The 130,026-nt window shown below is 39.7% G+C and overlaps 3 protein-coding genes across 6 annotated transcripts; 2 read left to right on the forward strand and 1 right to left on the reverse strand.

Annotated features, from left to right (window-relative positions):
• The first annotated feature begins 10,943 nt into the window (after nt 1-10,943).
• On the forward strand, nt 10,944-75,499 carry MAP3K1 (mitogen-activated protein kinase kinase kinase 1). The gene is made up of 20 exons (XM_059833732.1): nt 10,944-11,434; nt 50,629-50,779; nt 53,326-53,532; nt 55,288-55,488; nt 56,405-56,521; nt 57,075-57,223; nt 59,614-59,735; nt 60,481-60,562; nt 60,694-60,871; nt 61,661-61,951; nt 62,421-62,542; nt 63,653-63,744; nt 63,998-64,187; nt 64,508-65,783; nt 66,703-66,855; nt 68,100-68,262; nt 69,743-69,874; nt 70,873-71,015; nt 71,496-71,627; nt 72,970-75,499. The coding sequence occupies exons 1-20, from the start codon at nt 10,959-10,961 to the stop codon at nt 73,117-73,119; spliced, it is 4,527 nt and encodes a 1,508-aa protein (XP_059689715.1). The 5' UTR covers nt 10,944-10,958; the 3' UTR covers nt 73,120-75,499.
• Nucleotides 75,500-80,244: 4,745 nt separating this feature from the next.
• SETD9 (SET domain containing 9) lies at nt 80,245-89,247 on the forward strand. Of its 3 annotated transcripts, none has more exons than XM_059833565.1 (6): nt 80,245-80,347; nt 81,146-81,513; nt 83,427-83,550; nt 84,739-84,854; nt 86,194-86,299; nt 88,354-89,247. In XM_059833565.1, exons 1-6 carry the CDS (start codon nt 80,283-80,285, stop codon nt 88,439-88,441), a joined length of 867 nt encoding a protein of 288 aa, XP_059689548.1. In that variant the 5' UTR covers nt 80,245-80,282; the 3' UTR covers nt 88,442-89,247. The 3 variants fall into 3 exon arrangements, with proteins under 3 accessions (XP_059689548.1, XP_059689550.1, XP_059689549.1); XM_059833567.1 differs by having other exon boundaries at nt 80,245-80,340; nt 81,149-81,297; XM_059833566.1 differs by lacking the exon at nt 86,194-86,299 and having other exon boundaries at nt 80,245-80,340; nt 81,149-81,513; nt 88,354-88,421.
• An 8,500-nt stretch (nt 89,248-97,747) lies between these two features.
• On the reverse strand, nt 97,748-117,086 carry MIER3 (MIER family member 3). 2 transcript variants are annotated; one of them, XM_059833310.1, is made up of 12 exons: nt 117,059-117,086; nt 114,750-114,895; nt 112,691-112,825; nt 111,245-111,365; nt 108,915-109,000; nt 108,648-108,720; nt 105,640-105,791; nt 105,108-105,189; nt 100,742-100,836; nt 98,744-98,871; nt 98,415-98,560; nt 97,748-98,332 (listed from the first exon to the last, which is right to left on the reverse strand). In XM_059833310.1, exons 2-12 carry the CDS (start codon nt 114,846-114,848, stop codon nt 97,875-97,877), a joined length of 1,575 nt encoding a protein of 524 aa, XP_059689293.1. In that variant the 5' UTR covers nt 114,849-114,895; nt 117,059-117,086; the 3' UTR covers nt 97,748-97,874. The 2 variants fall into 2 exon arrangements, with proteins under 2 accessions (XP_059689293.1, XP_059689294.1); XM_059833311.1 differs by having other exon boundaries at nt 100,742-100,833; nt 117,059-117,080.
• Nucleotides 117,087-130,026: the final 12,940 nt, after the last annotated feature.

The following is a 130,026-nucleotide window of genomic DNA, read 5'->3' on the forward strand; positions in this document are numbered from 1 at the left end:
AGGTTTATAAAGCTAGTCTAAGTCTCAGATATGAATCTTTATTATTCCAAATAGTAGTTATTTATCTCATGCTTTGTTGGGGGCAGGGGAAATAGAAACATATTCTTTTTATAGATACAACTTTGGCTTTCATGACATCATCAAAATGTATTGGAATTTAGCTTCTCTTCTTTCAGTACTTCAAAAAAGAGGGAAGGAGGAAGGAGACAGGAGTTTATGTTACATACCTCTCTAATATGCTATCATTAGTAATAGTTTTAGAATGAAAAATAAGAACCGAAGATAATTTTAAGGGAATAAAATTACGTACAAAGAATTTTGCATTTATTGAGTGATTAACACACATGTTCGCAAGAGTTAGAGAAATAGTCCTGTTTTCTTTTACAAATAAATAAGTTGCTTTATACTACTCATATTAGGGGAAATTATGGATTTAAAAAATAGGATTTTTGTCTTTCTGCAGGCATTTCCAATTGGCCAAATTCTTCTTTCATAATTTTCTTAAGTGACACTTTTCTGATGGTCTTCAGCTTCCTTCAAACACTGGATAATTTAGAATGGTGAAAAGATGAGCTGTGATGTTCTTTGATATCTAGACTCTCATATAATAGTGTGTATAATACCCCAAATCCTTCAAAATCTGAAAAAGAAGCTTCTGGTGAACATGTATAGTGCTCTGCAGAAGTATATATCTGAACATTGTGTCGAGACTGAAGATTCTGAAAAACAAAGTTGAGTTTTAAAAATCTGGGGGGATTTTTGAAAATGTGGGAAAGAATACGGACTCTACTAGTCAGGGAGAGAAGAGAGCCCTGTACTGATTAATGATGCAGTGAATGGCAATCATCTACTCTATTAAAATCTAATTGGCAGGGTAAAAGAATGAAGGATTAACCTGAACTATGAGGCTGTTTTAACATATGAAGAGAAAAGTAGCTTTTCTTAGGGTTTAATGAGTTTAATGTCTGCCTGTAGCTCAACTGACGTGGAGAGCTGGGCTTTCCTCATACTTAAAATAAAATGTTGTTGCAATTATGTCTAAATGCTTCCACTGAATGAAACCCAAATAAATCTGAGTTCTCTGTGAAAAAGAAGCAATATATATTGTCATAATTCATAGTAAACATGGGGAGTTAGAATATACAAAGAAATTTGGGAATAACTCAGAAAGTTTTGGGTTTAGGAGCATAAAAATAAGAGGAAGTGTTATTTTCTTTATTTAGCTTCTTCACCCTGCACTTTATTTTTACGTTTGGTATCTCACCATACTTAAAATACACATTAGTATGATCCAGAGGGTGAAAGAAGTTATCAGAAAGGGGCCTGAAGTAGTTCTTACTGTAGACTGAAAGGTATGTTACTGCCCTGAGGAGGATCCTTTATTTTGGTTAAACAGAGCAAACAAATAGTTATAATCTCAAGACTTCTGAGACTAATATTTAAATGTGTTAATACACATTCTTATCTTGGATAGAAATTAAAAGGAAGATTGTTCTTTTCAAAATAAAGTAGATGGTTCATGCAGCTTTATAATTAAGATGTTAGAGACTACCGAATGAAGTTAATATAATGAAATTGGTGTTAACATCTGTAAATAAAATCACCTCCAAATCTTTTGTCTGGAGGACAGGAAACTAAAAGCAGTAGCTCAGTAGTTTTAATTTGTTAATGAAATTCAAGAGTAAATAGTGACACGTATTTTTGAACTGATCTGACTTGCACTGTTAGTATTGTGCACAATAAACTTGATTAAGGCATCGTCCTTGAAAAGCAGTTATGCAACTCACTGGAAGTGGTTTGCGTGGTTAATACCTTCAACAGTGAGTGGTCAGTTATGCTTTTGAGACTTGCAAGCCTTTGTTGAAAATCTGAAAAGTTTTGGCTTAAACCACAAAGAACAAGGAAGATGATAGGCAAATAAATTATGCAACCTACCTTGGCAAGCATTAAATTAATGCCCTCTCCAAATCTACACAAACGTCATCTGTCAAGGTCGTTCTTTGCTTCTCAAGGCCTTTCATAGTGAGAGCACGTAGAGAGTGTAAAGTCAGCTCAGTTTTCTACACTGACAATGTTTTTAGGTTACAACAGCAGGATGAAATGAAATAATCAAAATTAAAATTGCAAAATATAAAACCAATCTATTAAAGAAGCAGCATGTCTATGTTATACATACATTTATAGGATGTACATGTATTTTTATTACATGCAAATTAACTTTGCCAATGTCAAAGATGATCAACTAATACAACATCTATTTTCTGTGATTTCAGTATCTAAGAGAAGGAAGGTAAGTATGCAGAAAGCAGAGGATTTATCTATTGATGACTTATTGATAGGTGAGATTCATTAGTCTCTACAGACATCATAAAAAATGTAAATGAACTGGGTGTAGCAAAGGAAGCTATGATATGGACCAGCAAGAGCCCTATGAATGATAAATAAACCCCAGGAACATCAATCAAATTCAAGAAGTAGGTTTATATTGTGGAATAGATAGACTATATTTTGAAATATCTTTTTATCAGTAAATCAGATCTCAAGAAAGGTAAGAAATTTGATTTGCAAAGATATATTTTACTTCATTGTATTTCTTTTGGAGTCAGCTGCTCATGCAATATAAAGCTAAGAAGAACCAAATACTAGACTGAAAAGCTACTTTCCTCAGAAATCTCCAGTGCAATCTTTCTTTTTCCAGAAACTGCCTGGGAAACATTTTTATGACTCCTAGGCTCTTATTTACTTATGTATGCACAGAAGAGAAGACTGTTGAAACAACACAATGTTGAAAATATTTTGTCTCAACATAGGCTAATACCTATTACTCACATCACAGAATCACAGAATCATTAAGGTTGGAAAAGACCTGTAAGATCATCAGGTCCAACCATCAACCCAACGCCACCACGCCCACTAAACCATGTCCCACAGTGCCACGTCTACATGTTTTTTGAACAACCTCCAGTGATGGTGACCAGACCATCTGGCCTTGGAGGATGTTTAGATTAGATGATAGCTTGGGACACTGTGATTAAGTGGCTTTGGAAACACCATTCTCAGTGACTGCCACTGGTGCATAAACAATAAAGTAGCATTGCACCTCCTACAATTGCTGGAGGGAGTAACTTAAATTTAAGAGCTTAGGAAAAAAATTATGCGGCCTTTTCCAAAAAGGTGGTTATGATAAAGATCTGACTGTTTGGACATAAAAGAACCCATAACTCTTTTTAAGATCTCTGGACTGCCTGCCATCATTACAGCAAAAAGCTATTTGATTCACTTCTGCCATGGTGCCAGAAAATTGACAGGCTTGGCATACAGGGATCGCATGATGAACTAGGCACTAATGTTGCTGCTGAGTTTTCTTATTCCCTCTGACAGCTGTGAGGGCCTTGGCAGGTCTGCCTGCTGCATTTAGGAAGAGGAACAGCACTGTCACCACTGCTAACCATCATGAATGAAAGCATACAAACAGTATTACTAGAGGGGCAGGGTGACATGAACAGAAATAAAAAGGAGGGAGAGAATGTGTCAGGCTGGATGCTATTACTGCACCCAGAAACAATTACTCAGATATGCACTGGCTCTGGAGAAAGCAAGTAGGGTACTCTGTGGAGGGTCTTCTTGCCAGTTCCCTGCCCATCTGGCAATTATTTAGGAAGGCAGTTATCCAGAGTCAGCTGTCAAATTGTGTTGCTCTTGTCTGCTCCTCTTCTATAGGATCCTCATAAGGCTTGTGTGGTATGTGCTGGATATACAGATCATGCGAGACTGTTGGTTCACAGCCCACAGCCATGCTGAGACACACCGACAAGACTCGGCCTTATTTTTATGTTTGCTGATGGTTGAATGTTTATGCTGTTGTCATGTTACTGTCCTCTAGTAACTGAAGTTTACTGTTGGTACTGTATGATTCTGCTGCTGCCAGAACAAAGATGACAAAGTAGCAGGCAGAGAAAAAGAATAACTGAGGGGTCCTCTTTGGTGGGAGTGAGGAAGTGGTCCTTCTTCTAACCTGACCCTTCACGTTCCCTTCAGTAGGTTGCTATGTTGTCCTGAGAGACAAAAATAAGAGTGAAACTCTTGCATCTGTTCCCTTGTAATTTGGAAATCTATAGTTTCCAGTGGAGAAAAGCTTCCACAGTTTATTAACAGGTGTGCTTATGCCCCGTGCCCTTGTCTCACAGACTGGAAGGAATAATAAGCATCTATGCTGAAAGATATGTAATAGTCAGTGGTAGCAGTAGGGTAAAGGAAAACTAAGCTATTGCTGGTCTCCTGAGTCTGAAATGGTACAGTTGCTTTCCCCTTGGAGAAGGAACAGATAGCGGTGCTTACAATAGACGTAACTGCTGATCCGGGTGAGAGCTATGTTGTCACTTTAGTAGTCTGGAAGAATATAAGTAAGAGACCTGACAGCTGCAATAATTTTGGTAGCTCTTCGTAACTGATGTATGAGGACGTTTAACAGGTCTTGTTCACTTCATTACTATGCTTTCTTTGAGGAAGGGTTCACCTGGCAACTCAGTAATATGTGTGAGCACGTATATATGCATGTAAAAATGTTATTTTGCACAGATGGAGTGCAAAATAAACTCCCCGTAATCCAGGAGGAAGCAGTTAACTACCTGCTATGCCACCTGGACACTCACAAGTTATGGGGCCTGATGGCATCCACCCAAGGGTGCTGAGGGAGCTGTCAGAGGAGCTTGCCAAGCCACTCTCCATCATTTATCAGCAGTCCTGGTTAACAGGGGAGGTCCCAGATGACTGGAGGATTGCCAACATGATGCCCATCTATAAGAAGGGCCAGAAGGAGGATCTGGGGAACTGTCAGGCCTGTCAGCCTGACCTCGGTGCCAGGGAGGATTATGGAGAGGCTCATCCTGAGGGCACTCACAGGGCACGTGGAGGATAACCAAGGGATCAGGCCCAGCCAGCACAGGTTCATGAAAGGCAGGTCCTGCTTGACCAACCTGATCTCCTTCTATGACCAGGTGACCCACCCAGTGGATGAGGGAAAGGCTGTTGACGTTGTCACCTGTACTTTAGCAAAGCCTTCGACACTGTCCCACAGTATTCTCCTGGAGAAACTGGCAGCTCGTGGCTTAGACAGGTGCATCCTTCGCTGGATAAAAATCTGGCTGGACGGATGAGCCCAGAGAGTTGTGGTGTATGGAGGTAAATCCAGTTGGCGGCCGGTCACAAGTGGAATACCCCAGGGCTCAGTTTTGGGACCAGTCCTGTTTAATATGTTTATCAATGATCTGGATGAGGGGATCGAGTGCTCCCTCAGCAAGTTTGCAGATGACACCAAGTTGGGTGGGAGTGTTGATCTGCTCAAGGGTAGGAAGGCTCTGCAGAGGGATCTGGACAGGCTGGATCGATGGGTTCAGGCCAATTGTATGAGGTTCAACAAGGCCAAGTGCCGGGTCCTGCACTTGGGTCACAACAACCCCATGCAACACTACAGGCTTGGGGAAGAGTGGCTGGAAAGCTGCCCTGCAGAAAAGGACCTGGGGTGTTGCTCAACGGCCAGTTGAAGATGAGCCAGCAGTGTGCCCAGGTGGCCAAGAAGGCCAACGCCATCCTGGCCTGTATCAGAAATAGTGTGGCCATCAGGAGTAGGGAGGTGATCGTGCCCCTGTACTCGGCTCTGGTGAGGCCGCACCTCGAATCCTGTGTTCAGTTTTGGGCCCCTCACTACAAGAAGGACACTGAGGTGCTGGAGTGTGTCCAGAGAAGGGCAACGAAGCTGATGAGGGGTCTGGAGCACAAGTCTTATGAGGAGCGGCTGAGGGAACTGGGGTTGTTCAGCCTGGAGAAGAGGAGGCTGAGGGGAGACATTATCACTCTCTACAATTACCTGAAAAGGGGTTGCAGAGAGGTGGGTGTTGGTGTCTTCTCCCAAGTGACTAGCGACAGAACAAGAGGAAATGGCCTCAAGTTGCGCCAGGGGAGGTTCAGGCTGGATATTAGGAACAATTTCTTTACTGAGAGAGCAGTGAAGCACTGGAACAGGCTGCCCAGGGAGGTGGTGGAGTCACCATCCCTGGAGGTGTTCAAGGAATGTGTGGACGAGGCATTGCAGGACATGGTTTATTGGGCATGGTGGTGTTGGGTTGATGGTTGGACTTGATGATCTTTTCCAACCTTAGTGATTCTGTGATTCTGTGATAAAATCCCTCAGCCTTGTTTCAGGCCTGTGGTAGGAAAATATGTTTGTTACCCAGTTACAGTTGGGAAAAATTGAGCCATGAAATGATGGTGACTTACTTGAGGTCAGAAAAATTCTCTGTAGCACAGCCAGGACGAATAGCCAAATTAGACATCAAAGTATTGGCATTTTAAAGACTACCTGAGGTCACAAATTGAACTGATTTTAGTAGTTAATGCAAGATGTACAAACTAGTGACAGAAAAAATCAAGACAGCAGATAGACTTCTGCTGTACAAGGACTGCAATCTAGCTTGCAGATTGCTCTGTTCCTTGTCTGTCTTTCACATTTAAATTCCAAACTCTTTGGGAACAGATCACCTTTTGGCTTTGGATCACATGGTGGATATACCAAAAGGTTCCCCAGTTCCTGAGTAGATACTACAGGAAGAAAATTGGTAACTGTGATGAATGTGACTAGACAGTGCAGGGCTGTTAGAAGATATATCAGTATTGTTAGTTCTTAAAAAGAGAAACAGAGAACTGTTATTAAGTGCTTTGGCAGAAAAAGGAGGTTTAAGTACAGCTCTTATATAACGTGTCTGACACCTAGGTCAAGACATAATCTGAAGTGTTGTGGATCCAAAATACATTTTAACATAGGTTCAGTTCTGCGTGAACTGAAATGTGAGGGAATAAGTCTTTAAACACATTTTCCATGGAAATCATTACTGAAATTAATAGGTAGACCCGTAAGAAAAATACTTAAATAACAGTGAGACTAGACATCCACAGTGTCTGAAATAAACCCATAGAATTCCCTGTAACAGGTTCTGGTTTTACCTGGCTTTCTGTTTCCTGAACAGTGGTATGGCATCCTGATTTTCTGAAGTGGAATTTCTTCTAAAAGGCACACCTGTTATGCTGTGAAGTAAGAACTGAGCATCAGCAAGATGGCAAAGCATTTCTACAGACAACAGAGACACCAGAAGATTTTCAGCAGGTCCTAGGAAAGAAGAATGAAAAGGACCTCAGACTCTATGTCCTCATGTAGTTGCTTGACTTCTCCATTACACAGAGGAGTAAACAGGAAAGGATTATGGCTTAGGAGCAGGTTTATTTTCCCTTCCTCACAATGGAAAGAATGAATGAAAGATCAAGGTGGGGATAAGTCTTTCTACATAGAAGAACAAGATGGGGAGAATCGGGTTTGTATACAGTATTAAAGCACTTTTTGCATGTTTAGTCAAGACCAGAAGCTATGGACTGTGTTATCTCTCATATTTATTCTGTTTGTGGATGATGATGCCTACGTTATGTATTCAGGGGCATGGCAGATTCCTATCTCTAGCATGTTGAAAATTGTTGGTTATTCATGACACTGTTACAGGTTTTGTGCAACAAGGAAACTCCTTGGCTTGCAAAAACTTAGTGTGTTCCCAAACAGAAGTTTCTTTGTGTACAACAGTTGATGTTCCAAACGTTGCACGATGCTAATTTGAGGCCAAAGGCTTCTGTTTCATAACAAACCCTGGGTGCCACTACTTACGACTTAGGGGAAACAGGCCCACTGAAAACTGCTAAAATTCTCGTTACCCTTCAGAGCTGTATTTCAGAAAGACTGAGAAATAATCTGTGCAAGAGGTAACTTTCCGACTATCAGTATTCTGAGTTTTTCAGTAAGTTTTATGCTTTTTACAACCAGGTCAACTCACACTGATTAAGTGCAAAAGGATTTTTAAGAGCAGATCACAAGGAAACACAGGCATCAGTCAGCATATTCAATGAAAGATTTCAGAATTTAGTAGAGCCTCTTCAGAATTTAGTAGAGCCTTTATACTGTGCATAAATCTGTGTTGCATACAGGCATTGCATTACCTAGCATTCTGGAGTGAGGCATGGCAGGTGTTTCCCTGTTTGACGCTGTGCTACTCTGGTCAAGGCAGAGTGGAGAAACATCCATTTGAAACAGTAAGGTGAATATAAGGATCGTAGGCAAAACATAATTTATTAGAGTTGGATTTCAGTCAATAATCAGGGGATAAACAGCCCTTATAAGGCATGCCATGTATTCTTTAATGACTAAATAGTGAGGTTTTTACACTTTCCATCTTATCCAAAGTAACTCAAAACCTTGACAGTGCTGGCCTTACTGAAAAGGCAAAGTCGTGCCTTAACAGCGATGGTGACAGCACTTTTCTGCGCTTAATTATTTCTTACACTGGTGCCTCCCACTGTCCCTGGATTTCATGTTTTGCCTTGTTCTTAGCTGCTTTCCAGAAAGAATTTCACCTCCGTGCACATGCACATTCTTCAGTACCCCATTGCCACTCTGACATTTTGCCTTGAATTTCCCAAGTTTCCTTCTCCTTTAAGCCTTGGCACGCTGTGAGAGGTGTCCCCTAGGACTCAGTCAGATGAAAAGATGTGTATGCACTCTTATCTCCTAGATTCACTTTTATTAGAGGTTTGCTTTTACTTCTCTGTATCCTTTTCTAACCAATTGCTATGCAAAGCTGTATTCCTCCTCCATGTGACAAGTGTTTAATAAATTCCTGAAGCTGTTTTCTTTTTCTGTTTAGAATACTTAAAAAGCATAGGTTGGTTTGGGTTTTTTTTCTGTGAATGTGATTTTATGGCAGAGAGGAATATTTGAAAGGATATAATAGTGCATTGTTTGCTGGGTTTTTTTCCTATTGAAGACTAGAGGATCCTGTGTACATGCAGGTTACACTGCCAACAACTGGTAATAGTTTGAGTTCATTTCAACTGTCTGCTTCAGAATTTGCATGCAACTAATCTCATACCAGTTCTACAAAGTGCATACTTTGCTCTGTTCTTCCCTGTGTTTAGTAACATCCTCACTTTTGACAGTAAGGCTTGGTTTAGGAATCTTCCAGAAAATTGTCCCTAATTTACAGTAGAGGCTTTAAACAAGTGTCAAATACTATCTTTATGAAATTCAGAATTAATTTCTCTTTAAATGTACATCCCTGAGTTGCACATTACAAGAGGATATTTAGATGACCTGCTTATTCCAAAGGTACCCTACTTACAAGATGAAAATGAACGCAACTGGCTTCTGACAACATCCTTCACTGAAAAATCTTCATAAGGGTAGTTACAGAGTAGCATCTTGAGAGACCACCTAAGTGATTCACTTAGTGTGACCTTGAGGCCATCTGCATACTGATAATATTCTGCAATTATACGGTGTACAGTCTCCTTGGGCTTTTGCTCTCGCAAGTCTAGAGGGAAAGACCTCTTCTAATCTGCTCGTCACAGCCTTCAGGAAAGACCCTACATTTAGGTCAGCATCTGATCACATATGTAAGGCAAGAAAGAATCTGCTTCTGTTAGTAGGAACCTCTCACTCAACTAGTGCTTCAGATCAAAGCAGTGATCCCAGCAAAGTCACCATACTACTAATCATTGTCAAGATGCTTAGTTAATGTTACACGTGGAGGATACATAGCAAATTCTGAGAAATAAGCTTAAGATATTCAGCTAAAGAAAAGTGCTTTGAACTATGTAACTTCTACTGTATCCAAAATCACACCATCCTGAAAACAACCTGGTATTCATAGCGACATTTAGTTTCCCTTTCCTGACCTCAGATTAAATCAGCATCCAAATAGGTAGGCTTGTTTAACGGCAGCAAAACAGCACCTTTCTGACAGCAATGTATGCCTTTCTGTTCCTGCAAAATTTTAAGTCCCTTCTCCGCAGCTCGGAGGTTGAAAGCAAAACCACCCAATTGTGGTCGAGTGGAAATCTAGACCAAGAGTAAGTTTTACTTGGACCTCCCCAAGGTTCTAGTCATGTGATGTCTCTCCTGCCTTTCTTCTCTCTCCCAGACTCTTGGGAAACAGTCGCAGCGGTAGGTATATGTGGCAGGCTATAATCTGAACTAGATGTGCGTACATACGCGCATACGGGAACGGGTGTGCTCTGACGAGACATTAACGCTTCTAAGTGGTTACAGACATGGAAAAATATCTGAGAAGGGGTGAAGCGGCGCCTGCCAAGTGAGGGCAGCCCAGAGAAGGACGCGTGAAGGCTGCAAGCAAGGATGTGCATTGCATTTCGTACTAATCCCAGAGACGAATGAGCAGGTAAGCTCGGGCACAGCAGCGATTTCCCGGCGGCTCGCTGCAGCGCAGCAAGGCACCGCTGGCATTGTACCCCCCCCCCACCCCTCGGCCGGCTGCCGGGGAAGACGTCGCCTGGGGACTTTTTGGGGGTGCTGGGGAGAGGGGGCACACAGACGGGGTGCTGCGAGCTGGGGCGCGGCGCCGCCCGGAGCCGGCCCGAGTTTCGGGAGGGGTTTCCCCGCGCCTCAGCGCCTCACGGATCGGCGGCTGGCCCGCGCCGCGGACCCCCGCCCCGGGGCCGCCGGACCCCCGCCGCGGGTAATATCTCTTATTACCGCCGCCCGGCGCGGCGCGGCGCGGCGCGGCGCGGCGCGGCGGGGCCCGACCCGGCCCGACCCGACCCGTCCCGTCCCGTCCCGTCCCGGGCCAGATCCTGCCCCTGCCGAGCGGGCGCGGCGCCGGCACGTCTCCCTCCAACCGCCGACACCTGCGCGGGGGCGGCCGGGGCGGGGCGCCGCGCGGTCCCGCCCCGCTGCACCTACAGGCGGCCGCCCCGCCCCGCGCCGCCCGCCGCCACCAATCCGCACCCGCCTCCCGCCCCCTTCCTACGCCGTTTGCGCAGGCAACGCTGTTTCCGCAGCGGTTCGAAGTGGTGGCTCCCCCCTCTGCCCCCGATCCTCGGGAGCCCGATGTGACCCGCCAGAGAAAATGGCGGCGGCGGCGGGGAATCGCACCTCGTCGTCGGGATTATCCTCGGGCAGCGGCGCGGAGGCGGCCGCCGCCGCCGCCTGCGGGAGCCCGAAGGGCGGCGCGGTCGCGGGGAGCGTCGCCGGGAGCGGCAGGGGGCTCCTGCGGGAGGCGGGCGGCGGCTGCCGGGAGCAGCGCTCTGACTGGAGACGGAAGCAGCTGCGCAAAGTGCGGAGCGTGGAGCTGGACCGGCTGCCCGAGGCGCCCCTCTTCCTCGCTGCCGCCCCGGCCGCCGCCGCCGCCTCCTCCTCCTCCTCGCCGGAGCCCCCCGAGACGCTGCTGCTCCACTACCTGCCCGGGCCGCCGCGCTCCAGCCCCGCCAGTCCGGCTGCCTCCCCCAGCCGCAGCGCCGAGCTCCTGGAGCCGCTGCCGGCGGGGAGCCCGGCGGGGACCGACCCCGCCGCGGAGCGGAGGATGGAGCCGTCCCCCCCCGCGAGGTGAGGGGGCGCCGGGGGGGGTGGGCAGGGCTCGAGCCCGAGCGGCGACGGGTGACAGCGACGGCGGCGGGGCTGTTCCCGCGGGGAGGGCTCGGGTGGGCTCCGGTGCCCCGTTCCCCGCCCCCCCCCCCCCCCTCCGCGGGCGCCCGGTCGCCGCCTGGCCGCGGGCCGGCAGCGGATGCGGGGGCGGCGGCAGCCTCCCGCGGAGCGCAGGGCTGGGGCGCGGCGGGCAGCCCTCACCCGTCGCCTTCCCCCGGGGCGCGGGGGCACCTGGTGCGCGGGTGAGGGCGGGGTGGCCGCCGCGCCGGGGTGCCCCGCCGGCCGCCCGCGGCTGTCAGCGGCGCTGGGGCTGCGCGGGGCCCGGCAGCCGGCGCCGGAGGAGCGGGTCGGGCTGCGCGGGAGCCGAGCCGCGGGGGGTGGCGAGTGTGTTTGCGGGGGGTGCTTTTGTGTTCAACTTCTGCCGCGGTCCCGAAAGGCTCTGAAGTGTGAGTTCGGGGCGGTGGCGGGGGCCGGGGCCGGATGTGTCAGCCATTGGGTCTCGGGGCGAGCGGAGCCCGTTGACTCTTCCCGCAGCTCTGCGGTGCCGGGGCCGCGCCGTGGTTCGGGCGGCGGCTGTGCGGCTGCTTCGGGTGCTCACCGAGCACCTGATCGCCTCCTGCGCGGTCCTGGCAGTTTGCTGCACAGAACTGAGTGATTCTTTTTTTTTTTTTTAAAGAATTTCTCCGAAGTCTAATTCTGATTTGCAGCATCGTGGTATTGCAGAACTGATTTCTTTAATTCTTAGCAAGGGGATGGGAAAACGTCCTCTCCGTTTTTCCAAGATAAAGTATTTTTGTGGTAGTTTAGTCTAGGTGATACGTTTCAGTGGTTTCATATAGTGCCCTGGTGTTTGTAGCCCATATTTGCCTTCCATATGTATTATTTTATAAGTCCATTTTCTTGAGATCTTATAGAACTGCCCGTATTCTGCCTGTTTGACGTGGGTAGAAGTATTCAGAATGAAAGCAAACTCATGTCCATGGTGAAGCAGTTTAAGTACTTTAGAGCACATTTCAGCTTTAGCATGCAGTTATTAGCTCTAACGGGTATGTGTGTGGGAAGGCACTGCAGTAGTGACTGTAATTTTGATGTGAAGTTGACAATTTCATATGGATTTTTTGTAAGGTTTTATTTGATGTGGACTGTGTACTTTAAGGACTTAGTATTAACATCCAAGGACCTATTTTGATGCTGCCTTGTAGTTTGTCTGGCTAATTATTTAAACTGCGTAAGAAATCTAGTTCCAATATGGACACATGGCTTGTGTACTCTTTTCACTTGTGTCTTATGTCAGTTAAACCACAAGCATGTTTTTTAAAGGTTGACTTATCTTGGGACTACCGTAATAAGAACTGTTTTCTAGTCCAATGTCCTGTTTATGTGAACTCCCAGCAATTCAGATGGATTTTGGTCTATTTCTAGGGCAGTGTAGAAATACTTGATTCAGTGTGGTCGTAATGGATAAGAAATGCCTCTGTACTTACAGAAGGATTAGGGGGAAATCTTAAAGTGTTGGGGGGTGGGGGGGAATAGTGTATGAATTTTACTGAGTAACTTGTCTTTCTATGACTCTTAGCACCACCTTTGTCTCTATCAAGTAATGAAATCATAATGTACTGTATTTCTTAATATGATTGTAACCAGTTTCATGGCTTTCAAGGAAAATAAAGAATCAGTGTCGGAACATGTTTAAAACAACTCAGAGTCTTTCATGGAGATAGCAAGTGGGAGTTAGGCTTGATACTAGAGGTTCAGGAAAGTCAATATATGTTGCATTGATGCTGAAACACTGTGTCCATCCTTGCTAGTCAGTCCCATAGCAGCAATGACAGAGCAGCTGTGGAATTTTTTCCTTTCACATGGACAGTTTTGCTTACTTTTAAGTACCTGCATTTGGACAAGTCAGTGTTTTGAGTGTGTGTACACGTTAAAACCCTTCTCCTAAATGCTCTCTATGCTCTAGTTGAAATGACATTCAACTAGGGATGTTAACACATCATAGAAAATACTAAATGCCAAGTGCTTTTCTCTTTAGTACTTTAGTGAGATAGTCTACTTTGAATTTTTCATGAATGCAGTTGAAAATACATGGCAACATTAATAGTAATTGTTCTTCAGAAATATCCTATAAATGCTCATGTAGAGTACCTCAGTAATTCTGTACGTTGTGTTACCAATAACCTGATGTTAGACAAAGTACTAATTTGTCAGGACATATCAAGAATTTAAAACAACTCTCTGCTCTTATTGTAATATTAATTGACTTGTTCTAGCAAAAGGAGGGAGGTTAATTTGTATGTGAGTAACAGTTAGCATATTACACATTAAATTTGTGCATGCAGCCATTGCCCAGTCAGTGTCATTAAGAGGCAAACTGAAGGACATAATCAAAATCATGTATTACGTGGAGGTTTTCTATTCTGTTTTTAAATACAGTAGTTGTACTTTCCTGTAAGAGTCTACTGATATTGTGCTTGCTCCAAAGTCCCCCTATCAGTCTCTTTGGTATTACAGTTACTTTCTCTTTAAATAGATTTTCTGTTTATGCTGGAAGGCCTGCATGAGCCTCAGAATGAAGCTGAGAAGGGAAATTGACTCTGCTGTTACGTCCTAAATGTGAATATTACCTTTTTTCTTTAGACTTTCAAGCCTTCTGCCTGTCATGGCAGTAGAGCAAATATTTTCACTAAAAGCTGTGAACATTGTAAGCTATTGTTTTGTATCACTGTAAGAGGAGGAGGGAGTTGTTTTACTAGGAAATGCAGCTTCAATATAAAGCACTTCTGACCTCTTATGCCATATCTATACTGAGAGTATATTGATGTGGTTTATATAAGAAGATCCAAACAGTGAGTTCAGTGATAACGGTAGTATGATTTTTTGTAACTTCAGGGAAATCGATGAAGGCAAAATCCACCTCCTTTGCAACCTTAACAATGTTCCTTTAATCATTCAGACCCTTTAAGTGACGTTTGTTTGTGTTTGAAATTGGTGTAGGTGACTTATTACATACCCAAGTACAGGATTAGTTATACTGCCATAACCATGTTTTTGTAAAAATGAAAAGCAGGAAGTGCTGCAATTCATCTCCTCTGCATACAGTAACCATGTACTGTGTGACTTGTGTGAAAATTAAGTGTTTGAATTTGAAAATGTGTATGCTGGGTATGGCAGACTTGTTAGATAGTTCAGCTGCAAGACAACCTGTGTAGATATTTATACTGTATTTTCTGCAGTTGCTGTTTGATGTCTGCTAGAGACACTAAAGACGCACTGTAAAGCTGAAGTTTTGACTATATGTACGAGTGTACTAGTAAAAGCTTGTCAATTTTAGCTCTGCTTATCAATTTGTAGCACCTTTGACTTTCAAAGGAGTGCATGAGTGCTTTAAGAGAGCATTGGACTGGGCAGTGAAAGCACAGCATGGCCAAGTTTTGACTCTTTTGTTTTTTTACTGAAATGATGATAACTTTCTCTGTTCGTGTTGTCAAAATGTAGCTGAGGTAAAAATATAGCTTATTACTGACCTTGGGTATTCTTAGCTAAGTAAAATGTAATTTTATGTGTTTTGACCAAGTCTGGATATTTTTAACTGGCTGCTTAAATAAGCCACCAAATTTTCTGCATGCAGTTTGAGCTGGATACTACCGTGAGAGAAAATTCACTTCCTGCTGCTTCTGTGCCCTGTGGCTTGAGAGTACTTTTGGAAGTGGGTCACCCTCTATGGTGTCTGATTTTTATCACTCTTAGTTATTGCAAGTGGTAGGGTTCTGCTTAAATGGTCTGATCTGGTATGGCAGTTTCTTTATTCCTATGCAAAGTAAATAGATTGTAACTAACTAATCTGGAGCTTTCTCGCTGGATTTAGTGATACTAAAGGTTCAGTCTCCACTGTCACTCAGTGTAGTCTAAGTACTGCTCAGTGCGATGATACCTGCGCAATTGTGCTTACCCAAAGGTGGAACATGTAGAGTACAAGATATGAAGAACAGTTTTTTCTTCTCTGTGGTGGATTTGAACTTCACAAGATCTTTTAGTGTGTTAATGTGTTTGTTGTCATTTGAAGTTGGAGTAAAGGTAACGGTGCAGCTGCGCAAAAGTTTATCCTGGTGCTGGAGAGGATGAGGCGGGAGTGGAAACAAGCGGCTGGGGGTGGGGCGACTGTGGGAACGCTGCTGTTGGCTTTCGCTGGCTTCCAGTATTGCTGAAACTTGGCTTAAGCTTGTTTAAAATAGAAATTATACGTTGCCATGTAGCTGTTCTTTAAACAAACTTGCAAAGCTAGTTTTCAGCAGTAGTGGTGATAAGAGAACAAACCTGGTTTGAGCGCCGAGTTTCTAATGCTAATCTCGGTGTTCTCGGAGGATTCTCTGCAAAGACCCAAGGGCCGTCTTACTTTACTTTTTATCTGCTCTGCTCTCACTTCAAACTCTAGAATTACAGTTCATTCTTCTGCTTGAGGCAAAGCAGACAGACAAGCTTTGAGAGGGCTATGTACTTGTCTCTAGGTGACTAGGAGAACGAGGTTAAGTGGAAAGTTGCTTTCTGTTGCTTTCCTCACTTTTTTATCTTTACCCAGAGGCTGAGTGTGTTGCAGTTTCCAATTTCTTGTCTCGCCATGCTGCAGAACTGGAGAATCCTGCTTAGTGGTGGATAGTCTTGATTATTTTTTTTCCTATAAGATATGTTTAGGGTTTGGGGGGTTTTTGTTTGTTTCTTGGTTTGTGGGGTTTTGGGGTTTGGGTTTTTTTTAAAGATCAGTTTTCAGCCAAGATCCAACAAAAATCTGCTGCTTTTTCAGGACCTCTATTTACTTGATACTTAAGAGTAATTTGAAGTTGGGAATTATTTACCTTCTGTCTGGAAATCAATGAAATATTTTTCAGATGGTCTTAATAAAAGCTGATAGAGCCATCACTCCCTCTCAAATTTGCTCAGAAACACCCAATTTTTTGATAGTGCTCAGCATCTGATGACTAAGGGTTTGAAGGTGTTTGCAAAAAGTGTTTCTCTTTTTCTTTAAACTTAGAATGTCATTGAGTATTCCTGTTTCTCTGCTATGAGATTAAACTGGAATTCAAGTCAGTCTACCTTTGTTTCACACTGTCTCCATATATTTCTTTTGTGTCCCTGAAGTGTAAAGTATTCACATCATTCACGGAAATATAATGTAATACTGTTCTCATCTGTCTTGTCCTAATATTCTAATTTGTAGGGGAATGGCTGCTAATATACTTATTATGCCAGGTGACTTCAATTCTCCCCTAGTTATTTCTCATCAATAGATTTCGCACTGCTGTTGATACTGCAGGTCCTTGTAACTTCCCAGGGTCACTGCGGAAGGTGGGAGTAGAGTGCTTGAAAAATGAATTGTGTCTGCTAGATCACACTGACATCTGACCACATCTGACATCTTGTTTTCTGAGCTCTTTTCCATCCTCTTCTTGAGCACGCAGTCATCTTGCTTTTTGAGTCTTTGCTCAGCTGTCAGCAATGATGACCAGGTCCTTTTGTGAGCTGATAGTTAACCCTCAAAGGTATGTGACTAATACTCCTTGTTTTGGCCCATGGATATACATTTCATTTCACTAGTTAATTCTCTCAAATACCCTTGTATACCCTGAAGTTTTTTTATATGTCCTGTATGACTGTTATGCTTGTATCTCCCGGATTGTTCCCTTCAGGTACTGAAAGGGCTTGGTATAATTATTTTAAGTGTTGAAGGAGAAAAATCTAATTTGTGATAATACCAAATTGAGAAACAGTTTTGGTTTTTTAAACAAATTGACAGTGTTACCTCCCATTCTACTGCCAATAAATGCCTGCAGAATTTTATTTTTTGTAATTCTTTGTATTTAAAAGGGAAGCTTCAAAGCTCGGTGGATAATAGGGTCTCCCCATTACCACAGGTAATATTTAACTGTTCTGCATGTGGAGAGGCATACAAAATGCAAATATCTGAAATGTGTGGTGAAACTTGTAGTGACCTCCAGTTTGCAGTTCATGTAGAGTTTATTGAGCTTGTCAGATTAATACACTCTAGCAGGCAAGTGTTTGTTTATTGTCATGGTTAAGACGATAGTCTAATTGCTTTGGATTATGACAGTACCTTAACTTCTGGTTGCTGAATATGTACTTTGAAAATTCACGTGTAGTCAGTTTATCAATATTTTACACTTTTTTTACTACTTCCGTGTTTTTAGACTGCAAAGTTGCCAGGTATGATACTAATATTCCTTTCGATTTTTTCTCTTGTTGCAGGTTTTAACTTTACCACCAGATACATAATCAGTATCTTAAATGTTCCCATAAAATACATCTGAAATGTTTGTTATTTCACTAAAGTAAATGCCTCTACAGATGCCTAGCCTATGACTAAAGACTTGTTTGCTTAATGTAAGGAAATATTGCAGTTGTGACTAGCTCAGAAGCTCACTGAAACAGTGCTAATGTATTCTCAAAAAATTTGGAAAGGGTCTCCCATATTAAGGATCCACATTGCATATTAATTTTGTTGCATTTTTCATAGAAATAAACCATAGGTGATGGCTCCTATAGTTGTGTAAAGTTCTTAGGCAGTTCAGACTTGAAATAGAAGTGTCGACAGCTGTTTTTTAAATAGAGTGGAGCTGAATGGAGTTTCTCTTAAAACTCTATTAATATGCATAAGTTTATTTTTAAGAAGTTATTTCAATAATATCTGCATATAGTTCCAGAAGATGAGCTCTTCTGTAAATATAGAAGAGGCATTAGTTTGCTGGGTTTTTAATTGTAAGTTCTACACTTATTTGTAATGAACAGCTCAGTACAGGAGGTTTCCTGATCTCTGCAGGTGCATTGGATGCCCCCGCCTGTAGGAAACACTGGGGTTTCTATTAGGTTTTCCATGTTAAGTGTGGAAACTGGTTCTTCTAGACTGCCCAGCAAACACAGCCAGGCTTTTCAGTGCCTGCCCTGCAGTGGTAGCTGCTGACTTCTGGCAAGATCACTGTTACCAGGAGAACTAGCTTTCTCTTTGAACCTCCAAGGTTACAGCCAGGATCTCCTGCACTGGTATGTTCTGCTCCACACGGGCTTGTTCACAGCTTCTTTGCGCATCTTCCTAAAATTAACTGAGAGTTCCAGTTTCTTCCCCTGACAAGAATTTACTTTCAGTTGCAACTGCATGTTTCTTATCTGTCCCACAGGCTCTTGGGAGGAAGAGCAGCGGTAGGTGGGGAAGAGGTCTTAAAGACATGCAGATTGCTTTCTGTATTTGTTTTAAGCCAGTATTACAGGAAGAGGGAGGAGAAGGAGCTCCCTCCTCCAGCCGCTGCCCCCTGCCCCCCCGCCTTGTGTACAAAAAGGCTTGAAATGAAACTCCTTAAGCCATGCAGATCTTTGTCTGGTTTGCTCTCTACCAGTCCTCAGGGTTGTCATTTTAGAAGTGCATTGTGCCAAACTGATACAGAAAAGATTGGATGACTGATCTATTTGGCTTCTCTCATTGTGAAGATTGACATGCAGACTGACACTCAGACTGCCTTTTTTGCGGGAAGAAGGCAGATAATCCCCATCAGGGAACTGCATAATAAAATATTTTGGATTCAACTAAGACATCTTCCATCTGTGCGAAGTTGTAAGATGCTTTCATGTAAGGACGTATTCAGTATTGTAAACCAACATACACTGATACCCTCAGCAAGCTGCGTGAGTACAAATGTTAACGATTGGCAAAGCGTTTGGCTTAGGTGATACAGGGCAGTTTAGAACTACTGCAGTGGGTTACAGTGGTGTAATGTCTGACCGTTGCTTTTGGCTTCTGCTGCCGGTCAGCATGCCTCCATTCAAAATGGTTACTGTTGTCACTCATTTCAGCAATATTGTTGGTAGTAAAGGATTCAATTCTTAAAAAGAAAGCTTTTTCCGTGTGTAGGTGCTTCAAAGCCAGATGGGTCCAAGTGACTCTCTTGGGAATGGAAAAAATGGGGGAAAGGGTTAGAAAGCAGCAGATCAGTAGAATAAACAAATGTGAAGTGTTTCCTTGTACCTGGGGTGCTCATCGTTTCAGCCCAAAAGAATTTCTCGGACCAAGCTTTTCTCTATCCATGAAAGAAGACAAGGTTTGCAGGCTGTGCTCCTAAACTCTCCTACAAATTCTGTTTCTTTTCTACAGTGGAAGCTGGGCTTCCCTTTCCGAAGGAGGGGAAAAAAAAATTGTTGGAGAGCTTTGAGCTGAAATTTGCACTATGAGATGTCCATGAGAAAGGTCTTGATTACATCTCATTCAAATGTTTACTGTCTGTACCAAATACATCAGTGTCAGTAACTTCCCTTGGCTGTTGCTCTTGGGATACTCTGTATAAGTTTACTAATAACATCACAAACCTTTGTGAAAACTCTAGCATTTCTCAGAAAGGTACTGTCTTTAACCAGATCTTTCCCCTATTTTCTCTAATTAATGATATTAAACTAATGAAACAGTTTAATGTTCATCTTTCTAAACTCATTTGGAGTATAATTATACTTGGTCTTAAAATTATGTTATTTACATTGAAAATTTTGGAGTATAGATTAGCTCTTTAGAAAGTTACGTGTACGTATGGTAAGAGAAACAGTGCTACTATACCTTCAGTTTTGTCTTTTAAGCATGTGGTGAAGTTCCAGCATGTTCAGGTACCATAGTAAACCATCTTGTCCTAGTAAATATGCTGAAGTATATAATTCCCCTTAGTATCTCAGCAGAAAATTAGTATGCTCTACTGTTTGCTTGTTCTGACCTGCTCTGAGCCTCATGTTTGTAGTGTATTTTACAGTTCTGCCACTAGTGAGGATGCCCAGCAAAGCCAAGTGGGGAAGGACAATTGCTTTGGTGTTTTGAAATCACCTATGTATGAATTACATTCCTGTATTTTAAAATTGACTGCAAATGGGAATATAGGTACAGTGCCAGGGCAGGCCACTTGTAGACCCTGGGAATCAGGACTGCAGGGGAGAGCACAATCAGAACTTTTAGGCTTTTGGCTTCCTTTCAGCCCACAGGGTGGATGGCTGAGGGGCTAGCGAGGGGAACTAGTAGGAAATCTACCAGCTTCTACCACATAAACAAAGTTCCATAGGAGCTTCATCAAAATGGGTTTCTGATGTTTTCCGATTTGACAAATAATTTTTTTACAAATATTTCTTTCCAGGCAGAGCTTACCTGTATGCATAAGTATTTCCACTGTCTTTAAAGTACTCGCCTGTGCATAAGTAGTTGAGACATAATTAACCATAAATAGCTGGGACTTAAACAAAAATACAGGTTTTAATCCTGTGAGTGAGCTTCTAGTAAAACCCATGATAGAGTAATGGTAGAGCCTTATAGGCTTTATTCATATTTTTTGTGAGCAAGTGTTCACTTCTTGTGTACCTATCCCATTTGTGGTATTGGTGCCTTAAGCAAGGTTTATCACTGAGAGGTGAAACTTCTCTAATCTGTGTTTTGTTCAAAACATGAGTCCCAGTTGAGAGGAAAATCAGGACCCGAATTACCACTATGCCCACCTTGGACTTAGGTGTGACTTTTGCAGGGTTCTGAGTGAAGTTTCTCTGCTTGTCAGCTCTGTCAAGCTACTGGCACCAGGGTGATGCTAGCATAAAACCTGTTGTACTCCTGATGACTAGGTAAGTGCTGTGCATCTTGTGGCCCTCAGCTACATAAAATTTGGTATGGAACTCATAAGGTTAGCAAGGTGGACCATCTCTGATGCTTCAGGCAGCAGATGCCTATAGAGCTTGGGGAAGAAGGATGCAAGATCTGGTATTGTAGTGTGTGTTACAAACTGCAAGACCTCCTGGTTCTAACAGAATCTCCATATACAAATGTGTGTTTCAATTTACGTATGTGTAGCACTCTTAGGTTGCTTCTGCCTAGGCCATGCTGATAGTGTTTTGGTACATGCTGGTTTGTGAAATATCTAAAAATGGTATGTTTTTATCATGATTAAAACCCTGATTCAAAGGATATAACAGTGAAAGTTGTCAAAAGTAAAAATATTATTGTTTTTCCTTTTTCCCTTTTTTCTTTAATATACCTAGGACCTTTTTAACTACAAATGGATCCTTAAGTATAGCTATAAGATTTTGAAAAAATACTCAGTTTGCTGCTTCTGGCTTGTTGGGAAATAATTCATCTCTATTCCAATTAATGTTTGTAAGGGGAAGGCTACTGATCAAATTTACCTTCTCTTGTTACCATTGGTACAAAATGTACATTAAGTTTCTCTGATCATAAAGCCAAAAGGGCTCTCCCTGATTTGCACAGCTACTAAGTAGATAAACTGGATTGGAACAAAGCCAAAAACAGATGGAGAACTGATTTATGCAATTGCAGCATTTTCAGATCTGTGAAATGTCATCTGTACAGAAGAGCAGCTCTACTGGTTATACTAGTTGGGACCAGCTGTGCTCTGTCTCCCCTCTGTGGGGAGAACACAGCTCATGTTATGGGAGGCGGTACCTTAAGAAGGACAGGCTCTTTTTTACATTAAGTGTTTTCGGTTAACACCTGGGGGAGAAGACACCATTGCCTCCAGATTTCAAAACACTTTCTCATGCAGCAAACATGATGACAAATAAATTTATTATTTGGTGGAGGCACGAAGCAGGCCTATGGATTTTGCCCTAAAGAAATTTTTAAAACTTTTTTTTTTGCTTGAAACCACAAAAAATGAGTGCATAACCATAAATGCAGTCAAAGTTTTCATTGTAGTTATAATTGGGCAAAGTTTTGGCATTTGTCAGTAACAGTTGTTCTATCTAATCTTTCCTCAGGTTTCTTTACAATGACTTTCGGAAAATAAAAAATACTACGTAGAACTTGCCCTTTTTCCCCCCCTAAGTTCACTTTAGAGAACCAACATCTCACTTTCTCTCCTGAAGGCCCAATGTCTGCTTCATTGCATTTCTGAGCCTTATTGTGACAAGGTCTGCATTTTCATACCTAAAAGGAAATGGGAAATGAGACAATATGGGTCTAGCACTGTTACTCCCTTTCCATGTTCAAATAAATGGCATGTTTTTATAACTGGGAGGGGATAAAGCTGGCTCTCACAAGGGAAGTGCTTAGTGTAGCTGGTTCTTACCATGGTAACTTTTGATAAGGATTAGTTGGGTTACTGTATACTTACTTCAGTCACTAAAATGATCTATATAATTACAGGATTTAAAATGTTTAACTCTTTCAGTTTAACTACATTAGTTCTTCAGAGGCTGCGAATGGGCAGTCAGGGTCTAAGAATTGAGAACTGTGCTGTTCTATATTCGTACAGCAGCTTGCTTCTAACTTTGTGTAGATGTGTGTCTAGCTGGCTAATGCTTAACCCAGACTTGCTAAGCAAGTAGGTGGGAAGGCTGTCTTCTGAAAGTGTTGACCTTCCCTGTCTGCAGTGTTCAAAGAGATACAGTGTGGGTCCTGTGTCTGAATGTTCACCTAGTATTTGTTGTTAGAAATATGACTGAAGCTGACTATGCAAATGCCTTTAGTTTTTCAGGATAGGATTATGTGACAGTGTGTTCTTCACTGGTCCTGTGCAGTCCAGGCTGAAGTCAGCCTTGTTCCAACTCCATTACAAAGGTGTGTCTTCCTTCTGACGTCTGCATGGACTTCGGGCTCCGTCACCCTAGTCACAGGTTGCCTGTCGGTTTACTGTAACGATTAATTCAATGAGTGACATCAGTCTTCAGCTTCTAGTTCACAGCCAGGTCCCTTCCAGTACCTAGTATAAGATTAACTTGTTGAAGTATTTCCATAAACAGTCCATTAGTAAGACACAAGGGCATGACTTGTTTCACACACAGACTTCCCCCAACTGTAGTTCCACCAGTGTTTCCTGGAAACTAGTTTTTATTTCTGGTCTTTTATATATGTGATGTAATTTCTTAGTGATTTGAAAAGCACTTACCTACCTGTTTAAAGAAGTGAGACTGCTTTCTCACTTACTGTCCCATTTTTGAGAGGCTGCTGCTGTGATACAAGTCCTCATGGTAAGAAGTAAAATGAGTCTGACATCTTTAGTAATCACACGTTTGCTTAATCTTTGAATATTTTATTAAAATTTAATAAGGATCTCTGTTAAAGCAAATGCTTTTTACATCCTATTTTCTTAGACATTTGTCTTGTGAAGGTCTTTCAGAATAGTATGTTTTTCATTCACCTTTAAAATCAGCATACTGCAGACGTTTCAGTGGTGGTCGTTAAACTTGTGAGACACCTGATCATGCATGGCTTTGACATAAGATTCCTTCTGTAATCTCTTAGTATGTGACAATGCCATTAAACTAGAGCACCTTCCAGAGTTGTAAGAGGTGTGGATTTTTCCCCACTTCTTTATTCTTTCAAAGTAAAACTTACATTATGTAGCAAAGTAGAGAAAATGAAATTGGAGTACGAATTTGTAATAATCAGACAAATTCTGGGATAGATGTCTTACTATGTCATGTTAACACAAATTGTTTCTAACTAAGGTTGAAAGTCCATTCAGAGGAGTCATAACACAGCAGGATGGTCACAAATGGAACTATAAACTAATACAGCTGCCACACTGATCAGACTGCTTGGCAATCACCTGTTTAATTTGTTGCTCCTTTATTCTTTCATATGATGAAGCACAGCTGATGAGTAACAGCTTTCTTGGTAGCACCTCAGGGAATTACTTTCAGATTCAGTTGTTATTACTGATTTCCTTTGGGTGAAAGATATTTCCTCCATAACAAGGGGAATAATTTCCCCTTTCTTAAGTTGGTTCGGTGAAATCTTGCACTCTTATTTCCCACATTTTTATGACTATTTAATTATTATAGTAGGTATTACTGCTTCAAGTCACAGTCCTAGTTTGTGGTTTGTGTTTCTTATCTTTAAATGTGTTGCTTAAAAAAACCCCTGCTCTGCTTTAGATTGCTACTAATTTTTATATGGATTCTGATTTTAAATCCTCAGATTGTGGAGTGTGGACAACACGCAGATTTCTTTTAAATTTCAATTAATAGTTCTGAATTTCTCTTGTCAGTATTTGATTTATGTATTTTCTGGAGATGAATGCATCTTCTGTTCTTTTTTCTTTGCTGTGCCCTCTCTGATTTTAATTGTTTATGCAGAAAGTGAAGGTTGGATTTTTAAATACAGTTGAAATATAGAATTAGTTACTTAAATGTGAAGCCTAGATTTGGTAACAGCTCTGGAGGCTTGGCATTCTTTTTAGAAAACCAAATTGCTCCTATGGATACTTCCATATGAATTGGGAACCTTTTGTAATGTGAAGGCAGGGAGGGGAAGAATCCAGAGCAGCAGTCACTGGTACTCTTTTACTTTCTTCAGAAATATAATGCCCTCTTTTTCTGAAGCTGGCAGTGGGAACAAATTAACAGAAGAGTATGTTTATCAGCCACTTTGCTCAAAGTGATGTGGTTAATTCTGACTTTTTTAGGATTTAGTGCACAATATTAAATATTATTTGCATTATTAATTTGAAGTTGGAAGTGGCTAAGAGTCTTCTGAGAATAATGCCAAAATTTTACTTTTCTCAAAGTATGTAATTTGCTTGAGGTGCTTTTTGTTAAATGTTTTTGAATTTGAAGGTGGATAAGGTTTGTTAAGGTTGTCATTTTAATGGACTAGAATTTGTTGTTGCATGAAGAAATTATAAAATGGTTTTGAACAAAAATGCAACATTCAGTCAATGTTAGTTTAACCTTCCCTTAGACCACTGAAATAAAATGAACTGGAAAAGCTCTGGAAAACAAATTAAGACACAGTTGAAAGCATAGATTCACTTAGTGCCTTTCTTATTTTAGGGCATCATGGTGTTCAAAACTACTGGAGAATCTTCATGAGAAACTGGTAATAAATTGAAGTGAAAATTTGCTGCAGGAATGTATGGCACTAGTTTCAGAAATTCCCGTTAAAACTGCAGTGCAGAAAGAGTATCTCAATTGGTGAATTTAGTGCTGTGAAGTGACTGAGGAACTCTCTTCTAGCTTAGTCCCAAAGTGAAATGGCAACACTTGCAAACGAGATCAGGCTTTTGGACCTTTTGTAAGAGAAAATGGTTTCTCAGCCAGCCTCAAAACTTGTAGTCTGTTATGGTAGGGATTTGTGTCTGACAGTGGGATGTGGAGAAGAAAAGAGATAGGTCTTGGCTTTACTGAAAATCTGGAGCTGGTTCAGCATTGACATTTATGGCCTATTCTTCTGGGTTTGCCTTTGTTGTACGCATGTTTTAAGTATTTTCCATATGGGTGAAAGTTAAGGAAAAAAGTATTTCTGTAATTAGGTTCTGTACTAAATTTTGGGAGGTGAGTTTCTGATTTTGGCTTTTTTCCTGAAAGCACAGGCACCCAAGGAATGCTGATTTAAATAAAGCTGTTCTTGTAGCTGCAAAAAAATATGTTTGAAAGACATATATTTTATTATATATAAGATATTCTTCCTTAATTACACCTGTGTCCAGGTCTAATACTGTTATTTAAAACCCCTTAAATTTATGAAATGTTTCTGAACAGTGTCTACTGCCAAGGAGGTCCTGCAACATACTTAGTTTTTTTATTTGCTGGGATATTTTATTAAGGTTTTAAGATCAGAGAAATTGTAGAATTATGCAGTTTGCTTTCATTGCAGATGCACAAATCTTAACCTGCAGATTGGTATGAAATTTTCCATTGGATAACCATTTACCATTTGAGTTAGAAATGTGTCCTAGATACACTGGCATAAAAACACCATGCAGGATTTGCTATGAAGTGAGAAATCTGGAAGCCACTTTTGAAGAGTAGTGGTTAAAAAAGGTGAGAAACGAATATTGAGGTTTTAATTTAAACTTATTCCACAGCTTCAATCTAGTATTTACTTCTTTTTTTAATGTTTGAAATGCTTTATTCCAAATGAAGGAGGGGGAAAATTGAAGCAGACCTCACAGACTCATGTCAGTCAGGAAATTTTTGGACCCAGCAGAAGTAAGAATGCCTTTCAGGCCAGCCGTATGGGTTGGTTTCACAAGTGAAATATTGCTGAGTAGTGCAGTTCCAGCTCATGGGAATGAGGAATAGTGTAATAATTGTGATAGTATGGCATAATTGCCTATATCAGGAATTACTTCACAAAAATGCCTAAATAGTGTCAAAGAATTATTGTCATGTCTGATTTTTAGCACTTCCTGGAAAAACAGTGCTTCAGTCTCCTGTTTCAATTTATTTCATTGCCTATTGATAAGCAAGGAGTTTACCAGCAAACTTGGGCATGTACCTCTGTGGCACAGTGGCAATTATGAGATACTTGAATACATGGAATAAAGTGCAAGGAAAGAATATATAGGTTGTTTGTGGGTTGTTTTGGGTTCTTTTCATGCGGGGGGGATACAGATATTGGAGTGGTATCTTTTAAATTTCTCTGATATTGTTTCAAGACTTTCTTGTTTGCATTTTTTTCTTCCATATTTAATGTTACTTGTTTGCTTGCTTACTTAGATAGAATTGCTTGATCGATTTGTGGGGCTGCCATTAATATCAGTGTAGCTGTAATGTTTTTGATCTGATGGCAAGTTAAAAATATGTTTCAGTATGTTTTACACTAGAAGCCTTGCTTTTAATGATCAAATAAATTTGTGAAGCACTGAAGGGATACACAGCGGAATGTCATCTTGTTTGCTTATAATTGTACTAACTGATGAATACATGAAACCGGAAAAAGACTCAGACAAGGATAACTTCCTCCCCCATCCCCCCAGACACTAGTGGCACTTGTGCATTGTGTTAAATTAGACATAGACATTTTTGCTTATTTTCATGCATTTGAATTCTGCTGCCCTTCATAAGGGAGCAAAACTATGGATATTTTGACTGAGTAAACTAAAATAAAAACTCCAGAAAACTAACTTGCTTCACACATTGATAATTTTTTGTTGGCAAGACTTTCATGCATGGCCTAGATCTCATGCTCTGCTTTCTTCTCAGTAAGAACATTGCTTTTAAATTAATGCTGTTAGATAGATGTGAACACCACTCTTTGCTTATTGGGTCCTGGACTGAGGAAGAGAGTATGGTATGCTCTCCTGTGGATATGTAAGTAGTTTACTCTTTAATGCACTGTGAAACTGGAGCTGGTAAATTTCAAATGGAACAGCCAGCTGCTACTTACATAGTAACATCTCCCAAATTAGCTAATGTTTTCTTTACTGTACCACTTTCAACTTAGATGTGTTGTATGTGAATGAGAGAAGGTTTCTTTTGCTGTAAAGAGGATAATTTTTATAGGAGAAATACTTGTGTTTTGTGAACTGTAAAACAACTCTCCTGGAAAAAAAGGCAGGTCTGCGTTTGTTGCCCCTAGATGAACTTTCAAAAATACTGCTGTAAAAGTCTTCTGAGATAAATTGCAGGTAACAAGTCCCTTGTGCTGTTTTTTAGCTTATCTCATGCAGCTGAATCTATAGCGGATGGTGAATTTGCTGTGGACTTGACACAAAGTAACCAAATGCTTTCTGCAAAGAATGGTCCCAGTGAGTATATTCTGCAGTGCAAGGAAACAAAGTCCTGATGTCGGTGAAATGCTTCCTGTTGTGGTCTTAACAGCTCTATTGTAGTAACTTGTTTATTTACTTGTCTAAGGAGAAGCAGAATTGCAACAGATTGGGTAGCATAGTAAAATTCAGTTCCGTGCTGATCATACCTATTAAGGTGCTGGGGAAGATTATGAAGAGGTTCATCCTGAGGGAGCTCACAGGGCACGTGCAGGACAACCAAGGGATAAGGCCCAGCCAGCACGGGTTCATGAAGGGCAGGTCCTGCTTGACCAACCTCATCTCCTTCTATGACCAGGTGACCCACCCAGTGGATGAGGGAAAGGCTGTGGATGTTGTCTGCCTGGATTTTAGCAAAGCCTTCGACACTGTCTCCCACAGTATTCTCCTGGAGAAGCTGGTGACTCGTGGCTTAGACAGGTGCACTCTTCACTGGGTAAAAAACTGGCTGGATGGCCGAGCCCAGAGAGTTGTGGTGAATGGAGTCAAATCCAGTTGGCAGCTGGCCACAAGCGGAGTCCCCCAGGGCTCAGTTTTGGGACCAGTCCTGTTTAATATTTTTATCGATGTTCTGGATGAGGGGATTGAGTGCTCCCTCAGCAAGTTTGCAGGTGACACCAAGTTGGGTGGGAGTGTTGATCTGCTCGAAGGTAGGAAGGCTCTGCAGAGGGATCTGGACAGGCTGGATGGATGGGCCCAGGCCAATTGTATGAGGTTCAACAAGGCCAAGTGCCGGGTCCTGCACTTGGGTCACAACAACCCCATGCAATGCTACAGGCTTGGGGAAGAGTGGCTGGAAAGCTGCCCTGCAGAAAAGGACCTGGGGGTGCTGGTTGGCAGCCGGCTGAATATGAGCCAACAGTGTGCCCAGGTGGCCAAGAAGGCCAACGGCATCCTGGCCTGTATCAGAAATGGTGTGGCCAGCAGGAGTAGGGAGGTGATCGTGCCCCTGTACTCGGCTCTGGTGAGGCCGCACCTCGAATACTGTGTTCCGTTTTGGGCCCCTCACTACAAGAAGGACATTGAGGTGCTGGAGCGTGTCCAGAGAAGGGCGACGAAGCTGGTGAGGGGTCTGGAGAACAAGTCTTATGAGGAGCGGCTGAGGGAACTGAGGTTGTTTATCCTGGAGAAGAGGAGGCTGAGGGGAGACCTTATCACTCTCTACAGTTACCTGAAAGGAGGTTGCAGAGAGGTGGGTGTTGGTCTCTTCTCCCAAGTGATGAGTGACAGGACAAGAGGAAATGGCCTCAAGTTGCACCAGGGGAGGTTCAGGCTGGGTATTAGGAAAAATTTCTTTACTGAGAGAGCAGTGAAGCACTGGAACAGGCTGCCCAGGGAGGTGGTGGAGTCACCATCCCTGGAGGTGTTCAAGGAATGTGTGGACGAGGCATTGTGGGACATGGATTAGTGGGCATGGTGGTGTTGGGTTGATGGTTGGACTTGATGATCTTACAGGTGTTTTCCAACCCTAGTGATTCTGTGATTTATTTAACTGTTATGTACTTTAAGTTGAGTTAACGGTGTACTGTGCTATTTGTAACAAATCAGTGCAAAAGTCATGCAAGACTGTCACACATGCATTTCCCTTTTTATAACTGTTGAAATAAGCAGCTGTGTTTCTACATTGTCCAACTGTTTTGGTTTTTTGAATATAATGGTCTATAGAAAAAGAATTGCTTCATAAAATGTGCTCAGATGTTAGAACAGCACTTGAAAATAACTTCTTTTTTCCAGATTTCTGCCTCCCATGAACTGAGTTTTCACAGATTTTTGTGTGCTACAACAGGAAAGAGAAGGGTTTTTTTCTTAGTCAGATAAGAGAAACGGAAAGCTTGCAGCTGACTTCTGCAAAATGTTTTTTTCATTCCCCAATTCTGCAAGGGAAGGAGTACTTATGAAGTCGTCTTTAACTTCCGTTAGTAACTATCTTTGTCTTCATGCTGTCTGTGCTAGGGCAAATAAAACTTTAATGTGTGTAGTGAAATTCATGTCCTCTTTGTACTTATGTTTCAGAGAACATGAGAATGCATCTTTATTGTCTAATGTCTGGTCTTGTTCTGTCTAGGCCTTGGGAAGAGATTGCCTTTTTGTTGTTGATACTGTCAGGTATTTGAGGTTGTTTTTTGTTTTTGTTTATCTTTAATTCTGCTGTCAGCTTTCCTTCATAGCTGAGGTACCATTTTTCAATATGCTTATGAAACACTATCAACATCTAGGTACAGTAATCTGTTCCTGTCTGCCTGTTAGATGTTGAAAAAGTGTCAGTCGTTTTGATAGTTTTCTGAAACAGGAAATTATGGACTTCTTACACTTTGTCAGAAATTTCAATGCCTAGAGCAGGAAGAACTGCTGAGATCCCTAAGAACATGTTCCAAGACACAAACACACAGTGTTTGTGTTTTAGCTTCACTGTTTGTGAGGAAGATGATTTAACTGAACACTTTTTCTTTTTTTTTTGATAGGTTGTAGTAATTGATAATCATGTTATGATTTGTTTAGGTATGACAAATCATTTTTTAACAAGCCATGGTGCAGTCAAACCTTATTTCTAAGAATTCGTTGCTGGTATAGTTACCCCAGTGAAAGCCTTCATGAAATGGAACTTGCCATCTTCCTTTCCTCTTCGGGGCTGTATGTATGTGGTAACACTGACATATCTGTTTGTAAAATGTCTGCTTGCATGGACAGCTTCTTTTAGAGTTTTAACTTAAGCCATAGTTGTACAGTTTCTCCTTCTTCCCTCCCCAAAAGGTCAAGTAGGTCATTTGGGATTTTCCATCTGCCAGTTTGATTTGAGTGAAACTTACTCATCGAATATGTAAAGCATTTTATGGCAATATCGGATGTCCTAACCTTAAGTATTATTTCTCTGCCACATCATCCATCTCTCTTCCTAAAGGGGAGAGAACTTTTAAGGAAAGCCAAGGTAGTAATTATATATAGTGCTAGGAAATCCTATCTGTGTAACTCATGGTAATATATATTACGAGTTTCTAGCTCTCTGCATTGGGATAATTATTTGGTTTTTGTAGTTTAAATGTAGTTGTATATAATGACATTTCTGGTGTAAGGTTTTCTGAACATTGAAACAGTGGGATTTCTTGTATCATTCTTGTGTATTAATGCTGACAGTGTGACATGTAATCAAGCACATGCAATGTCTTCTACCTAGAGAAGTCAAAGACCTTCTTAAGATGAAGTTATTCAAAGCAAAAATAAGGAATGAAAAACCTGTACTTTATGGACCAATTAGTTTTCTCAGTACTCAGGAGGGTACTTGAGTACTCTCTTACTTTTTGATTTATCTACAGGAGCAGATTTGATGATTACAACTTTTTTAAACTTGCCTCAGGATTTTGAAAGAAAGGGGGGAGCTCAAGGTAGGTGTGTGTCTTTATGGGAATTCTTTAAGTTACTGTATTCCCAGGCTTTCAATTTTTGTTTTCTAACAGTGGGTTTTGTTCCCTGACCTATGTTTGTACACAAAGTTGGCTTATAAATTGGAATAAACAATGTGCATTTACCTCTAACATATATCTAACATAACTTTCTGTACTACAGTTAATTTCAGCTGTCATCTTGCTTTTTTTATAGTATCGTGGTGTGCTGACTAAACATCTTTTTTTTTTTTTTTTTCCCCCTGGGGTCAGCTCAACTTCTTTCAAACATCTCAGGTCATTTCATGTGACATGCCTTTGGTTTCTAGAGTGCAGTCTACGTACAAACCAGCAGATGAAGTCTTACAGCAGATCAAAAATCAATTGGGCAAATTCATGCAGAGGCATCCTCCTCTGATTCCTCTGTGAAGCCACACATTGCTGGTGAAGATGGGGAAGAATCTAGGGAGAGGAGTTGCTTCGAGGTGGTTCTGTAGTTTTACCACAGCATGCACAGGTAGTTACTGTTTGACATAAGATACTGGGCTGGGTGGACTTCTGGTTTGGTCTTACAAAGATGCTCTTACAGGGAGATCCTGTGGAGTGACAGACTATGCAGCTGGGAGCCTTGTGAATGCATAGAGGCTGCAGTTGCCTGTAAGCTCTATTCTTACACTTATCTTCGAGTCATACTGCCATGCTTCCTTTCTGTCCTGAAAATGTAGTGTTTTCTTCCTACCATAAATAGGAAGCAAAGGAAGTAGTTACTTTTTGGGAGTAACCTCTTGAACAGAAAATAAAAAAAAGTAGTATTAATTGCTTTCAGAGTGTTAAGCTTTCCAATACATCTCATCTCATGGCTGCAGTTCATAACCCCTGCTATCTTGCTGAGTAAACTCAGATTGAAGGAGAACAAATTTCAGATTTTGGGGGCTGTAGTTCCTACTTCTGCAGCTTCATTTTAATAATAAGACTTTCTTCATCCTATGAAACTGTAGTCTCCAGTGTGGTAAATTCCGCTGCTGCATGTGGGGCATCTTCTCTACTGGAATAAGTCTGTATCACAGTGTATGTGTACTGTGAAAATGGAAGACCTTACTATTATGTCTTAAATGAGTGACTGAAGCATGCTCATCAGAAATGCCATCCTGTCTGTTTTCCTAGGAAATTATTTCAGGACCATGTTATAAATTGGATTGGAGATCAAATCCAGTTCAACAGTTTTCCATTTTCTCTTCTCCAACTTCAAGTTTCAAAATGCGTGGTATTGTTTTTTGGGTTGGTTTTTTTTTAAAGTCAGATCCACATCAGTAGGGAGGAAGAGAAATGAATAATTGAGGTAGGGAGTAGGAACTCCTCAAACTGACATTACTGCTGGGAAGATGGTATATGGAACTGTTTCAACAGGTTACCTACCCAAGTTAGGATAGCTTCTGGCCCCTTCTTCCTCTGCAGTGGCATATATAGCTGTTTATTCAGAAACTAGGTATTTAAATTACCTAATGTGTTTCTAGGCTTATCACTCTAGTCCTAATGTTGTACTTGATCTAAGAGTATTCTAGCAGCAAATTCAAGGTCCTACTTGCATATAAATATTGTATGGACTCTTTGATATTTGATTATTATTTTTTTTAAAACTCAGTGTATTTTTTTCATGCTTAAAAGCATGTTAATCTATAAATCTTAAGTGTTTATGGCTAAAATTTAGATCCATAACCAAACTGAAAAACTTGAAGTACCCATAGCAGCAGTAACTTGACTTTTCTTTAATGGATATGGAATGGCAGATGGCAGAGTGATAAGAAATGCAATTTGTATGTCTTGCTTAAGTGGGTTTGCTTTCAGATGAGTACTCTGAAAAACTGTTTTAACTTTTTTGCTTTTCATTCCTCATAAATTTTGGAAAGCTGCTTAGTAAAGAAATAAAAAACTTGTAATTTTTACTTTTTCCTGTGTTGTCCTATGGAATAAATTTTCCGTAATCTCTCTGAACCTCTAGTTTTGCAAATATTCTATATGACTTTCAGTTTGATAGCATTCCCTGGGCTTCAGTTAAGTTTTTTTAAAAACTACATTATAATGCTAAAATAACTTAATATCTCTGTCACATACTGCTAGTAGATTGGAATGTTTTAGAAGTTTGTTGAAGTCTCCTGTGAGCTGATTTATGTTGCAAAAAAAAATGCAGTACTTCTGATTTTTCTATTTTATGATCTAGTTCAACTCTGGCCTATAGAGTAGACTCTGTGTCCAATTTCCCTTTTGTTTTATGAGTACATTCTTTAGCTGGAATATTGAAAATAAAATTGTCAGCTTTACTTGGTTTTTTGAGTTTAATTTTAACTTTTCTATTTAATTGCTTTTATGTTTTCTGATGAGCTAACTAGGGAAAATGTTGCATCTTGTGATGTGTGACAGGTTTTAAAAGATTAATTGCACAGGGTTTTTAATAGCCTAGCATTAATATTTCTTAATAAATTGAACTGTAGAAGTTAAGTTTAAAAATTGCTGTCAGGAAGTAGTTATTTTGGAAGAACTGCATAGAAAATAAAGCTTTCAATTGAGGCTTCAGTTTGAAATCTGTTGCTTTCATGTAGTAGCTAGCCCTATGCTGACAATATATCACCTCTAACAGTGCCCTGTCGTGGTTTAAGCCCAGCCGGACTAATCACCACACAGCTGCTCACTCACTCCCCTTCCTCAGCTGGACAGGAGAGAGAAAATATGAAGAAAAGGCTCGTAGGTCGAGACAAGGACATATGGAGATCACTCACCAATTACTATCATGGGCAAAATAGACTTGACTTGGGGAAATTAGTTTAATTTATTACCAATCAAAATCAGAGTAGGATAATGAGAAGTAAAACCAAATCTTAAAAAAAAAAAACACTTTCCCCCCACCCCTCCCTTCTTCCCAGGCTCAACTTCACTCCTGATTTTCTACCTCTCCCCCCGAGCGGCGCAGGGGGACGGGGAATGGGGGTTGCGGTCAGTTCATCACACGTTGTTTCTGCTGCTCCTTCCTCCTCACACTCTTCCCCTGCTCCAGCGTGGGGTCCCTCCCACGGGAGACAGTTCTCCACAAACTTCTCCAATGTGGGTTCTTCCCACAGGCTACAGTTCTCCACGAACTGTTCCAGCATGGGTCCGTTCCACGGGGTGCAGTCCTTCAGGAACAGACTGCTCCAGCGTGGGTCCCCCATGGGCTCACAACTCCTGCCAGCAAACCTGCTCCAGCGTGGGCTCCTCTCTCCACGGCTCCACAGGTCCTGCCAGGAGCCTGCTCCAGCGTGGGCTTCCCACAGGATAACAGCCTCCTTCGGGCATCCACCTGCTCCAGCGTGGGGTCCTCCACGGGCTGCAGGTGGATATCTGCTCCACCGTGGACCTCCATGGGCTGCAGGGGCACAGCCTGCCTCACCATGGTCTTCACCACGGGCTGCAGGGGAACCTCTGCTCCAGCACCTGGAGCACCTCCTCCCCCTCCTTCTTCACTGACCTTGGTGTCTGCAGAGTTGTTTCTCTCACATATTCTCACTCCTCTCTTCTCCGGCTGTCGCTTTCCGGTTTTTTCCCCCCTTCTTAAATATGTTATCCCAGAGGCGCTACCACTGTTGCTGATTAGCTCAGCCTTAGCCAGTGGCAGATCTGTCTTGAGGTCGGCTGGCATTGGCTCTATCAGACATAGGAGAAGCCTCTAGCAGCTTCTCACAGAAGCCACCCCTGTAGCCCCCCCTGCTACCAAAGCACTGCCACGCAAACCCAATACATGCCCCTTCCTGAAAAGTGGAGCACAGCAGTCATTGTGAGTCTAAATGCCTGTTACACATGGCTGTAACTGCTTTTTCTCATTAATACTTGTTCTAAATTTAAGGATGCCATTTTACAGTAGCATGGACTCCTCATCTAGCTGTGTACAATTCCACCCAATGCTGAATTTTGTGTTACATCGGTTGCACTGACAGTGTTAGGTGTGAAGTTGAAAACCAGTCTGCTCTAGGAGACAAGGGCTGCAATTTTGTTGTATCCCTCTAGAGCAGGTAAGTGTGGCTGTAAGCAAACCACGCTTTCCTAACTTCTGTCATTAGTGTTGATTGTGAATTAATTGTATTGAAACTATCTGAAATCCAACATTTGTTGGGGGGCAACATTAAAACTTAATACGTAGGCAGATAGAGGTAATGGGTGAAATGCATCTGTGCATTAAAACAGTATTGGTGTTAAAGTTTCCTTGTAGGGAGGGAGATGTGTGGATGCTGCTGCAAGGATATCAAAGTTCTTCTGTTTTGCTTTTGAAACTTGATAAAGCTACAGAAATACTGTCCTGTACATAGGGCTTTGTGTAGCAGGCTCTCTGCTTAGTATGTGAATTTTTAAAATGTTTATTGTATTGGTGGCAAAAAAATTTGAGATGAAGTACATTCATTTTATGATCCCTTCATAAATAAGACACTTGTACCAGGGACTGACACAGTTTATGTGCTTTTCCTGTATAGCTTTAACTTGCCCTGCAAGATGATTCTTAAAAAAAAAACCAACAGACATTCCAAAGACATGCTAACGATGTGCTAATACATGTGAAACTGAAAATCAAAGCTCTGATACTTAACTTTACAAAAACAAAAGCATGCAGGGATAATTTGAATAAAATCTGCTATTCAGGACTGAAGTTGCTCTTGAGCTATTCTAAATAAAATGCAAAAATGTTTTCAATTCTGCTGCTGCCTGAATCATACTTGCTAATTCCTAATAATGATTGTTCTTGTTAATTAGGTGGTGGTGGTAGTGACAACTAGGAAGCAGAGGAATATAAGCAAAATACTTGTAATCTGGCTTTCCCTTGTTTCACATGGCTTCAGGATGGTAGCACTTGGGCATGTTATTTTTTAGGGAGGCATGCTGAGAAATGTAGAAAAATAATAGTTGGGACAAGGAAGTGCTTTCATTTGAGTATGTTGTTAGCAGTGGACTTCTGTGCTAAAGATTTCAAGGGTCAAATATAAATGAATTAAATGCAGCCATATAAGTTATACTATTAGTCTCCAAATCTGCTTAGTTATGGAAGACACCTTAAAAAAAAAAGTGGATGTTGATATTTGACTCTATTGTTTTTATGTTCTAGAACAGGCATTCCTGAACCAGGGGCCTACACATTTCTCCCAGGTTTATAGCTTAGTTGTACTTCACAAATTCTGTAAAGCATAGCTTTTCTGTACAAAGGTATAATTTTAGGCTTAGTAAGAAAGTCTTCTAAAGAAAACTTAATTCCTTGTAATTTTTCAATATGGCCTTGCTTTTCATGTGTGATTGTGAAATGTCATCTTCCAGATGGATGATAGGAGGTTTCCCTTTTGTTTAGACAACTTTCTCAAACGTGTATCATGAGAAGCTTGAGAAAACTGTGGAATTTCTTTGCATATGTGTGTAATTAAGTGATTGTTCAACCTATCAAAAATGTTGTTAATGATTTTAATTTTGGCACATTGGGTAAAGTTTACTTTTATGTATACCTTAATTTTTATTAGGAAAAGTTACTGTTATAAAAAAAATTAGTACATTCTCTTTTTCTGGTCTCAGGGAAGCAGTACACTGCTTTCACTTCCCTGTAAAACTCGGGTAAGGATTAATGCTTCATGATAGCATATATCACTTTATATCACTAAGTTAGTTCTTTTGGTTGGGGAGACAGGGATGAAGCAAGGAAACCTTGCCCTTGCTGTACATGAATATTCAGGCATTGTGAACTTCATGTGGGAGCATCCCAGCATTTTTCCTTACATTGGGAATATTCATGGAATAGCCTTGCTGTTACTATTTTATGATTCTTAATGTAAGTTTATTGATAGTGTCAGAATACCAGAGAACTGCTCCACTGAATTTCAGACTTGATTTGTAGAGGGCGAACACAATTGTGGACAGAAGATGGATGTTTGAGGATGGCTTTGATGAGCTTACACGAGTAGTCCACAAAAGCCTAGTGTATAAAATGCAATCTTTGTCTTTTGGGCTATGTGGGAGAGCAATTTAAAAATCTGAAAGTATGCTTATGTGTTAGTGTCTTTTTTTCTTTGAAGTCATGGACTTCACTGAGTGATGCTATCTCAGCTGAAGCAATGCTTGAGCATACTGCACAAATGGTTAACAACCACTTCCTGTCTATACCTTTCAGGGTTCTTTAGGCTGGATGAACTACATGGCAATTCTTAACCAAATTTTCCTTGGTTGCTGGTTCATGGCTTTGAGTCTTTCTTGCAGTTCTGCTTTGACTATCTTAATTGAAAAGCTTGAGTGGGCCCCAGGCTTATTCTACCAGCTACCTGAAAGATGGTCTGAGTAGTTGTAGGTCGTATGTAGTTGAAGAAAAATTGGTATCACTGGTCTTAAATGGTGACTGGTATCTTAACTAGTCAACAACATACAGGAAATCAGAACCTATTAGCTTGAATGCTGACAGTCAATTTCTGATGAAGTAAGAAGTTTAAATGGGCAGATAGTTTGAAAGAAGGATCTGACATCACGCACTTGTAAGTACTAAATACTCTATTTAATCCATCTCTAATGATTGTCAGTATTAAACATTTAAAACAAGTTCCAAATAAAGCCAAACTCGAATTTTAAGTGCATCATTGTAATTCCATTTCTTAAGTTCCCTTTTTAAGGGAATCCAATAAATGAGAAAGAGATCCTTGTCATTGAAAACATGTCTCCTCTGCCTGAACTATACATATATCTCTATATTCCCATGCTCCAGATAATTATCTTATAGATATACTTGGCATGCATCCCACTGACAGTACCTTTGGTGCTGATCTTATAACCAATGCTGTTGAATGCAATTTTCTCAAGAAGGAAGTAAATTATTTTTTTGTAATCATACTTATTTTGTAGCTTCAGCAATGTAAGACTACTTCCTCTTCTAGACAACGGTCGTTTCTTTTTTGTGCTTGTGGGTTAGGATAAATGAAAAAGCTTTCTTACAGGTCACTTTAACGTGATACGTATCTATGGCAATAAAGAAAACTACTTGGGTGCTGCTGTTGATGTTTTTGAAATGAGTGTTTTTGAGATTTTTGACAGTTTCAATTGTTTGACTTTTATAGTTTTTTGAACTCCTTTGTATGCCCACAAACCTTGTGTGCCATGATTGTCTGTGCTTATTCCCATTTATAAATTTCATGGTTTTCTCAACTTTTTTCCTCCTTCCCTGATGCCTTTGGATCAATAAAAAGATGACATTGGTAAACTTAACTATTCTGATTTTGTTTAACAATAGTATATGAAAGTTTGAGTTACTGTTGTAACTCCTTCCCAGCCAAAAGCCATACAATTACCTTGGGGACGAGATCTCTGAATTGAGTTATGAACTGAAATTACTCTCTTATTCAGTTGTGCTGCTGATTAAAAAGCACAGTGGAAGATTAACTCTCCAGTTCTGGAAAACTTTCCTCCATTCCTCTTCAAAGAAGTTTTTTAACAGCAGTAAGAAATTGTTCATCATTCTGCCAAACATAGATACAGCTGGCATGATCTAGAGTTCATTACTTATTTTAAAATATTACTATTTTCAATCTATTTTGTGACCTCAAAGTCCCACATGAGCTTAGAGACAGATTTGTTCCAACTAGCATATGAGTACATATACCAGAATGTTGGAATAATGCAATAGTGGGAGATGGGTGAATATCAGAGTAGAATTGGGTTGTTCCACGGGGTGGTTTATTTTGTCCAGTTGGTCATGTCTTTTAATCTTTCCATACCTCCTTAAATACAGAATTGCTTTCAGTGTTCAAAGTAGTGTGGTGGCGTAATCAGTACAGAGATATTTTACAAATTTTTACAAAACAATCACTTTACACAATCTTGACGGAAGGAAAAGATTTCTTGTACCTGGCAAGCATGTGAATCCTAAAAAGTGCTATCTTTGAATCAAAAATTGCTGTTTGATTTCAAAAATAAATGCCAGAAATGAGAAGTAGCCAAAACATTTTCTGGTAGACTGCTGAAAGGCAGAAGTGAAGGCACCACCCCCAGCTACCCCATAGCATTTACTTGATTTGAATTCAAAATACTATCTGATGACTTTTTGCAGGAAGTGTAGGTTTGCGTTTTTATTTTATTTTTTATTTCCTACTTTCCCTGAAATGATTACTGAAGCCGTTGGTCTAGAGAACTCAGGAGTGTGGTCAAAGTGGGATGCAGGGAGCTGGCATGTAGAGCTGTACGTACTGAGCACTGGTTTTAGTAAGCAGAGAGATGGCAGTTCTTGATGGCCCACAAAACCTGCTGAAGGTTGGCAGTAGCCCACTGGAAGTCAGTGTCCTAACTGAAATCTGAAAGTAATGAAGGCATTTTTATTCACTGCTAGTGTCTCTTTAAACTAAGGCTCTGCACTTTATGTCAAATACTGCTACACTTTCGTGAACCTGGACTTAGTAGGACTACATTCATCTCACTAGATAAAAATAAGTTAATTTTGCTTGTTTTATCTATTAAGTTTGTTTCACAGATAGGAAAAATGATATTCAGCTGATCCAATAGCTCTTACTTCTTGCATCCTCCCTCAAATACTGTATAAATGCTTAATACTGCTTCAGGTTGCTGTTGCACAGTATGTCTTGATGAATTTAGATTATTCCTTTTCATATATTAGCATGTTTTGCATAAGTGTAATATCTATCTATATAATATGCTCATGCATCTTTTAAATATATGTAATGTTATTTTTATCTTTTTATGGTGGGGTACCCATGGTTTGTGAAACTGTTTTTTCCAGGTGTTTGCTTACAGGAGAATATATTGTGCCTAGGAGCCGGGGTGGGAATGACAGAACTGAAACTTGAATGCAAAGCCTTTCTGATCAAATCCTGTTCACACAGAACATTGTGTCCTTCCTCAAATCACTGGTGACAAGCTGGAGCTCTTGTAAAGTGATGCTTCTCTAGTGTTATGCTTTCACACTGCTATGTGAGTGTGTCTGCAATTTTTATGTCAATGTTTAAGCAAATACTGGAGATATCCCTTTTCCTTTATCCAGGCCCATGTCAAAGGGTTGCGAGCTCACTGCATTTTTACTCTGCCAGTGTGTAATTTTTAATTAGTATCAAGAACTATATTTCTAAAGAAGTGTGCATTACTATAAATTAAAAACTTCAGTACATTGCTTTAAGTGAGATATGAATGCAGCAAAGTTTTTAAATAAAATCTCAGTCAGGAATACACTCAGGATGATAAAAAATGGTGTATTTTTGTTAAGGAGTAGTCCATATACTTGCTGTCGTGTAATTGGCTTCCTTGCTTTGTTATCACAGGCCTATTTGATATTTTGGATTTTTTTAATTGCTTGTTAACTACAATGATTTTTATTTTAATTTTTTTTAGTTACCTCACTAAATACTCCCCTCCTCATCAGATTCCCACACTTATTTTCTCTTTATACTATGGATTTTAAAGAAGCTGAAATAAAAGTTACTGAAACCATAACCATTTTTAGCCGTATACTTGCAGAATTTTTGAATGCTTTTTCCTGTCATTTTTTGTCATGCTAGCTTGTTGTTATCTTACAAAAATAAACATTTGTAATAGTAGCTGCCATTGTTAAAGTGGGTGTAGTTACTGTATGCTTGGCCTGTGGCTAGATTAGTTGACAGATATCACCGAAAGGTCTCCTTGTTGCTGTATGGGGAGAGCACTGTCTCCCTGTGCAGAGTACTCTTTATATGCGTGAGGGTGTTATGTGTGAGAGTTAAGGAAACGAAGAACCTAAGTCTGGGTCTTCATGGTGAGAGCCAGTTCACCTGTGACTCTCTGCTGATAGAAAATATGCTGTCCCCTATGGATTACTATAAGTGGGTGAAGGGTTCTAGTATGTTGCTATAGGGTTGTATTTCTTCACCTAGCAGTTACTCAAAATAGACTTGCAAGAAATTTTTTACTTTATTTCGGCACCCCAGGAAAGCTTTTTATGCCGGAGCCAGAAATACATGTGGAAATGTTTAGTCTTCTTTGGCTTTTGGAGCAAAATTCAGCGTATGTGTGCATTGGGTTTGTGTGGCAGCGTTTTGGTAGCGGGGGGGGACTACAGGGGTGGCTTTGGTGAGAAGCTGCTAGAAACTTCCCCTATGTCTGATAGAGCCGATGCCAGACGGCTCCAAGACGGACCTGCCGCTGGCTAAGGCCGAGCCCATCAGCCACAGTGGTAGCGCCTCTGTGATAACATATTCAAGAAGGGGCGGGGGGGGGGGGGGAACTGGGAAGAGAGGAGTGAGAATGTGAGAAAAACAGTTCTGCAGACACCAAGGTCAGTGAAGAAGGAGGGGGAGGAGGTGCTCCAGGCGCTGAAGCAGAGATTCCCCTGCAGCCCGTGGTGAAGACCATGGTGAGGCAGGTTGTCTCCCTCCAGCCCATGGAGGTCCACGGTGGAGCAGATATCCACCTGCAGCCCATGGAGGACCCCATGCTGGAGCAGGTGGATGCCCGAAGGAGGCTGTGACCGTGTGGGAAGCCCATGCTGGAGCAGGCTCCTGGCAGGACCTGTGGAGCCGTGGAGAGAGGAGCCCACGCTGGAGCAGGTTTGCTGGCAGGAGTTGTGAGCCCATGGGGGACCCACGCTGGAGCAGTCTGTTCCTGAAGGACTGCACCCCGTGGAACGGACCCATGCTGGAGCAGTTCGTGGAGAACTGTAGCCTGTGGGAAGGACCCACGTTGTAGAAGTTTGTGGAGAACTGTCTCCCGTGGGAGGGACCCCACGCTGGAGCAGGGGAAGAGTGTGAGGAGGAAGGAGCAGCAGAAACAACGTGTGATGAACTGACCGCAACCCCCATTCCCCGTCCCCCTGCGCCGCTCGGGGGGAAGAGGTAGAGAAAATAGGGAGTGAAGTTGAGCCTGGGAAGAAGGGAGGGGTGGGGGGAAAGTGTTTTTTTTTTTAAGATTTGGTTTTACTTCTCATTATCCTACTCTGATTTTGATTGGTAATAAATTAAACTAATTTCCCCAAGTCAAGTCTATTTTGCCCATGATAGTAATTGGTGAGTGATCTCCATATGTCCTTGTCTCGACCTACGAGCCTTTCGTCGTATTTTCTCTCTCCTGTCCAGCTGAGGAAGGGGAGTGAGTGAGCAGCTGTGTGGTGATTAGTCCGGCTGGGTTTAAACCACGACAGTGTGTGAGTCTTTGCAGGACAAAGATGTTTTGAATGGGTCTCTGAGTGTCAGTGAGCAAGGCAGGTATCTCTTTAGCAAGGTTTAGTGCCTATTTAGTACAGGTTATTATTCCTATATCATAAGAAATCTTATTAATGGTATTAATTCCCAGTGTAACTCAGATTGTTTTCCTTCTGTTTTCATATTTCTTGTCCATATATTTATCAAAGTAGAGCATAAGCTTAAAGTTTAGTAGTAAATAACAAAACCAGAGACAGACAAGATAAATAAACAAACAAATTGGGATGATTAGCATAGTAGGGTCCTGCTTCATGACTCCTAAATGCTTCTTCAGTACAGCTAGTAGATGACAATAATAATTTGTTATAATTGTCAGCAGTGTACACTAAGAAACAAACATAACCCTGGTGAGAAATAATCATTTTTGTCACAGAAGCATGGTAGTCAAATCATTCGTCAGAAAAGAGAAAGAGCAAGCCTGTTAAACGTATTTCTGGGTCTCTGGTCTCCTGTAAGGCCAGAGATTGTTGGGTTTTATAACTTTTTAGAGTTTAGCTTTAAATAATTTAGAAACCTATTTGTTTTGAAAAAAGTAAGTTTGGTTGTCCATTTGCCTTACGTAACATTTACTGCCTAACCAGTCATTAAGACTTAAAAATTGTAGAGTATGTTATGATTCTTTGATAGAAATAACATGTTTATAAGCCTTTAATTTTTTATTTTCTTTCTTATGCCATTTATTTTTACAATCATCTTCTGCTGAGAGAACTTTAAAATTCTTTTTCCAGCAGCAGTCTTGGACCATTTGGTACCTGCTAATAATTCTGCTGTTTTGAAACGGTGCCAGCGTGGTCTTAAATTACCTTTCTCATTTATAACTCCTCCAGAAATGATTTAATTGGTTGTAGCTTTTGAAATTTGACGTAGCTCATCCTGCTCAAGCTACTTGTTTGTATGCTATCTTATTTCCACCGTTCTGATTGGAGGTGGAGAATGTAGTATTCATGGTTTTATCTGCTCATCCTTATTATATTAAGCTGATTAAAAGTAAAATTTCTTTGTATAAAATATCTGATGTTATTCTCTGGAGAGGCACTTAACTCAAAACAGTATGAATGTTCTCATATACCAAATATATGGACATATAAAAATAATCTGCAATGAGAACTTTGTTTTAGGACTTCTGTGGGGGTTTTATCATACTTTTAATCCCATCTTTCTGTTCTTGGCTTCAGACTTGTACGTCAGCAAGGACCATATCTGTTCTGACCTGATGCTTTCTGTGTCTTAGCCAATTGCATTGGCATACCCCCATGTTTTGGAGTATGACAGGCTTAAAGAATCCGAATCCAAAGTTTGGTTTGGTGCCCAAGAGATTAAACTGCATACAAGTGAAGAATTTTGATTCTGTTAAAAGGGGTGTTGACTTAGGTGATACATGACCAAGTAAAAACTTGGTTTTACATGTCAGCAAAAGATAGAGGAGGGCTCTGGTGAGCTAGCCTGGGAAAGAAAAAAAATCCCTTTCTAACACCTACACTTGAGAGCCTATAACCTGGTGCAGATGAACTAAACACATAGTTGACTGTCAGTGAGCACTCATATTCCAGTCTCTTTCTTTTTAATGACATTACTGCTGTTCTTGGAGTAAGGCCCAGTAGTATGTTGCACCAGGATCGGGGCAGGACTTGTGTATTCTCTTCAGTTGCCATAATGTGAACTGGGGATACTGGATTCTGTTCTCTATTGGGATACTGAAGTTTGTCATACAGTAATAAACTTATGAATCTTTGTGTGAGCTATATTATCACACTTGAGATATACTAATCCAAATACATACAATTATGAAAATAATTAAGCTGCACAGTTATATTGACACATGAGACCCAAAGCTACTAATAAATTATCTACTTCCTGTAATTTCTAGAAATTCTGCTCAGTAATGGCATAAACTTTTAGTTTTATACAGGTAAAATACCAGATTCCCTCTGCCAACCTTTTAGCATGCAAGTGAAGAGTCTGAGAGATCATGTAATGTAATTGCTATTTTTACATCTTGCAAATACCACAGTATGTGTGTACCTTGATGCTTCTGAGTTGGTACTGGGAGACTAAGTAACAGCAGGAAGGATTAGAGAGCCCTAGGAGCTTTTGTAATACTTGTTTCAGATGTCTGATAGCCTTCTTAGGAAACATGCTGAAGAGAAGCCCATTTCATTAGCTTTGTAGCAAGCATCTGCTGCAAACAGAGGCTGGTATTTCTTGGCTTGTTTTGTAGGAGGACTCGTTTTCAGTGGCTACTGAATAGTGCCAAAATTTCAAAGTACGGCTAGGTGACTTCAGAGCAAGCAATCCAACCGATGTTTTACATATTTCAAGTAGGTGGATTTGACCTCATAGGAGCTAGAAATCCAGGCAGGTAATTTACCTCTGTAACTTTAGACATCCATCTTTAGAGATCTGAGCCTTCATCACTGAGGGGATGATCCTTCTTGACCAGGGCCTGTGAAGTTCCACTGAATGTGGTGGCTCACTCTGTAGACTTAGAGCTTTGGTTGTGAATATTGTCTTGTTAGCAGTGAAATACTCTTTTTGACAAATGCACCTTTTGACATACCAGCTTTCAAGAGAGATGTTTGATAAAATGACTTTACAGGGAGAGAAGACAAGGGGTGTATCAAACTGGGACTAAATAACAACTATTACCAAACTAGTAGAGGTGTGGGCTCATTAATTCTCATTTTAGAGCCAAATAACAAATGTTTTTTCTTTCATGTTTTCACATTCTGTACAGGTTTGTTTCCCTCTTACAGAAAAATCCTGGAAGAAATAGGATATGTTTTAGCTTCTAAAACTACTTTGATGTACAGATGCAGTGGCTGTCACCTGACAGTGTTTTCCAACAGGGGCTCTCACTCTGCAGCCTGGGAACCCCAGGGCAGCAGAAGTTGCACAGGAACGTGCTGGGTGTTATGTTTCTCTGTTTAATTACATCTGGGCACCATTTACGCTTTTTCTGTGGTTTTATAATGTATAAATGTATTTATAGTTTATAAGTGTGTTTCAAAATATATGTAGAAGATACAAGCTTATTTGAGGTAAATAGAAGGGTGTTTCTAATGCAGAATGCTTGTTAGTGAGTCATCTAAATGACATAAAGTGGCAATTTTTTAATGTGAGTGAAAGGCAAACAGAGGATATAGAGTACCGCTCAATATATACTTCTTGTAAGCTTCAGTGGATGGTGTGTTGGCCAAATGAAGACAGCCTACATTATTCTGAAGGGAAGATTATGAAGAGCTATTGGAGAAGCTGAGGCAGCTAGAAAAAAGAAATATGATTATTGTTTTCCCTTTTGTGTTTGTCAGGTACTCTAATAGAAGAATAGAACTTAATTTCACAGTTAGATAACATTTGGCTGAAATCCCTGTAACTATTTTAGGAAGCCGGATTCATTAGTCTCTATTCAGTAGGTGTTCAATGCTGTCTCTAAGTGGCAGTTGCTGCCATTTAGTACCAGGTTGACAAAGTTCCCTATTAAGTTTTTTATTTTAGTAGAATGTGCCATACCTGATCTTTTGCTTTGTTAGGATGGATGTAAATGGTTAGATGATAGATGCCAGTAGTAGTGAATCAGGAGGAGAAGGAATGGGAGACTGGCAGGAGGACAGACCATGCCTTGCCCACCTTGATCAAATATTTTTTTACTGATCTTGATATCATTAAAAATATGTAATGGCAAAAGAGAAACTGTGAGCACTACTGGAACTGTTAGTGGCAAGAAGTTATCTAAAACACTAATAGTTGACCTTCTCAATTCAGGAAATGGCTAACTCTTTTGTCCCTGCTCCCCACACTGAGAACTGCTCCTAGCATGCCTCCAGGCCATCTGGCTAGCCCATAGTTCTCAGGACCTGTTGAGACTTGGGTTGCAAGTAGCTGGGTGCCCATATGCTTAATTCTTGCTTGAGGTTCCCAAAGTGAGCTCTGTATAGTGTAAGCTTGCACCCAGTATTGATTGTCACCATATATAGGGTTTGCACTGAGCAGAGTATATAATTTCTCCCATATTCGTTCCTTCTCATTCAGTGCTTTTCCATCAAATCCTGGGCTCTTCTCCTGAGAACCACTTGTTGTTAAATGCATTGACTGTTCTGATAGAGCTGCTGTGTGAGCGCTTCTGTTCATCAGTGTTTTCTGTGGTAACCCATGGTTTGACCACTGCTGGTATGCAAGTTACCTTTGCTAACTTGCTTTAGACAAATGAGAAAAAAAGAAAAAAATACTCAGCAGCTAATAACTTTTTTCTTCTTCCTGTTTTTCTGCTGCTAATAAAATCTGGTCCAGTGTGGCTATTGGATAAAGCTTATTTGCCCAAATAAGATAGCAGGGAAGCCAAGACCTCTAACTGTTTCTAAACATTCAGAAGCACAGGAAAATTAATCGGAGCTACAATTTGGCTTTTGTATATTGTTATGCCCTTTGTAAGAAAAATACTTGTAGAGAATTAGTATTAAATTCCCTGAGCTACTTGGAAGTAAATCTTGCTTGTGTATTTCACAATAGTTTGCTAAATAACATGTGTGTTACATACCTTGTTTTAAAATATTGAATCATTGATCCATAGAGAACAAGTTGTTAATAATCTAACTATTCAATTGTTTTAAGTCTCCAAAATTAAGACACAGAAACAAAGGACAATGTTTTGCCTTCTCTGTTGCACATGTTGCAGTAGACTGTTCCCATGCAGTACATCAGTCTTACTGTATTTAGTTTTATAGTTCATGAAGCAAATAATCCAAAGTGAATAATGCGATTATTAATGTGCAGACCACTGAGCTTATGCGTTAAAAAACAGTAGTCATCACAATGTTGAGTTGCTCAGTGCTTTAGAATTACAATTTAGATCCATTTCTTTGGAATTTCTTGACTAATAATACAGGAGGTAATGTCTGTTGGTTTAAAACTACTAATAAAAAGAATTTAAAATATCCTAAAGATCCTTAATGCTGCCTTGGGGGGGGGGGGGGGGGGCGGGGGGCAGAGTTTAAAAGTTACAATGTTTTTTTCAGATAAATTTTATCTTTTTTGCTTGATTTATGAAAAGCTGAAACATTTAAGAGCACAGTCCTTGCTTCCTGATGAAGCAGAGGGATGGGCTGTTGAGAAGTCAGACATTGGAACGGGCTGCCCAGGGAGGTGGTGGAGTCACCATCCCTGGAGGTATTTAAGAGACATGTGGATGAGGCCCTTAGGGACATGGCTTAGTGGTGGACTTGGCCGTGTTAGGTTTACAGTTGGACTTGATGATCTTAAAGGTCTTTTCCAACCTAAACGATTCTATGACTCTATGACTATTCCCTGGTCCAAGCTAGCATGTTCTCTGACATTTGTTTTTTGGCTTGCTCCTTAGCTTTGTCACTGCTTTTCAAATGAAGCACCCACCACCTGGCTATCACTTAAGCACATTGTTACCTTCACTCATGAATAGGTTTTGCTGTATGAAGATCAGAATACTCTGTACCCTGCAGGATCAAGTCCTTGTTGGAATATGCTCTGAATTTATTATTTTTATTTTGTGCTGAGGTACTGTGATATGGAGACTGGTAATGAAGCCATTGTCATGTAGGAAAACTTCAGCTTGCCTAGAATAGATGAGGTGGTTTGCTTTAGATTAAAAAAAACGCTACAGGTTCAGGGACACAAAATGAGGATGTCCTGCAGTATGCAGGAGCTTTGTGGAGTCACAGGAAAAATTTCTTCCACAGACCCAATAGTATAAGACTGTTTAATAAATATTTTAGCCAAGCTTGAGTAAAAATACTAAGTTTTCTTCAGCACTTCAGAAACTGTGTTCTATAAAAATACACATAACACTTAAATTCTGCAAAAAGATAACTCTGGTTTACTAAGCAAAAGCTTTCAGACTCTATTGGTCTTTTTCCACCTGCATGAAGGAAAAGCACAAGAGTTCTTTGTGCAGGCAAGAGTAGATCAGTTTAGCTGTCACATGAGAGGAAGATAGTTGCTTCTGCTTTTTAGAGAACAAGCACAGATTGTGAAGCCACTACTGTTGTATTACATTGTTCATGGATTCAAGTCCAAGGGCCTCTAAAAGACTTTTTATATCAGTTGGGAAGTTAATCATGGTTATATGAACAAATGAAATACTGTGTCATACTTTAACTGCTGGGATAGTGTTTTCTGTCTTGTATACAAAGTATTCATGCAACTGAGATGGTCATGCCATGGAAAAACTAATATAAAAAACAGAGTAACTCTATATTTTTAACTCGCACCTGTATTATTTTGGAGCTGTACTGTTCTTATGCAAAGTTTTTGTCTTTGAACTGGGGGTTTTTTTTGACCAAGGGAAAAATGTAGAATTGACACTTCTTACACAATAGTTTTTCTCCTATTTTAAACTTTCAGGCACATTCTCCATTTGGACTCTACCTGCTGTTATAATATCTTTGTTTTTCATGAATTATCACTAGGTTTTTTTGTCTGTTTCTAGAAAGCAACAGTATGGAATTCAATGCTGGGACAAAAACAATTTTTGTCACTTGCGTTAGAAATTAAGCAAGCATTAATGACCTCTGAAAAAACATTCATTCTTAGGTGGATTGTGTTTCTATTTATAAGCATTTTTAAGTCTTTAATTGCTAGACACAGTTCTGAGTGTCTAAAATCGGTTATTAACAGTAGGTTTAGATGTTGCTTGAAAGAAAATGGTTTTTGTGTACAGTAGCCATCTGCTTATTACGTTTCAGCACTGAACAGGAAGAGCCATTTCCTGCCTCAGAATACTTTGTTTCCTTTGTCTCTACAATGAGAGAAAAAAAATAACAGGAGTACTCCTTCTGACCAGTGAAAACTTCTCATTTTTTCTAAGTAGGGATTTGTGATAAATGAACCTTAGTAATACATTGCTGATGAAGATAGGAATTGTAATTTTACCATCATCTTATTGCAATGAACGTTACAGGGAACATGTTGTAGGTCATCGTACTGTACATAAATGTAGTTTTAACTGCATAGCTAGATGTTTCAGAAGCTGAAGACTGCATGCATGAAAGCAGCCGTTGTAACTAAATTATTATATAGCCTTATCTTCCACCTAAGTTGTGTTTTTATTTTTGAAATAAAATGTCATTCTGAGAGTTGGCTTGATCAAGCTTGCTTATTTTTAAAGATGGTTAACTTCAAGATGGGTGGGAATCATGTGCTGCTGCTTAAGAATGTGGTTTTCTTAGTGATTTAGCAGATAGCTCAACAGAATCAGGAAATCTTCCAGACTGTTCACATTTGTCTTTCAGTGTCTGACAGTATTTTCTGCTTTTTTTGTTGTTGCCAGCAATCACAAGCAACTACTTTGCTGTAGGTCAGAAAAGTACAGGCCCAGATGGATTACGCTTTCTTTTTACAGATACGAACTTGCTATGAAATTTTGCTATAATTATAGCTGACTTGAAGAGCTTTTGAGTCATCAGTCACTCAGAAAGCAACTCTCAAGGCCACTAGCCTTACTTTCATGACTTCTGTATCTAGGTCAAACATACTTACTGAAGTCCTCTTTTTTGAGGAAGAGTTCATGTATAGGAAGAGGCACTACATATATATTTCATGCTTGTGCATCCTATGAAGATGGAAAATTTTCCCCATTAATTTATATTTATTTTGTAAATTGTTTTAAAATAGAGATTGCAAGCTTTGAATTCCCAAGGAATGCATGAACCATCACAACACTTGCAAAACATTTGGTGAATGACATGACATATAGAGTAATTTTTGTATTGGTTTAATATTTGCCAAGACCTTCCTTTTTACTGGGTGTCCAGTGTTACAAGCAGTACACACATTTTAAAGAAATAGCCCTCAAAATAGGTATGCTGCAAATGGCAAACCAGCAAATTAGTCGTAGCTCTTAAAAGGCTTGCCGCAGTCAGTTGGAAGTAATGTTTTAGCAGCTGCATTGTAAGGAGGGGGAGAATAGGATGGCATAAAGTTTAAGAATGCTGTGGTATTATTATACTTTAACTAAAATTAACTGTATTTATGACTATATTTTTTTTTCTTTGCTGTAGTCGTGACATGGAGAATAAAGAAACCCTCAGGGGGTTGCAGAAGATGGATGACCGCCCAGAAGAGCGCATGATCAGGGAGAAACTCAAGGCAACGTGTATGCCAGCCTGGAAGCATGAATGGCTGGAAAGAAGAAGCAGGAGAGGCCCTGTCGTAAGTGACACTGATGGAAGGGCAGTATCTGTAATAGCTATTACAAATAAAAATCCTTTAAATTTCTTTATATTAGAAACCTCTCTTTGTTAACAATTTGCATATTCTTAATTATGGTCATCCAGTTCATTTTTTATGAGCTGTTTAACAGGAAACTGTGGCTGACTTTATGAAATACATGCATTTATTAAGCTTTATTTATAAGAAAAAGACATACAGCTATGCTGCTGTTTAGTGTAGCATAAATTAATACTGTGACAACACTGCCCTCTAATGTCAATAAGAAAAGTAGCTCCTGTTCATCAGGTAAAAACTTAAACTTGAGCGCAAAACTGCACTATAGTGGTGCTTTGTACTCCCTGGATTCTTAGGGGCTTCATGGCTTCACTTTTCCTTAGTTTGAAAGTGTTAGTTTTCTATGTATTGTAACGGAAGCATATGGAATTTTTGCTAGATGAAAAAACAAACTGCAATCTTACTAGAACCGGGAAAAAACAAAGCTGAGTAACTCCTTCACACAAATCTCAACTCTGCTAAACTTTGGATGCTAGAGTATTCTATTAGCCTTTTGGGTAATGCTTTTATATAAATGGCTCAGAAGCAGTTTTAAGAAATTGTGGACAGATCAAACCTGAAGCTTATTAAGCATAGTTACAATTCTATTCAGTATAATGCTGGTTAATTAATCGCCGTTAGTTACCTATAAGTATAGTTGCATTTGTCGATGTGACTCCTGTGTACCACTTGATGAGAGTGCTAATTTAAAGCTATCATTTGATGCAGTAAACAAGTGTTTGGGGACAGCTTTTCTAGAACAGAAATAAGAGGGTTCTATTGGTAACTTTGTTATGTGAAAGGATATTAAAAATACTTACAAGTACACCACAAAAGTGATACCTCAAAGGGTCAAATAACACAAAACAGTTCTTTAACAATTTTTAAATGCATCTTGGTTACTGCATAGCTTGAAATTGTTTCCCTGCTCAGCCCACTTCCCTTGAGGTTCCTGGTTTTTTTAATACAACTTTTGATGCTCCAGATCCTGAATTACTACCATTTTACATTTTAAATGTTTTCAAGCACTAGCAGCTGGTATCTTGTCCTTAGGCACATGAGTTTGCATTCTAACCTTCCAGGAAAGAAAAAGCATTACAGTAATTGGTAGGAGGAAAAAGAAGGCTGCATTGCTTTCTACACTCCTTTATCCTGTTTACTTTTGTAATCAGATAGCAGTATATTTAAAAACAATAGCAACAAAGGTTTCTGAAAAGTTCAGGTTTGCAATACATTAAATATGGTGACTTCTTAACGTAAAATGAGAGGTGCTTGGATCAAGGCTGTAAATGCAGATTTTTTCCTCCTCTTAGGCAGTGCCTAACTGCTAGACTACAACCTCCTCATCGTCCTCTTCTCCCTGTAGCCTGCTGAAACTGAAATGCATTTCTGAATAGTGGAATAGCTTCAGTTGATGAATTAAATGCTTCAGTTTAAAATAGCATTTGACCTTGTGGGTGCAGTCCAGATCAGCAGGTAGAAAGGCACTGAGTCTGGATGTCTCTTCCTCCCCATACCCTGAGCAGGGAAAGCCCCTTCCATTTTTTTGCCTAAATCAGAGACCTCTAGAACTCTCTAGGAGAGGTCTGCTCTGTTAATCTGAAGTGTTACTTGGAACTTCCTTCCAGCTTTGAGTCAAGCCTCTAAGACATGGAGAAATGTAGAACTAAAAGTGCATCTGCCTGCTGTGACTGCTTTTAATTTAATTCCCAGGGGCCTTACTCTTCTCATGCATTATGTGGGTTTGAGAGGCAGACAGCTGAAAGTTGTCTCGAAATATTCCATACCTCAGTGTCCAGCTTCAGTGTTCATGCAACAAAGCACTGTATTAGCAGTGTATGTCCTCACTGTGCTTGAGCATATATTTCTATTCATGTAGTGCAGCACGGTGTACAGTGATTAGCTCGGATACCAGATGTGGTGTAGCTGTTTTACTTGTATGGCAGGCAGAAACCCTGGGTGTGGTTCTTACAGGGTGCAGCACACTTAATTTTGCTGCATTGCCTCCAGGTTTAAAGTAATTTTTACTTTGCAACAAGTGTTGTGCTATAGAACTAGCAACCCTAGTATTTCTCAACTGATACTTACCATATATAACAGATGGATCCAATGTTATAGCTCTTAATAAGCAGACAATGCCTGTAGGAAAAAATTCTTTTAGCTTTTACTATCCAAATGGGGGAACTGCTGTCCTTTGAGCTATCATAAATGACAATTGCAGAAGTACTTTGAGAATCAGATCAGTTGCTGCCACAACTAACATAAGTGGCACAAATGTACAGGAAAAAAGCTGCTTGCTTTTGTGTTGCATATAGATTAACAAGATAACCCCTATTAGATGTTAATATTAGAACCTAGGGAATATGCAGACTTTGGATGTCTGGATAATGGCTTAATTATATACTGCTAGCAAAACAGTTTTGATGAATTTGTTTTGCTATAGTGTAAAATGATCAATACATAATTCTAACACATGGTTTAATTCCTGCAAGGTGGTGAAACCTATCCCTGGGAAAGGAGATGGATCAGAAATGAACAAACTCTCTCTAGAACCTCAAGCTGAAGGACAAAGCACTGCTTCTTCACCTACGCAGAAAGGAAGACGTAGTCCTTCTCCTAGTAGCTCCTCTTCATCATCTTCTAGGACAGTTAAGTCTGAGTCACCAGGTGTTAGAAGAAAAAGGGTATCGCCAGTGCCTGTAAGTTGCAAGCTGTGATGTAATTTTTAAGTTGGCTTTATTCTGCAATCTTTTGCTTACAGATACAATTAAACCTCCCTGTGTAGGGCAGAATGCTGATACAAAGGGGTTATGACACAGTATCACTTGAGTGAGATACGCAGAGCACATCTCATGTTACATTTCTCATGTGTGGAATTTTATTCTCTACTTAGGTGTGTTTCTTTTTAATTCAGTCCTGCTTTCAATTTTTATTTCTAGGAAATAAATGAAGAAATATATGTACTCAGTCATGAAGACATGTATGTTTTCTTAGCTTGATTTGCATGAAGAAGTGCTAGTAGTTCGGGTTTTTCCCTGTAGTTTTGCATGTCAGTTCTCCAAGCAGGTGTATTCTGTCAGGGATAGGATTGTTGACTGGATTAAGATTCCAGCAGAAAAGTGTTACTGGTATGCTATTTGTGGTCCTCTATTCCAGAACTGATCTTTACGTACACATTAAGGAAGATTTAGGAAGGTGCATTTTAGAAGACTAAAGTGTCTATCATTACATTTGAGAAGATCTGGAATAGAATGTTTTGAGCAATAGTAACTGACTTCGTTAAAAAATATCAGAGTATAACGTTTTGAGCAATAGTATCTAATGGATTTGCTTGTTATAAAAATGGTCATCCACAGTTAAGCTTCCGTTGACTTCTCTACAACTTCACACTGCAATTAGAGTAAGAATAAGATCTAATTGCTTTTATTGTCCCATTGCTCTAAACAAAGTTTCCAAAATCAATTAAAATATGTACTGCCATTCCTCTGAATTAGGGAAGAATATCACAAGTTACAGCACTGCAGCACAGCTTCTTTCCTCTTGACAAGAGAAATTGAAAGTTTTAAAAAAAAAAGCCAAAACCGCCCCCCAAAACTACAACAGTCCACCAAACTATCTAATTTAGCCTTTGATCCATTTTTAAATGATTGTTTGTTTAATATAAAACTTTCACATGAAAAACCTTAGAAGTTCAGGCTATCTTTTACTTAACTGATAACAGTGAGTCAATTATAACCTGTATCATAACATAAAATTTGAAGTGGAGATAAAACAAAGCAGAAGATTTTGAGATTGGACAGAGCCATTAATGCATCTCAATGTTAGAAACGTGAAGAATTTAAATGAAGACAATTTTAATAAAAGGTTTGGGCCACTGAATTTTTAATCATGTGGAAATACAACAAAAAAACCCCATCCTGAGCTGAAAGTTGTTTTAATTGTGCAAAGGAGAGGAATCTGTATCCTTTTTCCTTTTCTTTGGAATTTCTTTAACTTTTTTCTTCATTGACTGTATATTCCCTTTTGTAAACTGTACTCATAGGATTTCTTCACTTCTGAAATATATTAGCTTTCTAACCTTATATAATTTCCTGTATTGAGTCACAAGTCTGCGATTATCTTCTCATTGAATTATATTTATATTTGCTAATCCAATAGTAATATGGTAAGGCAACCAATGAGGACTTGAAAATAGAAGCAATTTAAAAGACTCCTCTTCTGCCATAATGTCAGACAAAATTTCAGTTACAAAATTTCAGGGTTTTTTCTGCCCTTGAGTTCTGGGCATGGAAGAAAAGTAATCCTTTTAAAGTCATATAGTCTAAGCAGGTTGTAGTAGTTTTGGGGGCTATCTTATTCTATGTCATTTGGAGGAAATAAAACAAACCCAAACCCCACACCTAACTAAACTTGCTGTTGTCCTGGAAATGCTTGTGATAGAACTGCTTATGTAGTTTCAGAGTGGACGAATAACACCACCTCGACGAGCCCCATCTCCAGATGGCTTCTCTCCATACAGCCCTGAGGAAACAAATCGTCGTGTCAACAAAGTTATGCGAGCCAGGCTGTACTTGCTGCAGCAGATAGGACCCAACTCTTTCTTAATTGGAGGAGACAGCCCTGATAACAAATACAGAGTGTTTATTGGACCTCAGGTAGAGAATGTTTTTGTGTTGTCTGTAGCTTTCATTAATTTATAGTTAATCTCGGAAAACTGTTTGAAACCAAATTAGATCAAGTTAGTCGCCAATCCATGAGAAAGGTTCTATAAAGTAATGTTTAAAAGTTGTAATCTGTGCTCATGTAATACAATGATCAGCTTGTATTCTGTAAAATATGTATTGTAAAATAATTAGTCTTGTCTAATGTTTCTCTTTAAAAAAAAAGTACTCTAGTTTGGAAGTAATTACTATTGCCTTGTCTGCTTCTTATTCTTAGAAGTGGCCCCAAATTGTATTATCTTAAGTATTTTTGGATAAAATTTGGCCACCTTGTTTTCCTAGTTTCTCACTCTGAAACACTTTATTTCCTCTATTCATGGGATATGTAAAAGAATGACAAGCACATGACATATTTCTTTTAATGGTGTGATAATAATACCCATTAATACCCATAGTGAGGTCCTTCTCATAGACTTTCATAGTACTAATGTGATGCTGCATTGGGGAACATTTAGGTTTTTGAGTAAACAGAAGCATGTCATTTAAGTTTGATTGCTGTCATGTTATGGATATATGATTATATGCATAAATTCCTTCTAGTATGAAGTGTAGCAATAGCTTCAGTTGATTTAAAAAAAAAACTTAAAAAAGGAAAAAAAGTCAAGTGGAAATGGGTGTAATAATTGTCTGCTTTTCCATATATATATTCCTGAATAATATTTTGGGAATTCACATTTTCTGTAAGGCCATGTAATAAGATATTTATGCCTATATATGAAATACTTTGCATAAACTACTTTGTTTTGGAGGAAGGAGGTAGTATATGTTCTATGATCCACTTAAACGTGAAAAAATTATCTATGTATTTATCAATTCAGTAGAGCCATAGCATAAACTTTTTTCTTTGCAGACTTGTAGCTGTGGCCGTGGGACGTTTTGTATTCATCTGCTGTTTGTTATGCTGCGGGTGTTCCAGCTTGAACCCTCAGACCCAATGCTCTGGAGAAAGACACTGAAGAACTTTGAGGTAATCAATTTCTAATGGACCTAATGGCAGATCTAAAATACATTCCAGGTAAAAGTCTTTAGGACATTATCTTAAAAATGTTGAAAACTGTTGCTTTTCAAAGCAACAAGAACGTATGTTTTTTTAAGTATATCTTTAATTCAGTATCAAGAGCTCTGTAAGTAGAAAAAAATAGCTGCAATTAAAAGTCATAACTAAAAGAATAATAGAGAGACATAGTTTAGTGAGTGATTCAAATCTTGGATTTTCTACTCAAATTTGTGTATGTGTCTCAGTGATTAGCTGAAAGGTAAACAGAATGAGGGTCTTCAGAAGTAATTGTGTGTATACTTAAAGCTGTTATTTTTAATAAGCAAATAAGTTTTTGTTGTGAAGTATTTCTTGTGATGTTTATTAGTAAGACTTCTGAAATTCCTGCTGCTGCTACTGCTAATGCATTATTGTGAATGTGAATAGATCTTTTTTAGCAGTAGTTAAGCTTCAGTAATATTACTTTTAATTACAAGCTATTCATAGCATAAATACGACTGTTGCTATCTTTTTCTGATGTTAGGTTGAGAGTTTGTTCCAGAAATATCACAGTAGGCGTAGCTCGAGGATCAAAGCTCCATCTCGTAACACCATCCAGAAGTTTGTCTCACGCATGTCAAATTCTCATACATTGTCATCATCTAGTACTTCTACATCTAGTTCAGAAAACAGGTTAGTATTTTTCTAAAGGAATTAAAAGCTTTATTCTGTAGTTTTCTTCTAATTTTGGAGGTTTAGAATCACCTACATTCTTTTTGTTCAAAGTTGCTTTCATTTCAAGCCACGTTAAGTCTCTGTATTTGCAAATACAATTGAGTCAAGCATACATTAGTCACTGTGATACCAAGTGGGCATATTTGCTTTATAACTTCTGTTTGAAAAATGTTAAGTAGAGTTGTGAAAAGAATTTTTTGACGCTTCATGAATTTGGGAAACAAACTTTTGAAATGGAAGTGCAAGACTGAAGTGTATGTTAACTTTGGAAATCTGTTTGTATGCATTTGTTCAAATACAGCACTGGTGCAAATGTTGATGAATGAAGAAACATGATTTTTATTTTTGTCTTCTCCTGCTTTGGAGAAATGCTTGTGCCTATGACTATGCTGAAAATTTTTTGGGTAAATGCACTCTGTGTAAACATATCAAAAATATATATATAAAAACATCAGTAAGCATATATTTAAAAAACCACTTCTTGTTAAATGGGTGATTGAATTATTTTAAGGGAACTATTAAACTATTATGATTTTTATAGTTTGTACAATGTTAAATGATGCCTTATCAATTTTAAGTGATGTTTGAGTCTTTGGTGGTTTTTTCCCTGACTTCTATTACTTCAGTAGTTTTGCATGTTCTTTTCCTTGATTTTGAAAAGATATTGATTGATCTTTTAAAGAAGGGATTTGTGCATGCATTAGTGGGTGAACTAGACATCCTCTAGAGAGATTAAACCACAGAAGGCAATCTAAACTGAGGCTTTCTTTTGTGTAAAGTGAAATCGAACTTAAGGAGTACCTTGGTATGTTACTTTGTGATAATAAGCATATAGTTGGATGAATATATTCAGAGAGGTTTGTAATTCTGATGTACAGATTGTGATCTTAATTTCCTATCATCTTTTATTTTTCCAAATTGTCAAATTGTATCCCTGTAAATAAATTGCATAAACAAAGCAGTTAAATACATAATCTACTCTGGAACTACTTACTGGCAAGCCAGTTCCTTTAATGTAGATACCTTGTGCAGGAAAACATATTTTTTTTCATAGAATTGGCTTCACTGGATTGTGAACTTCACTGCATTAGTTCTCATTTTTTTTACATGCTGAAAGATTTTTCAGTTGTTTGCCAGTACACCTGATTAGTTTCTAGCACTACTGGTTCAATGACATAAGTTGCTGTTTTGTGCAAGTCTAATCTTGTGTGATATAAGTACTGAAGAACACTGAGCATCAGATTCATTTGAGGCAAAAGTTTACTCAGTTCTGATAATTACTGTGACTTGCAATTATTTTTGGTTTACTACTAATTCTTCAAAAATAAGTTTTAAATTAATACTTCTGTTTCTATACTTGCTGTGGAAATGAGTTTTTCATGTAAGCTTATTTTTGTGGATTTTTTCTAGGAAAAAGATAGTGTCAACCATTTGCAAGGAAACAGAAGTGAATATATGGGTATAGAAATAATGTATATACAAGTTAATTTTATTTTAAAAACATATTGTTGGTGAACAAATACAGGGTTCCTGCAAACTTTTAGACACACATCAACTAAAACTTAAATTTTTGCTATGAATAGTAAGAGTTTTGCACATTTAAACAATATTGCAGAAGATTAAAATCTGTCTTTTTCACTGTGTGTTGTTTAAGTTCACCATCATTTTTCTGGCAAAATCTCTGGTTATATCCATTTGAAAATTAAGGCAGGGGTAAATAAAATGGAAGCAACATGTAAAACAGGGAAAATGTTTTTTTTAAAAAAATCTATATGTGACATGTAGGTATGTTAGCGTTCATGTGAATCTATTCCATTTGTTTCTGTTCGTGGCAGAAAATTCTTGAGCAGCTGTTACCTTCTGTTAATTTTTTGAGTTTTACATAAGTTCATGAAATAGTATTTATAGTTTCCTGTAATGGGCTAAAGACTACCTTGTGATTCAGTGTTCTGAAAGGAGGGTGATGACGTGGGTAGCTTTCAAAATATAAAAATTTCTTAGTTTTTCAAAACCAAATTATAATTAAAAAAGTGCAGGTTAGTTTGTTTAAAGAAGCCTTATGGAAAAAAATGTAAGTGCCCAAGGCTGGGCCTTTCAATCTCTAATTGGTATCTGACCTAGTTTGAAAAGGTGTCGTGCATTTTGTGACTTTACCTTTCATTTCAACAAAGTGTTGTCTGTACTTAGTGCTTCTAAAAATTTGGTTGCTTACTTATTCAGACCAAGGTTTAGGAGAATGATTCATGAATAGCCTATAGTTACTCAGAAGTTAATCTTGTTTCAGTGTTGAAGCCTGTTGTGAATTCTGATATGCCACTTAATACAATCACAAATATCTGTTTTTACAGTATGAAGGATGAAGAAGAACAGATGTGCCCCATTTGTTTGTTAGGGATGCTGGATGAAGAGAGCCTAACTGTGTGTGAAGATGGCTGCAGGAACAAGTTACACCACCACTGCATGTCAATATGTACGTTGTCATATTTGTCTTGTTAAGTTATGGTGACTCTAAATATGCCAGAGTATTATAACTTAGAGTGTTTTCATTGGGTTTTGTGCTTGTTTTAAAAGTAAAAAAACCAGAAACCTGCTCTTAAGTGAAGACTGGTAGCTTTTTGTAAGAGTTTGGCATCATTTGGGTAGTATTGATATGCCTTATTTTATCAGTTATTCACAAATCAAGCTTGTAATTTAATGCTTTGAGAAAGAAGTTAACTGCAGGGCTAGAGGTTTTGAGCCTTTTTTACCTGAGTGAAAAGATTATGTCCAATTAGAGGAAGGTTAGGAACAGATTTTTAGCCCATGTGACTTCTCATTAAAATGCATGAAAGTCATTTACTATCAGCTAGGATTATATAGTGAATTATAGAGTATGCTTACATACTACATTAAATAAAGTATATAAATAATTACAGTTGCTTTAACAAATAAAATTCCATCTCCCATATTTTGAAAAAGTATTGCCTATGTTTGTACAAAAGGAACTGCATTTCAGTTCATAACTTTTAATATTAATTGTAGTGCTAAACTGAAGCATTTCTGTATGCAAAAGATGTTTAAATGTCCATATTTATCAGGCTGCTGCAAACAGCCTAGTTCAGAAGCGTTTATCCTGAAACTAACATTCCTCAGTAAAACTTAGAAATAGTAATGCCATCTTCTGGTTTTATACACTGTAAAACTGAAGTACGTATTATCCTGTTGCTGTATTCCAGGGGCAGAAGAATGCAGAAGAAACAGAGAGCCACTTATCTGTCCTCTATGTAGATCTAAATGGAGATCTCATGATTTCTATAGGTAATGATACAGTCTGTGTATAACAAACTGTCTGTTTCTGAATCCTTAGTTGATGTTCCTAAATATGCTGAAGTATTTACTTCAGTAAATGCTTCATTTGTTAATCCACGTTATTTGTTGTTAATCTGTAGTCATGAATTGCCAAGCCCTGTGGATTCTTCTGTTCTCCGTGTGGTTCAGCAGCAAACTCAGCAGCAATCTACAGCTGGATCACAGAGAAGAACCCAAGATAGTAATTTTAACCTTACTCATTATGGGGTCCAGCAGATCCCTTCTGCTTATAAAGATTTAGCTGAGCCATGGATTCAGGTAATTTTACTTGTAAAAGAAGCTTCAAATGTAAAAACTGATTTTGAACTGTTTTGCTAGATTTGTCAGATCAAAGATTCAAAAATTTGTTCTGAATCCCATCAGCTTTATGGTTGATTATTATTTGACATCATTATATTTAACTTGCATTGGAAGAGAAGGTTTTCAGGTCTTGTTTTAGTTGGGTTTTCAGTTTTGGACTTCATCTCAGGCCTCATATTGAAGGTCCATGTAATAAAATGTAGCATTCTTAACTCTAGTTTTGGTAGTGCAAGTGTCACATAAATAGAAAGTTGGCATTTACTGTTACCCAAGTTGTGTTGCAGGAGCCGAATGACCTAAATAACCTCTGGAATCTAGAGGTGGGTTCAACTGAGTAGGGGGTCACACACTTAAAAGTAGTAGAACTTGTATTGCCTATAATTCTGCTGTGATTTTTGTCTGGTATAGGCAGACCTTGGTTTCAGGGTTGTTTATATCAATGTCTAGAAACAAACTCCATACTGAATAATTAAAATTCAAAGTGAATGCAACTATCCATACAGTCATCCTCCCACTTCTCTTAACAGAGTTTTTGGAGAACTGATGACTTATCATTTATGATGTTTCATTTCTATCACAGAATCTTTTTTTAAGACACTATACCTTCTGACACATTTTTGCTGTCGAATTTCTTAAGGTGATTTTTCACCAGAAACATTTCTTTGCTCTTTTTGATTGCTCTTCTTAGGTACTTAAGTTGCAGTATTATTCAGTTTGACTCCTGTAATGTTACTTTTTCCTTGGCAGGTATTTGGAATGGAGTTAGTTGGCTGCTTATTTTCTCGAAACTGGAATATACGAGAGATGGCACTTAGACGTCTTTCCCATGATGTTAGTGGTGCTCTATTACTGGCTAATGGTGAAAGCACTGGAAATTCTGGAAGCAGCAATGGAAACAACACAAGTGCTGGAGCTCTGGGAGCAGCTAGTGGGTCGTCTCAGAGCAGTATCTCAGGAGATGTGGTGGTGGAATCCTGCTGCAGTGTGCTGTCCATGGTCTGTGCCGACCCTGTCTACAAAGTGTATGTTGCTGCTTTAGTAAGTAGTTGTTTACTTATTGTATTCTAGCAATTTCAGAGTGACTTTGTTTTTGAAGGGGAGGGAAAGGGAAGAGATATATGAAGTCAGCAATCCTAGTAATTGTTGCTGAGCACCACTGATGACTTAACTTTTAACCATCATCTGAAAGCGGGATGAACAAAATCCTCAGCAAGAGTGAAATGGCATGACTCCACTGGCCAAATATAAGGAAATGCTTGCTACAACGCTAAGTATTAACAGTTGTAAGACTAGGTTAACAATTAACAATTGTATGACTAGGTTCTTTCCAGTCTCAAAGAATACATGACTAATTCTAACAGTGAATATGTAGTAAGCTGTTTATCCTTTGAACATTTCACTGGTATTTTGAATGCAATTTGCATAAAACTATTTACAAGTCTTTAAAAAAATTAAAAATTGTGTAGCTAATTTGATTTCATATGTATTGGTATTTTCTTTCTCTTAGAAAACTTTAAGAGCCATGCTGGTATATACTCCTTGTCATACTTTGGCAGAAAGGACTAAACTACAGCGACTTCTCAAGCCAGTTGTAGAGACAATATTAGTTAAATGTGCAGATGCCAACAGGTATGGTGTCTAATGAACTTCAGTTTCATTTGGATTGTTACTGAAATGTCTCGAAGCTTTATTTGTTGCTATTTATGTGGAACTAGGAGACCATTTATAGTTGGTGGTGAAATAATATGTGTGGATCATAAGTATAAATATATCATGTTTTTGTTGAAGTCTAATTGCTACCAACAAACTTCTGGCTTGAAAGACGTAGGTTTTGAAGGCACCTGATTGTATTTTTCCAACACTTACAGATCTTAAATGATACTTTGCTTTCTTAAGGCCTTTTTTCCTCCTTAAAATAAAGGAAGATGTTAAGTGCGGTCATCCACTATCCCCTCCATCTCAGCTGATATTGCTTTGGTCTAATTCTCAGACTCACCTTTAAGCAGTCAGCAAATACCCTTCAGCAAGTACCAATCATGTATGTTTCCTATTTCAACAAAAGCTGTTGTACATCTGTGCCATGAAGTGTTAACATAACACTTTTTGTTTCACAGTGTAATGTTAGGAGATGGCTATTCTGAGTGAATGCCCTTGGCATTTCTGGCTTGAGTAGGCCTTGTCTTCCTCTCACAAGCTATCCCGTTTATTCTGCCAGACCAACCATTTCTTCACCTGTACTGTAAACTAGATGCAGAAGTTCACCAGCTTGATTTTTGTCTCTTTAGCCTTAGTTCCTAAGCAGCATTTCTTCTGATACTGCAGCTGGACACGGCCCAGCAATAGTCTAGCAATAGAATATCTAAAGTTAAAGGAATAAGTGAAACAGAACTGTTCCTTGTGTTGCTAGATTCCTGGATTTGGTCTGTTTTTGCAAGAGGATGAGGGTTCTGTTTGGGTTTTTATTTATTTATTAGTGATAGACATTATATTTTTGGAAGCATCCTTGTAAAATGTGTCACAACTATTGGTAGCTTACAGATAGAGGATTACAGAAATGTATTGGAATAAAGGGGTTTGAAATCACTTCCCATGCACAATGTCAAGCTAATTATTATGATATTTCAATAATCATAATGATTATTGAAATGTGATTATAATTATTATTGAAATATAATCATTAGAATGTTTTTCCTTGAAAGCATCTGCTAAGAGTTATTTTTTGGTTTTAATTTCTTATAGTCGAACAAGTCAACTTTCAGTCTCAACACTATTGGAGATGTGTAAAGGTCAAGCGGGCGAGCTGGCAGTTGGCAGAGAAATACTTAAATCTGGTAATAGCTCTTCATATGTAACCTTCATATATAAATTAATTATAATTACAAGCAAATATACTGAAGTGTTTTAAATTTCATACAGCATTTAGCCAATATCAGCATGGCAAAGAGAACAGTATTTCTCTCAGCAGTTTGGGAGGGGGGTAGTTGGGGCACACAATGTGTATTTCTGTATGATACAGTTCTGATCTTTATTTAGCTAAAAATGTAGATTGTGAACATATCTAATCCTTTATCAACTTTTTTATAGGGTCCATTGGTATTGGTGGTGTTGATTATGTCTTAAATTGTATTCTTGGAACCCAAACCGAATCTAGCAACTGGCAAGCGCTACTGGGGCGACTTTGTCTGATAGACAGACTTCTGTTGGAATTTCCTGGTGAATTTTATCCCCACATTGTCTGTGGAGATGTTTTACAAGCTGATACCATAGTAGACAGGTACTTGCTTACACTATGTAACTGTTACTTTTTGTAGTTGAATGTGTTGGTGGTGATTTCTTAAAAAAAAAAAAATAGTTGTTCTAACTGCTGTAAACAAATAGTATATATTTATATGCAAAAGTGTGCTTACTTTACAGAGTAAATGGTTGTCTTTTTTAAAACTTCTGAGCTGTGAATCAATTTTGAAGCACCAGTGCAGCAATAACTCTCCTTTCTGCTGTAGAACTGACAGCTAAATACATTATCTGGAAATGGCTTTCTTGGCACTAGTTAACTAGACCATATCAATGTATAAGACACCTCTTTTCTTTTTCTAGGTATAAGAAACTTCTCTCCCTCTTAACTTTCGCCTTGCAGTCAATTGACAATTCCCACTCAATGGTTGGTAAACTATCGCGGAGAGTGTTTTTGAGTGCAGCAAGAATGGTGGCAAGAGTGCCCCATGTTTTTGTAAAGCTGTTAGAAATGTTGAGTGTGACAAGCTCAACTCATTACGCAAGGATGCGTCGACGTCTGATGGCAATAGCAGATGAAATGGAAATTGCAGAGGCCATCCAGCTGGGCATGGAAGAAATGCACTCTGGGGAATGTCGACATGAAGACTTTCTGCAGCTACCTGTACCAGATAACTCTCCAGAAGCTACAGAAAATAATACTCCTAACAACACTGTCCAGTTATCAGGGAAAAGTGGGAAAAGTTTAAGTGATAAAAAACTGAGTGCCAGTCCAGAGGACATTTCTGAGACACTGGCTGGCCTTGCTGTGGGACTTCCTGTTTCATCAGTAACCACTGAGCAACCAAAGCCAGCCATTCAAACAAAAGGAAAACCCCACAGTCAGTGTTTGAACTCTTCTCCCTCATCCAGTCATTCCCAGTCACTATTCCCAACACTTCTGTCTCCTTCAAACCCATCTGTACCAGCTGGCACTGTAACAGATGTCTCTAAACTCAGACCTCAGGGATTTGTTCCCTGCAAAATCCCCTCACCTTCTCCTCAAACACAGCGGAAACTTTCTCTCCAGTTTCAGAGAAACTGTTCTGAAAATAAAGAACCAGAGAAACTTTCTCCAGTTTTTACCCAAGCCAGGCCATTGCCATCCAGCCACATACATAGGCCAAAGCCATCACGACCCACCCTGAGTGATGTGAACAAGCAGGCAGAAACCTTAAAAAACAGTATGACACTTGACCTGAATGATATTTCACAGTGTGATGGCAATAGTAGCAGTAGCAGCAGTGCAGTTATACCAAGTGAAGAGACAGTGTTCACACCGGTAGATGAAAAATGTCGATTAGATGTTAATGCAGAGCTCAATTCCAGCATTGAGGACCTACTCGAGGCCTCCATGCCAAGTGATGGCACAGTTACGTTCAAGTCTGAAGTTGCAGTTCTTTCTCCTGAGCGGGCAGAAAATGATGATACTTACAAAGATGATGTAAATCATAATCAAAAATGCAAGGAAAAGATGGAAGCTGAAGAGGAGGAAGCTTTAGCTATTGCTATGGCAATGTCAGCATCTCAGGATGCCCTGCCAATAATTCCCCAACTACAGGTCGAAAATGGTGAAGATATCATAATCATTCAGCAGGATGTAAGTATACATATGGGAATTTAGCATAAGTCTCAACTGAGGTTCACCGAATTTATAAAGCAGTGCTGTTATATTTCCAAAGTTATATAAAACAGAAAGGTACCTGATACTGTCTCCTAGGATTTGGAGTATAAACCGTCTGCCAGTTGAGGGTGCTAACAGAATCCTTCCATGGTTATTAGCCAGTTTAGAGAAGGTATTTGGAAGAGAAACATTGTCATGTACCAACCTTTAAAAAGGCAAAGAAGGAAGTGTAAAAGTGGGGAAACCAGGAAATGAGAACAAAGTTTTTAAGCAGGAGTAGAACTGTATTGAGTCTTAATGCTGATTTACTTTGAAGGCAATTGTACAAAACCAAACTAGTTTCTGAAAGAAAAGGTAGAGTTGGAAGAGATCTTGTTGTCGGCACATCTTGAGAGAGAAGATATGAGATACTTTAGAAGTCAGAAAAAAGATATTTGTTTGCAAATAGACAAAAGCACAGGAAATAAGAATAAAGAAAGGGTATTTTATTTGTGATCCTTTGCATGGGGTAACATGTGAAGCATAAATGGGAGAAAGAAATTAAGTAGAAAACATTATTTTGGTTATGTTTACTATAGGTGCTAAATAAAACCTTAACTAGACATGAGATCAGGAATAGAAAAAAGTCTTGCTCCTATTTGTGTCCTTAAATGTTGCCTTTCACCTTCAGGTAGTAACATAGAGGAGGATCTCTGTTCTTACATACAGTAGGAGTTTGTGGATTACGGAATGCTCTGGTGTTCTGGTCTCAGCTGAAACATGTATAATGTGCAGTATGAAGAACTGTAAGGGAGAGGAGAGGCATATAAGCTTGGATATTTTGTAACCTTCCAGAATGTCTATATTTTAGATGCATGCTAGTAAATGTGAAATTGATTTGGAATTTAATTTGCAGACACCTGAAACCCTGCCTGGACATACCAAAGCAAAACACCATTACAGAGAAGATGCAGAATGGCTTAAAGGTCAGCAAATTGGTCTTGGAGCTTTCTCTTCCTGTTACCAAGCTCAAGATGTAGGAACGGGGACGTTAATGGCTGTAAAACAGGTAAATACTTCAAATGCTTCACTTTATTGAATATATTGTGCTTGTTCTTCAATATTTCTTTGGAATATTAAATATAAAAGCTATCTGTGCTCACAGACTTGTGTTCCTTGCTTCCTCTGCTCCCTGTCGTGTGTTCTCACATAATACATAAGTCTTTATGTGCATGGTATTAACATATTTTCAGGTTTTTCCACTTCTCCTTAAAATGAAAAAAAACCTGTACTTTTTTGATATGCCCATTTTCTTTCATAGTTCTTCAAATGCTTTTTTCTTTTATCAAGTTCATCACTGTTTAAAGCAGGAGAAATGTAGTTTAATACTTCTTTTCTCTGATCCAACACACAACTTTGAGGCAAGTATTTTTAACATTTGAATTGATAGATACAGAACCGTAACTGAGAAAAGAGGCCCAAATGCTCATGCTTCACTCAAGATTTTTGAAGGTTCTAGATGTAGATCTTCCACAGTCAAAGTGCCCTAGGTCTGAATCAGTCATACCAACATAAAGGGAATCTTAGTCCTAACATTTTCTTATTAATTCTAGAATGAACTTATACCTATGGAATTGAGCAATTTCAAAACATTTAATCAGGGAAAGAATATCTGTCATCAGCTATTCCTCCTTTGAAGCTCTTGTGCTTGTGAAAGAGTAGGACTGTCCATGTAGTCCTTGAGGCTCCTCCTGGAGAGATGGTGATGATTCTGACGCCCAGGTGAAATTCTCTGCAGCATACCATTATTTCAGATTTAGTAAGGATCAGAGCTGGGGTTGGCTCCATTTCCATTACAGGACTTCTGATCTGCTTTTTTCCTCCCTGCCTCCCATTGAATTTCTGGGATAAGAGGTTTAGTCATGAAACAAATAGTATGGTTAAACTGGTAAAAATCTTACAAATAACACTGTCAGAATCACATTTCAGGCCTTATTTTTCTTCCTTTTCTTCAACATCTGAAAAAAATTATCTTTTTTCTAGCTTAAGCAGAGGAGAGCGAAGAGGGAAGTTTCATCACTCCATACTTGGAGAGACCTTTGGTATTTCCCCAGAAGATCACTCTTAATTTTCTATGACTGTCTCACATGGAGACACATTCTCAGCTGAAGGAGCTTAAGATAAAAGAATACTTGTTATTTCCAGATGGTGAAAAGGGATGGAAAACCATCCATTCTTGTTACTGTACTGAAGGGGGAGGTTACAGGACTGGTAATTATGTAAGCTAAGTCTGAATAACGCATTTCAAAACAGGTGACGTATGTCAGGAACACATCATCTGAGCAAGAAGAGGTAGTTGAAGCACTGAGGGAAGAAATAAGGATGATGAGTCATCTGAACCATCCTAACATTATTCGAATGTTGGGTGCTACATGTGAGAAGAGCAACTATAACCTCTTTATTGAATGGATGGCAGGTAAACAACTATTACGCCAAAGAAAATGAAAATATCATTTGAGGCTTGAACTATGTAGTTTCATACTACAGTTTGCAAATTTGTATTTTCATTGCTGTTGGTAGCCAGTATAAAAGTCTTCTTACAGAACAGTTCAGGTGGTCAGAGCAATATTCTTACTGGGGTATCCTTGTTTTGATTTGGAATTTTCCATGCCTAATCTGTCATACAGTTAAAGCAGTTGGAAGCCCTGAACAAAAATTCTACTACTTCTTCCTCAATTTCTGAATCTAAACAACAAGTTAAAACTTTGATTCAGGCACTTCAGTTGGAAATATATCAAATTCTTGCATCTTCAGTGTACCAATGTAACTTTAAGTTGTTATTAAAAATAACTTTGCTAGAAAGTTTGGAATACCTGTCACTTGTTTTTACCCCAAGCATTTTTATAAAAATTGTGTGAGGGGACATGCAAAGGCATTTAAGAAATTAAAGTAAATTTCTAATAAAAGCAGGATGCTTCAGGAAAAACATGTTCAAATCTTAAATGTATTAAGTGGTAGTTTAGTAACAAATAGTGAAATCCTTACATTATTGTATAGAGCAGGGGCAAGAAAGTCTATATCCTTTTTTTCAAGAAGGAGCTTTATTAATGTTATGAACAGGATTATATGTTGTTGCCATCCAGTCACCAAGATCAGATTTGGTGTTTTATACATCCTTATTTCTTATAAAAGAAAGCATTGCACCTTAACTGATGTTCTTTGGCAGAAACCACTTAGCAATACCAGAGTGCTAACAAGCAAAGCCCAAGTATGTGTTACTACAAGCAGTAATGCAGAAAATATTTTCTCAAAACTAAGAGTGTTTAACTTCCTTAAGTATAATTTTTCTGAAATAATATTATTTAAATAATGAAATGTGAGGAATTGTCTTTACCTTAAGCAAGCCCAAGTTACATTAGAATACTTCACGAGGCACAATGGAAATCCAAAATCTTGAGGATCTATATACCAGTTTTGGAAAATAAAGGACGATATGGCTTTTCCTTGCTTGTCTGCTTACTTCTATATATTGGTACTTGGATGGTGACAAAAGTAAATTAAGATCCTCAGAGGGAACGCTTACTGGAGGCTGTGCGTATCTATTGCCCCAAAGAAAGCTAGTGTTCTGCTGCACAAATGTGTGCATAAATAGGTGTAGTTTTTTATCGGCAACAGTACTTTCTTCGCTAAGGGATTTGTACATTCTTTTAAGGAAGTATAAATTTATTAGGAAGCATTAAGACTTGTGTCTAATGTGTACAGTTCCAGGTCACAAGTAATTAAGTAACAAAGTATATTACTTTTTGCCTATGAAACTTTTTAACATTTTTTCGTGGGGGAGAAATCTAGTTATAAATTAGGAATACCAATACCAAGTTCCAATTTTAGGAGGCAGTGCTGCATTCTACTGATACAAAGTATAAGTGTTGATAAAGTGTATTTCTTTTCTCTTCTAGGGGGTTCAGTTGCTCATTTGTTAAGTAAATATGGAGCCTTCAAAGAATCGGTTATTATTAATTACACAGAACAGCTGTTACGTGGCCTTTCTTACCTCCATGAGAATCAGATAATCCACAGAGATGTTAAAGGTGAGAATTACTTAGAATGCCTTTTAAAAAGGAATGTTCAGAAAGCAGCATCTATTTTGGCTTGAGACCTGTTGCTTCTCTCAGATACCATCTCAAAAGTGGTAATTCTGTTGGGTTTGTCTGATCATTCTTAAGAACCTTTTAATTACTGAAATCTATCAGAATGTTCATAGCATGCTTTGGGGATATTTGCTACCTGTGCCGATAATTTAGAAAAATTTGTTTTCTCAATTTGTTCAAATAAAATGTGAAGTTGCCATATAGCTTTAAAGATTGCTAGTTAAATTAATGTAAATGTTTACACTGAAATGATAGCAAAATCTGTGAACAAGCCAAAATAAAAAGGTCAGGTTTCTAATGTATAGGAATATTGTGATGAGTTTTCTTCCTTCATCTTAATTGAACATAAATACAGTTGTACTGTGTTTGAGCAAAATGTGGACTTTATTGGGAAACACCAGTCTTACTAAAATTTTCCCTTTAATGTCACTATAGCTGTCCATAAACTGGGGAGATATCCAGATAAGTACCAACATAGCAATGGCAAATATTTGTCTTTAATGTTTCCTCTTAAAATAAGAAAACTTTCAATTGGTCTCTAATTCTTTTCAAGACAACTCAAAGTTGCTTAAGGATGAAGTAAGTTTAAATTTCACAGGGAGTGAGCTGCAGGCAATGAAAACCTCCAGGGTTTTAGGTCACCATTTGCTTTCATTATGCCATCCCCAGGCATTGTTCCAGAATCCTGTGTTTGCCCTACTTTGAAAGTTTGATTGCTTCTCTAAATCTCTCAGACAGCCTCACGCTGTGTGCAGTATCATTCAGGCATAACAGAAAGTGAAATTATTGGACTTTATCCTTGATTTTTTTAGATTTCCTTGATATTGGGGGTGGGGAAGATCAACCTATATATAGTTTTGAAATGGAGGGAGTGTCTGTTCATCCTTTTGCCTTTAATAGAAAGCCAACTAGCAGTATTTTTATTATGCTGTTGACAGGTGCCAATTTGCTAATTGACAGCACAGGTCATAGATTAAGAATTGCTGATTTTGGAGCTGCAGCCAGGTTGGCATCAAAAGGAACTGGTGCTGGGGAGTTTCAGGGGCAGTTGTTGGGAACTATTGCATTTATGGCACCGGAGGTAAGAAACCAGTTTTGGAAGTTACTTTAAAAAGTTTGTTTGAACTCTTTAAGCTAATTCATACAGCCAAGTAACAGAAAATTGCTGTAAATACTTCAAATATGGTTTAAATGTACTTGTTCTAAAGAATAGGAATGATTCCAACATGGCAATAATGACATTTCTTTCTTGCTGTCAAAGTTTGTTTTAAGTAGTTTGTTACAGGATATATCTAGCATAAGTACTGTTACTAAAGCCCAAATGACCACTTGGTCAAAAGCTAACTATTGCAAGGTACTTTGTTTTGCCCCTTGATCAGGCATTTTATTTACTAGGTCTCTACAGCTGTGTAAATCTTATGGCATTTACATCACTGATCACTCTCTCAACCTGAAATGTTAATCAGAATGCACTTGGTTGATGATTTTTTTTTTGCATCTAAATTACTTAGAGTTAAGAGACTTTGAAGCAGATAATCTGAGCTTTGGTCTGTCTGTTCAGGTTCTGAGAGGTCAGCAATATGGTAGGAGCTGTGATGTGTGGAGCGTTGGCTGTGTTGTTATAGAAATGGCTTGTGCTAAACCTCCCTGGAATGCAGAGAAACACTCCAATCATCTTGCTTTGATATTTAAGGTGAGTTATTTTGTTGCTACCAGTATGCTACAAAGAACGCTGACTAATTTCATATACAGTAATGTGAATTTTAGAAAAGTATACAAGTAGCCGGGGTTGTTGCAATAGCTCTTCATATTGCAGCTGTTAGTACAGACTCAAGAGTGATACCAACATAATCATACTTGCTTGTTCAGAAAAAGCTACCAACACAATAACAAGCAAAAAAAGCTCTTTTCTAAGATATATACGTGGTGTAACAGGCTAAAAAAAATTTGGTAACAGAATTGATCTTGACTCTAGGCAGAAGTTTGGGATTTGAACTCTTTCTTACAATCCTGCCAAATACAGGAGCAAAAGAAGTTTTTTTTCTACCATAGGACATTTATGTGTGTATTCATATTTCATAGTGGGGAATGATGTCCTTTGGTAAAAACCTGATGTTGCATGTTCAGATTTTGCTGAAAGATATTTACCACTATGCCATGCTGTATATGAATATTGCCCCTCCCTTTTCTAGGTCATCCATTTTGGCATTGATGTTTCTTACTACAATCAGTTAGGTGTATTTAATTCTAAAAGTCTGATTGAACTGTAGGCATGAATGAAGAAAATACTGCCGCAAGTGAAGAAAGTGATTATTAGCATTTTCACTAGCATGAGTGAAGAAACTGTTTCCACAAAACAAAACCAGTGCAGCAGTATTCAAATATGTTCTAATTAAGTACAAATCACTTGTGATAAGAGATGTAATTGTCTTGGTTCTGTGTCTGTGTGAATCTGGTCATGCCACTCTAGTGTTCTGAATCATCTTGTTTAATTTGATCTAGAGAAGATCAAGATTAACTTGGTTGGGAGTGATCAGCATCTATCTGAGAAAGATTGTCCTTTGGGGTGGTAGTGGTAATACAGTAAAGACAACGCAAGAGAGCATACCCAGCTTAATGTGTTATAAATGTAACATCACTCAGCTTACTGTATCTCCGTGTTGGCTTATGCCAGTTAACAGTGATGGCAACTAGTAGACTGAAGAATACCCATATGTATGGCATAAGAGCTTTTCTTATGGCCTGCCCAGCAGATGGTCACTGCAGAATCTGGCTGTAAGAAGAAAATTTAGAGAAAAGTGCAAGGAGAGAGGCAGACTGTGAAAGGCAATGGGCATAAGGGCTATCTAAGACCCGTTTTAGAAAATTGAAGCAGTAATGTAATCTTCAAACTGCAGTAGGAAATATGCTAAGTGGAAAAAAGCTTGTAAATATAACTTGTGAGCTGAAAATCACCAGCTTGTGGAAGGTTTTTGGGGTAGGAGAGGGGGCTTAAGAAACACTGATTTTTAAAAAGTTATTTTCCCTTTGTTCAGATCGCTAGTGCAACTACTGCTCCATCAATCCCTACACACCTGTCTCCTGGTTTGAAAGATGTGACTCTTCGGTGTTTAGAACTTCAACCTCAGGACAGACCTCCATCAAGGGAGCTGCTGAAACACCCAGTCTTCCGTACTACATGGTAGCTACATACGTATAAGGCTGATATACTGAAGAAGATGCTACTGAATATACAATAACTGTATTGCAGTGCAGTTAAGCACGGCAAATTGCATTATTCTGCTGGTCTTAATGATAGATACATCAAGGACTTAAGACCAGTGGAGAACCCTACCTAAGTATGTGATTGACAAATCGAGATCTTTACCTAAGCTCAGTATGCAACATTTCACAACTTGTGCAGATATTAGTGAACTGTGCCTTTCCAAACATCTGGCTCTATGTGAACACAAAAGCATTTTTCCTTAAATCTGCATGATTATTTGGCAGATAAGTGATTTTTATTTTATTTGGAGCACTTTTTCAGCAATATTAGCAGCTGAGGGGCTCAGGATCTATTTTAATATAGCAATCACTGTTTCATTTCACATCATGTGGATGTAAACAGAGGGTTCTGCAATTAGTCAGTTTTCAGCTCTGGTTAAAAGGAAGTTCTGTATCTGTACCTTTTAATTACACGAAGTTCTCTGAGTAACAAATCCAAACATTAATGGATACTTTAAAAAAACATTTTGCCTTCCTTAAAATAAGAGCAGGCAGTTGTGGTTCACTGTGCATTTACTGCTGGCCATGTAATTTCTTTTGAAATTAAAGTTTGTTTTCATTGTATTTTTAACTTTCAGTTAAAGGGGATATTTTTAAATAGTATTTAGAAAAAGATGCAAGCTGTGTCATGCAACATCTTGCTGACACAAGAGTTTTAAACAGATTTGCTGGAAATCTGGAATAAAACAAAGTGCTACCTTCAACCAAGGCAGTGTTGAAGTCTCTGATAGTATAGGTTATTTAAAAAAAAAAAACAGAAAAAACAAGATTATTCTGCATAAAACAACTTTGCCTGAATCATGCTTAGAGTTGTTGAGCCGCCTTTTCATATAGCAGTTTCTTCTGGCAAATCGTGTCGAAGTTTCATGTAAAAGGCTCCAAACCCAGCTCCCATTAAAGTTTATGTGAGACTTTGCACTGTACTTCAGTGGGAGCAGGTGCCAACTATGAGCAAATCTCATTCTTTGTGTAACAAAGCTGAGGTCACATTCTCTACTGATAACAAGTTTTACCTGCTGTTTTCCTTCTGCCGTACATCATCTATTTACTGTAGCCGTTAGTGATAATTTAATTTGAAAATGTTAAAAATATTACCATAAGAAAGGTATTTATTTTAACAAGAAACAAACTTGGACTTGAAAAGCAAGATAAAGTAAAATGTGAAGTAAAGCTTCACCTGTAGTGCAAAACTTGTGTTTTTTAGCAGGTGTGTTTTTTTAAAACAGGTTTTTAAAATTATTTTAAAGGCAGGTTTTTAGCTTCTGATGCATGTAATTCTGAAGGAAAATGGCAGCTTTTCTTTTGCTTTTTTAAGAAGGGGGATCTTTTTAAATCAAATACTGATTGTGTTTAATCCATTTGGAAGAAATATACTGTTCATGTTTTAACTCTTCAGAAGCCAGTTGGATTGTTGGACTGAAACAGAATTGGTTATTTTCAAAGACTCAGGACAAACTAAATAAGCTATAGTACATTAAAAATGTACAATACAAATTGGAAGTAAAACATCTTAAAGATAAGTTTACTAGAATGATAGTGCTCATACGAATAAAAAAAAAGCAGTGTCATTAGTTGTGAATGTGTTTCTTTTGGAAATTTTACATTCCTTTGTTTTGGAAGATTGGCAGACTTTGAAGAGTTAAAAAGATAATACCGAAATGTGAAGTTTGGTAGCTCTAACTGTTTTTGTACTTGACTTTTTTTAACCACTTTAGAATTTCTCATTCTAATAAGATTGTTTCCAAGTCTTTCTTATGTGCAAGCTTTAAAGGATGCACTCTTGCCAACTCATGTACTGGAAGATCAGTTGTCAGATTAATACTGTTTCTGGCAGAAATGTAAACTGTATAAACTGATGAACCTCAGCTAATCAGTATTACTTTGTAGATCACCATGCCTACCACATTTCAAACTCAAACTGCCTCTAGGTGTCCAAATGCATTTGTTTGAGTTTGTTTGCATTTCCCTCAGCTTGCTGGTAATTGTGGTGTTTTTAAAATGCAGATGTGATGTAATATTCTTATTTTCTTTGGATCAAAGCTGGACTGAAAATTGTATTGTGTAATTATTTTTTTGTGTTCTTAATGTTATTTGGTACTTAAGTTGTAAATAACGTCTACTGCTGTTTATTCCAGTTTCTACTACCTCAGGTGTCCTATAGAGTTTCTTCTACCAAAGTTCACTTTCACAATGAAATTATATTTGCTATGTGACTGATTCCTAAGACTTCCAGGGCTTAAGGGCTAACTTCTATTAGCACCTTACTGTGCAAGCAAATTTTACAGAAATCTCTGGGTTAAGAAATTTGGCTTCATTGTATCCTTTGTTATTTTAAATATATCAAGATATTTTAATTAAAAGTTTTTACCCCATTGAACCAATTTTATATAGTATAATTTGTACCTATTTTGGTGGTTTTTGTCTTTATAGTAAATAAAAGTTTTTGAACAAATTTTGTCCTTTGCTTATTTTAATGTAAACATGTTCAGTTTACTGATGTAAATAAAATTTCTGGTACACTTCACTGTTTATACACAATTTCATGTGGAACACTCAGTATGTCAAGACTTATCTTCTAATATTAAATGACACATATGAATGAGTATTGGCTGATATACATATATGTTAGGTGTATCAATCAAGAATGCTTAGGTAAAGGGCAGCAACAAACACTAATTTTTTTTAATTTATATTAAAGGTAGGAGCTTCTCTTACGACAACACTGTATCGAGGAACCTCACTTGCTTATGCCCTTAGATCAAACATTAAACGTATAAATTTTGCATTACTGCAAATATAACTATTAATTACCAAGTCAGGTGAACTGATTTGGTTAGATCGGTTCTGGAGTCATTGAGGTGTATCTTGGAAGTTAATCTGCTATTTTGTTTTCAGTGAAATGATTCTGTTTGTGATTTAAGTAGCAAACATAAGCCTTTCCTTATTCAGGCAATCTGAATATGTATTGCAAAGCTAGGGCTTGTTTCAGTTGCTTGTCTGTCTGCTGATTTTTTTATATTTTTAAATTAATTTTTTGATAGTTGAAAATTGAAGTGTTCTGTAGCCTTTTTTGTGACTGCTTAATGCTACATTGTGAAAGATCACTCTCTTTATAATCTCCATTACTTATTATGTGACTTTCTGCCTATAGAGACAAACATAACAATTCACCAACAAAAATAGGCAGCAGGAATCTTCAGATAAATTTTAATATCTGATTTTAAAATCAGAAAAATGTACTAACTGAGGAGTCAAGGCAAATATATGACAAGGATTAAATAAAGGATAAATTGAGTGTAATGATTTTCCTTTATTTGATTTACTATAGAACTCCCGAATCTTACAGTAGGGTGTGGTAATTACAATGTTGTAGTCTCCTTTTTAGGAACGAGGGATGGCAGAGATCACCTGTCCCCAGCAGTTGGCAGTAAATGTCAAAGACTCCTATTTACAGAACGAAACGCCTTCATTTGCAAAGGGCATGTTCAGGTGTTCCCCGGACAAATAGTAAGCTATGCCCATTTTGATTTGTCTGGTGGGAATAACGTTACATTCCATGTTCTACGTGACCGTCATAGTTCATCTTTGCAAATTCACTTTGAAAGGTAACGATTGCTTCCAGAACATGCTGGAGCATCATGAGGATCATGTATTTCCTCTTGATCACCTGAGTGTGCAACTTGTATGCATGGCTGGCTGACCCGACTGCCGACCTCCCAAGACACTGTATTTCTCTTACTAACTTTTCTTTCATTGCTTAGTCGTCCTTGCTGAGCTGAATCACAAATGTGACAGTCTTGCTTTTAAGAGCCACTATATGCATATGCTGTGGCAAATGTGCATGTTGTTTACTCATTCTGGCACACAGCTGCTGAAATCCAGATCTTCGGTTGTGAATTGAGAACTTTCTTCCCTGTCATTGCCGAGAAAGTCCAGAAGATGGCAGGAAAGCATTCTGAGGCAGCCACCGTGCCATTTCCTTTTATTTCCCTCAATTATTTCAGTTTGCACTATATCATCACTCAGTTCTTGTTCTCGGAAAAGATGTGCAAGGCCAACAATAGCATTAAAGTGAATATGGAGTAAATGAAGATGCAATTTATAAATATTTGCAAGGCTCTGAGACGGGAGGTTAATTGGGCTTGTTTCATTGCTTTGGAGGGCCTGCCTCACAAAACCCCAAGCTCTTGGCAAGAGTTCGGGTCCAGACATAGGAGTATAAGCTTTGACAGTGTTTTGAGCTTTGATTTCTCTGTTCACCCCAAAACCAGTTCTCAAACACTAGCCCCATATGATTATTTTTTAAACTAGTTTCCTAAGAAAGTAAGATACATGCTGTCATGTTCTGTCTCATTTTCCCCTGACTTTTTACTTCATTGGCAGATTTTAACTAACACTGCAGATAAGGAGCAGCATCCAAAGAGGTAAGTTTTCTGAAAGTAGGTACCCGAGCAGAGAAGGGAGGACAGTGGCCAAGGAGATGATAACATTACCCTCATCTTGAGACCTCTTAATGATTTCTAAAGAATGATGTGGGGGCCTTTGTTCATTTTTGAAGATCAACAGCTGAGCAATTGTTTTCTTAAATAGATTTTTCTTTTGTTTATTTAACAATTGGTGGTAGAATGTGGCATCAAAAGAGCTTATGCCCCCACCCCACGTGCACTCAAGTCATAAGTGCTCATGATTCTATCTGGCTTGTCAGGTTTGCAGTAAATGCTGCGGACTGCTTCACACCAGTAAGCTGGCTGTACCTTTCAAGCTGCAGATGCTTATGACGCTCCAAAGCACAACTCGTGTTGTCTTGCCACCAGGGCCAAATATGAGTCAAAAGTGTGGACAGAAATGTAACAGGTTTCAGCTATGGGCTACTGATCCACTCCTATGGTTGGACTCAAGCGGAGTCCCCCAGGGCTCAGTTTTGGGACCAGTCCTGTTTAATATCTTTATCGATGATCTGGATGAGGGGATCGAGTGCTCCCTCAGCAAGTTTGCAGATGACACCAAGTTGGGAGGGAGTGTTGATCTGCTGGAGGGTCGTAAGGCTCTGCAGAGGGATCTGGACAGGCTGGATGGATGGGCCCAGGCCGATTGTATGAGGTTCAACAAGGCCAAGTGCCGGGTCCTGCACTTGGGTCACAACAACCCCAGGCAATGCTACAGGCTTGGGGATGAGTGGCTGGAAAGCTGCCCCGCAGAAAAGGACCTGGGGGTGCTGGTTGACAGCCGGCTGAAGATGAGCCAGCAGTGTGCCCAGGTGGCCAAGAAGGCCAACGGCATCCTGGCCTGTATCAGAAATAGTGTGGCCAGCAGGAGTAGGGAGGTGATCGTGCCCCTGTACTCAGCACTGGTGAGGCCGCACCTCAAATCCTGTGTTCAGTTTTGGGCCCCTCACTACAAGAAGGACATTGAGGTGCTGGAGCGTGTCCAGAGAAGGGCGACGAAGCTGGTGAGGGGTCTGGAGCACAAGTCTGATGAGGAGTGGCTGAGGGAACTGGGGTTGTTCAGTCTGGAGAAGAGGAGGCTGAGGGGAGACCTCATCACTCTCTACAGTTACCTGAAAGGGGGTTGCAGAGAGGTGGGTGTTGGTCTCTTCTCCCAAGTGACTAGTGACAGGACAAGAGGAAATGGCCTCAAGTTGCGCCAGGGGAGGTTCAGGCTGGATGTTAGGAAAAATTTCTTTACTGAGAGAGTGGTGACACACTGGAACAGGCTGCCCAGGGAGGTGGTGGAGACACCCTCCTTGGAGGTATTCAAGGAGCGTGTGAACGTGGCTTGATGGGCATGGTGCTGTGTGGTGGGTTTTTTTTTTGGAATGGTTGGACTTGATGGTCTTACAGGTCTTTTCCAACCTTAGTGATTCTGTGACTCGATCTTAAAGGTCTTTTCCTACCTAAATGATTCTACGATTCCTTTTATGAGGTGGTTCATCTGAGGCACTAACAGTCTTCAGCATCACTAGAGGCAGGCACAGGGTAGTTTTGGAAGGGTGATCTGATAGTGCTGGAATTGCTCCTGGATACAGAATTGTCAAGGAAGTGGGGTTCAACTGCTCCTTTTAGGTATTTTTTTAAATCTCCTTTTGGTATCAGATCTTGCCTTTTTAGATTGTTTAATAAAACACAGAAGGGGCATGAAACATTATTTAGATATAGAGAGAGGTGTGTGTTTACATATATAAGTATGCACCCATGGGATGTGAGTTGTTTTTTTCCAGTGCCTGCAGCTCTCCCTTTTTTGGTGCAAATATACCATGCCTTTATAGTACCTATGGTTAACCAGCTCTTCGTGTGCTCTCAGCTGTTGAAGAACAGGGAGTCCCAGCTCCACTTGAGTCTGGTTTCATCAATGAAGAACTCTGTTTTTCTTAGGTTTCTCATGTTGCTTGCGAGCTGCCGCCTCTCCTCAGCTGTGTGAAAGCAGCTCCCTGCCCAGCTGTGGGTTGTGCGAACAGGCCCTTCCAGCCATCTTCCTCCACCGATCCTTCCCCGGGGAGTGACAAGATGGCGCCTCGACACCTGGTGAGCCTGAGGAAGCCCCCTGAGGTCTGTCAGTTCTGAGGGCTGACTTGTACATTGTTTTACTGTATTCAGATATATATCGGCTTTTTTCATTACCTATGTTAATTGTAATTTTTCAAAATTAACTTTTTAAAAATTGATTTCATGAGTGTTAAGTGCACAGCAATGTTACATTAAGTTGGCATCTGCTACTTAAAAATGTACATTATTTATGCTCCTAAGCGATGTTTGAGCTCATGGGTGGGGCAGTGCTGGTTATTACACCCCGCGGGGGGCCGGGCCCCGGGTTTCGGCCGCTCCGGGCCTGCCCGCCGCCGGCCCGGCGAGCCCCGGAGCGGCCGAAAGCTGGAGGGCGGCCGGCGCTCGGCGCCCGCGGCTGCTCGCCCCCCACCGGCCAATGGCACGCAAATACGTCCGCGCGTCCGAAGCGGGGATTGGCTGGACCGCTTACGCGGGCGCGGCTCGAGAGAGGGCGGTGACCAGGGCGGTCGTCAGGGGGCGGTTGTGAGGGAGGGGACGCAGTTCCGCGGGCGCCATGTTGCGAGCCGTACGCCGGCGATGGGATGCTTACAAGTACCGCTTTGTTCCTTGGCTGGCCCTCAACCTCCGCCGCAAGCGCAGGTGAGGCGGAGGGGCAGGTCCTGGGAGCCACCGGGCAGCGGCGAGGCCGCTTGGCGGGAGGCCCGCCCCGCCGCCCTTTCTGCCGTCCGGCGGGGTGCGGTGTGGCAGCCGGTGCCACCTGATGGGTTTCCCGTAGGGTTTTTCGGCCTCGAGCAGCTGCTGGAGCTGAGTGAAGAGCTCCCCCCGCGGGTGAGGAGCTGCCGTGGCCGAGACCCCGCTCCCCCCTTTTCGGAAGTGACCAGGGGCGGCGCAGGAGCTAACTCGGTTTTTTCACTGGGAGGCGGCTGCTTTGCGAAAGTGGTTCAGCCTCGTGTGTTACTTCGCTGGCGTAAAACTGTAATACTTGGGTACTTTAAAATGGTGTTTAACACTAAAACTAGATAGATGGGGGTTTGGGTTTTTTCGGTAAGATGCGTTTGCCCTCTTTTTAAAGGTAAAAGTAGTGCTTGAATGTAAATGAGTACAACATTGTTATGAGTAGTATAAATCAAAATCTCCCTAGTCAGCATAGTATTTGTCCTCGCCTCATTTAAAGTGTAATGAACGATATATATTTTTTAATAAAATTTGATAATCACATCTATTTGATTTTTGGTATGTTTGTCACTAAGAGCTCAGTGGAGTTTAACCTACTTGCTATGCTGTAAATACACTGATGATGGGTTCGTAGTAGGACAGGTATGAAAGAATATTCTGTAAAGTTTGGGTTTGTGTGAAACAGCAGTGCATGTAAGTTGCTGCTGTAAAATGGCTCTTCTGTATTTTATTTAGGAAAAATGTAATCTTAAAATATTTTTTTTCTTTACAGGACCCTCCGATATGTTCCCAAAAGCTCCCAAGACAAAATTATCTCTGATGAAGATGTCTTTGAAACACTACTAAAAATATTTAAAGCTCTGTTCATAAATGACTTCAGTAGACAAGCACATATTTTGGCCTTACTTCCAGAAATCAAATGTAAATATCTGGAATTACTTACTGTTGAGCAGAAGCGATCAAAAGTAAATTCTTGTAACCATCAGAGTCAACATGTGTTTAGTCCAGAGGAAGTTATGTTTAATACACTAGGGTTCAGTATTACTCGAGATCGAAGTTCCCTGGTGTCTGCTGGAACTGGAGTCTTTGTTACCAAAGGTTTTGTACCGAAAGGGACGGTTGTATCTATGTATCCTGGTAATGGAATGTTCTTTTTTCTGATTAAGTTAGATGTGATTTCTAACCATCTAATTATGGAATGTCAAAGTTCTACACTAATTCTTATTTTTTGGGTTTTATTTCTGTCATTCCTTAACAAAATCACAAGTAATGGTGATTGAGAATATTGGTATATAAACTGGCTAGTGTTCCTTTGGAAATAAGCAAAGCAGTATTGGGGGGGGGGGGTAATTTTGTTTATAGAAAAACCCTTTCAGTACTCAAAGTCTGATTTTTCAGCTGCTAGAAAAGTTGTTCCAGATTATTTAAACACAAATGCATGGGAGCAGTTTCAAGTAGATGAACAGTACAGTGGTTTGATGGTTGGACTTGATGATCTTACAGGTCTTCTCCAACCTTAGTGATTCTGTGAATTCTTTGGGGTTTTGGTTTTGGACAAGGGTCTGAAAAATGAGGTGTTGAGATGTCCACGCAGATCAGCAGACAAGACTATGAACTTTTTCAAAGCACAAATGAAAATAAAACCTTTATTTAGCGGAACTTTTTTCCATAAAGCATGTTTGGAAAATCAGCACTTCCCTTTTCCTCCTCATTTCTTGAAACTGTATTTGCTTACATTTCTTAAAAAGATTTGTAATTCTGTCAGTATGTCCAAGCTAGGACAGCTCTGCTGAAATGCTTTGGATTTGTTTCTGTTTCATCTGTCAAGAGAACCATCCCCTGCACGTGGTCTCTAGCTTGTGCCAGCGTTGCAGGATTGGGACCAGGCCAGGCATTGGGCAGTGGAGCATGTTTTGCCATGCCAAAGCGGGCGTGTCTGGCCATTACCATTGACTGGTAAACTAATTGTCAAATAACAATCACAGGGAATGAGACTGTGACCTTGCAGCTTGCTTCAAATTTCAGGTGCATACTAAATGTGAGTGTAGGCTCATTGAGAGTCTCGTCTAGCAGCTCATCTAGCAAAACAAGAGGATGAGCTGTTGAAATGCCTTCCTTTTTCAGTGGTATGAAGGAAACTGCGGGGCTGCTGGATGGGGAAGGGACCCTGTGGAGAGAGCAGGTCTGTGCTCTCCTGCCTGTTGTTTGGCAGTAAGTGCAGCCTGCCGATGGGGCCTTCACCTAGCTCCTCATGCGATTGCAACAAAGGATTTCTGCAGAGGGTTCCTGAAGATGTAGTTGGTGTGAGGCCTGCAGGACTGCAATGTTACGAAAAATGGCAAGCCAGTCTGCTGTCACTTTTCTGTGCTTGGAACCCAGGGCAGGTTAAATCTTCTCCACAGATTTGGGAAGCGGTCTGCTGCGATGATTTGTCTGTTCTTGGTTTGGCATTTTCTCTCTCCTTTACCAAACAAAATCTCTGATCAGGGTGGTGGAGGGGGGTGTTTGAGGTTTTTGAGGTTCTCTGCTCTCTGTGCATGCTTTTCAAAGAGTCCTGACACAGTAGTAACAAAACAGCTTAATACCTTCAGCTGTGCTTTCCTGAACAAACATCACTTGACATTTTCCTCTGAAGCAGGCCAGTTGGCTGTGATGCTTTATCTAGCTCTCGCATATATACTGATGCTTTATCTAGCTCTCACATGAATACTGGACCAGGCCTTCTCTTTTTTTTTTTTTTTTTTTTTGGTTGGACTTGATGATCTTACAGGTCTTTTCCAACCTTAGTGATTCTGTGATTCTGTGATTTCCTTCAATGGGTTCTCTCTTTGGAATATCTTAGGTCATGCAGATTTTTTTTGCATCCCACAAAGATGTGTTTAAAAGCTTCTAGGTTTACAAGTGTTAATGTCATTAACTGAGAGGCGAGTTCTCTCCTACCCCCTCTGTCTCCTTTGAGTTTCTGTGTGGAGGGGACTGGATGATACCGTAAGCCCATTCTGACAGTTAACTGATTTTCTTCTGAAATAATCATATCTGTCTTGCAACAGGTACAGTATACAGAAAGCATGAGCCCATCTTTTTCCAGTCCCTTGGCAATCCCTTTATTTTTAGGTGCATAGATGGCGTCCTTATTGATGGGAATGATAAAGGACTATCAAGATCAGTGTACAGGTAAGCAGTCAAAAGAAATAGGGGGTTGTCACTCAACTGATTTAAAACAGTGGTTCTAATAGTCTCAGTTCCCTGTTGTCTTACCCTAAATTGAGTTATATTTTAATATCATCCACCAATGTGTATCTTGTAATGCAGACAACACAAGGGTAAGAGCTGCTGGATGTGATCTGTTAACGTACTGTTTGTGTCTTCATCTGTAATGCCAATGAGATGCGCTTTGATGTACAGAGACTGTTTTCTGTAAAGAAAATAGTTTTAACAGGAGCAGGATGTAGCATAAAATTTTTTAAATGCTTCTGAGCTGTTACTGAAATCTGCTTAGTGGATAAAAAAAAAAGTGCCTCTGTATGGACTTGCTAATACCAAAAGGGTGAATCTGGTAACTCTGGCTTTGGTCTACAGATGAGCAGCACTTTAGAAGGGAGCAGTAACCATGATAATAATAATTGCTGTTGTTATTAATATCTCAAGTTGGAAGGGACCTATAAGGATCATTGGGTTCAACTCCCTGCTCCTCGCAGGACTACCTAAAACTAAACCAAAAGACTTAAGAGCATCATCCAGATGCTCCTTGAACTCTTGACCCAGTTGGTGCCATGACCACTACCCTGGGGAGCCTGTTCCAGGGACCAGCCACCCTCTTGGTGAAGAACCTTTTCCTGATGTCCAGTCTGAACTGTCCCTGACGCAGCTAGCCTGGACTGCTTTAGCTGGCCTTAAAATATAATTTATAGCAATTTGTCTTTAAATATGACCTGAAAAGAAAATAAAAACAAGCAATACTGATACTTACTAATACCAGATTTTAAGTCCGGGAATGAGTTTGAAGTTGATATTGTAATGAGCTTCACATCTGTAGGGATGAATGAGATGTGTTGACACTTCTGTCATGGTAGCGTTTGATACTGATTTCTGGAATTGTACGTGATGGTTTTGTGCGGGTTCTTCCACCAGAGTCTGAAAGACACCACACACTAGTGGGAGGTTTAAATGTACTTTTTAAAGTATCATCAAGGTATTTGTCCGCGCATGTGCCCCCCGCCACCCCAGCGTTGTCCTGTCCCGCAGGTGGGTTAGACAGCTGTAACTTTCCCCAGTGACTGTTGCTATTTCTACAGGACGAAGTACAGATAACCTGTTAAGTGAAGGAGCAGTGATTCACATTAATGCTGTCGGTCATTTCAGGTCTTGCAGCAGGAGAGATCAACTTGGTCCATTTCAAATGAGCGATGAGAGCTGGCTTACAGCTGCCCTACAAAACCCACTGGCGGTGGGACAGTATGTCAACAACTGCTCACACGGTAAGTTGCTAGGTAAATTTTCCAGGCTTGAGCTTGTCTTTATGGATATAAATTATTTTGGAGGTGATTCAGAGAATCAGATACTGATCTTGGAGGACAATAGTGCTGTTTAAAACAAGATAAGTACTTCCAGGATAAAAAGTTTGTTTTTATGGATATAAATTATTTTGGAGGTGACTCAATCAGATTCTGATCTTGGGGGACAATAGTGCTATTTAAAACAAGATAAGTACTTACAGGATAAAAAGTTTCTGAGGCCTTCTGTGAGAGCTGGGTACTAGAATCCTTCAGCACAGCAATGCTTCAAATATCCTTGTGTTTTTCTCATTGACTCCCCCAGATCCCCCAGCCTCCCTCCCCTGGTATGTAGAATGAAAGGCACACATCCCAAAATGTGATACGGTGGGAAAGGGTATCTGGCAAAGGACCGCTGGGCTGAGGCAGTACACAGAGTTGCAGATCAGGTTCCCCAGTGTGGTTCCAGCAGGCTTCTTGAGAAAACCATATGCACAGTGACATGTACAGTGAGATTCTATCACTGCTCAGGTTGAACTATAATACTTTTTTTAGGCTTCCTTACATTTGTGTGCAAGATGTAGGAAACTGTTGGTATGATGTAGCTGTTGGACATGAAGAGGGGAACTGCTTATTCTGTCTCACCCAATATGTGAATGGTCATAAGGTTTTAGGGGAATAAATGACTCATGGGAGTGGTGGTGAGATACAGAAAGTTGAATTGCTACCATGCCTAGCCTCTGAGTGGCTATCAGAGCCTGCATTACACTAAAGAGACCCTGCCTCAAAGTAGCTGGAGTAGCAAACGGGTATTGACTGACATGGAGACAAAGGGCTGTCCCATGAAACTGTTTCTTCCAGGTCCACTGTCCATGTAAAGAAAATTCCCTTCTTCCTGCTGGACAGATGCTGATTTTCTCCCTGGCTGTATTTATGACATACTCTGCCACCAGGAAATTTTTTTTCAAGATTTTTTTTTAACTGTAAAAGCAAATGTTCTGTATTAACAACATTTAGGAGTGCTGTAAGCTACCTCTGGCACTATACAAGTTGTGCCCCTTCACATACATGTTGTTGATCAGGTCATCCTGCTTAATGAAATAAGAATGAATTAAAGCTTATATAGTTGGTTGTGTATCTCTTGTGTAAATTCAAAATAGGACTTCAGAGGAATGTAGTAACTCCCAACAGAGGCATAGTTTTCAGGCTTGATGAAGCATCTGATATTTTTGCAGCAGTACATTTTATATTTTACACATCTCTAAACCCTATCTAAGATTTTCTCAGTATCATAGAGGCTTTTTTTTTTTTTTCTTATTTCTAGAAAAAGCAGCCAACGTGTGTTATCAGGAGTTTGATGTGCCGGCATATTTTCCAGTAGAACTGAAACAGTATCTTCCAAACATCGTCTACAGCCATGACATAGAGAGGTTAGCAGCGAATCAAAGAGCTCATAGATTCATATGATACAAAGCACACTGTATGTGTAAAAAAGGCAAACAGGGTTGAAGAATAATACTATTCCATATGAAGATGAGTTACACAGAAGTGTGCACCCCTATGGAAGAGTTAGCTCTTTGAATAGGCTGATTTTAAGTGATTTACAAGACTTGACTTTTCCTTTTTCCACATCTTCACAAGTGAGATCAGCATAGCTCTGAAAACACGGTTTTACAAGCAGTGGTTACACTATAGTGTGATTCTTCTGAATCCCATAAAGCACTAGTTATATTTTGCTTACATTACAGTACTGAGGTTTTTCAGTATGTGTTTCAAATATAGTTAGCAACCTTTAATCAATCAAAGCCCTTCTAAGGTAGCTGAGATTTAGGCTTCTTACTATCCTGTTCTGCTTATGTGGGGAATAAGCAGATGAATTTGCAAGAAGAAACCTGAAATGAATTTGTATTGAGACAAGTGACATACTATGGCAGTATAAAGGCATGTGACTTGTAGTTACACTACACAATTACAACATCCTCATTATGACCTGAAAATCCACCTCTTTTAGAAATTAAAACACTTGGAAACCTTTCTCAGATTTTTTGTTTGGAAATGTGGGAAAAGTGATAGTTAGATGAATATGGACAAGGAGCAATATGGACAACAAGGACAGACAATATGTCTGGAAGCAAGTGTCCTGTACTGGGATGTAGTCAAGAGTAACTTTGAAGATGTGAGAAAGTAAGTTGTCATGTTGGTTCTGAATTTAAGACACCAAAGAAACTGTGCGTCTGGTCCAGTTGCTACCTTTAGGAACTAAATAATCCTCTTCATCTGGAGGATGTATAACAACTTTAGAGCAGATCATCTAGGCTTCTAATGCAATTCTGGAGCTATTTTAAAATTCTGAAATTTCGCTGACGAAAGTTACGGTGCATATTGGAAAAACAGCTTTTCTGATTAAACTTAGATTTTGTTGAGGCTAGGTTAAAGATGCATTTGTAATCTGCAGATAAATAAATGCATGCTAATAAAAGAAGCGGTAAGACTGAACTTCCAGGAAGCCTGGATGCTGTACTTGAAGTGTGAAAGCGCAGTGAGCAGAGCAAAGCTATGGGAGTGTTTCAGGAAGGGGGAATTCTGCTCTCTTCTTTGGAATCTGTCATCAGTTCTCCCAGTGTACAGCCACTAGCCAAAAGATCGTATCTACTTCTAGCTGCTTGTTTTGATACTGATATTTGCAGTGCTGACAACATAGGTAATCTGGTTTCTATATCTTCTGTCTTGTAGAGGAGTTCTTGGTACTTGTTTACCTTTTTGTTGTTGTTTGATTTGTTTCAAAATGGCCGTACACCAAGTTTCTTAGTAGTGGGGACTGTTTGGGTTGATGCTGTTCTTCACTTCCACGTCCATTAGCATCAGAAGAATGTGCTTTCCTTCCTAGAATAGATACTTCAGCTTTAAAGCACAGTCGTTTACATAGAGGAAGTTTGGGGGGGGGGTAGGTTCCTAAATCTCTCTGTAAGAAAACTGTTTGTCAGCCACTGATGGCAGCTTGGGGTTTGTGGAGAATTCAACTATCATCAGATTGCAGCAGGTCTCTGATGCCGTGCAGAGCTGTCTGGTGGGATGTTGTTTGGCTGGGATGGGTTTAGCCAACTAACACCTGTGGGTGGGTGTGTCTAGAGGAATGATTTCTGCTCCATGAACTTTGCTGTAGCTTCTCCTCCTGTCTGTGTAAGTGTCTTTTTCTCTGGCTTGACCAGTTCTTTTCATTTCTGAATAATTGTGTGAGTGGAAACATTATTTGCATATCCACACAGGCTATGCTTTTTTTTGGTAATTATATTTAGTTGGCTTATATTTGCTATCTGTATTTCATTGTCATTTTTCCAGGCTCCCTGGTCTGCATTATGCATATTATTCCCAAAAGTAATCTAGACAGAGCCATTGTTTTAACTCCTTACCATGAAGAATTAAAAAATTAAAAGAGAAATGTAATTGTTCACTTCCACATGTTTTGCTTTTTGTTCTTTTACAGCCACCCGAGGTGTGTAGTGCTTGTCACTCTCAGAGACATCAAACAAGGAGAAGAACTTTTTTCTAATTACTACACGGTTGTCAGCTGAATTAATAGATTCAAGACTGAAGAAATCTATGTCATTAAAATACTTACTCTGTGTGTACCTCAAGCTTCATGAGCATTTTGGCATAATAAAGGGCTGTAGCTTTACCATTTAGAAAGCAAGCTGCAGGCTTGTATTTCCCTGAAAATACTGCACTTTTGATGTAGAGGTGAAGGTTTAACTGTTTACATCATTAGGTTCCCGGCTGTCTACTGGTATTACAGATATTACTGCCTAATGCTGTTCAGCTGTCCGTACAATAGCTCATAAAATAAAAACCTAAGTTCTGGACATGTCAGTTAATTTTCTAGTTTGCACAGTTGTCTGTTACTGTGGCTCAGTTTTAATATTTTACCATTTCTCTTCTCGTGACACAATTTGTAAAAATGACTTCCCTCTTGTGAACTATTCCTCAGATAATCCTCATAGTTCATGGTAATTACTAGTTCTTGTTCTGGTTTTCTTGGAGTTGGTCCCTTTGGTCCCTGCTTCCTACCTACCCTGAAAGTATTCCAGTGTAGCCAGTTGTCCAAATCTTTCACAAAGCCAGTTTTGGAACAGTGCTAATACGGACTTGAGATGTGCCTGCATGCTGCGCTGTCATCAAGAGGCCAACTTGAGCCACTGGCTTTAGCTCTGCCTGTCTTGGGGCAGGAGGAAAGACGGTGTGTATCCTGAAGCCCTGCCCAATCCTAGTTTCAGTGGTTCAGTGGGAAGTTTCCTGGCATGTGGCAACTTTCTCAAAGAGAAAGAACTTCATGTTGCAGCGTAGCTGGAGGAAATAATGTCAACGAAGTGTGCAGTGCATTTTTTTTAATGAGTTACTGGCATAAACGGAGCCAGCCATTCCCACGTTTATTCTTGCTGCTGTTCTGCAAACTGCCTTCAGAAAGTAAACAAGAGACAGCTTGTCAGTCTTTGGGTCTGGCTAAACAGCTTGGGAAAGAAAAATCATCACAGTATTGACTGCAGAACTCCAAGCAAGCCTCCCAATGACTTTGTGGTTGGCATAAGCTGGTGAGAAAGGAGGAGCCGGGAAATGGTGTGCTCTGACAAAATCTGGCAGTGGTTGGGGCAGCCAGGGTGCCCCATGTAGCTGCAGGAGCATCTAGTCTTGTTTTCAGAATGCAAAGCTTTTCTGTGTCTCTGTTATTTGGTCTCCTTCCAAGCCTGAGCCTTGTCTTTCAGATTCATCTGGAAGTTCTTCTCAGCCAGAGAAGGCTGGCTTCTTCAGGAAGGTTTAAGTAGCAGAGCTGTGCGGTAGTGGCATGTGGCTCAGCATGGGTTGTACAAGTTCTGTGAAGATGCTGGGGACGACTTCTAGTGACAGTCCTTGTGTCTTCACTGCATGGTAACAGGTAGTAGGCGGTGATCTTCAGTCTACTGAAGAGGCCGCTCATTCTCCATCGCTGTGAGGATTCCCTCTCTCCTGGGCTGGGCCTTCTCCCCAGCTCTCTCTGGGAGGAGGTTACTGGGCATCTCTTGATCTCTGCAGAGGAGGCTGGTTGTCAGGGCGCCTGCAGTGTTCCTTAGCTCAGCAGGTCAGGGCTCACGGCTGGGTGGGGAATACTAGTCTTGGCATGCCAGAAGAGGCACGTGCTATTCATGTTCGCTGTCAGGCGAGGACATAGATAACTTCAGCTGTCTCATGAAACATTTGCTAATACTTTTTAAATGGATTTGAAAGTATACTTCTGTCTGACAAGTGTGGAACTTTCAGGTTTACAATTCATTTATGGGGAAAGGTTTGCTTTACTGTGCTTGCTGCCTTCTGGATGTGAATGCTGCATGGTAGTGGAGGGTCAGAGTGCTGAAGTGCAGGCTGCCTATCGCTAACAGGGTACAGGGGACTGGCTCCTCCTTACTGAAATACTGAAGCCTGGCAGCCTGCTTCAGGGACTGCTCACAGGTGAGGGAAAGCAAGACCTGGCCTGCAGCTGACAGCAGCAATTGGTTTCTGTCAGCTGGTGGCTACAGAAAGCAAAAAAGTGGCAGGAGCATGAGGATGTGCTGTCAGGTGGTACTTTTGGGGAAGAAGCAGCACAGCATGGGGACTGAGTAGGAGAAAGGAAAATGGAAGGGTAGAAGTGCTACGGCCTGTGAAAGGGTTTTAGGTATATCAGATTTTTCCTTGTCATCTTTAGATTCCCATCTCTTCGTTAAGTCATTCTAATACCCTGTGTGCCCATTCATTACCACCTGGCACCACCAGTGCCTGAGCGGAGGATGCATTCCGATGTCACTTCAGAGGCAGCGTGGATTCTGGTAACAACCCAGTAAAATTCTCTATGCAAGCTATTTATGTTATTTTTGTTAATAGTAATAAATTATTCATTACAGTAAATACAATCTCGAGAGAGAAAGAGATGATTTGCCTGGGTGATTTTCATTGGAATTCCCTAAAAATAGGGACTTGCTTGGCTAACTCTGCCTCTGTATGCCTGTACACTTGGTAGAAGAAGGAAAGGAAAATCAAACTAAAATTCAAGGTAGTTTCAATTAGTGACAGGCCAGATCCACACAGTCGTTCTCCCAGATACGGACCTGTGGTCTGCACATGTTAAAATACTGTACTAATTCAGATTTAAACATACAAATTCTCTCCTGTTGCCAGCTGTGAATGCTCAGTGATGATCACCAACTGTCTTGGGCCTGGCTGGGACGAAGCTAACTTTCCCTGCAGCAGCCCTCCCAGTGCTGTGCTTTGTATCGGTAGCCCAAAGGGTGCTGGTGACACCCCAGTGTTTTGGCTACTGCTGAGCAGTGCTCATGCAGCATCAAGGCTGTCTCCAACCTTCTCATCCCCAAAGGCCTGCGGGCTGGGGGTAGGCAAGAGATTGGGAGGAGGCATAGCCAGAACAGCTGTCCCAAGCTGACCAAAGAGATATTCCATACCGTATAATGTCATGCTCAGCAATAAAAGCTAAGAGAAAGGAAGAAGGGAGGGGGCATTCGTTACTAAGGCGTTTGTCTTCTGGAGCAACCGCTACATGTACTGAGGCCCTGCTTCCCAGGCAGTGGCTGGACATCACCTGCTGATGGGAAGTGGAGAATAAGTGGGTTTTGTTTCCTTTGCTTCTGTGCAAGGCCTTTGCTTTTCCTTTATTAAACTGCCCTTATCTTAACTAATGAGTTCCTTTTAATCTTATTTTCTCTCACCTTGTCCTGTTGAGGAGGGGAAGTGATAGCATGGCTTGGTAGGCATCTGGCAGCCAGCCACAGTCAACCCACACCACCAACATACAAGCAAAACCAGGAGTGTATGGGGAAAACGGAAAGGTTCGCCACTGCATAGTGAGTTTCAGGCTTATTTTTCCTGGGTTTGTCTGAACTCCTTACCCCTGTGGTAGGTGTCCTGGTAGTCCTGGTGCTGCCAGTGGGGGAGTTCCCTGATTGCAGGCACCAGAGTGCAGCTTGCCAACTTGTGGGGGGTTGAGAGGCTGAGAAGCTTAGCAGGTTGGGCTGAATCCATGTGTCTCCTCAGCAGGAGCAGGAGGATGGAGCCCTTCACACTACAGTACTGGTTTGGAAATGCTGAGGGCCAGCTGCTGCTGTTCAAATGGTGAAATCAGATTTTGGAATAAATGAGATGATTGCATCAAAAGACACCCAGCTGGTCTCACCAGGCTCTTCTGAAGAAAACTGGTCTGCAAGGCTCTGACTTTTGACTTCTTAGCTCAAAAGGTGAAGCTGGTGGTAACTGTAATTCTGTAATTCTCCAGGAGGTTAAATTGTTAACTGGAATCCCTGTTGATTCGGCATGGCAGGAAAAGAGAGGTGCTTGAAAGAGATGAGCTAACAAACTTTGCAGGGGTGCTGTAGACTCCCAGAAAGAATAGAGAGATGGCCCGCAGCAGAAGAGGGACGTGTCTGCTAGGGGAAGAAGCTGCAAGGGGTCAGCACAAGAATCATAAACCCACTTTAAAAAAGCAATTCTTAATCAAGCTACTGAAGTACGCAGTACTGAAGTACTCAGTAATCAAGATTCTGAAGTATCACCAGTATGATTTAGAGCAGGTGGACATGAAACAGCCTGCGTCAGCTTTCCTAGTTAGCACACTTGTGTTTGAGACACCTGTCCACATGGGGAGTCCACCCTGAAGGGCTGGGGGCAGCTGGTGGCAGCTCAGAGGCCACCCTCACTCTCAGAGCTGTTTTATCCATCACCGCTGCCTGTGACCATGGAGAGTGTGATGAAGACAAACCACATCTCCCTGCTGCAGGGCTTCTGACTTGGAAGGACTGAGAAAAGGTGTGAGTGTGCATAAATGCTGCTGCTCATCCGTCCCTCCTCCCTTGCTCTCAAAGCCACCATTCCTTCCTGGCCACTGCCCATCAGAGCCACTGTGAGCTGATCTGACTTGCTAAACACGGTAGCACCACCACCACAAACCCCAGGCTTTCTCGTTGGTTTTGTTTTCTGCTATTGCAGTGAGCTGAAACAGCTCATAGAGCGGTCAGAGTGAGCAAGCGAGCCAGCAGGAAGCCTATAGGTGGTGGCTCCTAGTTGCTAATTTGACTTACTGGATCTTACGAAGCCATGCTTTAAGACACTTTCATTTTGTGTATAAAGGTGATGCTGTACTTAACCGACAGCTCCTCCCTGCCTGCCTGGCTGCCCAGCTCCCTGGCTGCGTGCTCCTTTCCCATGCTTGTTCTGAAGCTCACCTGGCAACACAGAAAACTAAGTCAATAACTGCAGCAAAAGGAAGCGATGTTCTTCTGCCAAGTTAATGAACTGTGTCAAATCTGTTTGCACAGCAGGCAGCCATGCGCCAGCGCTGTGGCAAAGGAGCAGGTGGGGATAAGCAGCTACACTGCAGGGCAGTGTAGAAGATGTCCATGACTTCAGCATAGCACGAAGGCAGCAGGAGAGCGTGCCTCAGCTGCTAAGGCATGCAGGCCTCCTTCCGTATCGGAGGGCCAAGATTTGCTGGGAGCTCTAAATTACTTTTCCCTACAGAGAGGGAAGAGAAATCCAAGAACTAGTAAAAAGTGTTTTAGCAAACTCATCACCGGGGTTTACCCTTCTAGTCTGTGCTGCCTTGCGTTCTGTGGACAAACAAGCAGTTAGGCACCGAATAGCCAAGCACCATAAGGACTTCAGGGGCTGCTTATCTTTTTAGTGGCAGAAGTGGATGTGTCCTGAGATGACTTTAATGGAAATGTAAGTAGTTAAAGTAACTACGGACTTGGGGATAGAGGTTTACATTATACATACATACACTAGAACAATTTTTAAAACTCCAGCATTGCAAGGCTAACACTTTGCACTGAAACAAGAAAGGATGCGATGGAGTCAGTCATTATGGCTTGTTCTAACAACATTGATCTTTATGCTAACCAACTAGAAAAAGTGAGATGCAGCTTGTCACCAAAGAGTTTTGGATAGGTATTTTGTTTTGCATCTTGTATCAACCATCATTAGAAAGACACTTATCTTGCATCTCTTCATCAGGGGAAGCAAAGCTCATTACATTACTTGGCAAATTACAACTTTTGCTGTTCAGAATTGTATCACCTTGCACTCCTGATTAACTTCACCATTAAGGCCTAAGCTGAGTAAAGTTTTTGTATTCACACCTGCAATCTAGCTTGACATTGATTTAAGGATTTGGGCATGTTTTCTTGCATCAGACAACAGGAATGTGTCCCCCACATCTTACCATGTAGTTTGAATACCGGGTTATACTGCTGCGATGCGTTACTCTGAAGCTACGTTTAAGTCCCATCCACGATTTTGCTATACTTAAGACATAATGTTTTAATGTTTGAGGGAAATCATTACTTACTATTTTACCTGCATCACTGCATGCTGCATTTTTCACTCTTCTCTGTGTAACATTAGGTAGTATGCACTTTAGCAGTACCTGGAGTTCTTATAATGTGTTCAGAGTTACTGCTAAATAGTTCTGAAAAATGAAGTAGCAAACATAGCGCAGATGCATCAAAAGCTTTACAAGTAAAGAAAGGTATCCAGACATTTATTTCTGGAACTGTACACCAGGTATTAAAGTACAACAAATACAAAATAATGCTCAAAAAAATCAGTTTATGTACAAATATTAAAACCAATGCAACGATAGCGACTTCCTCTTGAACATCTGATACTAAAACATGTTCCGATTGTCACTAGATTTGTTGTTACGCACAGGGTACTTACTTTGAACTGGGAATAACTGGAATCTCTGTTTTATTAGGACTATAACCATTCCTACTGTATTTTACATATGATAGTATTTCCTTCTTTCAATGAAAAATAGGAATAAAAAAAATAGTAACCTTGTCATTATTTTATAAATTACTGTATTTAGTTTCCCTGTCTGTAGACAATGTGCTTGTAATGCTGGGCAAATAGTGTCCCTGTTGGTCAGTTTATCCATTAGTTTACATTCAAAGTTAAAATACTCACTGGAGACTTTGGTTAAATTAAGTAGTATCACTGTGTTCTACTTGATCTGAAGTTTTCCTATATTTCTGACCCTCAGTTTTAAAAACTAAAACCAGGAAACAATTGCACAAATCATTGACCTAATTGTACACAATTTAGTATTTTCAAACAGTATTGTACATCCTTCAAGTAAATTCAGCAGTTTGACCATGACAAGAGGAAAACTAAACATTTAAAAACCTAGTGTGAGAAGATGACATATGACTAACCAAAGTAAAAGTATTGCTATAATCACAGCACCAGTTACACTTCTAAATGAATCAGCTACCCTCTTCAGATTCCCTGTACGTAAAAAACATACATTTACCAACACTGCAATTGCCCATTATGGATTTTTTGGTTTGTTTGTATGAAGAAGAAGTGTGGCAAAGGACAAAGAATTCATCACAGTTTGTTATAAGAATTGTGCTTCACCATCTAAGAACCAAGGCAATGTAATTTCTTCATATGGTTGCAATTCAGTTATCTTCATGCTGACTTTCAAAACTCAATTCTTTTAATAAACAGTAACAAGTTCTCCATTTAAATGTTTAAACTGAGAGAAAAATAAGTAAGTCCAGCTTTTAAAAGAAAAGTTCAATAAATAGCTATTTTACATGGATAAAGTCTTAGTGGTACAAATTTATGAATGTCACATCAAGCATGCACAAAAATGTTACTATACACAGAAGTAGTCAGAAAATATTGAAATAGATATCTAAAAAGATATGAAGAATTTACATATTTACAAAATCTTGCAAATTATTGCCTCATTTTAACAAGGAATTAAAAGTAAACGATACCAGCTAGCTAGCCAACAGGCTAAATTATATCAGCATTTAAAAAATCTATTAGACTAGCCGGAATTCATTTTTCTCTCATATCATTTTCTGAATTTTGGTCAAAAGTCTTTATTAAATAACTAAAGTGTCCGTTCAACTTGCTGACAACCCAAACCTTAGACAATTCTCTGTCTACATTAAGAGCCCAGCAATGCATAGATAAACTGAATATATTACTGCATCAGCTAATGAGAATGGGCATGTTCATTTAAGTGCAACTGGTATAAGCATTCAGTCATCTTTGTATAATGATTTTTACACAGACCAGCCACTCACTGTAAACCCATAGATAAACTTGAATGTGTAACAATGGAGGATTATGGCCAGTATTTTACAAAATTACATAAAATGTGTTGATTCATAAACAAAAGAAACAAGGTACAAAGTTCAGCACAAAACACAGCAACAAGAAGCTGACAACTTGGCTAAAAATGTCAGAGTACAACACAGGGCCAAGGCTACCCGTTATTTACTGTGTACTTACTAAAGTTACGTATTTCAGATGTGTAAGTTAAGAACGGATTACAAAATTATATCTACTTTTGTCCACTGTGCTAAACTAATTTGGTTTTAATGTGGTAAATGTGCTATTGCATAAACACTTCAAAGCAATCTTCATTACAACGCTGTAAAGAAAACTCCATACGCTACATCTGAAACTCAGGATGTCAATGCAGTTCACAGTATGCATAATAAATACCCTCTTCCCTTTCAAATATTAAAGTCACTACTTTCTAATTACTCAGCATAACCTTGAAGCAACTATTACAAATATCAACAACGCAAACTTAATCACTTGAATAATGGAAACTAATTAGTGGCAATTAAATTTGTAATACAAACAGTGCAAAGAAAAAATATGGAGGGAAAGGGGTAATCCTATTGAAGTAAGGTTCAGATTTTCCTTAAGAAACCCTGCAAGTTGTACGTTACAACAACATGTTACAAGCCAATATTATGTTTGGTTTGACTCTCCCACAAGAATCAGAACAAACTTTTGCAAGACAAACTTCCTGGATGGCAAAATTGCACTCAGTGTTCAAAATAAAAAAATTATTGATGTTAAATAGTTGCTTTTATGGGAAACATTTTTACCCATCCTTTCCTATCTGACGAAGGTAGTGAAGTGCCATTTTTGAGCCAATGACTTGCCAAAACAAATAAATGCAATCTACACTAAAAAAACCCCCAAACCATTTCAAATACATACTTCAAGGTTCTACTATTCCTATATAGACTAGATAGTCCCTCAAAACAGTAACACTTTGAACTGCAGTGCTCCAAACAATTTAAGATGTCTTCCAAATGTAGACCGTTCAGTGGTAAATCCTAAGCTGTGCAGACTGTAGCTTTATACATCAGCTGCCTTAGAAAAGTTAAGGTACACAATTACATTACTCTTCAAAGTCGTGGACAAAACCCATCCAAATACAATATAGCCTAAAACGCATCTGTTTAAGCCAGTAAGTAAGTTTAAAGTACACAGACACCTATGGCAGCATAATTACTTCTGTCTAAGGTAGCCATGGCCTATAATTTTGCAAGAGCATCGAAGTGTAGGTCTTCACACTTCACTCATTTTAAGTCCCTTGTGCTAGCTTCCACCAAGATGAACTTGCTGTTTTGTAAACTGAAGTGCTCTAGTTTAGTATCACATGAGAGAAGGTTCCATTTAAAAAACATCCTTGTATGTTTGTGCAGTTTAAATTAAAGAAACCCATCCCTGCCTTTATAAGAAAAAAAAAAAATGCTACATTGAACAGGGATCAGGATTGGTACCTGTAAACATTGTTATTCCACTGCATCCATTACGGCAAAAGTAACTTAGACTAAAAAGCCACTCCAATCCGTTCAGAACTTCTGTGCTGGTTTTAAAATGGTGGCCTCCGTCTACAGGTTTTAAAAAGAATTGAAGCAGAGCTTAAAGCTGCACCACAGAGTTCTCTTAGTCCCAAACTCTGCCGAACATCCTATGACATTTCCACATTTATGGACTGAAAAAAGAAATTACTCTTGATAAATCAAGATATAGTTCTATACATACAAAGACATCACTGATGTCATAAAGTTCAAACTTCCAGTGAAAGACTAAGCAAACCTGATAGCTCCCATCAAGTTTACTACTACTGCATAAAGTACCCACTGTTTGTTCAGTTTTCCACAGTCATTCTGAGTGAAGGGCAGCATGTTGGTGAAGAGTGTGGGTACTGATAAAACCATTTGTCTCATTTGCAGAGAGACTGCTGAAGTCAGCCACTGAAACAGCCATTTTGGCACTGGTAATATGGTGTGTGTGGTTCTCGAAGTCCACACCAAGGTTATTTACAGAGACATCATTTATGAAAGATTCTGGGACAGGAATTCCCATTTTCAATCTCTTTGCAGGTCTTTCTGTCTCTTCACTGCACATGTTCATTGGGTTTAGCTCTGAATGATAAAAGCCAGTCTCAAATAAATTAAAACAATCACTTTCACCATTGCTAGGCAAGTTAAGCAATTCTTCTGTTCCAACAGGCACATGATTAACTGGTGCTCGGGGTAAGCTGTCCATAGGAGAAAAGGCATCATCCAGGCAGTTCACATCTGAAGTGTGGCAGACCGTAGCTACGCTATTTGTCAATGCTGGAAAAAAGATGAACACAAATGCAAATGAAATAGTTGTTTGCATAGTTACAACAAAATAGGTTTTTTTTTCTTGATTTACCTGTCAACTCATTGGCAGTGATAGAGTTCAGAATGCTCAGCTGTTGATCAGGAATGGTTTCTGTTCGACTATTAGATGTTAAGGCTGAAGAATGCACTGCCCCACCGAGGGCTTCTGCTTCATCTACCAAACGATCCATGTAGTCCCTAAAAGAATATTGCATCCATAATGTATTATTTAAATAGAAAACAAGGCCTAAAAATGATGATGGATTTAATTTCAGTTGCCATAGCCACTGCAGCATTACACTGCAATGACAGAAGGAAAAAAAAAATCTTCTACATTTATGATTTGCAACAGAAAACGTATTCCAAGAACTTTTTACTTACGTAACTCCTGGATGATGGTTATATCTTTTCTTTCCAAATCGTGTTTGCTGAGCGAAGTAATCATAACGTTCTGACTTTTTCCACATGTAATAGAAAGCAACACACTCAGCAACTGTTCTGGTTCTTACCTAAAAGAAGGCAAGAATAATTGACAGGATTAATGCAAAGACTTATGTTTTGTCATCTCCCCAATTCCCATTCCTGCAATATTGTTAGTTTTATTGCTCTAGTATCTGAAACAAACCAATTAAATTAGGAGACTTCAAAGAGATCTACAGTTTCAAGTAAGTATTACATTTGTTCTACTGTATACATTATTGGCTTTTTTAAAACTAGATTGAAACTGTATCATATATAATGATTTTTTAAACTATAAGATGGACTCTTTTAGGATGGGAAAGCTGAACACATCAATGACCTGAGAGAAGTGAAGCAGAAAAGACCTCGGGTAATTATTCCTTTCGGGAAAGCCAAAGCCTCCACAGCTCTGGACAACAGATAATCATAACAATAAAAGCTTAAACAACAAAATAAAATTGTAGTTTTGCTGGGATGGTATAAAGGACTCAAAAGACTCATTTTGATCTATGTTAACTGTCTCTTTCCCCAAAATGGAAGTTGCTATGTGAAGTCAGATTCTTGGAGAAAAAGTCATTACTTCCACCTACGTTCTTGTAAACGATACCCATTTTCAGATGCAGAAACATTTCACGTCATCATCTGCCCACAATTCCAGTTTTACAACTACAATATACAACAATATACAATATACAGCTCTATCCAGATATAGTTTGGCAGTAAACTATACTTGAGCTTAATCAGACTTACAGAAGCATCAGAGGCAAATCCAAAATGCCTTCGGTGCAGTAGTAAACCTTGCTAGTTTGGACACAAACATACCACGCAGGGGAGGAAATGAACAGATGTCCATATACTAGTATGCTAGTATATAAAGTCCCAGTTAACAACGTTTTGCAGTACAGTGATAAGGAAGTATCTTTTGTGAAATCTCTCCACGCGCTAAATCTTGTCTAGCTGGTACTTTCCATATACAAGTAACATCAGCTTATGCTGGGTCCCAGAACTTTCCCTAAACTTTATGGCATTTTACCTACTTGGAAAAAAAAAACAACAGTGGATTTCTTAGACAAATTCTGGTCCATAGTGACAGATACATCAACCCACATACTTTGTTGCATGTTGGAAAAAATAATTTATTTCTTTGCATCTCTGATGAATTACTGTTTATTGGTAAGGTCCATTTAAAATCTGAACCAGCCAAATATTATTCAGGACAGGCTAAACCAGGTATTGAGCAGGACTAGCTGACTATTGTTCAATAGCAACTACAACCCTATGAATTTTACCTGAAATACAACAAAAATACCAGACTCCTAAAGAAAAAAACCTTCAAGGTGGTATCAAAGCATAAAGGAGATATACAGAAAACCTGGAAACATCCATATTGTCAACTGTTGCTTTTTTGATAAAAAAAAAAATCATCCCTATTCTTCAGGCACAGAGGAGTCAATCAGAAGCAATCCAGATCAAGATCAGAACTCCTTTGCTAGCGAGAAAAGAGAGTACTGATGGATGACTACACTTTCTGAAAACACAAACAGCTAAGCCTGTTCATGTAAACGTACACCTTCCTGGTGACAAAAAGAAGTAAAGATGCATTTTCCCCTCTCACAAACATGGTATGGAAATACTGTACTTCTAGGAGAGGCACACATTTAAACTAAATTATAATATAAATGCATAAACAGAAGTAATGCCAACATAAGTCGATTTCAGACATAATACATTGACTCATCTTGCAATGCCTAGCTTTGCCAATGAAATCTGAGGCAAAATTAGCACAAAAATGTCAAGCTGGTTTTAATATGTTGGTTCTTATTTCACTCTTCTGCATGGCTTCTGACAAATGTATTGCTTTTACAGATTTTCAGCATTGTATCATCTACCAATTCTTCCATTTAACTGTAAAATACTAACCTTGTTTTTCTGTATGAGATGAAAGTCTTTTCCATAAATCAGAAGTGCATGTTCAAAGCTCCTGCATTCTTCTTCTGTCCATGCTGTCATCTCTTCTAGACAATTACAAAAGTAGCATGATAAACTTGAGTTCACTCACTAACCTTTTACAAAGAATAAAATATTTGTTGCTAATGGATGAATATCCAGATGCATTCTAAAAAAAACAATAGCTCAGTTATTTAGATCCATGTTCTTTCCCCTGCTGTACAGATATCCTACCTGAAATCTCACGTTCTTCTTTATAAAGACTCTTTGAAGAGTTCGATTTCCGAAATCTTTTATCCTTGAAGGAAAAGGACCTTTAAAAGTTTTGATTTATTATTTCTTAATAAGTTTGTCATCAAAAGCCAAGGTTTGATAACATCACCGAGGTATAAGTGAGATAATTTTTCTGAATATTTCTTCTCACATAGGACACAAGAACAGTGGTTGTCAGAAGAATGAGTGAAGGAACAACCTGTTGTGATGGATGACCCCGCTCTGACTAAGTGAGCCAAACTTTGATTTGGGCTTCACCGACAAATAGGCCTGACTGAGATCAGCCCTGCTGTGCAAACTGTGAGAACTGTGTGAGGCCGTATCTTCTCAGGAACTAAGGAGTCTAGGCCATGTCTTATCAGGAGCTAACAGTACCAGCCTGAGCTGGAACTAGACAAAACTAATACTGCTACAGCTAGCTGCACACCTGCACGTACACCAAAGCGGGGTTTGACTACAAGTCAGTCACTTTACACTATACATATTTGTAGCCCCCCCCCCGCCCCCCCCCCCCCCCCGGAGCCCACTGAGCTCTCCTGTCCTGTAGAGCAGCAGGCCGCACAGAGGTGATGTCCCCTTGAGCAGGGAAGGAACACCTCTCAAGGTTACCCTTCAGGGTTGAGACACCCCTTACCCAGCACCTGAGGGCTGTAACAAGGTAAATGACATTTTACATTAAGCCTGGAAGTATATTGTATATGTATATGTATATATACATATATCGAGCTATAGCTTAATTATTTTAAGTGTAGTAAGTAGTAGAGTGTTTGACTGCTGCCTAATTATAGTTATTGTTAAATCACTGTTTAATGACTATTCCATTATTGCTTAATTACAATTTAATTACCAATCATAAATTAATTGTCATTTGATCATTTAATCATTAATAAAACCTTTTAGTTAACCCCATAACGATGACTTTTCTTAATAATTCACCTCTGACAAAAATTGGTGTAGTCGGCAGGATGGTGGATTCAATGACTGACTACTTATGGCGGCACAGAGTTAACCCCTCACTGAAATTTTCAGATGACTGGTGCATGAAAAGCAGGATAACTGTAGGAAGATTAAAGAACTGTTGAAACTTGTAAGAGGGAAGCTGAAAGATGGTAAAGAGATGGTAATAACAATATACAAGATGTTGAAGAGTTATTTATGAGCTGCATATCAGTATAAGGAATGTGAAGAACAAGAAATGAGAATGTTACAAGATGAGGTTGAACAAAGAAAGAGACAAGAAACTCTGTTACCTCTGGGAATAGACCAATTGCTTAAAACAACTGGGGAAGGAAAAAGGAAAACAGGAAGGTAGAGGATAAACTAGAACTCATGATAATGCTGGCCCCCAAGCCCCCCTGATCCTGTAAAAATTTGTAAGCCAGTAATTTCCCCACATTGGGACAGAGATATCTGGGAGGACCCCAATGAAGAACTTAGCGATGAGAGTGAATTAGATGAATCTGAATTTAAGGTAGCCCCTATTATTAAAACTGAGGTATATGCTGGACCTCAAGGGGGCAACCAGAGAAATACCATGAAGATCACTTCATAGGACCCCCTTCAATGGGCCATGAAAAACATGGATGGAAACCTGGTGAAAGCAAGACTGAATATCTCTGGCATGTCTCCTTAACTGGAGGAGGTCATATCATGTTAGATCAGGATGGCTTTTGGGGACCAGGAGTGTTCTTGAACAAGGGACCATCCCCTAACACTGAACCACAGTCTTGTAACTGCCAAGTAGCGTATTGGGCAGTATTGGACCCTTGGGATACAGGGGAGGCCACTGCTATACCAGTAAGATCATTAAGTGAACTTTTTACTGCCATTAAAAAAGCAGCCTGCCTTCAGGCTACGAACGACAGAGGTGCACACGACGACTACCCTATCTGTGCCCCTGTAGACCCCAAAGCCATGAAACCACTAATAAGGGGAGCCCTGGCTGTTTTAAAATTGTACCTCATTGCAAAAAGGGATGAAGTAAGACAAAACATAGAACGTAACGCTCAGGAGGGTCAGGATGGCCAGCCCTACCTCTGACCTGTCCTGACCTGGGCAGACTTGATGCATGGCATTGTAAATCACAGTTGAGAAATGGGGTGGGATGAACTGACACCAGCAGGGTGACCCTGAGCTGACGCAGTCAGCAGACTCCCCAGAGCCCCCAACACTTTCCTCGATCTCATAAAGCCCCTGGTAAAGTAGTGGACCCCCAGAAAAGGCATAATGAACCGTGGAGGAAAGCCTTAGCACTAGGCATACCTTGGGTAGCTATACAGAGCCAACCGACTGGGACTGTACTTAAGTCTGATCCAGGCTCTTGGATCACGGGTATCAGAGAACCCAGAACAAACCAACCAACCACCTGTCCCTAAAGATCCCATGAATAACCCTTTCAGACTTCTTAAGGAGGAACTGCAAATCTCTCTTTTTTTTTTAAGATAAAACGTGCAATTTCTAGAAACGAATTTTAGTTTTACTCACAACAACAAAAAATAACTAAAAAAGAGTAAGACTTAAAACAAAGTAGCTCAAACTATTTGAATAGGTCAGTTTTGTCTCAAGTATTGTTGCTTTCCTATTTTGATTATGGCTTTGGGTCTATATATAATTAAGAAGGGATATTTCAGGCATCTTGCATTCATAATGGTAATCCAAAATGTTTCCATCCAGCTGACATTTAAAGCCAACGGGGGAAAAAAACCCCACATTTCAAAGCACTTCTGGAAGCAGGCACTGGAACTAAGACCTTTCTGCTCCCAGATGAAGGTGATAATCATTCCACTGCACGGCCATTTTCTTTCTTTCTTACCCCATTAATTTTGCACTCCCTACTACAGTTCTTAAGCTTCAAAGAGAAGAAAAGATCCCCATGTAAAGTCTCACTGTGAAGAAATTATCTTCGGAGTGGCAGATTTTTAATTCTCATCTTGAGAATCGCAGTGAACTTCAGTGGGTAGAGCAGATCATAGCATAATGGTTACTCGAAGAGATAGGCACTGACAGTATTGTCATCCTTTACCATTTTTAATGAGGGTACACAATAAGTCCCATGGGACTTGGGGCAGGCAGGGAGTGTGAGTACTAGTCCTTAGGATAGAATTTTGGGGTCTGAACCACAAATGGACAGAGGTATTTTTCAATCCCGAAACAGGAATCTAAATCCTAGAGAGGTGTGGGATTTAGGATACAACCCTGCAACTGATACTTCCTTATTGTTTAAGGATACACAATCTTTTCTTGTACATGAACTTTCTGAAGCACTGCTCTGATAGTCCTTATTGTCCCCTTCAGCTTTACCTTAGATCCTTAGCTTTCACAGCATCTAACAGGTAAACACTCAAGTTCTCTTTGGATCCAGTTTTGAGTAGGAAATATTTCCCAGAATATCAGCTTACACCAGGGCTCATACTCTGTTTCTGCTTTATGCAACACATATGTTAAAATACGGGACAAAGAACTATCTTTGCTAAATGATAAACTCTGATTTTCATTTAAGGGAGTAATAAGTTAGGGACAAACAAGATGGACGCTCGTTTTCCACTGTAAACTTGAGCAAAGCTCTCCACGCTCTACCAAAGACCTATGGAAGTATACAGTAGAACCAGTTTAGGGTTGGCATGGCACAACATTAGCACAGTGAGGAAGACAGTGGGGCTTATTTATGTGGCCAGCTATGCTCGCCTGATTTTGCTATAAATGTCATTGTATTATAATTGATCATGATCTCAGAAAGATACTGTAATGTGGGTGAGAACAGCCTTATGGGAGCAAAATCACCAGTCCTTCCACGCCCCTCCTCAGGCTGTGCCACTGTTACAACCGCAATGGAGGAAAGAAGGGAAGGTGAAAAGCTGATCCTCAACCTTTACACACATTGCAAACTTCTCTAGCAGGAATTTCCAACTGGCCAACAGTCAGATTATACCTAATCTGTGCTAAAGACATCATGGAAAGGGATGTGCTCATCAATCTGATTCTTACTCAAGGTTTTTCTACAGAACTTTTATTATTTTTTTTTATTCTTTTTTTTCAAAAACACGTTTCTGAAAAAACTCTCTCTTACCCTGAGATGCCTTTCCATTTGAGCAGTACCTCTCAATTGCTTCTTTAACATTATGGCTACTTTTAAGAAGTTCATACAGCGCCTATAAAATAGAAAGAGTCAAAGTTTACAAATATCCAATCTAGATCTCTAAAACTAGCCTTTTAGGGACCATATCTAATGTAAAAAAAGAGGATTTATCTTTATACATGATGAAAATTTTAAAATAACAACCAAGAGCAAAACCATCCAAAAGTTGAAGCAAGGTTTAATTAAGAAAATGGAAACCATTATATGCAATTATTAAAAAAAGCTGGATTTGTCAACAGCATGGCAATCAGAAACATCACAGACCAGAACACTGCCAACATTCAAATACTCGTAATTTTAAGCATGTGCTTAAAATTACAATTAAGTTCCTGACCCCAACAACATCTAATTAAAAAAAATACAGAAATTGAGCATTCCTGTCTTTATAATACAAGGCAGAGAAAGAGAACACATGTTAATTACAAAGCAGTGGGTCACAAATGGAACTGGATATAAAACATACTTGTTCATTGTCCCGTGTATGTAGTCCTTCAGGAATTCTGCCAATCATTTTTTCATTTCCTGTTCTTAAGGAGGTTTCAAAAAGGTATTCTTTAACTTTACTTTCTGAGATCACATCAGGTTTCCAAAGTAAGTGGTCTTCATTCTCATAGGCTGTTAAAACAGAAATCCATTAACGCCAGGTGTGACATTTTTAAGGCTAACATTAAAAGCTATTTCACAAAGAGAAAGAACAGGAACACAGAACTAATCAAATCAAGCACCATCATGCCACATCTAAATTGCAGCTCACTTTTTCCCCAAAAGCCTCAGTTAAGAGACAGACTTGGCAGTGTGATATGGCAGAGATTCATGTTCCATGGGGATAAGGGACTGAACTCTTGAGATTAAGAGTCTTTACAGAGAAGCAGCTTGTTGACAGCTAGATGATTAAAGTCAAATTATGCATATGTATTCATCACCTTTACATAAACGAACTACCAAAAGCATTCACACTTTTATTCAGCTGTTTTCAAAAAATAAACTATCGTTTACAGTAAAGGAGTGTAGGCTATTACTTTAATATTTAAAATACTACATGTAAAAAAAAAAAAAAAAAGAGGAGGTGGCTAATCGGTCACTTTCAACTAAAGTTTCCCAAAAATTGCTTAACAGAATGGAAATCTGGAGAAGAGGAGGCTGAGGGGAGACCTTACCGCTCTCTACAATTGCCTGAAAGGGGGTTGCAGAGAGATGGGTGCCGGTCTCTTCTCTCAAGTGACTAGTGATAGGATGAGAGTGAATGGCCTCAAGTTGCACCAGGGAAGGTTTAGGCTGGATATTAGGAATAATTTCTTTACTGAGAGAGTGGTGAAGCATTAGAACAGGCTGCCCAGGGAGGTGGTGGAGCCACCATCACTGGAGGTGTTCAAGGAATGTGTGGACGTGGCATTGTGGGACATGGTTTAATGGGCATGGTGGTGTTAGTTGATGGTTGGACTTGATGATCTTACAGGTCTTTTCCAACCTTAGTGATTCTGTGATTCTGTGAATTTGTCTTTCCATTCACTAACAACTGAACGCTGTTAAGAACTTGTATGTTGCACCCTTTACAAGCAATCAGGATGTATAGTCCTCCTTCATAGTACACTGAAATCATGCATGCACCTCTTACGCAGCTTATTTAAAAGACAATATATTGGAAATAGGCAAGAGTTGGCCTGAACCTTTGTCAGTCTATGCACATGTATCAATTCTAGATTAAACTATAAATCCTTTACTCTGCTCAAAAGATGTGATTAACATTGCACATAATGTTTCACGTACTCTCTTGGTGATACAAAATCAGAGTTATTCAATTCAAACACACAAGCATAATGGCTGTTACAGTAGAAGAGATGAAGATTCTCAAATCTCTCATAAAACTGCAAGAAACAACATTAAGCTGAGGAATAAAATTACATCTCCTCTGGAAGTTCTGTTACAGCTTAAGAACATGGAAAGCTTTCAAACAGACATGTTACAAGTATAAGGTTTACAGAAGAGCAGAACCGCCTTTAGCACGATTCTGGTAGCTGGGACTACATAGCAGAAATATAAGCCCCTGTTTGCCATCACAAGCTCTTCAGGGAGTACGGAAGAGGCTTTCACAGAATCCTCCACCCCTACAGCCAGGCCAAACCTCTCCAAGCACTGCTGATGCTCAGCTTCAACCTCCTTTATCAACCAAGACAATCCAGCACTTCTTGCTAGAGTCCATGACTGATAATCTCAACAGGAGCTCCTCAGGCTCTCCGATCTGGGAGCTACCTCTTTGCTCTTGGCCATGCCAGGAGACAAGACTCTCTCACCGGTTCTCTCTAGCACCAGCTCATACCAGAGAAAGTTGTTAGATTAACCCTTTCGTGGTCATCCTCTGGTTATTGGCACTTCTCTAGTTCTTGGCTAAGAAATCAAGATGTGTAAACAGTAAAGGGACTATCCAGATAAATCCAGTTCTTAGTCCTCCATTTCTTATAACCCATAAGCATCATGCTTGAATCTTAGAAAACAGGAGACTTCCCTACATCTCTTAAGCAACACAAGAGATGTTCACTTGCTAATGCTTCCAGCTCTATCCATACCAAACATTATTCTTCTCTATTGCAAAGGATCATTCTCCAAAAAAGCAGTTGGTAATAGTGAAAAGACTCAATATCCTTCACTAGAATAATATTGCCATGAAATGTTACAGTTCGAACACAAGTAACTTAAACAATATTGAAAATTTACAGAAAAAACCAAATGCTCTTCATTTATTAACATATCACACAAACTGTTCCTTAATTTCACAGCTGTTCCACCCATAAGCAAATTTCTTTCATTATTTGCTTTTCTGAATTCCACAGCTGTATGTGCTATAATTTTCTCATAGTGAAGGGTTCTAAAGGTACAAAATAAAACTCTTAAATACTCTAGCACAATTGCAGTTTTTAACCTAAATTTACACTGGAACAACATCATACTTAAAACATCGTATTTTTTAAAAGACAGTGTATCACGACCTACATCTTCTACTCATGCTACGGAAATTTAGAATATTTTATCGCTTTGTTTTCCATATCCATTTTGTAACCCACACTGTTGTGCCACACTGTTGTGCTTGCCAAAAAACAAGCAAAGAAGAATACTGTTTTGAAGATCTTCAATGTAAACTAAGTTTCATGCTCATAGCCCAGTTATGATACTCTGATGTAAATATTTCCTTCTTGACCCACTGTTTGTTGCCTTCTAGTATTACTAGATACTTCAGAATTAACACTGCAATCCACCCTCCAGTGTCTTCTTGAGAATGTCCTCTCAAAGTTGAAAAATCATATTTCCGAGATATAATTATGTGGTTGTGTTACTTCGGTTTTCTAGTGCCTTTTTTTTTAAGGTCTTTGAGACTTTAACTAAGCCATTGAATTTAACTTATGCATTTAAACAACATTTTTCCATCAATTCCTATGTATAAACATAAAATAAAAAGTAACAGTCAGAAGAACTTACCCTTTTCACCATCACTGTATCTGCCAAGGTAAGGTGGAATTTCAGCCTGGTACTGTGAACCAACCATTATTTCCTGAAGATGTAACAAAAATGAAAAGAGGAAGGTATTAACTCAATATTTTGTGTATGGAAGCATTAAAAAATGCCATTAAGCTGACATTTGGCAGAGAATTCCAGAATTAAGGTACTATTTCAGATACATTCTCTAAATCTTAATGTTTCTTAACAGTAAAGTTTAACTTTTTTTTTTTAACATATAATTATTACCTTTCTCAAATCTTCAGATGAATTACCATTGTCTGCCTCTACATCTTCACCATCTGATTCCTTATCTCCATCACACGTAGTGTTTGCTTCAGACACAAAGAAGTTTGATTTTAGCTAGGAAGAATTTTCAGTTCAAACACAGAACTACAAGACATCCTTTACTTTTGAAAGGAGCACTAGCTTTTATTCTGGGAGACACTTATCACGAGTCTGTTGATCTACATTTCTATCAGAAGTCTGTTAACTTGCATTTCTATCAAACTAGCATAAAGTCAGAAGGCAATGGTATACTGCAGAACTGAAACATTTCTCATCACTGCAACTGAGACAAGCTACTATATTTGTAACAGTCAAAAGGAAACTAGATAATTTTTCTTCATCGATTTTCTCAATAAAGGCTTATACCTTACAGAAAAGGTATGAGAAAAACAGAAAACTTCCAGGGCTATGACTTAGCCTCAAGTTAATCACAAAGAAAGTAAAGTTGAAGGCATGTCTTTATTATCTACTAAAACCTTTCATCAGAAGTTTTAATGGGCATTCAAAACATTCCTTTAAACAAGGCTTCCTCAGTATGGAGTGACGATACAGGAGAGATACACAAAATGGAATAAGCAAAAGACTGCTTATTCCTTTTTAATTTTTTTTTTTCTTAGGAGGAAATACAGCAGACCACTCCAAGCAATTCAAACACAGTACTCCACAGAAGAACTCATATTTTAGAATCTGAACACTGTGGTACTGGGTTCTGAAGTAATTCCATTTTTATAGCTGTATAATCCCTGGCAGAACGGAATCTACAGTTCTGATATGATTAAAGCTATTTTGTATTCTCAAACTTCAGAAACAACATGCTCATAAATAGGGCTGCAATTTTAGTTTCATCGTAACTAAACAGACTCGTCAACATCTGAGACAATATCCAAGACTGTATGTACTGAGGCTTTTCTGTAGTCACTACTACAATACAACAATCACTAGTCTATTTCTTTTTGTTGTTAGAAGTAGCAAGCAAGAAGCTAACTTGAATGCATGAAATAACAATATGCCTGGATAATCACAGGCGATTATTTTTTTCAATTAATGCAAATTTAATACAATAGCCTATATTATGTATTAGACACGTTTATCTTAAAAACTGACTGTTATCTTAGTATCTGAGAAATGAACAGAGATCAGAAAAACACATGAAACTGCCAACACCACAGAGAACTGACATCTCCCCCCCATCCCCAGAAATGGTGGATATTCGATTTTAAAACGTCCAGCCAAAAGTTCTAATACAGAAAGTAACATTCTGATAGAAAACCGTGATATCTGAAAACGAAGATAACTGTTTCTTAATCCTCAGTAAGATGAGGGGCTAATATTTTTTCTATAAAGCTGCCACACTTTCAGTATCATATTAATTGACAGTTCACAAGCAATGTTTAAGTGCCAGCAAGTTTGGGGTTTGCTTAACTGAAAAAAAGGCATTATAATTTTTAAGTTTTTTGTATCTCTCTTTCAAGACAAATGTCTTATATTTATTACACAATTAGCAGCATGCAAAGGGCTATGATTGCTGATGACTGAGGCAGCACATGCCCTTTATCATCCCCCTTCTCTAGAGGAATGAAATCCCCCAGGAATAGCTTAAGATACTTGCCAAATTAAAACTGTGATAAAAATCCTCCACAGTGCTCTAACTCTAATACACCAGTGAACAAATGAGCTGCAACAGGCAAGGAGGAGTATCTTGTCCAGGTTGGATAACTGAACCACTGGTTCTCAGATCTTTCCCATAATAGCTCCATGGGTAGTGAAATTTTGGTGGTCATGGGTTTATAGGCCCCATCCCATATAAAACCACTTTGGCTCACCCCATGAAGTCCTATGGAAAAGTGCTGAATATGTCAAGGGAAATAATCACAAAGAAACCGCATCCCAGTTCACATCCACAGGCTGCACAGAAGAGTCACAAGCTTAAAAGCAGCAGCAAAAATTTTAGTAGAGAAACACTTATTTAAAAGAATGGGTTAAATATTCATGTAATTCACTAACATATTGAAAATCATGAAGGGTGTTCCTCAATACGACATTAATTATGAAGTTACTGTATTTGTAGAGAAATCAATTTTACCTGTGCTTTGAGCAGAGTACCAAATATAAGTCTTCTAGGTAATTGGTAATACCAACCAAAGACAACATTCATGTACAACATCCTGCAAAGCAGTGTTTCTCAATTCCCAGTAAAGTCAGCGCTACTCTGCAATTTTGGTATTTTAAGCTAGGAAGCTATGTATCATGTTAAGACTTTTTGAGTACTGTTATAAAATCACATTTCATACATCTTAATGGTCGAGGAAAGAAGTCAGTAGCCTCATGTGAAGTAACTGATGGCGTCAAGTCATCAGCAGAGGACTGTGTTTCTTCATCATCACCCGACAAAAGGTCTTTAGCAATTTCCTCCTGTATCATTGAAATAAGAAATAAAACCTCAGACTGACTATTAAGTATAGACTAGTGAGCATTTAGATTCAGCAAATTATAAGTCTCATTAATTAAAATGAATTATTTTACCATAAGTAAATTTAGCAGACCATACTCCCTCAATTAAAAAGCTAGTTTGCTCCTCCTAAATCTAGGAACAAATATAACCATTCCTTTCAGAGTTGAACACAGGGGTTCATTTCTCCTTTGTCTTCTATTAAAATAAATGCACAAGCAGTAACTGCTGCAAACATCAATCTCAGATGTTCCTCCAACTGCTTCCAATGAAAAATGCCAGTGGAAACTGCCTCAAATCTTTAGAATTCTGTCATTCTTTGCAACACAGATGCGAAACTTTAAAAGGCTGTTATCCCTTAAACTCTGGGGAAAAAAACCATAAAACCGCCAGACACTTCTGTAGACTTTTGTTGAGAGGACAGTTACAGATAATAGACAACCTGTTATCTACCCAAAACACAAAAAAATTGCCATTTCTGTAGGTTAACAGAAAAGATATTAAGAAAGAAAAAAGCACACTTCCTCCACTAGCAATCATGTTTGAACCCCTCTGTATAGAGGTTAGGAAGGGAAAGAACTGTATTAGACAACAAGCCGACTACATTTTTGTAGCCTCAACAAAATTGTGAATCCTAATGAGAATCAGATGTGCAGAGCCATCATTATACCCTACTTTCTGTGGAGGTTACTATTACATCATACTCACAGAAAGAAAGAAAAAAAAAAGACATATACTTACTACCTACATACTAGCTGTATATGCTTTATAGTCAAAAATCAGATTAAAATCTCAGAATTCAAAGTTAGCCTGCAAATCACAAAACCTGAAGTTTCAGGTTTTCGTATCAGCAATGCAACATGTATAGTCAAAGCATTCAGGAGTGCATTCTGAAGTTATCCACAAATGTTTTGACACTTGACATGTGTGTTGGAAGCCAGAATTATTATTCCTGGACATTGCATACATTATCAAAAAAGTCGACTTCAATTAAAAAAAATCCCACCTATATAAAGTTCTTTTGATATGTTTTAGAACTGTTAACTTACTCATTTCTGATTCGTAGTAACACAGTGCCACTGAAGTTGCTATGTGTTTGTTAATGTGATAATTGTGATTAGAATCAGATCCTCAATATCCTTGATTAAAGAATGAATTCAGAGTAATACTGTATATTGAAATTAACAAAGATACATATTTTAACATCAAGAGACAGTGACATGTAATTTAACGTCACCTGGATTTCTGCTTTTAAACCATAATACAGGGGAAAACGGTTCTGACTTACTTTATCTAGAGTCATATCTGGAAGTTCATCTGCAAGTTCACTTGGAGAGCTATCCGCACTGGAGCCTGCCATAACTGGAATGGTGGGTTCATAGCCATAGAATGCCAGTAAATCTTCCAATGGCATGTTTCCTTCCTAATACAAGAGCATTTACAAACATTTCAACATATTGCCAAATACTTGTAAACAGTTCAGGCCTAAAAGGATAAGACATATTTTGAAGAACAAAAGTAAAAAAACAAACAAAGAAAAACTTAATTGAAAGCAGGAATCTTGATTAAATATTTGAAGTATTTTCAGGCACAGGACTGAAATAATTCATAACCATGCCTCTTGGCACATAGTGCAGTCCCATCAAGCTACTGAAGAAAACTGTTTACTGGATGAAACTAAAGATCAATTATTCAAAATTTGCTCCTATCTGATTCATACTGTAGAGCACGATTTGCCTATATTTCTTCAAGACAGCATATATCCTAGAAATACTAACAACCCCCCTACAAAAGAGAAATGCAGAAAAACTTGAAGACTTTAGTCCTACATAGTTACAGCTGCAAGTGTGCAAAAACCCACAGAAGTAAACCAATACAGCAACTTTTAAGCTGTCCTTTCCATCTCCCGCACAATATATTTTACCATGACCGTTGAGAAGATAATAGGAGAAAGACAGCTAATGATGCAGAAGGCAAAAATCAAGAGAAAGGCTTGATTTGCAAGTTGTTTTTTCCAACAGCTTTTGATCAAATCATTTTAATAAGTATCATCATACTTGCAGCCTAATACAATTAATGAAATAATAAACAGTGGAGATATTTTTAGTTACCTGACTTAAGCCATCAAAATATTAAAAATATTTTCCAATATTTATACCTTCAAAAGTTGTATTACCTTTAAAAATCTCTTGTTGAACTCATACACTGATTAAATTACTTGTTTTCTTTAGTCAGCTAAGGTCTTAGTCCTGCAAAGACTTTTCACAATGGGTAAACGTAAACTCATGTCCAAGTCTTTCCAGGATCGGGACCTAAAGTAATAAAGTGTTTAAGATGAGTAGCTCTCAGTTCTTCTTCCTTCTATTATAGAAGCAATAAGATAATTTTGTGGAGAAACAACTCCATTTTAACCACCAGACTTGGCAAGCTGCTTTGCTATTGTAATTGCAAGTTCATAATCAGCAAAAATGTAATTGTAAAGGTAGCAGGACAAAAGAAAAACAAACCGAAGAAACCAGGAGCATAAACACCGTCAACTCCACACAGGGACTAAAAAAAACACAGCCTCGTATTTCATGCTAAAAATTACACTTTCCTGGAACTCTGTTGACCAAAATCTGCAGGTATGCTGAGTGGTGTAAGTGGGTCACTGAACAGTAATGCAAGCAGCATCAATTTGTGGGTGTTCAGCATTCAGCAGGCGTTTAAAATGGGTGATGCACTGCCACAGATGAACAACACATGAAAACAGGAAAACCATGTAATTAAAGAGTGTAAAATGGAAAAGGAAAAGCCAAGGAGCATGCTAGTCATTTTGTACACCCACCAAATGCCAAACTGATGAAACTAAGACATAGAACTACCATTTACACAGCAAATGAATGTGATCCATCATGCCTAAAACAGGACTGTTTGTTTGCATACTGGAAAAGCAAAACTTGACCAACAGAATGAAATATAGCTAGCTGTCACTTAACAGCATGCAAAATGTACAGTTTCAACTTAGATTCAACTTATGAAACTTAAAAGTGACAAGTGGTATTAGATGATAGGACTCTAAGACCTGCTTCAGTGATACCTCTACCAAAGTGAAAGGACTAATAAATGAGAAAGAATATGGACTTAACATAACACTAGTATCTTTGAGAAGCTAAGTTCAGCCTTTTTGTGAGGATGCACTGCTATATCCTAACCAAACCTGATTTTTTCTTTTTTTAAACAAGCTGCAAAAGCATGTTGCAGGAAACTGCATTATAAAATACAAACTGAAGAACAGGTTGAGTGTTCTTTTCACTAGAAAAGTTACAACACGTATGGACATTTACGAGAGAGCAAGTCACTCTTACCTTTTCTAAATCTTCAATTTCAGAGCTGAAATTTTTGCTTTCTTCCATCATTTCCTCTTCTTCCAGAGTTCGCTCATCATCATAATCATGTACCAGCATTTCAGCAGATGGGTCAAAGTCATGATCCTCAGACGATAAAGAGCCAACTATCAAAAAAACCTAATTTGAGTCATTTTTTTTCTACACCAACACATGAAATTACATGACAGAAAAAAAAAATACAGCTGCGTGAATTCTTTTACATATAGGGTCAGAACTCTCAATGGAATAACTGGAACAAATTCCTAACTACTTGACAAATTCAGCTGTTTTAGCCGGCCTTCCTTTTTTCTAAGTAATAGGTGCAGTTTTGCAGTATAGAGTACTTGGGAGAAATACTTGAACTACTAAAAGTTTCAGAAAGTACAACCCCAAATTAATATTTTACTGAGTAAAACATTGTTCAAAACATCCTTGAAATCATCATTAAGGTGCAAAGCACATGTCACAGGATTTCAGATGCCAGATGTGATTTATAGACTCTGATGCTATTTATGTGATTTATATGATAGCAAGCACAGTTTTTCACTGGTGAACAGCTAACCTAGGTTATGAATCAGCTTCCTACTACCAGCAAAATAAAGTGAGACTCGCTTCAGGTTAGTTTAGCCTCACAGACAGATCTTTTATTAAAACTAATTTAAATCTTAGCACTTGATCTTGAAAGGAAGTATAAACAAAGCAAAGTTTCAAGAAATACTGAGGACAACATACCGGAAATGCTTCTAATGAATCATATTAATTAACAAGCCATTGTGAGAGCTCTGTGGTTCACAAACACTTTTTCATTACTCAAGAGGAGACTCATAAATCATCAGAAAAGTACTGTTAGTATGTTAAATGCGTTTTGTCAACTGTTAGAAAGGTTATCATTAGATTGAACAAGTTTTAAAGATGCATATATTCTGTACCATGAAGTCAGTGTTCTACAATGAAGATCACTGAATTACAGGGTTGTTTTATTCTTTAGTGTTCACTTTCTTACAGCTTTCAGGATGGAAAAAAGAAACATTAGGGTATTTCTCTTTCACTTCTGGTTTCCCCTTCTAGTTCTTACACACTAATGCTCTGTTGCAATCCTTGGCTGACAAGCAGCAAAGAAAAGGTTTATTATGAATTATTTCCATGTAAGAACTTCTTCAGAAGTTTTGAAGGGAACAGCTACAAATTTTCAATCCTCTTCAAAAAAAATATAGCAGTATCCCTCTTTGCACTGCTTCCAGCCTTAAAAGAGATAGTTGTACTTCTGAGTCTTAAACATCTAACTAATTTTTCAGCAATTATGCTGTGTTCATTCGTTATATGCAGATAATTAAAGTAAACTTTGTCTGTTTAGCTCGCTTAAGACAATACCGTGAAAGCTCATAATATCATACTGTTGAGAAACACTCAGGCCAAAAATGCTTTTTATTTACATGCTATTCATATTATGGTCTCATAGAACTTTCAGTATAGCTATAATACTGCTCCAACAGCATTACGTGTTGAATTTTCCTGCTGTTGGCCATCACATCCTGATCCAGTTTTAAGGAAGTGTCAACTGCCTTAATCTAATATATATTTATATACATGTATGATCAAGATCATTGCTTCTAATTGCTGTTCTAACTCATTTTGTTTGAGTAACTCATGTGGAAGTTCTATTCCACTCACAGACTTTAGATAAAAAAGTCCCACTTCTTTAGTAGCTCTGAATGCTCAATATCCCATTTAAAATCATATTCAAAAATACAAGCTCTATAAATTTCAGAAGAGTTGTTAAAAAGATGACAAACTGCCAACGCAGAAGGCAGTTACACAGAAGCAAATACATTCCCCAAATACTTCATGAGTAGCCCCGCTGATGTTAACTATGCTTGCTTGTGTAAAGCATTCCAGACAACCTTAACAGCAGTTAAAACCTTATAAATTACTTATTATTATGATTTTAAACATTTTGTGTTATTATCAAGAAGTAAAAAATTTACACAAGCCTGTAGTTAACAGCAACAAGAGAAGCACACTCTCTCCAGGCTACATGGCTTTAGTGAGATGCTGACTTAAAAGTGCTACAAAACTTTGTTTTCATTTTGGGTTCTGAGCAGCCAATTACTAACTGCAACCAGAGTTAAGGGAAGGACTCCACAGCGCACATCTCCTTCTCTTAAAAATCTGGCAGGTGGTTAACTGCATGGACATGAAGCATTAGAAAAGCGATGAGGGGATAAACTTGGGAAGGAGAGAGCGGCGTGTGGGTGTCAGGCTGGTGCAGGAGGTGGGCGAGGACGAACCTGGGCTCGAACTCCCAAAGGAAGCCTGTGGGGAGAACAGAAAGCAAGGTGAGAGGGCTCCCTCCGGCCCGGCAACAGGCAGGGGTCTTCATTTCACGCTCCCCGCCCCCGGAGATGCCGCCTTCCTGCACCGACCCCCTTTCCACCGCTCCCCGCCGGCCGCGGCCGCTGCGTCGCGCCCTGTTGGCCCCTCCACCCCGTTCACCCTCTCCCATCCCTCCTTCCCTCGCTCGCTCCCCGCCTGCCGCTCTCCTTCCCTCCTCCTCCGCCGGCAGAAGCCCCCCAGGAGCCGCGCCCGGCCTGGCCGGCGCGCCCGCTCCCTCCGGCCCCGGCCGGGCGGGACATGACAGGGGCAGGTAGCGGCGGAGGCAGCCGGACCGGCCGCCGCCTTTTCCCCGCTCCCAGCCTGGGGCTCGCTGCTCCTCCCTCCCTCCGGGCGCTTCTCCGCCGGCCGCGCTGCGGCGGCGCCGTCCCGTCCCGTGCCCCCCAGGGCCCGGCGCGGCGGCCGCGCCCCCCTCCGCGCCCCGGCCGCGGCCTGTCGGCCGCCCGCGGGCTGCGAACCCGGCACCCGCGCTGCGCGGCGCCCGCCGTGCGGCCTAGTCGCGCAGGCTCCCGCTGCCCCGGCACCGGCGGCTCCGCCGGCCGCCCCGCCACTCCACTGGCCCCCCCGCGCCGCCGGGCCGCCCCGGCGGCGCCTTACGGGGATGTCGAGGCGGGCGCGGGAGGCCTGCCGCCGGCGGGGCCCCGCGCGGAGCCGGCCGAACCCCGGCGCCCCAACCCGCTTTCCCCGCTCACCTCCGCCATATTGGGACGATCAGGCTGAGGAACAGCGCTGCGCCGAGTGCCCGGATGGGGCCGCTAAGCCAATGGCAGCCGCCGAGCCCCAGCCGGAGCCGGCCGGGGAGGGAGCGGAGGGGCCGGCGGGACCGGGCTGGGGCGGAGGAGGCGGCGCCGGGTCAGGGGCAGCGCCGGGACCCCACCTCCGGCGGCGCCGCGGCCTCCCGCCCCGGCCGGCGAGGGCGCTCTGCCCGCCTCGGCCCTGCCCCGCCCGGAGAGGGCGCTCGGCGCCCGCCGCCGAGCCCAGGCCGGAGGGGCGCGGTGCCGGCCGCCGCCCTCCAGCGGCCCCGCCCGGGGGAGCCTGGGCCGGCAGAGGCGGCCCGCCTCGGCGCGAGGCGAGCGGCGGCGGGGGCCCCGGGGGCCCCGGGGCTGGCTGGAGCCCGGGTGACGCGGTCACCTCGCGCCCGGGTCAGCGTGTCTCTGACTGCCGCGGCTTGCCGTCCTGTCCCGGGGCCCGGGATGCCGCGTGGGAACGGTACCTGGCGGTGCCACCTGCGCTTGACGCGGTGTCGAACCCCTTCCTAGGTGCTGTGGAGCGGCGGAGGGCTGGCAGTTACGCCGACACCCAACCTCCGAAGTCGCTGGAGCAGGGGAAGTGTCACAGCCTTCCAACCGGCCTGTTGTGGGCTGCCTGCTGTGGCTCAAACAGAGAAAGTGAGAATTGCCTTGCCGTGGGTTTTTCTGTCTAAAAGCTGAGGTGTTTTATGTGCAAGTAATATCTATTCCATTTTTCAGTGGTACTGCTTGTCCTGGTACACGTGAAGTGGGAATTGGGCCGTTTTCAGCTTGATTTCTTTATCGCAGGCTATAAAGACTCATGCTTTTAATGTTGGAGTCACACGTTTCTGCTTCTGGCCACAATAGCGCCCGCCATACTTGCTATATGGAATATTGCTCTGCTGGGGGGATGGTGTGCGTCACAGCAACGTTCAGCTGCAATAGTGCCCCAGACTGTGTTCCGCCCGGGGAACTGGGGAGGCTGAAGGCTGTATCACAAAGTGAATAGCTTCTCTGAATGTGTCCTAAGTTGGGTTTGCAGACGGTGTAGATATCCCAAGCTAGTTTAGGTACTTAAGCAGTGGAGCTCTATACTGTTTAATTTTATTCTGCTGGCATCTGTTGCTCTGAGAAACAGAGTAAATGGACTTGTGTCACGTGCTGCACTGCTGAGGCTAGTCTAATTCTGGTATATAAACTGTTTGTGTACCTCCAAACTACACAGCAGCCTAAGATGTAGACATACCTGCTCTTGATGAACCTGGGATAAGATGCTGACAACATAAAAATGCCAAGACTTTGCAGAAACACAGTTTTTTAGGAAAGCTGTCACAGTCACAAACAGCTCCAGCAGTACCTCATCCTCTGATCCCTGATCAGTCTTTGTCTTTTTCCAAAGTGTTACACACAGATCAGGGAGTTATCCGGTAAAAATGATCAGCGACAGACAGATAGGCTATGATCAGAGCACACTGCATGTACTCAAAAATTAAGAAGGAAAATTTCATCCTTTCCACCTTTGACTGGTCTAGAATGCCATTATAACCCACTAATACTCCTTAGTCTTTTTCAGTTTCATTCCCTATGGATACACCAAAGCCAGTTCCTATCCCCGTTCCCTCAAAGCCTCAGCTCAGGTAAGGCAAAACAGCTTCTCATGAACACAGAATATGTAACATACACAGACCTGTTCATCTTATCAACAAAATAATACCGAAAGTGCAGCAGGAAGAATCCCCAACTTAGGAAAGCACATATTTGCTACTATATACATTTTCTTAATAGGAATTCTTCCTGATTTGAGCTATTTCCCGACTTCTGAAGTAGTTTACTTCACAGTCTTTCAACTGTTTAACATGATTAAGTTTATCAGTTGTGTGCAATTTTACAGAAAAATCTTCTGGTGTTAATTTGCTACTTAAAATCTTTCATCAGATTTAGATTTTTTTTTAAATTGTAATTCAGACCACTTTGATAAAATAGTATGAACTCATAGCTCCACCACAGCAGGTCATGAGGTGTGTTCCAGAGCTGTCACGTAAGTTGCAGCAAGAATTCTGGAAAAAATAGTGCTCAGTGTTCTGGACAGGGGGCTGCAAGTCAGGAAAAAAAAGAAGTTAAACTTCCTGGGTTCTAAAGTGTAGCAGTACAAAACCCAAGCATTTTCTTTCCTGTCTTTCCCTGAGATTCAGTTTTGCACTTGGAAATTGCAGCTATACAGAAAAGCTTACAAATATTTGCAGATTCCAATACCTACAAAAAATGGTGGTGAAAATCTGGATCCCAAATATTTGAAAAGGGCTGCTATGATCCTGTATCTGAGTGGGGGCTGGATTTTCATAGCAATATCTGTAGTACAATTATGTTCTATGCTGTTAAAACATGTTTTACCTCCCAGTGGTTTTCACTGAGTACAGATCAAGATGAAGAGTGAGGGTGGTGAAGTTACAGGGGTTAGCTCATTTGAAGGGGATGGAAAGGAGCAAGGATGTGATTGCAGCCCCTCTTTCTCAATTAACATTTTTCTCCAGAAACAGGGGTGAGAGCGTGCTATGCTTTTAAAGTGTAGCTTGGAAACCAAACTACCTTGTGCTTTTGCGGAGTCTGGTATGGCATCGATATAGAGCTTCCACCAGAGCTGAGCGCTTTCACAGGTGTGCTTCTGCTCTCTGCCTCGCCTCACTGAGCAGAAAGGCAATGTGAGATTGCTCTTTCCATTTTACAGGGACTAAGAAGTAGAGATGACTGAACAAAATATGTGTATGCATATATACAGTGAATTAAATAGTTACATCAACGCAAATGCAATTTTCCATAGCTGCTGGGCATACAAGACCATATGGAGTTCTGTATTTCAAGGTGTCTTTTCTCTTGAATTGGAATCAAGATGGGACAAAAACCTACCTAAACTGTGTCTCTGAAGTAATGGTGGAAGATACGTTTTGTGTCCATATTTTGACTATATTTTATCATCCAACTTAGATCAAAAAAAGGGGGGAAAAAAGAAGATTTTGAACTGATTTTTTTTGTTTCGATTGAAAGTCAAAGACATTGAAAGAACTAAAATGAATTAGAAGAATACAGCCTTTTTTTAAAAAAAAAAAAACAAAAAAGACCAATAATGCAATGAAGCTGAACAGTTATAGATGAGGAATTGTAAGACAAAGAGTGCAGAAACTCTAGAAGAAAATATCTTGATCTGTAGCATTTTTTCTCCTTTACCCTTAAAGAATGATAAAATTAAGTCTTAAGTCTTTCACTTTATGGACTCTTAGGTGTACACTATCATGGCTACATCCAACAGATACATGGTGATCAGAGAATACCATAACCATGTTTGAAATCTTGGTCTGTATCTGGGTGGCGGGAATGTTGTGATACTTCTTCACTTCAGTCCACACTCAACCAGCAAACCTGTTGCCCAAAGCCCTAGAGTAATGGCCTCAGATAGCCCTTTCTGTAGGCATAATGAAAAAAGCAAAGCCTGCTTGTTCAGGAAATGGAGCTGGTCTTAGAGATACACCCTTTGGCTGTATCTCTACCAGTAAATTAAATATGCTCAAGGATGTTTCCTAGACATTAAAACCACCAAAAAGCACAGAACTACCCACATCTCTGCTAGCAAAACCTCTGCTTCCTTCAGAGACCGCCTGTTGCGGATGGATCATTGAACTCCTGAAGGGTACTGTGGAGGCAAGCTGGCGGGAGCAGGGCACGAAGCATGCGGAGGCCATCCTAATATTAGATGGTATGGATGACCCAGTGCCAGTGGTATTTAACTTACTGGAAAAAATAAAATTGTAAAGATAGTATTGTAAAAATACAGGTCACCATCTCCCGCAAATCTGTATTCTTTGAGCTTTGAGGAAGCAAGGAAGGAACCCTGTCTGTGTATTAGGCAGGCACATCACTTACTAGTCCTAATCACATTGCTCGTTGTGCAGATACCATGGTTTTGAGGATCACATTTGTAATAGAGAATGGATGCACAAAGTAAGGTTTTAAATCCCTGAGTTGTGTCTGTCTCCCAGTGCTTTAACTTTCATGACTGCAAGAAACACAGCTTTCTGCAGTACTAACTGACTCCCATATTATGTAACAAAATTTGACTTTTTAAAAGTCTTGCTCACTTACCTCTCATGCCAAATTTTCAAAGGGAATAGTTTCCCTTACCTCCTTCCCAAGCTTTTAGTATTCTGCTATTTTTATAAAAAAGAAAGTTTAATTTCTCCCTAAAGAACATGGATAAAAAGTTTTAAGTGATATACTTTTCATAGTAGTAATAATAACTTAATTTTAGTACAGGCAAAGCAGCTTATTTTTGACGAAGCTATACAACACATGCATGTAATGACAGCACTGCTAATAACATAAGAGATGGTATAATGTAAGCATAACAAATAATTTAATTTAGGGGACTTTTTTATGGTTTCTTTTTGTGAATTTAAACAGTTTCATTGTATCTAATCATAAATAGCTGTAAACAAAAGGTTAGTTATTGTAGCAGGAACTTAGGCAGCCTGACTCTCCTGGCTAAGTCACTCCCTCAGGTCCCCTCTACCAGGAGAGGCAGCTTTTCCTTGAACACTTCCTTCCAAATCATCCTTAATTGCAATCACTGTTTTTGTTCGGGCTTATTTGTCATTCAGTTTAAAGTGCCAAGGGGTTTCTAGATAGCCAGTACCTCTGTCACTTTGCCCTCCAGCCTCTTTTACATGTTGCTTGCACAGCCTGTATTGAGTTTCTCCCTCTTTCTAGACTCCAGAGTCTTCTCCCGCTTTTCCAAGCACCTGTAATGCATCCTCTCACTTCCCAGGTGGCATCTCCCTGCCTGTTCCTTAGCAGGGACTCACTGCCATGGAGCTCCTGCCCACTGCAGCTCGCTCAGGCATTTTACAGAAGTGGTCTGAGGAAGGCTTGTTATCAGGGACCCACCTTAGGCTGCACCCTACAGCCCTCCTGGTTTTACCACTGAAGGGATGGGATAATCCTGGTGTTAAGGGGATGAGCCCCATGCTGCCTTGAGGGCCCAGCTTTCCCAGGAAGGTCTTCTTGCTTAGAGAAAGTGGCTTTCTGATTGTCTTCATACTGAAATGTGACTTCACTTGCAATATAGCTGAAAACAAGTTAGTCAGCTATGCATAGGAAAACAGATGACCAAGTACCTCCTCTGTATGCCTTACTGTTGGGCAAGGAGGAGTGTAGGAGCTTTTAATGAAAGGGTAGGTGTGTGATTAAATTGTAAACAATTAAGAGCATGCCGAGAAACAATTTCTCCTAAGTATAGTATTATAACTCACTAATTTTCATTTTATAGCATCAGCAAATGTGTCATATTGTATGAAGGAAAAAAAACATCACGCTTTTCGGTATCTCTCAAAATATTTTAAATGCATACACATTAGTCATCATAATTTGAAAAATATTCACAGAAAACTTGCTTTTCTTAGTAAAGAAAAGCTATTTGCCAGTCTGGCAAAGTTAGTATAGTGTAATAGGATACCATTGTTTTAGAAGGACTGAGAAGGAATGTTTCCTAAACACGAAGCCCTGTACTTGTCTTTTGAGGGTGTTTTTGCCTATTTCTTTTGAGCCAATTTGTAATAATTTGCATGTTTACAGAAAGTATCATCGTTGTCTTTCAAAAAGTTCACAAAGATACATAAGCATTTCTATTCTGTAGGTGTGAAAACTAAGGCACAGAAAAGTTAAAAAAACTCAGCCAAAGCCTAATGCAAGATCTCTGGCAGAAGTGAAAATCAAAATAAAACAATGCTGATTTGAAGCTGTTGCATCATCTTCATAGATTAAAGTTTGTATTTGAGAGATTTCAAATTTAGAGTTATTTTCCACTTATTTGCAAATACCAGGAGTTTCTAATACCAACGTACAAAAATGCCACTATGTTAAGTATTACTTAGGTTGGGTGGGTGTCCAGTAGGAAGGAACTGTATCTACAAATTTCCAATTCTGAACGAATAAAAAAGAGCCTCTGAATTTTTTTCAGAGGGATCTGGAAAACAGCATAACATAGCTCCAGGAAGATAAGTCTGAGAAAATATTTCATTTGCTTTTGACCCTATTGGCAGCCTTTCATACCATTAATTTCCTTGGGTTGCTTTTTTTGTTTGGTTGGTTTTCAGGGGGGCAAAGTTTCAGATGACAGACCCACACAACAGATAGTAGAAACCTCTGCTGCCTGTTTTTTCCGTGAAGGGAAAAACAGAGAAAGAGGATCAGCTGAGAAAGATGTAGATTTCCCTCTTTAACCTTTTGCATGTAACCTTCTTAGAATAGTAAAGCTTTGCTAGGGCATTTCAGCCTGGTTTAAAGATGGAAGAAACTTTCTGCTAGTCAGAAAGGTAGTTTTAGTCTTTCTTGAAAATACTTGTACATGAATCTTATTTTGGTCACATGTGATGCATTTTTTTCCTCTCAAAGGCTGATTGGTAATAAGGAACTGCAGCAGCTGAGCCCACTCTTACCAACCTTGATAGCAGTTCTTTATGGAGATCATGCAACAAAACTCAGGAGATCTTTGAACTGTCAGTTATATCCCATGGTCTTTAGTATGTATGACAAAATCTAGGCTTCTAGCAGTTCTTGCAAATATCTAAAACACAGCATAACTTTGTGCCTTTTCTTTTTTGGTTAGGGTAGGGAGAGATTACTCTATTAATTGGATCAGTTAATATAGCTGGGAAGACACTGACAGACTTTTCTACATGCAATTCCTTCATCAGGTCTGTCTGTGTAGAGAAACAACACACCTCTTGGGCCAGTATCCTAAGGTGAGCCTCTGTAGTAACTGCACATATTTTCAAAAATCATGGGAATACGTACATTGACAGTGGGCGAAACTTGCAGAAAATCCTTACAAAAATGGGTTTCTTCACTTTACTTGGATATGAAAAGTTTCTAAATCAATCTAGTCATTAAAAAATGGGGAAAATAAAATGTCAAGTTGGTGTGAATACAGATTTTTTTTTTTTTTAAAGACAAAGGGATAAAGCAAATAGATTTGGCTATGAAATGAACCTGCCTTAAAATGAGATCTGCTCATATTTAAGTATGTGCAAGATCCTATCATCATGCTGGTCATCTGATCTCCTTATTTCAAAATTAACATGCTCCAAGTTCACAAGTTAGCTAGGTTCATTTTAGGGCAAACACAGGAATTTCATTTCAGAGAGAAAAGGGTAGGGTAAAGACAAGCATCTTATGAAAAAATACTCACTTGGTATTTTATGTTCAGTTCATGATTCCTTCAACTTGTTCCTTTTAATCTAAACTGTTTCTTGTCATTAACAGTTATTATTTGACTTCATTGTGAAATTTAGAACAGTGGGTATTCACTTGCTGTTATTTCATTTCCCTGGGTGGAACAGGGCAGAAGTTGAGTACATTTCGGATTTACTTGCTTATTATTTTAGAGAAGGTGTATGGCATGAATTTATTCTTCAACAGAATAAATATCATGTAGACAGCATTCATCTGGGGCATATTTGAAGAACAGTTGCATCCTTCTAACCTAAGTTCATTAGCTGGGTAACTTCCATGAAAGCAGCACTACTTAATGGAGATAAACCATTAAAATAGTATTAAACCAATGGTTATTTGAAACTGCCTGATGTTTCTGAAATGCAATCTTGGAGATGGATGCTTTTACTGTTATAAGGGGAAAAAGCTACTAGTCAGGCTATTTTCAGTTACAATATAGGTGAAAAACTTGTAACGGGGAAGCTGTTGTTTTAAAAGCTTGATTCCTAATAATCTTTTTACCTCCAATTAGTATAAACAAAAGAAGAGTTCTTATCCTGGCTTTTCACTAGCGTCACCAAGATACTGATCCTTTCAAGTAGAAACAGTCATTATCCTGAGAGAGGTAAAATGGTCAATTAATTTCAATAATATATGTCAAATTTATACTTATGTTTCATTCAAAATTAATACCTAGGTATTGCTTCAAAATATGAACTGTTACCTACAGCTTTATGGAAGTTGTTGCCCAGAATGCTGCTCCCGTCAAAGTCAGTGGTAATTTTCAATATTGAAGTTCTTCAGAAAAGAATGAGTTAACAAGCACTTATATTTTAATTTTCAGAGCTGTTTAGTCCTTGCTAATTCTATTAAAGTGCATTGGACATGGAGATGCTCAGAACTCTTGAAAAATTGAATTAACTAGAGGTTATACATCCTACAATGCCAATAATAATGGTCAATTCTTTAATAAAGTCAAATCCCATTGTCTTATTAGTGTAGGTAGAGCCACTGAAATACTGAAGCAATCAGAAAAGTCATCACGCCTTCCTTTCCTGGAAGGGATAATACATATAAATATACAAGCCCAGATACTTTATACTAGTGTTCATCGTGCTACTGCAAATGATAATGACTAGATGTTGCTACGCACTTTTGTATAATGCTTCCACTCTTTAAATTTTGTTACTTAAAATGTTTCATATTGTGAACGTGCAGCTGAAAGATAGTTAAAACTTTGCAGTAAGGACTGTTTATTAGAACTGTGTTTGTATTGAGGAATTCTCACTGTGTTTGGGCTCTGATTGTACAAATACTCCTCTGTTGAGAAGAACATACATTAGAATTGGGTGTTTATTGTTAAGTGGCCATTTTCTTTCTAGTTTTTAAATATTGGGCTCACTGCATCAGAAGCTTTCTGGATCAAATCTGTATTAATCAGATTTTAAACCTGTTACATGAAAATTGTTACTTTGGCATTCGCCTGATTCTTTGGTTCTGATTGATTGTATATTGGGCACACTGGGTTTTTAATACAAGGTCAAGTGTTTTGTACATCTTCATGGAGTGATGCAAGAATGTGTACTAGTAAGGAATTAAGTATGTTTCCATATTTTTCTTTAATATTTGCTTAATTAACAATCTGAGTGTGTAATATACTCATATAAGTATCTTGTAGTCTACTCCTGGAACAAATGAAAGTCAGCACATTTCAAGTGCCTGTCAAAATACATTTTTAACTTTTGGTCTCGTACTTCATCCTATCATCCAAGTTTGGGCAGTAAATAATTTTAAATTCATTATAGATATTTCATATTAAAATGAGTTCTAAGACTTGTATTTAAATACGGATGGTTAGTATTTGCTGAGAGTTAAAATGCTTCTGGTTTCATTTCTTATACCTCAGCATTTCCCACAAATTTTTGTTTCATTTTATTTATTCAATGCTTTCATACACTGATGTAGACAGTCCCTGAATATGGAATGAGTTATCTCTCTTCAGTTACCTCACAGTCTATAGTCTGATCTACACCAGACAGAACCTTAAATTACATACAGTATTCAGAGTACTAAATTTGAATGAAAGCGCTAAATGTTTTTTTCTTCTCTCTTCTTCAAACTACCAAGAGGTTCCTCAATCATTCAAAACCAGTAATTCTTAGCTTGTTCTTAAATCTCAACTGTTGCCTAAATTCCACGTGAGTTACCCTTTGCCTTATCATTGTTCATTGAAAGAACTTTTAAAAGCATGTGTGAGCATCTGTGGCAAAAATCTTGGCCTACTTTTCCAAGTTTGCTTAACAAAAGAGAACTGTTCATATAGATATGTCTTCCCCCCGCCTAATTTCCAGCGTAAATGTCATCATAACCTCCTATAGCAGTTTTCCAAAACAGACATGTTCTGCTCAGACTACCTAATTTTAGAAGCTGTTTCTGTTAAATATCAATCACCTTAATGCTATCACCCTCTTTTATGCTCTATATACTTCTGAAGATCCAGCTACAGTTTGGGTTCAGAAGATCAAATAACATGCTTTACAACAAAAAAAATGCTATAAATACTGCTTCACAAATTTGCCATTCTGGCAATCTTCTGCCTTTCTTCTTGTTCTTCATGACAGACAAAGACTATGTTTATGCTAGGATTTCTTCATCAGTAATGGAATAGATACAGCTTTATCAGCATAGTTATTTTCCACACAAGCAAAACAACTTGTATTAGTAGTAGCATTGTTTTGCTGGTATGAACTCTGTGCATACCAGGAGAACCAGCTGGTGTAGTTAGGCTGTGCATGGCATGAACCTCTTCACAAACCAAATTCACATGCCACCAGGCTTGCAACTTAGTTCCTTTAAACGAATCCTCATGCACTAAGAATGTCCTGTTGACTTTGCTGGAACTGCTCGAATGCTTCCGACATGTAAACTAAAGTGCGTTAAAAAAGGATAGCTCTTGATTTGAACTCAGCATTGAGGTTTGCCACTGATCTCAGTAAAGCAAGGACATCACCTCAGCTATTCGCTGGGTCAAAGCCTTGCTTTTCATGAAGTGGAAATGGCATTATACCTTCCTCTATGAAATAATTAGAGATATAAATGAAACCCATTTCCCATTACTACTTTAAAGTAATTTCCCCAGTGACTATCACAACTTTTCCTGTGGTTACTAAAATTGATGTGGTTATTGTCACCGGAAGGAAATAGAAGGATCATATTCAAAGCAACACAAACAGAAACCTATTAGGAGAACTGATATGGATAAATCGATAATCTCCTGCAACTTACTGTGTTTCTCTTTTGATACCCATGGTATATAATGTATTGCAAAGCCAGAAGATGCTCAGAATAGCTGTGCAATGTGGAGGCTGTAGCCATAACTCACTCAAATGAATTGAAAGGCCATTTCAGATAATTAATACAGCCTTACGTGCGTGTTGTCAAAGTGGCCTGGAGATGCGTTACTGACTCCCTGCGCTTTGTTTTCACGTTGTTTTGGGCTCACCTCTTATCTTGGTTTCCTAGATACTGTTACCCATCATATTTTAGGATTGCATGTGTTGCTTTGGGGCTTGTATATGATCCCTTTGGTCACAGCTTTCTTGGTATCATCGTGTTTGAATCGCACAGCACAAGTGAGTCCTGGAGGTGTTTTTGGTGACTTCCTGATTGAACAAACCCGTCAGCCTCTACCTACTACTGCAGCGTATGTCTGGTAAGGGTTGAGCTGATCAACGTGTAGGTTATAACTTACCATTTTGAAAAAGATTTTAATCACGCAACTTGAGAGCATGGGCAGTTTTGGTACTACGGCCCTAGTGACTGCACGCAGAGGCATCAGGCTTGGCTCCTCAGCTGGCGTGGTGATCCGCAGTCGGGGCGGGTGGCAGCGCACCGCCCTGCTGTTCCTGCTTGGGGCTTCAGGCTTTGCAGCAGCCAGTGGGAATAACGCAGGGGCACGGGGTGTGCCCTGTCACCCTGCCTGGGGAGCCTCACTTCTGCGGCACAGGCCAAGGTAAATAAAAGGACAAACAATTTCGAGGATGAGGTAGAGAAAGGAGATTGCAGTGTGGTCAAGATTGTGATGGGAACCTAGAAAAGCACCGTTGCTGTTAGAAGTTGGAACTGGGGTCGACTACCCAGAGATGAGCTGAAGCTCAAGGTGGCCATAGCAGTTTCAGAGCTTCTGTCAGTTTTTTAAAGACGAAACTCTCATGTATTTTTCTACTTTCTAATTTTCTCAGTCGTTGATTTTTAGTCACTTTTCTAGTAATTGTGGCTTTCTGGTAGTTTCTGGTAATTTTTATCAAATGATGAGAATGGGTTACTTGGCAGCATATATGCGCCTGCAAATCACATTAAAAATCCTACCGTCTGTCAGGGCTTTGAGGCATTTCTTTAAAAAGTCAGTGCATAATTTCAGTTCCTACGATAATTTAAATATCGGAGGAAACTGCCGCTGAAAGCAAATCCAGAATCAAATACAGGCTCTAAAAGCACTTGCCAGTACCCTTTCCAACGATAATTTAAACATAATTTGGTGTATTCAGTTTTTCACCCAGTTCATCGCAGAAGAGTTTGACTTGCATTGGAAATGAGATTTCGAACTCGAAAAACGTTAATTCAGACCCTCGGTTCCAGGCTGGAAAACCCCGTCATGTTTCCCTCAGAAAGGCACGGGCGAACGACTGGCTGTATGTACGTCGAGCGTCTTTCCACCCCCACGCCTGTAAGTCGAAGCTGTTTCTCTCGGATCAGTGAAGATGCCCGTTTTGCTGCTGTTGTTTGCGTCCATGGCGGTTCTTGGCGCCTCTACTCGCCTCAGGCCCCGCCGGCGCCGCCATGCAACCTGGCCGCCCGGGCCCGCCGTGCTCGGC

This window comes from Gavia stellata, chromosome Z (genome assembly GCF_030936135.1).
Source record: "Gavia stellata isolate bGavSte3 chromosome Z, bGavSte3.hap2, whole genome shotgun sequence".
Classification (NCBI taxonomy): domain Eukaryota; kingdom Metazoa; phylum Chordata; class Aves; order Gaviiformes; family Gaviidae; genus Gavia; species Gavia stellata.

Bases quoted from the DNA above. Each gene is read 5' to 3' on its own strand.
- MAP3K1 (XM_059833732.1), top strand. From the start codon at position 10,959: ATGGCGGCGGCGGCGGGGAATCGCACCTCGTCGTCGGGATTATCCTCG. The intron at 65,784-66,702 runs GTAAGTATACAT...TTTAATTTGCAG, and splicing joins TCATAATCATTCAGCAGGAT to ACACCTGAAACCCTGCCTGG. The intron at 69,875-70,872 runs GTGAGAATTACT...TGCTGTTGACAG, and splicing joins AATCCACAGAGATGTTAAAG to GTGCCAATTTGCTAATTGAC.
- SETD9 (XM_059833565.1), top strand. From the start codon at position 80,283: ATGCTTACAAGTACCGCTTTGTTCCTTGGCTGGCCCTCAACCTCCGCC. The intron at 80,348-81,145 runs GGAGGGGCAGGT...TTTTTTTCTTTA, and splicing joins GCCGCAAGCGCAGGTGAGGC to CAGGACCCTCCGATATGTTC. The intron at 86,300-88,353 runs GTTAGCAGCGAA...GTTCTTTTACAG, and splicing joins TACAGCCATGACATAGAGAG to CCACCCGAGGTGTGTAGTGC.
- MIER3 (XM_059833310.1), bottom strand. From the start codon at position 114,848: ATGCTGGTACATGATTATGATGATGAGCGAACTCTGGAAGAAGAGGAA. The intron at 112,826-114,749 runs GTAAGAGTGACT...CTCTTGTATTAG, and splicing joins AAATTGAAGATTTAGAAAAG to GAAGGAAACATGCCATTGGA. The intron at 98,872-100,741 runs GTTAGTATTTTA...GCCTTCTTTTAG, and splicing joins ATCTCATACAGAAAAACAAG to GTAAGAACCAGAACAGTTGC.